The 144,179-nt window shown below is 37.9% G+C and overlaps 1 long non-coding RNA gene across 1 annotated transcript; it reads left to right on the plus strand.

Annotated features, from left to right (window-relative positions):
• The first annotated feature begins 970 nt into the window (after nt 1–970).
• LOC306668627 lies at nt 971–62,960 on the plus strand. The gene is made up of 3 exons (XR_013765918.1): nt 971–1,297; nt 17,603–17,739; nt 62,576–62,960. It is a non-coding gene; the product is annotated as an uncharacterized lncRNA (long non-coding RNA).
• The last annotated feature ends 81,219 nt before the right edge of the window (nt 62,961–144,179 follow it).

Below are 144,179 nucleotides of genomic sequence, written 5' to 3' on the forward strand. Positions count from 1 at the left end.
CCACCCCCCCACCCCCATTATATATCGTTCTCCACTTATCAGGGAAAACATTTGGCCTTTGGTTTTTTGGGTTTGGCTTATTTCACTTAGCATGATATTTTCCAATTCCATCCATTTATTTGCAAATGCCATAATATTATTCTTCTTTATGGTTGAATAGTATCCCATTGTGTATATATACAAGAGTTTCTTTATCCATTCATCTGTTGAAGGGCATCTAGGTTGGTTCCACAATGTAGCTCAGTTCACAATAGCTAGATTGTAGTGTTGGTTTTTTATTAGTTCTTTTTAGTTATATATAACATTAGGATTCATTTTGACATAATTATAAAAGCATGGAATATAACTTGCTCTAATTCATTTCCCAGTATTTTTTTCCTCCTCCCCCTTCCCCTAATCCCTTTCTTCTACTCTACTGGTATTCCTTCTATTTACATATAATTTTTTAAATTAGTGCTTTATAGATATACATACAGGTAAAGTTCACTGTGATATATTCATAAATGTATATAGGATACTTTGGTCAATTTCCTTTCACAATTCCTCCATTTTACCATCCCTCCTCCCTTCCTCTGAGGCCCCTTCCTCCCTCTTTTATTCTCATGGGATTCCACACCCTTTTTCCTTTATTGATCCAATGGTGAGAGAAGTGTGTTAAAGTCACCTAGTATTATTGTGTTTTGGTCTGTTTGGTTCCTGGAATTCAGAAGGATTTGTTTAATGTACATGGATGTGCTATTGTTTGGTGCATAAATATTTATGGTTATGTTGTCTTGCTGATTCATGCTTCCCTTAAGCAGTATGAAATGTCCTTCTTTATCCCTTTTAACTTTGGCTTGAAGTCTGCTTTATCTGATATGAGGATGAAAATCCACACTTTTTTGCTGAGTCTGTGTGCATAGTATGTTTTTTTTCCCATTTTTTTACCTTTAGTCTGTAGTGTCTTTTCTATGAATCTCTTGAAGGCAGCATATTGTTGGGTCTTTCTTTTTAATCCAATCTGCCAGTCTATGTCTTTTGATAAGTTTAGGCCATTAACTTTCAGGGTTATTATTGAGATATGGCTTGTATTTCCAGTCACTTTGGCTTATTTTTTGTTTTCACCTTGAGTTGGTTTCTCCTTTAATTGACTATTCCTTTAGGATAGTTCCTCCCTTTGCTGACTTACATTGTTGTTTTTCATTTCTTCCTCATGGAATATTTTGCTGAGAACGTTCTGTAGTGCAGATCTCTATTTGTAAATTCTTTTAGCTTTTGTTTATCATGGAAGGATTTTATTTCATCATCAAATCTGAAGGTAAGTTTTGCTGGGTATAAGATTCTTGGTTGGCATCCATTTTCTTTCAGAGTTTGAAAAATGTTGTTCTAGGCACTTCTTGCTTTTAGGGTCTGGGCTGAGAAATCTGCTGAGAACATATTGTTTTCCCCCTATATGTAATCTAAGGCTTTTCTCTCACAGGCTTTAAAATCCTATCTTTATTTTGTATGTGAGATTTTCATTATAATGTGCCTTGGTGTGGGTCTGTTGTAATTTTGTACATCTGGTGTCCTGTAAGCCCCTTATATTTTGATTTTCCATTTCATTCTTCAGATTTGGGAAATATTCTGATATTATTTCATTGAATAGATTGTTCATTCCTTTGGTTTGTTTCTCTGTGCCTTCCTCGATCCCAATAATTCTTAAATTTGTTCTTTTCATATTATCCCATAATTATTGGAGGTTCCATTCATGATTTCTTACCATCTTCTCTGTTTGGTCAACTTTATTTTCAGGATTAATTATTTTGTCTTCATTTTCTGAGGTTCTGCCTTCCAAGTGATCTAGCCTATTGGTTATGCTTTCTATTGAGTTTTTCATTTGTTTTATTATTTCCTTAATTTCAAGGATTTTGGTTTGTTTTTTTTTCAGAATCTCTATCTCTTTTTTGAAATGATCTTTTACCTCCTGCATTTGCTCTTTTAACCATTTATTGGTGCAATCATTCATTGCCTGCATTTGCTCTCTCATCATTTGCTTCTCTGATCATTTTAATTATGTACATTCTGAACTCCCTTTCTGATATTTCTTCTGCTGTCCTATCATTGAATTTTATTGATGTAGCATCTAGGTTTGTTTGGGACACTTTCTTCCCTTGTTTCCTCATGTTGTTCGTGTATCTTCTCCTCGAGCAGTGTGAATCTGAGGTATTGAATTCCAGGGGGAATTCCCCCTTTAGATTTATAATGTCCCTGCAGATTTCCAATACCTCACCTTGAAGCGAGAGATCAATATTAGCAGCACACCATACAAAAAATATGCATCCTTAACCCAAATAGTCCCAATTAAGATATTAACCATATTGACTTTATAAACAGAGATGATGAGTTCAATTATTATCTACAGCATAACCAATAGGTTTGCAATAAGGACCACAATTTCTAATGGTAGACAAAGAGGATGAGGAGGGGTGTAGGATATAACATTAATGAGATAAGAAGTGAGTCTACAGAGGTAGTATGCCATAGGAATAGTGAAAGTGAAATTAAAAGAAATAGGTTGTTAGCATGAGAAAAGGGAGAAAGTGTCTCCAAGGAAACAGATAAGAGAAAAATAGAGTGAGAAAAATGTTAATAAAAGAAAAAGTAGGAATAATAATAGGTATAATAGGAATTATCATAATAATACTACTAACAAAATATTCTACAATAAAACTACACTGTAGTGTTCAAACTTTCAGTAGTCTGATGCCTAAGAGGAACTTGATAATGCAGTGTCCCAAGAAGGGTGCTGTCCCATTATGAATGGTGGCCTCCAGGTTGAGAATAATCAATGCTGGTCAGAGGCGACCCATGTGCTGATAGATGGTCAGCCATAGTGCAGGTACTAGACCGTATAGGTTGTGGATGCTAGACTGCAGACAGGTACTGGAGATGGTGGGCACAGGCTGGAGCATGGGCCTCAGCACTGGAGACCTTAGGTGTATATTTCTGAGGCTTCTTCTATCTCTATACATTTTTAATTTGTTTTTTCATCTTATCCCATATTTCTTGGAAGTTATATTCATGGTCTCCTAACATCTTTTCCTCCATCTCAACTTTACTTTCAAGATTATATATTTTGTCTTCATTGCCAGAAAATCTGTCTCCCAAATGATCTAGTCTATTAAGAATGCTTTCCATTGAATTTTTAATTTGGTTTATTGATTCTTTAATTTTGAGTATTTCCTTTTGATTTTTTTCAGAATCTCTATTGAAGTTATCTTTCCACTTCCTGTATTTCCTCTGTGATTTCATTCCTTACATTATCTTTTCCCTCACAGATCAGTTTATGAATTTTCTAATTTCTTTCTCTGACATTTCTTCCACTGTGGTGTGAGTGGATCCTGTTATTGAGGTATTTTTGTTTGGGTTGGTTTGTTCCTTTGTTTTTTCATGTTTGTGTGTCTACCCATCTACCAGTATGAATCTGAGGCACTAGAATTATTACTCTGAACTTCTAGCATCCCTGAAGGTTTCCAGTACCTCATAATTTAGGGGGAGACAAATTATAACAGCAACCAAGGCAAACACTAACCCAAATAGTTCCTATTATGACAGTTACAATGTTAATTGTCACAATAAATATAAATGATGTGATCAGCTATTGTCCATAGCCAAAACAGTAAGTCTGCAAAGAGGTTTGAAAAGTCTAAAGGTGAACAGGGAGAGCACAGAAGTGAGATAGGAACTTCTCCAGAAGTGAGAAGTGATGATTATGAGGGAGGAGGAGAGAAAAAAGAAGTAAAAAAAAAAAATTAAAGGAACAGTGAAAAGAGAATAGAGTGCTGTTAGCAAAAGAAAAGGAAGAAAGAGAATTAAGGGAAAATGGCAAAGTGGGAGAAAAGAACAAAACAAAACTGAAGTGCACTAATCAAACATCCTATCCCTCAGAAGACTGAGCCATGAAAATAACTGCCTTCAAAATGCTGGAAATGAGAAAAAAGTGATAAATACATATGTGTCTATGATCCATTCAGCTCAGATCCAAAAGAAAAAGTTCTCAATGAAAAGTTAAGAATTTTTTCCACTGTAGTAGTGAGAATTTGTCAGAATATATGTTCATTTTCTATTCCCAATTACCTTTCTTCTCATTTCTACTTGAAGTATGTAGGGCATATAAGAATATTGACGTGTCAAATTCTTTCTCTTTTTGAATTGCTCATCAAGTTTCTCGTTGGAGTTCAGTAATTCTCAGCTTCTTGTCTGTGCTAGGGAGGGTGGGCTGGAGTGTGATGTCTGTTCCATCCTAATGGCTGGGTTGCTGTGGTGTTCCATAAGAAGAATTCATAAAAGGAGCTCCTGAAGGTGGGGTTTAGTTCTTGGCAGGCTCCAGGTTATTCTCTGAAGGGTTATTGGTCTGTAATTTTAAATTGGTGTGCTTCCAAGGTCCCAGCAACTACTGGTCCACACTTGGAGTGGCGTCCACTCATGTGATAGAGGAGCCAATCTTTTGCCCCCTGTCACCTGCAGATCATCCTTTTCTGAACTCATGTTCAGTTATTTCTGCCCCTTACCTTTCAAATTTCTGGCCATGTGTGGCCCTCAGAACTGGTCCTGTGAGTTGCCAGACTCAAGGGAATTGGGGGAGATGGGCGTGTTTCCACCACCCATATTCCTCTGGGTAAAACCCTCTGTCTTATTTTCTCCTGGCCTTATAGGCATACTTTATGATATGCAGTGTGAGTGTGTCAGTCTTATTTATCAGTTCCAGATTAGGTCTTCCAGGATTTGGCACCCATGGCTGCTGGCTGCTACCATATGGTACCTGTAGAATGACTCCTTTATCTCTTCTCCAAAGCCAACTGGGAGAGAGGCAGCTTCTTTCGGCACAAGGGTATTTGTGCAGCACACTTTCTAGGTCAGTCCAGCAGTGTCTTTGTTTGTTCTCTGATCTTTCCATACCAAGACATTCCACAGGCCTCCTAAAAATATGGGTTCCCTTTATTCTGTTATCCCTCCACTTTGCCAGAGAAGGGACAGCAGCTCTGACAGGCAGCAGAGTTGCTGAGGAATTTCTTCTTTATTCTGTTATATCTAACCTCCTGAGTCCCTGATTTGCTTTGAATGTACAGTATTAATTTCCAGTAGCATCCCTTTTTTCCACCCACATTACTGAGAAGCTGTCCACTTTCTTGGTTCCTGAGTGGCCTGGAAAGCAAACCCCCAATTTCCTACATCTTGCTCCTCCCTTCATTTCTTCTTCATGAAATATTTTATTGAATATATTTTGTAGTGCAGGCTTTCTAGTTGTCAATTCTTTTAACTTTTGTTTATTGTGGAAGGTTTTTATTTCATCATCAAATCTGAAACTTAATTTTGCTTCAGATTTGTTCTTGGCATCCATTTTCTTTCAGAGCTTGGTATATATTATTTCAAGACACCCTAGATTTGAGGGTCTAGGTTGAGAAATAAGCTGAAATCTGGATTGGTTTCCCTCTAAACATGACCTTTTATTTTCCTAGTGGGCTTTAAAATTCTTTCCATATTTTGTATGTTGGACATTTTCATAATAATATGCCTTGGTGTGTGTCTGTTGTAGTTTTATATATTTAGATTCCTGTAAGTTTCCTGTATTTTTCATTTCATTCTTAAGGTTTGGAAAATTTTCCAACATTATATTTGTTGAAAAGATTGTGCATTTCTTTAGCTTGTATTTCCAAGTCTTCATTTATCCCTATGAATCTTAAATTTGTTTAATGTTACTTCAGATTTCATGAAAATTCTGTTCATAGTCTCTTAAAATACTTTCTCCATGACCAACTTTATTGTCAAGATTGTATACTTTGTGTTTGTTGCTTGAGAATTTATCTTCCAAGTGGTCTAGACTATTGGGTATGCTTTCCATTGAATTTTTAATTTGGCTTATTGATTCCTTTATTTGGAGGATTTCCAACTGGTTCTTTTTCAGAATCTCTATCTTCCTGTTGAAGTTGTTGAAGTAATCTTCCACTTCTTATATTTTCTGTCTGCTTTCACTCCTTACATCATCTTTTACCTCATATATACGTTTAACTATGAATTTTCTAAATTCCTTCTCTGACATTTCCTCCACTGTGGTGCCAACACTGTCTGCTGTTGAGGCATTCTGGGTTGTTTGGGATGGTTTGTTCCCTTGCTTTTTCACATTGTGCATCTACCCAGCTATCCGGATGAATCTGAAGCTGCAGATTCTCCCCTATGAACTTAATAGTGTCCCTGTAGGTTTCCAATACCTCACAGATTAGGGGGAGATGAATAATAGCAACAACCTATGCAAATAATATGTAATATTAAACTAAGGAACTGGTTCTATTATGACATCTACAATGTTAATTGGCACAATAAACAGAAATGGTAGGATCTGCAATTTCCCTCAGTAAAAATAGTAAATAATCATGTGTTATATATGGCATAAAAATCACACATTAGGTATCATCTATGACTTCCACAGAATAATTGCAACATGATTAGTGGTGGGGGCAGTCATCACATAAACCAATTAGTGCTAAAAGATATCAATAACAGTTAATTAAAAGGAATGAAGTAGAGATAGGTGGGTAGAAAATAGTTTGCAATTTCAAAAGGTGAACAGGAGAATGCAGAAGTGATGTAGGATGTGATGGTTATGAGGAAGGAGGAGAAACAGTATTTTAAAAAATTAAAAGAATAGAGAAAGAACATTCAAATTTCTTTTTGAATGAAAAGAAAAAAGAGAAAGAGAAACAAGGAAATAGATGTCAAAAACAAGCAAAAATAATATGCAAATCAAAACCCTACCCCTCAAAATACAGAGCAAGTAAAATAATCACCTTCAAAAATACTAGAAATGAGAAAAAGGAAACCAATATGTATATGTATAAATTTCCATGAATCATTCAGAACACACACAAAAGAGAAGAAGAAAAAAAAAGACTCTTGGTTAAAAATCAAGGAATCATTTTCACTGTAGTGGCTAAAAAGTCATTGAGAATATGTTCACTCTCTGTGTCCAACAGTTTTGTTTCTTCTTGAGATATGTACTGAGCACAGGAGTCATGGCTATGGGACCTTCTTTTTGTGTTGCTTACCAAGTTGCCAGTTGGAGTTCAAAAATTCTCAGCTTGCCTTCTTGACACTATGAGGTAGGGTGAGATGGGAAGTGCTGTCAGCTGGGGTTTGTTTGCATAGACCAGATGAATGCACTCCCAGGGTGGTGTCACTGCAGAGTGGTGAGGGGAGTGGTATAGGTGGAGTTCCTGAAGGCAGGGCTTAGATCTAGTCAGTCCCCAGGTGCTTTGTTTAGAGGCAACTCAATTGGAGACATTAAATCAACACACTTCTAGGACTCAACAGTTGCCAATCCACACAGGGAGACTTACCCCAAGAATTTACCCTGGGTTCCACTTGTGAGATCAGGGAGCCAATCCTTTGCCCATTCTGCTGCCCCCACCTTTCCTGGGTTTAGTCCCTGAGTGTAATCACACTCACCCATTCAAATTCCCAACCCACTTCAGCTGGTCCTGTGAGCCTCCAGACACAAAGTGGGGGAGGAAGCCAGACTCTTCTTGGCTTCTCTGACTTGTATTATCTTTGGTAAAATACTCTCCCTGCCTGTTTAGCTCTTGGTTTGTTTGGCACAGTCTAGGTCATGCAGCAGGTGTCTTCCAGGACTTTGTATCAGACCCAGCTCAGGTCTCCTGGATTCCAGATCCCATAACTGCCAGGCAACACAATGCAGTTGCCTCAAGTTATCTCCTGCCTTATCAGGACATTTGGAAAACATGACACATCTTTCATGCACCGGTATATTGTGCAGGCTGCCCCTCTGATCTCAAGATTTTCCACTCTGAGACTGTACATAATATTTCTCAGTAGGTTCCCTCCTGTGCTGGTTCCCACTGGCAGCCTACCTATGATGTTGTCCCTTTTCTTTGTTTAATGCACCCTGACTTTCTAAGTCTCTAAGGCACTCTGACTACCCAATAGTGAATTTTAGTGAAATCCCTCTTTCACCCACCTTGCAGAGTTGTTTTCCTGCTGCTTAAATCCCAGGTCACCAAGCAACAAAAAATAAAGTTTTCTTCTAGTCTGTCATCTTGTGGTCTCCCTGGTTCTGCTCTTTTTACTAGAATTGCTTTGACTATTTTGGTTCTCTTATTCTTCCAAATGAATTTTAGTGTTTACAATTTTCCCTATAGAGGTCTTTCATCTCCTTCATTACATTAATCCGCAAATATTTTCTTTCTTTGTGATTATTGCAAATGGAATAGTTTTCCTAAATTGTTTTTCAGCAGATTCATTATTGGAGTACAGGAAAGCAATTGATTTGTGTACATTTATCTGTATCCTGCTACTTCAATACATTTTTTTGTTAGCTCTATAAGTCTTCTAGTGGAGATTTTTGTGTCTTATAAATATAAGATCATGTCATTAGCAAACAGATAATTTCACTTTTTCCCTGTTTGTATCCTTTTAATTTTCTTCTCTTGCCTGATTGCTTTGAATAGAGTTTCAACAACTTTGTTGAACAGGAGTGCTGAAAGTGGACATCCTTGTCTTGTTCCTGTTTTTAGAAGAAATGCTTTCAGTTTTTCTTAATTTAGTATGATGTTGGCATTGGTTTTGCCATATATGACCATTACAGTGTTGAGGTAGGTTCATTCTCTGCCTAGTTTCTCTCAGCTTTAAACGTGAATGGGCATCAGGTTTGTCAAAATATTTTTCTGCATCTATTGAGATTATCATGTGATTCTTGTTCTTAATTCTATGTTGTGAAATACACTCACTTGTTTGCATATTTTGAACCAATATGCAAACATGCAACTCTAGAATAAAATACAAATGATCATGGGGCATTATCTCTTAATACGTTTTTGAATGGGATTTGCTAATATTTTATTAAGAATTTTTTCATCTATGTTCTTCAGAGACATTAGTCTGATACTTTCTTTTCTGCATGTGCCTTTGTCTTATTTTGATATCAGGGTGAGTTTTGCAGTATTTCTTTTTTTCTCTCTCATGGAATAATTTAAGAATTGGTATTAGTTCTTCTTTAAAGGTCTGGTAGAATTTAACTGAGAATTTGTCAAGTCCTGAGCTTTTCTTTGTTGGAAAACTTTTGATAGCTACTTCCATTTTATTGCTTGATATTGGTGTGTTTAAGCTTTCCGTATCCTCAGGGTTTGATTTAGGTAGGTCATATGTCTCCAGGAATTTGTCAATATCTTCAAGATTTTCTAACTTAAGTATAATTTTCAAAATAGTTTTTAATCTTTCAGTAGTGTCTGAGAAGTCATTAATTTTATTAATTTGGGCCTTCTTTCTTTTGGGTAGTTTGGCTAAAGGTTTATCAATCTTGTTTATCCTTTAAAAAATCAATTTTTTTTCACTGATCTTTTGTACTGTTTTTATTCTCAATTTATTGATTTGACACTGATTTTATAAATGTTTTGTCTTTTACTGATTTTGGCATTAGTTTGTTCTTCTTTGTCTAGGACTCTTAGATGTAACATTAGGTTGTTTATTTGGTATCTTTCTATTTATTTTCCAAGATAATACAGAATTTTACTATATGTAGCTATATTTTTAATAGCTTGAATACTTGTGTTTCAATGTGTGGTAACATTATGGTGCTAACCCCACTGATCATTGGTTATAGACACGATAAAAATTATGATGGTTTGTCTGAAATAAACTTGTTTTTTGCCTTTTATCTTGGTGTAATTATTAATAATGCCTCCTATCACTTTCAAAAATCCCTTTGGGTGATATATTACAAGGTGATTCAAGTTTCGTATATCATTTCTAATTTTTCTCTATTATGAGCACCACTTAATATATTTATATTATTGTGGCTAAGTCTTTACATGAAATTTTTATAAGACATGATCAAAGTATGTTTTACATTTCAAGTTTTTGGTATATGATGCTTTTCCTTTTAGAAAGACAATATAAATTTACCCTCCCATCAGCAATAATCAGAAGTCATTTTCCAAAATCTTAACAAACATGGTAGTGCCATTAACTTTTTAAAAATTTGTTTTCAGTTTTACATGACAGTAGAATATATTTTGACATATTATACATGCATGGAGTATAAATTCCTATTCTTGTGGTTGTACATGATGCATAATTATACTGGTCATGTATTAATATATGAACATAGGATATTTATGTCTGATTCAGTCTACTTTCTTTCACACTCTATCCCCCACCCTTCCCTCCACTTTCCCTTGTGCAATAGGGTGAACCTCAACTTCTCCCTCTATCCCACCTATTGTGAGTCAGCATTCACGTAACAGTCAGCCTTTGGTTTTTTGGGATTGGTTTATTTCACTTAGCATGATAGCCTCCAGATCTGTCCATTTAGCAACAAATGCCATAATTTCATTCTTCTTTATGACTGAGTAATATTCTATTGTATATATATGTACCACATTTTCTTTATCCATTCATCTTTTGAAGGGCACCTAGATTGGTTCCATAGCTTGGCTATTGTTAATTAAGTGACTATAAACATTGATGTGGCCATGTCACTGTAGTTTGCTGATTTTCAGTGCCAAGGAGTGGGATAACTGGGTCAAATGGTGGTTCCATTCCAAGTTTTCTGAGCAATCTCCATACTGCTTTTCAATTTGTAGTCCCATCAGCAATGTATGAGTGTATATTTTCCCCCACATCCTCACCAACACTTATTGTTACTTGTATTCTTGATAGTTACCATTCTGACTGGAGTGAGATGTAATCTCAGTGTAGTTTTAATATTCTAATTAAAGAAATTAATTAGAGAAATTCTATTCTCTAATTGCTAGTGTTGTTGAACATTTTTTCATATATTTGTTGACCATATTTCTTCTGTAAAGTGTTCAGTTCCTTTGCCCATTTATTGATTTGGCTATTTGTTTTTGTTTTTGTTTTGTTTGTTTGTCTTTGGTGTTAAGGTTTTTGAGTTCTTTATATATCCTGGAGATTAATGCTCTATTTGAGGTGCAGGTAGAAAAGATTTTCTCCCACTCTGTAGGCTCTCTGTTCACATCCTTGATTATTTCCTTTGGGGTAAGAATCTTGTTAGTTTGATACAATCACAATTATTGTTTCCTGATTTTACTTCTCATGCTTTAGGCATCTCGTTGAAGAATTTGGTTTCTAGGCTGCCATGATGGAGTGGTGGTCCTACTTTTTCTTCTAGTAGGCACAGGATCTCAGGTTTAATGCCTAGGTCCTTGATGCACATAGAGTTGAGTTGTGTGCAGGGAAAAGATAGGTGGTCTAATTTCATTTTAGTACATATGGATTTCCAGTTTCCCCAGCACCATTTGCTGAAGAGGCTATCTTTTCTCCAGTGTATTTTTATGGTGCCTTTGTTCAGTATGAAATAAATGTATTTATGTGGGTTTGTCTCTGTTTTCTATTCTGCACCATTGGTCTTCATGTCTGTTTTGGTGCCAATACCAAGCTGCTTTTATTACAATAGTTCTGTAGTACAATTTAAGGTCTGATTTTGTGATGTCTCCTGCTTCACTTTTCTTGCTAAGGATTGCTTTGGCTCTTCTGGGTATCTTATTTTCCTGAATGAATTTCATGACTGCTTTTTCTCTTTCTATGAAGAGTACCATTGGAAACTTAATAGGAATTGCATTAAGTCTGTGTAGTGCTTTTGGTACTATGGCCATTTTGACAATATTAATTCTGCCTGTCCAAGAACATGGGAGATCTTTCCATCTTCTAACGTATTTTTCAATTTCTTTAGTGTTCTATAGTTTTCATTGTAGAGTTCTTTTGCCTCTTTTGTTAGATTGATTCCCAAGTATTTTATTTTCTTTGAAACAGACCCAGATTTCCATTCTGACTACAGTTTTGCATGAGACTGGTGATGCTACCTTTACCAAAACATTAATATAAATCTATTGAGTTACATCTTCCCCTTAATATTCTTTACACATTTAAATTTGACATGATCTTCATGACTTTAAACATTTAAATATGAAGTAATTATATTCAAAAATATGTCAATTTTTATCTTGTTTCAAAAATGTTTCACTATTATGATATGATTATACTTATTTATATGTATAGATTATCATTGATATTTTGGTATAGTATCAATCACAGTTTTAGAATAAACAAATTACTTCATTGAAAAAAAAGGTTGATTTTGGTAGCTCATGTCTCTCATTGGATGACTCCCTTAACCAGTATGAAGTGGCCTTCTCTGTCTCTTCTGATTAATTTTGTCTTGAAGTCCACTTGTCTGACATGAGAGCAGCTACTTCTGCTGGTTTATGACTGCCATGTGCATGGTATATCTGTTTCTATCCTTTCCCCTTTGGTCTATGAGTATCTTTGAGCTGTAAGGTGAATTTCTTACAAACAGCATATGGTTGCATCTTTTTTTAAATCCAATTTCCCTATCTGTCTTTTGATTACAACATGTAGACTGCATTCTTGGTTATTATTGAGAGATTATTTTTATATTCTGCCATTTTAATTCTAATTCTTAATTCAAACTTCATTCTCCTTTAATTGACTATTGTTCTAGGACTATTCATCCCTTTGTTGGTTTTCAGTTTTACTTTTCATTTCTTTTGCATGAAATATTTCATTCTGTTTTATAGTGCAGACTTTGTGGTTATGAATTCTTTTAGTTATTTCTTATTATAAAAGGTTTTTATTTCAAAACATATTTTTGCTGAATATAATAATCTTGGTTGGCATCCATTTTCCTAAGAACTTGGTATATATTTTTGCAAGTCCTCCTGGCTTTTAGGGTCTGGACTGAGAAATCGGTTTAAATCCAAATTAGTTTACCTCTAAATATGACCTGCCTTTTTTATCTTGTAGCTTTTAAAATTCCATGCTCATTCTGTATATTAGGTATTTCATTATAACATGTCTTGGAGATCTTTTTTTTTTTTAATCTGCCTATCTGGTTTCTAATATTTCTTCACTGAAAAGATTTTGCATTCCTTTAGTTTGTATTATGGAGCCTTCATCTACCTTAATGATTGTTAAATTTGTCTCTTGATGTTATCGCAGATTTCTTGAATATCCGGATCATGTTCTCTTACAATCTTTTCTCTATTGTCACCTTGGTTTTCAAGATTATGCACTTTGTCTTCAAGGCCTGAAAATCTATCTTTAAAGTTATCTACCTATTGGTGATGCTTTCCATTGAATTTTTAATTAGGCTTATTGAGTCTTTCATTTCCAGAATATCTCTTTGGATCTTTTTCAGAATCTCTATCTCTTCATTGAAATGATCTTTCACTGCCTGTATTTTCTCTAATTTTATTCCTTACTTCTTTTTTTAGCTTATTGAACATTTTAACTATGAACTTTGATGGAGGAGCCAGCACCCCAGCAGAGCATGTTCCTGCTAGGATGTGTGAACTGCCTGAGAAAGTAAAAAGTCTGAAATAATCAGTAAGAAATAAAGACAAAGCCAGAGTAGATTTAAGAAGTGGGGCACCTGATGGGTCTTCCAGACCTGATAAGAACTGGAACTGAACGAGTGAAAAAGGCTCCAATTCTTTATTTAAGGAGAAGCACATCAAAGGCAGAAATAAGGTTTCAGTGTGGGAGGGGTCTTGTTTCAGTGTTTGGCAAGTTATGCCCATCTCTGGGTGGCTATATTTGATCCTAGGATTGTGAGCTAAAACAGAGTGCCAGCATGATCTGGGTTTTTTCAAATCAGGGGATTTCACCCAGGAGTTCCCAGAAAAGCAGCTTTCCTGCCTTATATGGCTCAAACAAACCCATAATTTATACATGGCTTCTGAAAGAATTTCCTTAATTCTTCATCTGCCATTTTCATTACTGTGGTGTTCATGGGTTCAGTTGCTAAATTATTATGGTGTTTGGAGTATTTTTTCCCCTTGGTTTTTGATATTGCTTGCAGGTATTCCCATTTATTAGGATGGTTATCACTTGTTGTTTTATGCTAGGAATTATGTGAGCTTCTTTATCTTAAGTGCCCTGGGTTGGGTGAACACCCGATATCGATACTTTAATTCAACGTGTGGCCTCTGTTGTTCACGTATAAGTATTACTTTTAGATAAGCACTAAATCTCTTTTACTACAATCACTGAATGTCTTAAAAAATACTCGTTGGTACTGTTGTCCCCAGGTCCTTTAATCCATGTATAAACTTGTAGTGAGGTTCATTTCCTGTCTTTCAGTGTGTCCAGTGTTCTCCCTATGGCTTTTTCAGCATCTGTGTAGCATAGAAACTGGGGTCTCCTGAGTGTAGAATAAGTAGAAAATGAAATGTCAAACCTTTTTCAAAACCTTGAAGAACTTACTGATGTTTGCCCCTGCTTTGCAATTGCCCAACTTAGAAAAGTCATTTAAACTATATGTATGCACAAATGACAAAGAATTTGGCTGGGCATTCTTATTCAGTTATTAGTTAAAATTCTCCATCCTGTAGCTTATTTTTCAAAACAATTAGACCAAATGGCCAAAGAATGGTCCCCTTTGTCTCCAAGCAGTACCAGCCACTTGCAATTTCCTAAAAGATGCTCAAAATTTTACACTTGAGCAGCCAATTACCACATAAGTGTCATATGAGACTTAACCTTGGTAGAGCAAAAGGGCAGATATTGGCCAAACACTGGGGGCCTGCCCATCACCTGCCTTTCACCTACCCATCACCCACCACCTGAGGTCCACCTGCTGATCATCCACCGGTAGCCAACAGATTGACCGCAGACTGCCAGTGGATTGTCAGCTGCCTGCTGTTGCCTGGATGTCCACTGTCACAGGACCTGCAGGTTTGGTTACACGTGGTTGCCGCCATTTTGAGACAACAGCCAGGACCTGTGGGACCCCCAACCAGACTAACTGTGCCTCACCTCCAGGACTCCTGGCCAACCACGCCCACACCCCTAGATACAGATCCCCATTTGCCAACACATTTGGAAAACAGACCAGCCATCTTCGATTATCCTGGAAGCGGTAGCTCCCATCTTTAGGTGGGGCAAATCCCATCCTGAGACGCCTGCTGGAGATTGGAAGCACATTGTCAGGTACCTCTCATGCATCAGGCTACTGACTGGGAGGTGTGAATACTATATGACTGTTATAGTGTAGTTTTTTTTCTTTTTTCCCTCCTTTTTGAAAAATTTTAAGCTTTTATTTCTTTACTTTTCTTGCTCTATTTTCCTTTTGTTTACCTGTTGCCTCAGAGTCTCTTTCTCCCTTTTCTCATGCTAATAATCAACTTCTTTTGATTACACTTTCACTCTTTCTAAGATCTAGAACTTCTTTATACTCTTTTCTTATCCCATTAACAGTTACATCCTACACCCCTCCGCATCTTCTTTGTCCTCCATTAGAAACTGCAGGCCTTATTGCAAATCTATTTGTAAACTGTAGATAAAAATTGAACTCATTCTGTTTATTAAGACAACATTGTTAATGTCTTCATACGGGCTATTTGGTTTAGGACGGCATATTGTCTGTACTGGGCACTGCTAATATTGCTCTCCCCCTTAAAGAAGAGGTTTTGGAAACCTATAGAGTCACTATAAGGCTCTAGGGGAAAACTGCAATTCCCCAGATCTGCACTGCTAGAGGGGAAGATACATGAACAACATGAAAAAAACAAGGAAAGAAAATGATCCAAACAAACCTAGATTCTATATTAATAGGATACAGTGACAGCATGGAAGAAGAGATGTCAGAAAAGGAGTTCAGAATATACATAATTAAAATGATTCACGAAGCAAAGAAGGAGATAAGAGCAAATGTAGGCAATGAATGATAAACACTGGGAAGTTAGGTAATTATCAGGCTATTAGATATTAATTCTACTATTAGTTATTAGATAACTCCAATGTGACTCTCCAAACATCAACTTTAAACCCCATTGCCCTGCTGCCTATAGGTCCTTTTCTCTATCTCTTCACCATAATGTGTAGAAGTTCTTGATGCTTTTTTCCAGCTGACCAGATCTTGTGGACTAATAACTCAGACATGCAAACTAAGGATTGTTTATGTATGAAATCAGCTTCATGGATCATGGAAGGTGTAATGTTGGCTATGTAGTAGTGACTCTATAGGAGGTCATTGAATCTAACCCCCTCCTTGCAGGCACATCTACTCAAAAGGCTGAATTGATAGCTCTAACTTGATGCTTGAGTTTCAAGAAGGAAAAATGTTAAATATTTTCACTGACTTAACATATGCCTTTTTGATTTTTTCAAAATGAGCTCCTATGAAAGGAGAGGGGACTCCTGAACTTCAATAATAAGGACATAAAACATTCCCAAGAGACAATCAAACTCTTGGAGGCTGTCCTTATACCAAAGAAGGTGACTATCACATACTATTTTGGGCACCAAAAGAACACTATAATAGCTCAAGGTAACCACCTGGATGATTAAGTGATTAAACTGGTCACACAGTCATGCTTTGGCTCTCCTTATAACTGAAATTAACTTAACCACTTTTACCCATAAATATGGGAAGTAGACAAAAAGAGAGCTCAATAATAGGAATTGGATACTTCCTCTCACAAGAAGGTAAATCCTAAAAGTCATTTTATTATCAGAGAAGCTAGTGCTTGTCATAATTGATTATATTCATCAAAAACACTCATTATGGGCAAGATATGTCAACTAAATTTGTAAGACCATGCCTCAGAGGACCATGATTATGCCAGGCAATAGAAGAGGTGATGAATATCCCACAAGAACACAATGGGTGGGCCACAGAAGAGGCTCAAATGTTACTAAAAGATATTATTCCCAGGGATAGTATTCATGACTCCAAGTAGAGTGATAATTGACCCGATTTTGTCTTAAAAGTAATGAAAAAGGTAAGTAAAACTTTAGGAATTCAATGGAAACTGCATAGTGCATGAAGATCTCAATTGACAAGAAAGGAAGAAAAGATTAACCATACTTTAAAAATGACTTCAGCCAAAATGCACGAGGTAACTAGTTTAACAAGGAAAAAGGTATCACCTTTTGCCCTTTTTATTTTTAATCTTTAATTTTATTTGTTCTAATTAGTTGTACATGACAATAGTACACATTTAAACATTTTGATAGATCATAAATGGAGTGTAATCTCTCATTTTTCTGATTATACAAATTGCAGGATCACATCAGTTATGCAGTCATACATGTACATAATGTCTGTTTCACTCTATGATCACTCCTTTCCCCATACCCATTCCCCTCTCTTCACTCCCCTCTACCTAATATAAAGTAACTCTATTCTTCCCTATGCCCCCTCTTATTGAGCATTAGCATCAGAATATCCGAGAAAACATTTGACCTTTGGTTTCTGTGTTTGTATTTTGCCCTTCTTAAGAGTGGCCCCAGAAGTGGGCTACAATTGAAACTTTATGAAATTATATATGTGAGGTTTCTTCAGGCCTCTGTGAGGAGGATATTTCTCTACATTTCAAATACAAACATGAAATTAAACACTTTGTAACAATTGCTTGACCAAATTTTAGACCTTATGCATGAGTTTGCCTTCTCTAGGACAAGCCCTCCTCTGAGGATGCTCTACAATATTTCCAACCAAGATGGAAAAACCAGAGACTGGAGGATCAACTAATAGAAAAATGGACAGGCCTTTACTCTCAATCACTCATTTTTCCAAAACTTGCAGGTGTTGAACCATGTTACCATGCCTGAGTGAAAAGGGCACCACCATAAGATGATTCATCTGATCCTCAGGGAACCCAAACAGATGAGTGACAAATCTTCCAAAGAACCCCAAATATCTCTTCAAGAGACAAGACCCAGGTAAGACCCTTGAATAATCATGCATTATACTGTTACTCATTACCTTCTGTATCTCTTCCTAAGTCCATGCCAAATACACCCCAACCTGTTTACAGACTGGGCTCTCAGTTTTTGAGGTTCATCTTCAGGCTGATTTTTCAGTATGTGGAGAGTTCCCTCTTTTATCCACTAGTGGACTGCCTTGGAAAATTCAGAAAGTCAATTAAACTGTATGGCAATGGTTTTCTAATTGCCCCAAGAATCAAAGAGAATATATTTGTCCATTCCTGTGCTTTGGTTTTTTTTTTTGTTTGTTTGTTTGTTTGTTTGTTTTTTGTGGTGTTGGGGATTTGAACCCAGGGCCTTGTGCTTGTGAGGCAAGCACTCTACCAACTGAGCTATCTCCCCAGCCCTATTTGTCCATTCCTAACAGGAAATTTCTCTTCCCCTCTTTTAAACAGGAGACTCTTACATGTTCACAACCAAGCCTGAAAAAAAGACAATGTGTTCGATCTAGTACACTCTGGGGATACAGGAGTGTACATGATACAGTCAGATGGATAACTGAAAAACAAGTTCAACTGAATGAGATAACTGCCTTATGTATTAAAAACCTAAATGATTCTTGTGTGGCTCCCCAGATAATTGGTTGGACCATGACAGATTTATAATACAATTGTCATTGTAGCTGAGTCTGTATGACCTGGCCTAAGAAAAACATTCTTTGAGAACAGGAACATGTCATATGCATGGAAATGGCTATGGACTCTGAAAGTTACAAGTGACCTTACCTTCTCATAACTTGGTTGGACAATGAACCCAGATATGCCCATACCTCCAAGGATAAATTATCTCCCAGTTATCAGCAACCCAGCCAACTGGGTTAAGGCCAGACACCAAACAAAAAGTGTTTTCTAGTGGATTTGCCCCTTACTCATGTTGTTCCAGGGGCCACCTCTATCAATTTAGGATCACAAGTGGAAAATTAGCTGAGCATATGGCAACTAATGTGCCATATAGATAATGAGATAATGAGATCACACAAATTCTGAAGGTGATCATCCAAAACTGGGTGACCTCAAGTGGGTTGACCATAGCCATGTGCTCTCATCAAAACAGAATGTCAACGTGGGAATCAATATCACAAAAGAGGTGAAAGACCTCTACAAAGAGAACTACAGAACACTAAAGAAAGAAATTAAAGAAAACCTTAGAAGATGGAAAGATCTCCCATGTTCTTGGATAGGCAGAATTAATATTGCCAAAATGACCATACTATCAAAAGTGCTATACAGATTCAATGCAATTCCAACTAAAATCCCAATGATGGACCTTACAGAAATAGAACAAGCAATTATGAAATTCATCTGGAAGAATAAGAAACCCAGAATAGCTAAAGCAATCCTCAGTAGAAAGAGCGAAGCAGGGGGTATTGCAATACCAGATCTTCAACTCTACTACAAAGCAATAGTAACAAAAACGGCATGTTATTGGTACCAAAATAGACAGGTAGATCAATGGTACAGAATAGAGGACATGGACACAAACCCAAATAAATACAATTTTCTCATACTAGACAAAGGTGCCAAAAATATGCAATGGAGAAAAGATAGCCTCTTCAACAAATGGTGCTGGGAAAACTGGAAAACCATATGCAACAGAATGAAATTAAACCCCTATCTCTCACTCTGCACAAAACTCAACTCAAAATGGATCAAGGACCTCAGAATCAGACCAGAGACCCCTCATTTTATAGAAGAAAAAGTAGGTCCAAACCTTCAACTTGTTGGCTTAGGATCAGACTTCCTTAACAGGACTCCCATAGCCCAAGAAATAAGAGCAAGAATCAACAACTGAGATGGATTCAAACTAAAAAGCTTTCTCTTCAGTAATGTGAAGAGAGAGCCTACAGAGTTGGAGAATATCTTTGCCACTCATACTTCAGATAGAGCACTAATCTCCAGAATCTATAAAGAACTCAAAAAGCTCTACACCAAGAATACAAATAATCCAATCAACAAATGGGCTAAGGAAATGAACAGACCCTTCACAGAAGAAGATGTACAAGCAATCAACAGATATATGAAAAAATGTTCCACATCTCTAGTAATAAAAGAAATGCAAATCAAAACTTCCCTAAGATTCCATCTCACCCCAATTAGAATGGTGATTATCAAGAATACAAGCAACAATAGGTGTTGGAGAGGATGTGGGGAAAAAGGTACACTCATACATTGCTGGTGGGTTTGCAAATTAGTGCAGCCACTCTGGAAAGCAGTATGGAGAGTCCTCAGAAAGCTTGGAATGGAACCACCATTTGACCCAGCTATCCCACTCCTTGGCCTCTATCCAAAGGACTTAAAATCAGCATACTACAGAGATACAGCCACATCAATGTTCATTGCTGCTCAATTCACCATAGCCAGATTGTGGAACCAACCTAGATTCCCTTCAGTTGATGAATGGATAAAGAAACCGTGGCATATATATAGACAATGGAATATTACTCACCATGAAGAATGATAAAATTATGGCATTTGCAGGCAAATGGATGAAATTGGAGGATATCATGCTAAGTGAGATAAGCCAATCTCAAAAAACTAAAGGACGAATGATCTAGCTGATAAGCGGATGAGGGGGGCGGTAAGAGGGGTTAGTGTTAGGGTTAGAGTTAGGTTTAGGGTTAGGGATAAGGAGGGTGGTAAGAATGGACGAAGGAAGGACTGTATAGAGGGAAAAGAGGGGTGGGAGGGTGGAGGGGAAGGGAAAAAATAACAGAATGAATCACACAACATTCCCCTATGTAAATTTATGATTTTTAATAAAAAAATGCCACAAACAAACCAAGATGCTCCAATAAGAGAAGCCACTGACAACACAATAGAAGAAATGTCCAAGATAGAGTTTAGAATGTACATAGTTAATCTCATCTGTAAAGTAAAGAATGGTATCAACAGTGAAATCAAACAGAAAATGCAGGAAGTGAAAGATCACTTCAGTAAAGAGTTAGAGATTGTGGAAAAAATAAGCAGGAATCCTTGAAATGAGGGAATCAATAAATCAAATTATAAACCGAATGGAAAGCATCACCAACAGACTAGACCATTTGGAAGATAGAACCTCAGACAATGAAGATAAAATATTTAATATTGAAAATAAATTGGACTGTGCAGAAAAGATTGGAAAAAATCCATGAACAGAACTTCCAAGAACCATGTGATAACATGAAAAGACCAAACTTAAGAGTTATCAGGATAGAATAAGGAGCAGAGACACAAACCAAAGGTATGCACAATATTTTCAATGACATAATATCAGAAAATTTCCCAAACCTAAAGAATGAAATGGAAAATCGAATACAGGAGACTTATAGGACCCTAATGTACAAAACTACAGCAGACCCACACCAAGACACATTACTTTACATATAGAAGAAAGCCAATTTGGACCTCAGCTGATTTCTCAACCCAGTCCATCAAAGCTAGGAGGATATGGAACAACATATTTCAAGCTCTAAAAGAAAATCAATGCCAAACAAGAAATTTATATCCAGCAAAAGTAAGTTTCAGATTTAAAGATGAAATAAAAACCTTCCATGATAAACAAAAGTTAAAAGAATTCACAATTAGAAAACCTGCACTACTGAATATTCTCAACACAATATTCTACAAGAATGAAGTGAAAAAAATTGAAAACTAGCAAAGGGAGGAACTACACTAAAGGAATAGTCAAAAGAGAGACTAAATCAAATTAAAAGTCAGAAATAAACCAAAATGACCAGAAATACAAATCATAGATCAGTAAAAACCTTGAATATTAATGGCCTAAACTCATAAATCAAAAGAGACTTGCAGATTTGATTAAAAACAAGACCCAACAATATGCTGTCTCCAAGAGACTAACCTCATAGGAAGACATCCACAGACTGAAGGTGAAAGGATGGGGAAAAAATCACTCATATGGATTGCATAAACAAGCAGGGGTTTCAATCTTCATATCAGATAAAGTGGACTTCAGGCCAAAGTTAATCAGAAGGGATAAAGACAGGCATTTCATTCTACTGAAGGGAATTATACAGCAGCAATACATAACAATTATAAATATATATGTTCCAAACAATGGAGCACCTATGTATGTGAAACAAACACTTCTCAATTTCAAGAGTAAAATAGACCACAATACAATAATACTGGGTGAATTTAATACCCCTCTCTCACTACTGGACAGATCGTCTAAATAAAAACTAAAGAAACTATAGAACTAAATGATACAATCAATAATTTAGATTTAACAGACATAAATAGAATATTTCATCCATGAATGAGTGAATACACTTTTTTCTTGGGCAGCACATGGTTCCTTCTTTAAAATAGACCATACGATATGCCACAAAGCAACTTTTAGTAAATAAAAAAAAAATGGAGATAATGCCTTGTAGTCTGTCAGATCATAATGGACTACAATTAGAAATCAATAATAAAATAAACAATAGAAGTTTTTCTAACACATGGGGACTAAATAATATACTACTGAATGATAAGTGGATAGTAGAAGAAATCAAGGATGAAATGAGAATACCAATACAACATACCAAAATCTCTGGGACACTATAAAGGCTGTACTAAGAGGAAAGTTCATTGCATTGAGCTCATTTATTAAAAGAATAAAAAAGTCAACAAATAAATGACTTAACATTACATATCAAAGCCCTCAAAAAAGAACAAATCAACACCAAAAGAAATAGAAAACAGAAAATAGTTAAAATCAGAGCTGAAATCAATGAAATTTAAAAAAAGAAACAATTCAAAAAATTGACAAAACAAAAAGTTCTTTGAGAAAAAACAATAAAATTGATAAAACCCCTAGACACACTAGCAAAGAGATAACCCAAATTACTAAAATATGTGATGAAAAGGGAAATATCTTCTGTATTTCAATTGTGTCATTGTGATAATTAGAAACTTTTATGAAAATTTATACTCCAATGAAATAGAAAATACTGAAGCCATTGACAAATTTGTAGAGACATAAGACCTACCTAAACTGAATCAGGAGGTCATACATGATTTAAACAGAACAATTTCAAGTAATGAAATAGAAAATGCCACTAAAAGTCTACCAATTAAGAAAAGTCCAGGACCAGACAGATTCTAATCCAAGTTCTATAAGACCTTCAAAGAAGAATTAATACCAATAGTTCTCAAATTATTCCATGAAATAACAGAATGAGACAAAAATCATTATCCTATGTACATGTATGATTACACAAGTGGTATGACTCTACTTCATGTACAACCAGAGAAACAACAGTTGTACTCCATTTGTGTACAATGAATCAAAATAAATAATTTTTTTAAAAAATCAAAATATTTACAGAGAAAAGGATAAAAGACTATCAAAGGAAATATTTTTACAAAACCAAAATAAAGGATGTAGTTTTTTCATGGAATGAGAGGTACATCATTATGAAGTCAATCCCTTAACATTATCATAGATTCAATGCAATATCAATAAACATCTAGACCTGTTTTTTGCTGTGTATGTATGTGTGAAAATTGGCACAGTACTTCTAACATTAAATGAAAATACAAAAGAACAATTCTCACTACCAATTTATAACAGGCACTATTTTTACTAAATCTTTCATGGCTAGACAACACTATTTTTCCAACTTCAATAATTTCCTCATGTCCTATTTTCTGGTTCTTAAATTACACTCACATATTTAAGGTTTTATCATGGCACCCCACTTCCTCTTGTTCTTTTTTATTAACTATTGTTGGATAACAAACCATCAGAAAATCACAGTGGCAAGCACTATTATGATATTACTTAGCTGGCATGTCTATTGGTCAGCTTTATGCTGGGTGATCTAGACTGGGTACACCTGGGTAGTGTTGCTGATGTTGGGTTCATTCACCAAGAGGTCAGATGTGTGTGGAGATGCTCAGCTGGGTAGACAAACCCAGGGAAGCTTTGTTTCATGTTTTGCTCATTCTTTCCTGGAATCCACCAGGGCATGTTTTTCTCAGGATAATGGCTGAAGTGGAAGAGCAAAAGACACATCAGCACTTATAAACCTTTAGTCCAGGATACCTGATAACATTCCATTGCCAAAGCAAGTCATTAGGCCAAGGTAGGAAAGGGAAAATCACTCTCTGCCTGTGCAGAAAGAATTCATATTTCTGGGGGAAAAAGTCAAATCAATCACAGTTTGTATTAACTTTTTAAAAAATGCTTTAAATTTTTTTTTTCAGTGCAGTTTTAGCTTCACGACTTCTCGTGTACCTCCTCTCCCCATCTCACAGACTTTCCCTCAGGTTCTAGTAGAATTTGTTAAACATGATGAATCAATACTAATATTTTAGTATTAACTAAAATACATACTTTACATTAGGATTCACTTTTTTTTGTCATACAGACAGTCCTATGGGTTTTAACAAATGCATAAAGTCAAGTTTCCACCATAACAGTATCTCTTTGAGGGTAGTCTCCCTGCCCTAAAATCCATGCCACTCTACTGGTTCTTCTCCCAGACTCAAGTCCTAACAAACAGTGATCTTTTTACTGTTCTCCATAGTTTTGCCTTTTCTAAAATGGCATATAGTTGAGTCATACTGTATAGGCCTCTCAGACTGGCTTATCTCACTCAGCAAAATGCATTTAAGGTAACTATCTAGCATTAATAGTTCATTTCTTCTTAGCATTAAATAATATCCCATTGTATGGATATACCATAGTTTGTCTATTCATTCTCCTATTAAGAGATATGTAAGTTGCTTCTAAATTTGAACAACTGTGAATAAAATTGTAATAAATAAAAAAATATTCCATGAAATAGAAAAGAAGGGAACCCTTCCAAACTCACTCTATGAGGCTAATATCACTCTGATACCAAAACCAAGACACACCAAGGAAAGAAAACTTCAGACCAACATTCCTGATGAACAAGATGCAAAAATTCTCAATAAAATTCTGGCAATTCACATACAAAAACATATTAAAAAGATAGTGCATCATGGTCAAGTGGGATTCATCCCAGGGATGCAGGGTTAGTTCTAAGTATGGAAATCAATAAATGTAATTCATCATATCAATAGACTAGGGACACAAGTCATATCTCTGTAATAACCTTGAGTATTAATGACTTAAATTAATCCATCAAAAGATAGAGACTTGCAGATTGGATTAAAAAACAAGACCCGGCTGGTTTCAAGATATTGGACTAGAGGATGACTGCATTCCATGTAGTTCCAGAACTCAGGATTCAAGAAGAGGAGGTATTGAAAGACTTGGAACCAGCTCAGAGATGCCAGGTGAGTCTTCCCCACTGGGCAAGGCTCCCTGGCTGGGGTGGTAGTCCCAGACAGCAAGGAACTTTGCAGAGGAGAGCAGCCCAGCGAGACTTCTCTACCAGGTGAGTCTTCCACACTGGGTGAGGCTTCTCCCACCCTGGGGCGGTAAACTCAGAGACCCAGGCCCAGACCGGCCATGCCCCAGCCTGCAGTCTAGTGCCCCTTCGGTTGACCATCGGTCAACACATGGAGGCACCTCTGCCCACTAGCAGGGAATATACCCCACCTGGAGGCCACCACCCCTAGAGGGGCAGCTCCTTTTTGGATCACAGCATTATCAAGTTCCTCCAAGACTTCAGGCTACTGAAGGCTAGGAGGTGAGTTATTGGAAACCTACAGGGACACTATAAGTCAATAGGGGGAAAACTACAATATCTCAGAGTTTCACTACTAGAGAGGAAGACACTTGAGCAATATGAGAAAACAAGGGAAGAAAATGTCCCAAACAAACCTAGATGCTACATCAATAAAATCCAATGACAACATAGCAGAAGAGATGTCTGAAAGGGAGTTCAGAATGTACATAATTTAAATGATCAGAGAAGCAAACAATGAGAGAGAAAATGCAGGCATTGAATGATCACACCAATCAAGAGTTAAAAGAACAAAAGCAGGAAGCAAAATATCATTTCAATAAAGAGATAGAGATTCTGAAAAAAAAAAAAAACCCACAATCCTTGAAATGAAGGAAACAATAAAACAAATGAAAAACTCAATAGAAAGCATAACCAACAGGCTAGATCACTTGGAAGACAGAACCTTAGAAAATGAAGACAAAGAGATGCAGGCGTGGTTCTTCTTGAATGGGTTCTTGATTGCTGCTGGGATCACCTGCGGATATCAGACCCTCGCTCCTTCACTTTTCCAAAGCAACTCTGCCAGTGATTCTCCAAGTGCAGTAAAGCCTCTGTGTTGTGAGGATATTGTGATTCGTCATAGAGATATTCCATCCTGTCACTATGGTGTAATAGATAAATTCCATCTCCAAGTTTCCGAGCAAAGCCAGAGGAAGGCTTTAGGAAGGAAAGAGGTCGTCGCTACTCTTCTCCCATCTGCAAAATAACAAAAGGAAGAGGAGGAAAAATGAATAAAGGAACATTTTACGGAAAGTTTATTTTTTGAACAGTCGTTTCAACCAGAAAACAGAACTGTCTCCTCAGGACCTAGTTTACTAACTGTCTTCCTGGTAGTGGTGTGCATTGCAGCCCTGATGCTGCCCACGCTGGGGGATGTGGAATCACTGGTGCCTCTCTACCTCCACTTAAGTGTGAATCAAAAATTAGTGGCTGCTTATATCTTAGGTCTTATCACAATGGCTATACTTAGAACATGAGCAAGGATTTCAACTGACTTCTAAAGTAAATTTATCTTGAAAATATGAATGTGGACTGCCTTTTATCTCTATTCACTCCATTAACATGCCACAAACTATTGAATGATTTCAAATAACTGCAAATGTATAATATATATTTTAAATTTCTCTATAATTTTATTTGAAGGATGCCAGCACATTAAGTTACAGACAGCAAGGATGCTTCTGAGTGACACCTAGGAAACTATTTGAAGAAATTCTTTTTATATCTATGCCTGTTGTGCAAAAGACTGTTGGGGGCTGTGCCATGTTGGCGGTGCCGGGATGGTGCCTGATCACATCGGCAGCGAGGAGGTTAATTGACATAAGCACACTCAGGTGATTTTTCTCGTCCACGCACACAATGTATGTGCATGTGTTCTCGAGCACTAATTGCCTGCTCGGAGTGTCTCGCCTAATCTTTGTGTAAGAGGCATGGCCCTGCTCTCCGCCTCCTGGAGGTGATATAAGCGTAGGCAGAGCCAGACGGAGACACAGCAGCCATTAGAAGTAGCCAGAGAAGAAGACACACCACAGCAGCCATTAGAAGCAGCCAGAGGGAAAAACACAGACAGCAGCCATAGCAGACACGCGGTGCAGCAGTAGCCAGAGAAGACATGCCACAGCAGCCATTAGTAAAAAAGCCAGAAGAAAGAACACAGCAGCGAGTAGGGGCAGCGGCGGAAGGCAGATCTCGGAACGGAAAACTGAGACACATCTCACAGGATGCAGGACTTTAAGGCATAGCAAGTTTCTCTCTTAAGCAAAGTTTCTTTCTCTCTGATAAGCGGGGTCTCTCTCTCTCCTCTCAAAGCAAGTAAACCTCATTTCCTCTATCCTCTATAAACAAGCAAGAAAGCAGTGCACCAAAGAGAAAGATAGAAATGCCTCAGTTTCCACTCCACCACCCATAAGACCCGTGCAAGTTGTTGCTGCAGGCGGTGACAAATATCCACAGATTTTGGAACCGCAAAGAGCCAGTGACAAAAGACTTTAAAACATTTGTTATTTTCTCATCATTTTTCTAATTCACTTTGATAAGAGTCATGTGTCCATCAAGCTAAAGGCTGAAAAGAACAAAATGACCAGCATAAAAATAAAATTACATTGACTTCCTAGCTACACACATCAATGTTACTATGTAAAGTATACCTTTCCCTCTATTATTGTAAACAGTTGCTATGGTGTTTCTGAGAGTTTTACAGTTAATGTGTGGAGGGTTAAAAAAGTATAAGGTACTAAGGAATCATGCTTATCCTAGGATCTCACAGAAGACAGGACATATTTAATTCATCTTGTGAACTACAGATGGGTTGTGGTCCATACACAAAGCATATGGGTTTTTTAAAAAACCTCATTGAAGTAGGTTGACCTATTTGGTCCAGAGTTCTAAGGGAAGGTAGGCATTTTTTTAGTTAGTTGATTTGCCCTGGCTTTACCTCGGGTTAATGCTTTATGTTAATGGGGAGGGGAATCCCTTTATCTTTTCTCCCAAGACCCTTGCCTGCCTGACTGTAAGTGACTTGCCCAGATTGGGATTATCAGGTATCAGATGGTTTCTGTAGAGATGACTTTTTCACCTTTAAATTCTTAAGCTGAGAATGGAAAACCCTTGATACCTGTGTCTATTTTATATCAGTCACTGAGATATTTTTTAAGTTTTTATTTATTAAAACAACTTTACCAAAAAGTCCCCTAAGCACAACTATTTACATTTCTTTGTAGCCTCTTCTGATCTCTAATATATATATGTGTATATATATATATATGTGTGTGTATACAATATGCAGTTTTAACTGTTACTGTCATAGCAACTGATCTTTTTGTCTTAGGATTTTTATCTGAAAGCACAATGCATTGAGAGTCTCTTGAAAATCATCTTTCAGATCTTTTTACAGAATAAATTTATGCACTGCTACTGTAGCATTCTCAAGGAATATACATAACACAAATGTACAACTGAAGTTGGTTTTTGGAGGAAACAGTTCTGCTTCTAAAAGCTTTTATGTCTAGTCTTTCATGGAAAATCATGTTTAACCATTTGGGGAGCATAAATCATTCAGTGGCTCATGTCTGTACATTGTTTAATGACCAAGAAGCACATAAATATAATCTACTTTGAACTTTGTTTAAAAAAAGAAAGAAAATGAAGACAAAATAATAAATCTTGAAAATAAAGTTGACCAAACAGAGAAGATGGTAAGAAATCATGAATGGAACCTCCAATAATTATGGGATAATATGAAAAGAACAAATTTAAGAATTATTGGGATCGAGGAAGGCACAGAGAAACAAACCAAAGGAATGAACAATCTATTCAATGAAATAAATTAGAAAATTTCCCAAATCTGAAGAATGAAATGGAAAATCAAATACAAGAGGCTTACAGGACACCAAATATACAAAATTACAACAGACTCACACCAAAGCACATTATAATGAAAATATCTCACATACAAAATAAAGATAGGATTTTAAAGGCTGTGAGAGAAAAACCTTTGATTACATATAGGGGGAAAACAATATGGATATCAGATTTCTCAGCCCAGACCCTAAAAGCAAGAAGTGCCTGGAACAACATATTTCAAACTCTGAAAGAAAATGGATGCTAAACAAGAATCTTATACCCAGAAAAACTTACCTTCAAATTTGGTAACAAAATAAAGTCCTTCCATGATAAACAAAAGCTAAAAGAAGTTACAAAAAGAAAGCCAGCACTACACAACATTCTCAGCAAAATATTCCATGAGGAAGAGATGAAAAACAATGATGTAAATCAGCAAAGGGAGGAACTACCCTAAAGGAATAGCCAAATAAAGGAGAAACCAAGCCATGTTAAAAAAATAAGCCAAAATGACTGGGAATATAAATCATATCTCAATAATAACCCTGAATGTTAATGGCCTGAACTCATCAATCAAAAGTCATAGACTGGCAGATTGGATTAAAAAGAAAGACCTAACAATATGCTGCCTGCAAGAGACTCATCTCATAGTGATACCCACAGACTAAAGGTTAAAGGATGAGAAAAAACATAGCATGCACATGGACTCAGCAAAAATCTGCAGTATCCATCCTTATATCAGATACTGTGGACTTCAAAGTTAGAAGGGATAAAGAAGGACATTTCATACTGCTTATGGGAAGCATAAATCAGCAAGACATAACAATCATAAATATCTATGCCCCAGTGTCCTCATCTATGTATATCAAGTAAATCCTTCTCAATTCCAGGAACAAAATAGACCACAACATAATAATAGTAGGTGACTTTAACACACCTCTCTCACCACTGGACAGATCTTCCAAACAATAATTGAACAAAGAAACCATAGATCTCAATAACACAATTGATAATTTAGACTTAACTAATATAGAATCTTTCATCCAACAAACAGCAAATGTACTTTCATCTCAGCAGCACATAGATCTTTCTCTAAAGTAGACCATATGTTATGCCACAAAGCTACTCTTACTAAATACAAAAAGAGGTACTACCTTGTATTCTATCAGATCGCAATGGAATGAAATTAGAAATCAATGACACAATAAAAAACAGAAACTACTCCAAGACCTGAAGATTACATAGTATGCTATTGTATGATGAATTGATAACAGAAGACATAAGGGAGGAAATTAAAAAAATTCTTAGAGGTAAATGAGAACAAAGATACAACACATCAAAATCTCTGGGACAATATGAAAGCAGTACTCAGAGGAAAATTCATTGCTTGCAGTGTATTCAAAAAGAAGAAAAAGTCAACAAATAAACAACCTAACATTACAGCTTAAAGCCCTAGAAAAAGAAGAGCAGATCAACATCAAAAGTAGTAGAAGACAGGAAATAGTTAAAATCAGAGCTGAAATCAATGAAATTGAAATGAGAGGAACAAAAGAATTGACAAAATAAAAAGTTGGTTCTTTTAAAAAAATAAAATTGAAAAACCCTTAGCCACACAAACAAAGAGAAGGAGAGAGAAAACTCAAATTACTAAAATTTGGAATGAAAAAGGAAATATTGCAACAGACACTATTGAAATACAAAACATAATCAGAAGCTATTTTGAAAATCTATACTCCAACAAAATAGAAAATCTCAAAGACATCAACAGGTTTCTAGAGACATATAATTCACCCGAACTGAATTAGGAGGACATACACAATTTAAATAGATTAATTTCAGGTAATGAAATACAAGAAGTCATCAAAAGTCTACCAATAAAGAAAAGCCCATGATCAGATGGATTCTCAGCTGAGTTCTACAAAACCTTTAAAGAAGAGCTCATTTCAACACTCCTCAAAGTATTCCATGAAAGAGAAGAGGAGGGAACCCTTCCAAACTCATTCTATGAAGCCAATATCAGCCTGACACCTAAACCAGACAGAGACACATCGAGGAAAGAAAATTTCAGACCAGTATCCCTAATAAACACTGATGCAAAAATTCTCAACAAAATGTTAGCAAATTGCCTACAAAAACATATTAAAAAGTGCACCATACCAAGTGGGTTTTATCCCAGGGATGTAAGATTGGTTCAACATCTGGAAATTAATAAATGTAATCCATCATATCAATAGACAAAGTCAAGATCACATGGCTATTTTGATAGATACAGAAAAAGCATTTGATAAAATACAGCATCCCTGCATGCTCAAAACACTGGAAAAAATAGGGATACTGGAAACATTCCTTAACATTGAAAAGGCTCTCTATCTATGCTAAGCCCATGGCCAATATCATTCTAAATGGAGAAAAACTGAAAGCATTCCCCCTAAAACCTGGAACAAAGAAGAGATGCCCTCTTTGCCCACTTCATTTCAATATTGTCCTTGAAACTCTATCCAGAGCAATTAAACAGACCAAACAAATTAAAGGTATATGAATAGGAAAAGAAGAACTCAAACTATCCCCATTGCTGATGACATGATTATATATTTAGAGGAGCCGGGAAATTCCACCAGAAAACTTTTAGAACTCATAAATGAATTCAGTAAAATAGCAGGATATAATATCAATGCTCATAAATCTAATGCATTTTTATTCATAAGTGATGAATACTCTGAAAGAGAATTTACTACCCCATTCACAATAGTCTCAAAAAAATAAGATACTTGGGAATCAATCCAACAAAAGAGGTGAAAGACCTCTTCAATGAGAACTACAGAACACTAAAGAAAGAAATTAAAGAAAACCTTAGAAGATGGAAAGATCTCCCATGTTCTTGGATAGGCAGAATTAATATTTTCAAAATGGCCATACTACCAAAAGTGCTATACAGATTCAATGCAATTCCAATTAAAATCCCAATGACGTACCTCACAGAAATAGAGCAAGCAATCATGAAATTCATCTGGAATAATAAGAGACTCCGAATAGCTAAAGCAATCCCTAGAAGGATGAGTGAAGCAGGGGTTATCACAATATCAGAACTTCAACTATACTACAAAGCAATAGTAACAAAAACAGCATGGTCGATCAATGGTACAGAATAGAGGACACAGACACAAACCCAAATAGTACAGTTTTCTCATACTAGACAAAGGTGCCAAAAACATGCAATGGAGAAAAGATAGCCTCTTCAACAAATGGTGCTGGGAAAACTGGAAATCCATATGCAGCAGAATGAAACTAAACCCCTATCTCTCACCCTGCACAAAACTCAACTCATAATGGATCAAGGACCTCAGAATCAGACCAGAGACCCTTCATCTTACAGAAGAAAAAGTAGGTCCAAATCTTCACCTTGTTGGCTTAGGATCAGACTTCCTTAACAGGACTCCCATTGCACAAGAAATAAAAGCAAGAATCAATAACTGGAATAGATTCAAACTAAAAAGCATTCTCTCAGTGAAGGAAACTATCAGTAATGTGAAGAGAGAGCCTACAGAGTGAGAGAAAATCTTTGCCACACATACTTCAGATAGAGCACCAATTTCCAGAATTTATAAAGAATTCAAAAAACTCTACACCAAGAATAAAAATAACCCAATCAATAAATGGGCTAAGGAAATGAATGGACACTTCACAGAAGATCATCTACAAGCAATCAACAGACATATGAAAAAATGTTCAACATCTCCAGTAATAAGAGAAATGCAAATCAAAACTACCCTAAGATTCCATCTCACCCCAATTAGAATGGTGATTATCAAGAATACAAGCAACAATAGGTGTTGGAGAGGATGTGGGAAAAAGGTACACTCATACATTGCTGGTGGGTTTGCAAATTAGTGCGGCCACTCTGGAAAGCAGTATGGAGATTCCTCAGAAAGCTTGGAATGGAACCACCATTTGACCCAGCTATCCCACTCCTTGGCCTCTACCCAAAGGACTTAAAATCAGCATTCTACAGAGATACAGCCACATCAATGTTCATAGCTGCTCAATTCACCATAGCCAGATTGTGGAACCAACCTAGATGCCCTTCAGTTGATGAATGGATAAAGAAACTGTGGCATATATATACAATGGAATATTACTCTGCCATTAAGAATGATAAAATTATGGCATTTTCAGGCAAATGGATGAAATTGGAGAATATCATGCTAAGAGAGATAAGCCAATCCCAGAAAACCAAAGTGTGAATGATCTCGCTGATAAGCGGATGATGATACATAAAGGGTGGTGGGAGGGAGGCAAGAATGGAGGGAGGATGGAAGGAAAAACGAAAGAGGAACAAGAGGAATGGGAGGGATGGGGGAAAGGAAAAATAACAGAATGAATCAATCATCATTACCCTATGTAAATGTATGATTACATAAACGGTATGCCTCTACTTCATGTGCAACCAGAGAAACAAGTTTTACCTCATTTGTTTATAATAATAAATAAATAAATAAATAAATAACACACTGCTTAAGATCACATTAAAAAGAAAAATAAGACCCAATGTTGTCTCCACGAGACTCACCTCATAGGCAAAGTCATCCACAGGCTGAAGGTGAAAGGATGGGAAAAAATATCACTCATATGGCTTGCCTAAACAAGTAGAGGTTTCTATCCTCATAGCGGATAAAGTGGACTTTGAGGCGAAGTTAGTCAGAAGGGATAAAGAAGGACATGGAACAAGAATCATATGATCATCTCCATTGATTCAGAAAATGCATTTGACAAAACTAGGGATAGTAGGAACATACTTCAACATCATAAAAGCCATATATGCTAAACCCAAGGCCAACATAATTCTAGATGGAGAAAAATTGAAAGTGTTTCCTCTAAAACCTGAAACAAGACAAGGTTGCCCTCTTTCACTACTTTTATTCAACATTGTCCTTGAAACTCCAGTCAGAGCAATTAGATAGAAGAAATAAATTAAAGATATACAAATAGGTAAAGAACTCAAACTATCACTATTTGCCGATGACATGATTCTATACTTAGAAGATCCAAAAAATTCCACCAGAAAACTTCTAGAACTCATAAGTGAATTCACCAAAATAGCAGGATATAAAATCAATACCCATAAATCTAATTCAGTGATGAATCCTCTGAAAGAGAAATAAATCCCCTGATAGGGATTAGCTGAGTGATAATTGAAGAGGTAGGGTGTCACTGAAGGAGGGGGAATTGGGGTGTGACTTGGGGCATGTATTTGTAACTGGCAAGTAGAGACTTCTCTCTCTGCTTCCTGATCACCATGTGAACTGCTTCCCTTTGCCAGATGCTCCTACCATGATATTCTGCCTCACCTTGAACCAAGCCCCAAGGAATAGAGCCAGCCTTCTATGGACTAAGACCTCTGAAACTGTGAGCCCTCAAATAAACTTTTCCTCCTCTATGGTTGTTCTGGTCAGGTCTTTTAGTCACAGGAGTGATAAAACTGATAAAAATACACCTTTTGTGGAGGATTTGGCTGCTCTTTCTCTTCTGTCTCACCACTACAAACATGAGTGAGCAACCCCAAATTTCATTTGAATCTTTCTTGAAAGGAAACTCACTCATCTTTGTAAAGTTAGCAATTACTTTGTTTTTCATTACAGCAAAAATCCTTAGGTAACACCATCAACAAATTATGGTTCCATGAATTAAAGTCAGCATAGTAGAGAGACACCTGCATACCCATGTTCATTACAGTACAGTTTAGAATATCCAGGTTATGGAATCAACTTAGGTTTCCATCAGTGAATAAATGGATAAACAAAATGTGGTGTATATTTACACAATTGAGTATTATTCATCAACAAAATCATACCATTTACAGGAAAATTGATTAAATTTCAGATCATTATATTACATGAAATCAAACCAGACTCAGAAAGATAAGCATCTCAGTTTTTCTCTCATGTGTTATCTATGGGAAAATATGACATAAAAGTAGCACAGAGAAAAGAGGAAGGAGATCACATGAAAGGGTGAGGAGAGGGGAAGAGGAAGCATGGGGGCTTTATGATCAATGTATGTTATTTGTATGTAAGAATATGCCACAATGAAGCCCATTCTTCTGTATAATTAAAAGGTACTAATAAAGCAGAACCAATTCAAATATTTACTAGTATTTATTAAATGCCAAAGGGGTCCCAATTCCCATGAAATATTTTAAACTTCTGAAAATTTTTATGTTTCCATGGATTTCCTATTAAGGAAAATATTAAGACACAAGGAAATGAGAAAAATGAAAATGATAAGGCATCCATAATAGCTATGACATCTTTATTCATGATTTTGGGAAAGCTGTGCTTGTTTAGAATGGCATCTTTTTGGGGGGTCAAACTTACTGGCTCAGTTTTACCTTAATGTCTCCAATGGGCATATTGTGCCAAGAGTCTGGAAAGGCCCTTTGGAGTTTTGAGATTATGGACCCAAAGTTAGAGTTCCCAAAGTTTTGCTACAAGGTGGGTGGAGAAAACTTGATATGGTCTCTTCAAATGGGATACAAGGGAAATCTGGCTTTCTCTGATTTTTTTTTCTAGAAGTCTAAGTCTCTGGATTCTTGATTATGGAGAATTTGCTTATTCACAGTCAGTATATCATGAAATGCTTCCTTTACTTGATAAAATGCAATTTAGCACAGTGTATTAAAGCCTTGCAACATTCAGTCATATCAGAATTTGGAAGAGTGAAAGGTATGTGAGTTTCTATCATAAGAGGGTATAGGCCTTCCATTATTTTATAAGGGTCAACTTGGATTTTCCACTTGAATGGATCCAATTGCCGTCAACCAGAAAAACTTTGACCAGAGCAATCCAGTCCATTCACTTAGCTTTGCCCAAAGCTATTATATTTGTAATACCTCATTTTAGCTGTCTTAACAAGCATATTTTTGAAACAAGTCTATCACTAAAGATTTCTCCAGTAATACTCCAGGGAATCACATTTTCTCATAGCCTTTTAGCTTACTCACAGCATTAGCCTTACTACATATAGAAGTTATCCAGTCAGAGAATGCATTGGAAGTGGCAGTTGAAGTAAATCCCTCTGTAAATGTTAAAATGGCCCAACAAGTGGCAGAAATGTACAGGATGTTTTGATGACCTTTCCAGAATTATGTGTTTGACAGAACAAATGCTGGTCAGGAATCATTGTGAAATTTTAGAACAGTCACCACTCCAATATTTTTCTTCATTAATATCATTTTTTCTACTTCATGATGAGTTACAAAGAGCAGAATTTTAATAAAAGAAGCTTCAAGGACTAAGGAAGGACCAGATGGCTGTTCAGGACCTCCACTGAGTCCATGCTTAACACTGAAAACACCAACTTTAAAAATGAATGCTGGTACACACCTGAAATCCCAGTTACTCAGGAAGTTGAGCAAGTAGGATTGTGAGTTCAAGGCCAACCTTAGCAAAATAGCAAGACCCTGTATTAAAAAATAAAAGAATGTAGATTTAAATACCAATTTTATTTCCCTAATTCAAGGATAGAGCATTGCTTATTAAATAGGTTATCATCTATTAGATTAATTTTATGAACTTCATTCAAATTGTGAATCTTAATTTCCATATTGGTTGACTTAACATGAAAATCTGCCAAAGTATTTCCTTGACATTTAATTCTTGTTTTGCTTGATGTTGACTTAGCAGTTTTAAAGAAGTTTCTTCACTAGAGTTTTGAGAATTCTTATTCTAGATGTATGATCTTGCACTTATCTGAAACCTATTCTTGTCAAAGTCCTTTCCACAAATCTCCTTAAAGGCACAAACTTAGGGATTGTATTTGCAAACAGCTTTCAGAAAAGCGTCAGAAGAAGCAGTTAACGGTGGACCTGAAATGATACTGGTTTAAGATCCAATGAAATTTCATCACAATTCATGAAATTCAGTTATTTCTGTAGCATACAACGTTTTAAGATACTAAAATTATGACTGACAATGTTATGGTTTGGACATGAGATGTCTCCCAAAAGCTCCTGTTAATGCAGAAATTTTCAGAGATGAAATAGATAATGATAACTGTAATCTAATCAATCCATCCTAGTTTGGATGGGTTAACTGGGTGGTAACTGTAGTCTGGTTGGGCATGGCTGGAGGAAGTGGTTCACTGAGGGCATACCCTGGAAGGGTGCCCGTTTCCTGTTTCCCTTTCCCTCTCTTCCCCACTTCCTGACTCCACCATGAGCTAAGCTGAGCATTTTTCCTTCTCTGGGTCCTTCACCAGTGATGTGTTGCCCACAGCAATGGAGTCAGCCGTCTATGGACTGAGACCTCTGCAACTGTGAGCCCAAATTAACTTTTCTGTCCCTAAGCTGTTCTTGTTAGATACATTGTTCTCAGTGATATAGAGCTTATTAAAGCAATGTTATAAATGGGGATATAGCTCACAGTTTTGAGTTTTTGCCTAACATATACAAGGCCCTAGGTTCAATCCTCAATTCTGGGAGAAACAAAAAAAAAAAATTTTTATACCAAGAATATTAGATTTGAGGGTTTGGGATATAGCTTAGTGGCAGAGTGCTTGCCTAGCATGAAGGCCTTGCATTTGATCCTCAGAACTGGAATAATAAAATATAAAAAGCATAAGATATACTCCATGCTTGTATAAATATGACAAAATATACTGTCATGTATATCTAAAAAGAACAAATGTTTAAAAATCATTAAATTTCTTTGAATTTCATAACATTTTTGAAATGTATTAATAATATTGAGGTAAATATAACTCAAAGAATGTTTAGCATCACTTTTTTTTACTCTTAACATACAATGATAGAATTTTAAAAGCTGCTAGAGAAACACAGGTCACATTTAGAGGGAAACCAATCTGGATCTCAGATCTTCTCAACACAGGACCTAAAAACTAGGAGGTCTTGAAAGAAAATGGATGCTCGCATCACTTATATGACACTGTTTCCCATATAATTTATCATATCAAATAAGCTTAATTAGTTTAATATCTCTCTTTTACAAAGTGAGAAGAATAGCCTTTGTGGCTTTCTAGGGGTCCAACTGGAAAATCCCAATATTAAGTTTAAATAAAAATGACAAATTAGAATTTTATTTTGGGAGTTTTTTAAAATATATCAATGGTTTAAAATACTTGGTCAAAATAGGGTCACAAGCCTCTTTGAAATAATATGTATTCATTTAACCATCAAGGTAAGTCAGACACAGTAGCATAGGTCTATAATCCCAACAGCTCAGGAGGTGAAGGTAGGAGGATCATCAAACCAGCCTCAACTTACCAAGGCTCTAAGTGTGGAGAGCAGTGACAGAGGCACATAGCTCCTGGGAATAGAGGAATTTTTATGCTAGACAACCACAATGTTTCACCAGCTCTGCTACTCCTGAGCTTGCCTGCTTAACAGTAACTTTTAAAAATGGACTTTCTTGAGAGCTACACAAAACTCCTAACATCGCACTGTGCAACTGTGGATTGCAGCTGCAGAAAAGCTACATAGATTTTCTAGTTTCTGTAACTTTCCTGAATACAAAGAATAATGCTTGCATAGTCTTTAACCTGATAATGAGACATATAAAGATTGCTGGCATAACTTTTTAAATCTGCATCTCCATCAGAGAGCAGCACTCCACCCGATCCCAGCTGTTTATCCTCAAAATCTGCCTTTTATTTTCTAGTCCCCCAAATTTTATTTTCTAGCCCCCCAAATTTTATTTTCTAGCAACCCCCAAATTTGGTTGTGCTCACACAGCATTTAAGCAGTTCAGCAAGACCCTGTCTCTTAATAAAATATTAAAAATGGCTTGGGATGTGGCTTAATTGTTAAGTGTCCCTGGATTTGATCCCTAAAACAAAAAACAAAAAAGAAAAGAAAAATCAGGTTATTAAAATACTCTAAAAGACAAAAATAGAAAGTAACATAGTTTTAGTTGGGACCTTAGCTCTTTAGAGAGGACTCAGTTTTCTTAAGTAATCAAAGCCCTAATAAATACAGCTTTTAGCACAGGAAATCATCCTGATATGCTTCCTAGGTCAGCTACCTAAAAAGTAAAGACAAAAATCTCTATTTCCTGTTAAGAGCAGATCAATAGCTTGTTTTTTTTTAACAGAGGACAAAATTCTAGTTTGGTATCTGTGATTTTTATATTAATTCTCAATGTTTAGAAAAACTCGTAATACTAATTTTAGTCAACTTGGTCACACAATAATTTCTTTTATAAATGGACATAAAATGAAAATGAAATATAGAAAAATAAACCACAGAGACAATTCAAGAGTTACAACTTAATATCTGCCTTATTTGAATAGTTTAAACATGTGACTACCTGTAATTGAAACTCTGCTACTATGACTGGTTGAGATTTAGGTGTACATTATAACAGTATAGATGTCCCCTATTTATCATAGTTCAACTTAGAATTCCAAAATGGTACAAAAGTGTAATCCATACAATGGTTTTTACACTTTCAGTATAGCATTCAATAAATTACATGAAATTTAAGGTTTTATCAATCTTGTTTATATTCTTAAAGAAACCAACTCTAATTTTCCATTGATTGTTATATTGTTATTTTTCTCTATCTCATTAACTTCAGGTCTTGTCTTTTTTCTTTCTTTTCTTTCTTTTCTACTGGCTTTGGGAATGGTTTATTCTTTGTTTTCTTAAACTTCAAGATTCATCATTATTTAGGATCTTTTTTGTGTTTATATGTGGGAATTTATAGCTATAAACTTCTTACAACTGCCTTCTCTGCATCAGAGATTTTGGTGTGTTGTAATTCCCCAAAATTGAACCAATAAGATAAAAAAAAAACTTAAACACACCAATAACAAGCAATGAGATTGAAACAATGATATAAAGCCTTAAACCAAAGAGCCCAGCATCATGGATCACAGCTAAATTCTACCACAACTTTAAAGAACTAATGCTAATATTCCTCAAATTAGTCCATGAAATAGAAATAGGGATAATAGTTCCAAACTCATTCTGTGAATTATCAGCCTGGTACCAAAACCAAATAAGGATATTCTAGCAAAGAAAAATACAAATGACCTTGATAAACTTAGGCAAAGATCCTTTAAAATACTATTAGAAGGTGGGTGAGGTGGTATATGCCTGTAATCCCAGTGGGTTGGGAAGCTAAAGCAGGAGGATCACAAGTTCAAAGTCAGTCTCAGCAAAAGTGAGGTATTAATCAACTCAGTGAGACCTTGTCTCTAAATAAAATACAAGATAGGGTTGGGGATGTGGCTCAGTAATTGAGTGCCCCTGAGTTCAATCCCCAGTATCCCCCACAAAGAAAAAACTATTAGAAAATTGAATTCCACAACACATTAAGAAGATAGTACATTATGATCAAATTGGTTCCATTTCAGGAATACAAGGATAGATGCAAACCAATAGACACAATGCAACATATAAATGCAAGTAAGACCAAATTCACATGATCATCTCAATAGATGCCTTCAACAAAATTCAACACCCATTCATAATGGATGGAATTGGAGAATATCATGCTAAGTCGAATGTTTTCCCTGATAAGTGGATGATATATAATGGGGGTGGGGGGCCGGGGAGTGAGAGTAGAATGGAGGAACTTTAGATTACATAGAGGGAAATGAGAGGGAGGGGTATGAAAAATGGTGGAATGAGACATCATTACCCTACATACATGTATTATTACATGAATGGTGTGAATCTACATCATGTACAACCATAAAAATGATAAGTTGTATCCCATTTGTGTACAATGAATCAAAATGCAGTCTGTAAAAATAAAAACATAATTTAAAAAACTCTGAAGAAACCAGGAATAAAATGAACTTACCTTAACATCATAAAGGCTATTTTTGAAAAGCCAAAACCCAATGTCATAGTGAATGGGAAAAACTAAAAGCATTTCCTCTAAATTTAGGAACAAGGCAAGGATGTCCACTTTCACTCCTCCTGTTCATAGTTTTTTTGTTTAAATATTGGAGATTGAACCCAAGCCTTGAACATGCTAGGCAAGTGTTCAACCACAGACCTACATCTCCAACCTTTCAACATAGTTCTCAAAACTTTAGCCAGAGCAATCAGGCAAAAAAATATAAAAATAAACATATAAATAAATAAATAGATAGATATAAGTAGTAAAGAAATCAAATTGTCCCTGCTTGCAGATGAGATCGTCCTATACTTAGATTAAAGCCAGTAGACAGCAGTAGACTTCAAGAGATGATAAAAATTCAGCAAAGAAGCAGGATAAAAAATAGAAAAATTAATAGCTTTTGTACACACTAATAATGAATCTTCCTAGAAAGAATAAGGAAAGCAATTCCACTAACAATAACTTTAAAAAAGACTTCTACAATAAAAATTACAGAATGCTGAAAAAGGAAATTGAATACACAAGAAGAGGAAAAGACTTCCCATGTTCATGAAGAGGAGAAATTAATATAGCTAAAATGGCCATACCATCAAAAGCAATCAGTAGAATGAATGAAACCCCCATCAAAAGACCAATGACATTCTTCTCAGAGCAAGAAAAAAAAATCCTAAAATTTATACAGAAAAACTAAAGACCCAAAACAGCCAAAGTATTCTGAGCAAAATTTGTAAAGCGAGAGGAGGCATCACAAGCCCTGACCTCACAATTTGATATTGGCCTATAAATGAATCAGATAACTGATCCATTCAAAACCATGGAATAGAAGACAGAGACAAACTCACAGTTATTGATATTAATCCTAGGTCTTTGATACACTGTCTTGATGGAAAAGATATAGGGATCTAATTTTCATCTTTATATATGGATATCCAGTTTTCCCAACATCATTTATTTAAAAGGCTGTCTTTTTAATGGAATGGAATAGAAGGCACAGAGACAAACTCACACAATAACAGTTATCTGATTCTTGACAAAGGTGCCAAAAATTTATGTTGGAGAAAAGACAGCTTTTTATATAAATGGTGTTGGGAAAACTGGATATCCATATATAAAGATTGAAACTAGACACCTACCCTTGTACAACAATCAACTCAAAATGTATCAAAGACCTAAGATCAAAAACTTTGCAATTGCTTGAACATACAAACTTAGGCAGCAACTTCAATAGGATTCTTATGGCTCAGGAGATAATACCAAGAATCAATAAATGGGATAGCATCAAATTCCAAAGCTTCTGCACAGCAAAGAAACAACAGAGCAAAGAGAGAATCCAAAGAATGGGAGGGAATCTGCCAGCAACTCTTCTAACAGAGAATTAATGTCTAGAATATAGAACTAAGAATAAGAAATTCAACACCAAACAGCAACCCAGTCAGTAAATGAGCAAATTAAACAGAATCATCTCAAAAGTAGTAGTATAAATGGCCAAAAATTACATGAAAAATGTTCAAAATCTCTAGCCATTAGGGTAAAGCAAATCAGAACTACACTAAAATTTTATCTGAATTCAATAATAAAATGGGACCACCACATGAACCAGCTACATCCACTCTTTGATATTTACCCAAAAGAACTGTGGTCAGCATACCTTAGAGATACATGTATACCTGTGTTTATAGTAGTACAATTCCCAATAGCCAAGTCATGTAACCAGCCTACGAATCCATCAACAAATAAGAAAACTGTGTTACATATACACAATGAAACAAAACAAACTATACATAATGGAGTATTTTTATTGATTTTTTAAAGTTACACATAACAGTAGAATCCATTTTGATATAATATACAAGTGTGAAATATATCTTATTCTAATTAGGACCCCAGTCTTGTGGATGTACATGATAGTAAGATTCACTGTGGTATATTCATATATATACATATTCAGCCACTAACAACAACAAAATAATGTCATTTGCAGGAAAATTAGAAGTGGAGAGCATTGAGTTAAGAAAACAAGCCAGACTCAAAGTCAAGGGTCATGTGTTTTCCCTCATATGTGGAAGCTAGGGGAAAAAAAGGGGTAAGTGGATCTTATTAAAATATAAGGAAGAATAGTAACATGGAGGAAGGGGGCTAAGAGGAGGGAGTGGTTGAAGGTAAGTACTGGGGTCAAATTAATCAAATTGTTTTGTGCATGTACATAGAGGCCACAATGAAACCCAACATTCTGTATAATTATTACGCTCCGAATTTTTAAAAACTTCTGAAGAAAACAGTTTGGAGCCAATACCTGGGATTGAAGACCCTCTACTATGCAGGAATCTCTGCTCTGAGTCACACCCTGGAAGAGCTATCGTAAAGAGAGGAGGGGGAAAGGCTGTGGGAAAACCAATGACCTCTGTTCCCTGAATTCCCCTAGTGGAGTCCCAAAGACCACACCTCTCCTTACCACCCTCCACACCCTGTGCAAAGACAGTACTTCTTTCGAATCTCTTCTCCACTGGGCTTTGCATGACCTATCTGAACACAGAGTATGAACCTGTCTCTCTCTGCCGTTGTTGGGAAAGAGACCATGGAGAGAGGGTGTGACCGAGACACTCCCAGAAACTCAGAGGGCAGTGGCTGGAACAGAGAGTACTAGAGGGAGGACTGACATGACTGCAGTGCAATTTTTCCCAGGACTCTTAGACACAACCCCAGGCCCCCGCTACTCCAGGGCCCAGCTTCTGCCATATCATCTCTAACCTCAGCCCTATAATCCTCCCCCAGTGTGAAGTCTCTGTTATATTGCACTCTATTTACCCCCATCTAACTCCACACCTGTCCTCTGATTTCCTTGAAAAGATCACTGCTTACCAACATCAATTTCCTTTTTTTATATAGTCCTTGGTACTCAGTTTCCCTAAAGATGTCTCTAAAAGAAGCCCACATGGCAGGGAGTTGAGGCTGTTGACATAACTTCTCTGCCTGTACTTCCCAAGGCTGTTTCTCTCTTGCTTCCGGTTCTACACCAGCTATGGACTAAGTCAGAGACATACCATCCAGAATACTGAGCCTAAATGTCTTTATCAGAATTTCCTCGTCACAGTCAGTTCCTGAGGAGCCCACATTGAAATGGAGACTTGTCCAGAAAGATAATGCTGGATTTTTTTATAATCCACCCCCCACAAAAAAACACCTCTTACATATCAAATAATTACACCTCATCCCCCTCCCCCAGTTCTTGATAGCCAGTGGAGACTGAAGCCATTAGTACACTGAATATGGCAGAAAAACCCAGAGCTCCAGGAAGTAGCAGAGTGAGATCGAGGGTCCATGACCCTGCTTTTCAGGGTCAGATTGTAAAACCAGCTCACTGTATGGATCCCCAGGGACTTTCTTTTGCATCATGAGTTTTATTTGCTTTTGGTGCATGTGTGATTTCAGAAAACAAAATTGGAAATAGTTGGAAAATTGGGAGGACAAACCTGTGACCCAGAAGCTGCTTCCATGAATAGTATATATGCAAGATAAATTAGAGTAATATTTCAGTAACCTGAACAGAGTAAGGATTTTGTATCATTTCCCCATCTGCCTGTGTCCCTATGAGGGATGCTGTTGTGTTAGTAATAACAGGCCTCCACCTTAGGTTGGAGCCCAGAGATGAGCAAAACCTGCACAGTTCAAGGCATCTTTTGATTTAGAAAAGTGTCTGGGGACTATGGAGCTCTGATACTTATCAGAGTATGTGTGGCGTTCAGGAGATATTGGGGAAGACTCCACTGGAACCAGAGTATCCTGTATCCATCACTGATGGACATGCTTAAGTGCATATTTAATACTAATGCCACTGCTCAAGGTACAGGTGAATATCACAGATACTCTGGAAGATATAGAGGGAGGCAGCTGAGTCATCAGAGACTGGGAGAGAGAACTACAGGCACAGACATGCAGGGAAAAAGGTAAAATTTTCTCAGCATATGAAAGATACATATGGCTGATACAAGCTGGTTGACTTCCTAGCATCCTAGAAGCCTGTGCCTCCCAGCACAGAAAAAGAGAAGCAGTAGGAGGAGGGGAGTCTGGACCATGGTGAAGAGACCCTCCTGATACCCACAGGCCCAGGTCCTACACTTTTCTTTCCCACTCTCTGCTGGAGGAAGAGCTGCTGTTTATGCAAATATGTTTACATCATGACTGCCCCAGCTACACCCTGAGTTCTGGTGTTGGAGCTCAGTTTATACTGCAGACTGAGCAGGAAAAAGGCTTACTTTCCCTCTTGGGAGAGTCCCAGAAGGAAACACCTGCTGAGATAAGAGAAAAATTCTTAGGCAATGAACTCTGCCAGATCAGAAGGGACACACCTGGGTTCCAAATAGTGAGCAGAGGGCCCACCTGAGGCCAGGGCTCCTTTGACTGAATGTTCTTTACAGCTATGTAGGGACCACAAGGCACTCTCAAGGTGCCCCCTGCTGGTCAAAGGACCCAGGTTTCCCCAAGGCACAGAGACTTGAGAGCCTCACTGATTTCTGCAGTTCACCAGGTCACTGTCTATTCACACATGGATGGTCTGATTCCCAAATACTGAGATTGCATCATGCTGTGTATACTTATTATGCAATTTCTCTCTACCATAAAGAATCCTGATCTATGAGAGGTGCATCTATATCTACCTAAGGTGTTTTCACCTTCAGAGTACATTCCAGGGTTGTCCTGAAGCCATTCAGGGTTCGCTGAGAATAAACCCCACACACCCCCCTCCATGGAGCAATGAGAGGTGACACAATCATGTAGTGCATTGCATATGACTGGGACCTATTTCAAACATTCCAATTCAGCACCTCTCAATAAGGCTACAGTGTCTGAGGCTTTGAGGCTAATCCCAACATCTCTGCTGCAAAGTCCTATGTCATCCTCAACTCTCACCTTCTCCTGCATTATTCTAAGGAACATGGAGGAGAAATACAAGCACATGCTGGTCCAGTCCTCCTACAGGCTACATGTCCACTAAAGCCCAAATAAGGCCTCCAGGAAAGGGATGATGTTGATACCACCGTTTACCAGTGACGAATTCTGCTCCCTCTAATGTTGAAGTTTGAACACTAGAGAAGCACGCCAAGGCAAGCATATTAAGCAGGTTTTATTTAAAAGTAATAATACAGACTTCTCCCTGGAGGGAGAAGGGGACCATGGCTGATGTTCTGAAATCTCAAGAAGTGAGTGCACCCTACATCTTTTACAGGTTAAGGTCTCATTTGTTCTCCAGTTCTCTCCCACCTTATCTCTTCTTCCTGCCTATGTGACTAGATCAGGTTTTCCATAAAGTGAGGAGGATGGGCAGGGGGAGGGCCAAGGTGATTCAGGCAGGTAAGGGCCCAGGGGGCATTAATTAGCAGCTCCATGCTTGCAGTCTTTGATAAAGGCAGGTAAATTTGGTAATCAACGAGCTCCCGAGAACCTTGACATTCCATTCTTCCAGGGGCAGTCTTCAACTTCCAGAAGCAGATGGCTTTCATGGCTTCATTTCCTCAGTTTGACCCGATCCCCTATTTCTATACTAACTGCCTGTCCTTAATTCTGGCTTCAATGTTTCCCACTTCCAGGACATGAAGTCCTCGTCCTATCATCTGAGCAGCTCCCCTGTGCTCTGTCTGGTTCTTCTGAGTAATTCAGGAGGGCTGTGGAGTTGGGTTGGTGTCTGCAACTTTCCAAATGTTATAAAAAATCTTGCTGTAATGTTTTTGTTTTATTGTGTTTTTAGATTTACACCTACATTTAAATTTTGTGAGATTGTAACTGGCATTGTAATTGGTATGCTTTTATTTCAGTGTCCATATTTTTATAGCTAGTATTCTGAAAAGCAAATTATTGTTTATATTTATCTTATATCCTAGAAATTCTTAACTTACTTATTGCTTATATGAATATTACTGCTGCTGCTGCTGCTGCTGCTTTAGAATGCCAAGGGATTTTCTATGGAGAGACTTATGTCCTCTGCAAAAAGGCACAAGTGTATTCATTGTCCTAGGAGCAACACATTAAGTTTAATGGTAGCTGTAGGTTTGTACAGTTGAATTTTTATCCAGTTGAGGAAATTCTCTCTATTCCTAACTTGCTCAGAGGCTTGTTTGTTTTCTGGTTGCTTGGTTGGTTGAATGATTGCTGAATTCTGTCAAACATTTTAAGCATGGCCACATATGATCATGAGATTTTTAAAACCTGTTAATAGATAACATTGTTTAATTTTCAAATATTGAACCAGGCTTGCTTTCATCCAATTAACCACAACTGGCTATACTGTAAAAATTTCCTTTAGATATTTTAATACAATTTGATAAAAATTTAATGAATTTTATGTCTCAAACCCTAAAAGATATTGGTCTGTTTTTTTTTTTTTCTTTTTATGAACTGATTTTGTCTGCTTTGAGTATAATGTTAATAATAACCTTATAAAATAAACTTGGAAGTGTTCCTTCCTCTTTGCTGATCTGCAAGTGATTTTCTAGAATTATTCTTTAAACCATGATAGGGACTCCAGGAAAAGCAACCTCTACACCTAGAAATTTCCTTTACGTGAAGTGGTAAATTACAAATTCTATAGTGTTAATACTTAAGTTATTCAAATTCAATCTATAATATTTCAAATAGAGTAAGTTGTGGTCATTTCTGTTCTTTAATGTTTGTTCTAATTCCCATACCTTTCATTCTGGGTTTGTTCTGGTATGAAAAATAGCAGCATAATTTCAATAACATACAAAATAATGCTCCTATACAGTTCCAGCCCCATTCCCTGTCAGTTACCATTGTCACAATATTACATGCGTATACATGGTGTGTTCAACAACACACTTAATAATTGGGGGTTTTGTTACATCCCTCTCCTAAATTACATAGAAAACAAATGTAGCACCAATTTTTTACAATTGTGGTAAACTTGCCTTTACCAGAGATCTTTCTGTCTTTACCTAGCTTTGAATTCCTTCAGTTCAACCTAAAGGACTCCCCTCATGCAGAGACCATCTAGTGGTGACCTTCCCTCAACTCTTGTTTGGTCTATGGTTTGAATGTGTGTGTCCTTCCAAAATTTCTGTTGAAACTTCAATCCCATTGCAATAGTATTGAGAAGTGAGGTCTTCAGGAAGTCATTAGGTTTCAAATTCATGGATGGGATATATGCCCTTAGAAAAGAGCACTTGTCTAGTATGCACAAGGCCTGGGTCCAGTTCGCAGCACCATGCGCACATGTGCATACACACACACACACAAACACACACACACACACACACACACACACACACATACACACACTCAGTACACATTTACTAACCTGGGCGTGGTGGTGCACATCTATAATCCCTACTATTCACATGAGGCAGGAGGATCACAAGTATGAGGCCAGTGTGGGCAATTTAGTGAGAACTTGCCTCAAAATAAAATTAAAAAGCTGGGGATGTAGCTCACTGGTAGAGCACTTACCTAGCACCTGTGAGACCCTGGGTTCAATTGCCAGTATTACACACAAAATAACAAAGCAAGATGAAAGGAAGAAAGGAAGGAAGGAAGGAAAGAAAAAAGGGGATTGAGGAAGTGAGTTCAATTCTTCTGTCCCTTCTACCATGTGAGGGCAGAAAAAGAAGTTATCCTAATCTCCTAGCACCTTGATCTTGGACTTGCGAGGCTCCAGAACAGAAAGAAATCAATTTCTGTTGGTAGTAAATTACCCAGTCTAAGATATTTTGTTACAAAAGCACAAAGAGACTGAGGCTTTTTGGAATGCGTTCATATCTCCTTCCTATGGGAAGGACACTTTTGCTGGCCAGAGGATTCTGGGCCTGACAGGTTTTGTCCATCACTTTGAATATATGAACCTACTGCCTTTCAAGTTCTAGTTATTTTTGTTTGAGTGGTTCTGGTTTTGGTACTGAGGACTGAACCCAGAGATGCTCTACCACAAATATATTCCAGTCCTTTTATTTTTTATAAATATAAGTTGCTGAGGCTGGCCTTGAACTTGTGATATTCCTGACTCAGCCACTGGTGTTGCTGGGATTACAGGAATAGGCTGCCATGCCAGGCTTGGGTTACAGGGTCTCTGATAAAAAAATTCTGATGGGATCTTATGGGAAAATAATGATGAATTCTTCACTCCTCTAAGCCCCATAAATATGTCCTACAGTGTCCTAAGCACATTGTCACAGTATCACAATGTGAATGAAGTGCCATCATCCTTTTGACATCAATCATTCTGAGAGTAAAATGAAATGAATATCATGAGATCTTTAAAAGCTCAAAGTTTACAGATTTTTAGACTTGAAATGAAAAGGCCATTGATGCACATGTGTATGTGTGTGCGCACACACACACACACACAGATTCTGGAGTTCCTTCTTATTTTCATTATTAAAGTGGAAAAGGTCCTGGAGGCCAAAAAAAAAAAAAAGACCACCACCATGGATTAGGCCAAGCTGTGACTGGGCCATTTCTTGCTCTGACCTCACCAAGGAGCCAGTGTGAGGGAATTTCAAACACCACCTATATAAGGCCCTGGTACTTAAGCACAGAGAGCTCTTGGTTGGTTGTTACCTATAGGACTCACAGATAGTTAGCTCATTTGGCAGTTTGGTTATTATGACTTGTTTTAAGTTTGATTTTGGTTTTTTGGTTTGGGGTTTTTATGGGGGGAGCTTGGTTTTTTAATTTTGGTTTTATGTTTTGGCATTTTAGGATATATTTTTCTTTTTCCTTCCTTTTTTCTTTTTAGCTAGCATCCATAGTTGGTGTTGCTTTTTACAATGTGTAGTAAGGGTAGTGAGTGTAGTGAGGGGATGACTGTGTGGCAAGGCCTCTCAGTCAGCTCCTCCTTTGAGGATAACTTCATGTGATATTATAGGGTCCTGAAGGACATTGGGCAGGGATGCTTTGCCCAGGTGAAACTGGATCACCATATCCTCACTGAGACAGAGGCGGACGCAAAAATCTTGCCAAAGGTAGAGCAGAATTTCCCCTTCACTATATCCCAACTTTATATAATGAAGGATGTGGGACACCCAAATGTGATCAAACTATTTCATGTTATTGAAACCATTGAAAATATCTACCTTGTGATGGAGCATGCAAGTAGGGGACAGCTACTGCCCCACATCCCAGAGGTCATTGGCATACAGGAGAAGGAGTGTTCATGCAGAGTGCATTGCCATTTGCTACTGCCATAAGAAGGGCATCGCTCACAGAGATCTGAAGCTGGAGAACATCCTAGTGGATGTTGGAGGAAACATCAAAATCGTTGACTTCAGACTGGGCAACAGGTTCATGGCTGAGCAGAAGCTGATGCAATCTGCGGCACTCTCCCATACTGTGCCCTTAGAACTCTACCAGTGGGAAGAATATGACAGCCCCACAGTGGACATCTGGAGCCTGGGTGTTGTTCTGTTCTTCATGGTCATAGGGTGACTCCCTTTTAATGGGACCACCTTTTTGCAGCTGAAGGAGCAGATCCTGCATGCAACGTACAGCATTCCCTCTCATGCTTCCACTGAAGTGCAAAGCGTCATCAGTCAATTACTAACCATTGACCCCAGAAAGGGCCCTCTGTAGACCAAATCATGGGGCACCTGTGGCAGAGCCAGGGTGAGAAATATTCATAGATTCTTTCTAAGGAGTCATTCCCCAACCACCAGAACCCCATAATAAGGAAGGTCATGCTTGTCATGAGTTACGACCCACATGATGCCTAGGTATCTTTGGTAAACAGAAAATTTGATGAGGCGATGGCTACATATCTGATGCAGCACCAGATAACACTGGGGGCAAGCTGCACATTCCAAGTTAAGCCTGCACATCTGATGGTGGGGTCTTACCCAGCCCCCACAGATCCTTCCACCTTCACTCCCCACTCAAAGAGGAATGCCAGTGAACCTTCCCTTCACATCTTCCCCTACTTGCCCTCTGAGCCTCTCAACTGGCTGAAGAGGACAAGCAATCAGGGCAGAAGGATGGCCTAAGGGCCAGCCTGCCTGCCATTCTTCTCTGCAGCCTGCAGGTAAGAACCCCCACTCCCAGAATAGCCCCCAGCATGTCCCTGTACTCCCCGCAACCAGCTTCTGGATGAGTAGTAGTGGGTGGGAGGCAGAGAGTAGCAAGTCCTCCCAGGGTACATCGTCAGAAGAAACTTCTGTCTCCACCTGGCCACGCCATGGTGGGCCTACAGACTGTAACCCTGACTGCAGCCAGGGCTGGAAGGAGGTGACTAGGTGCCACTTGTATTCTACTAACATGTTGTTGCGTACCATGTTGCTGCATGATGGCCCAAAAGACATGCCAGATTCAGAAACAAAGTGACTTCAATGAAAGTGAATAGCTGAGATGCAGACAAAACCAAGTAGATGGGGCAGGACAGCATCTTATTGAATATATATATATATAGTTTTTAAATTTTTGTATGTGATTTTATTAATGTAATTTTCAATTTTCAGTTGACAAATCACCACTGTATATGCTTATGGGGTATAATGTCATGTCTAGCTAAATCTACACAGCATGGTATGATTAACTCATGCTAATTAACATATCGATCATCCCCGAAAGACAGATCACCTCAGAAAGACAGGAGGGAGGTGTCCAAACTTCTGAGGACTTATCTGCATAGATTCCAGTCATAAGGGCATCTGGAACACCTGGAGATAGATGGGGGACCCCCTCTACCGTGACCTGTGAGAAACGCTAGGAACTGTTTTTTCCCAGGTCACACTCCCCCTTCCCTTCTCTTTGTCCTTTCTCCCATATTTCTGGGATAACAGAGATGATTCTTAATGAATTTCTCCTTCTCACAAATCTTAAAATAAAACTGAAGCTCATGGAAGGAAAATGATCTGTTTGTCAAAGTCGTTAAATTGAAGTTACTCACATGTTTCCTTTATCATTTTTTAAAGGTTTGCAATGTCTGTAGTAGTTATCACCTATTTTATTCTTGATATGGGTGATCCATTTTGCTTTTCATTGTCAGGGGTCTTTTTAGAGATCCAAGAATTTTACTGATTTTTCAAAGAATAAATTTTTCTTTTTTATATTTTCAATCTCACTGATTTCTGCTCTTACATACTGCATATCCAGTCTTACATTAGCTTTTTGTTTATTTTGCTTCTCACTTGCAAGGTTTATTGTTTGTTTTGTGGTTCTAGGGATCAAACCAGGGGTGCCTCTGTATACTAGGCAAGTGCTCTACCACTGAGCTGTCTCCCAAACCCTCCTTTCTAGGTTCTTGGAAAAAGATATTAGAATATTTATTTGAAATATTTTTTCATAGTCACTTAATGCATTCATGGCAATAAAGTTCATTCTCAGTGCTGCTTTATCCATGTTCCACAAAATTTTAATTGAACAATTATATGGCACAGGAAGTGGGACAGTCATTTTTCTAAGAGCTGTACCTGTATTTTTTCATTTAGTCTTCACTTACTGTGATGAGCCAGGTAACAGGAAGGAACATTCTCTGCTCACTCCACTGTTCTCAAAATGGGAATTCTGAACTGCTTCTTCATCATTGTTTTTAGTGCCTTCTAATCAGAAGGATACCTTTTCTAAACATTTTATTTTCTCCTTTAATTTGACATCTAGACATGTGAATCTGTTTTTGAATTTTGTTGTATTCTGAACTTACACATTTAGAAATAAATATATGTGTGTATATATATATAATGCAATGGAACAAAAATATGTGTATATATTCATGGAAATACATACATTTGCTCAGGCTGGAGACCATTAATGCTCTCTTTGAGAAGAACTATGTGTCATTTCTGCACTTACCCAGTTATTGCCTCAGTTGACTAATCACTAAAGAAAATATGGCACCATCTATGTAATGCAGTATAAATGGGTCATGAACTTTTTATAATGCAGTTTTATAGACTATGAATGAGCTATTTTATTTATTTTTTTCTAGACATTAGGAAGGAATTAGCAATTATGGTGTTATGGTTTGAATCTAGGAATATCCACCCAAAAGCTCATGTGTTAAGCAATGGGTGAAAAGACTGGATTATGAGAGTTATAATCTCATCAGTGGATTTACCCATTTGATGTATTAATAATTTGAATGGACAACTGGGTGGTAACCATAGGAATATCCACCCAAAAGCTCATGTGTTAAGCAATGGGTGAAAAGACTGGATTATGAGAGTTATAATCTCATCAGTGGATTTACCCATTTGATGTATTAATAATTTGAATGGACAACTGGGTGGTAACCATAGGCAAGTGGGCATGAGTAGAGGAGCTATATCACTGGTGACATGCCCTTAGGGGTCCTTTCTCTCTCTCTCTCTCTCTCTCTCTCTCTCTGTCTCCCACCTTCATGGTTGGCATGAGCTGATCAGCTCTCTTCTGCCATGCCCTTCCTACCATGATATTCTGCCTCACCTCAGGCCCAGAGCAATGGGAGTCAACTAATCATAAACTGAGACCTCTGAAACCCTGAGCCAAAAATAAACTTTTCTTCATTAAGATGGTCTTGTCAGGCATTTTTGACATGAAAAACTGACTAACACAGATGGATATTTGTATCTACTATTTCATACCATGAAGGGTGCTTATTATAGAACATGTTCAAATTCTTTACATTACATAGTGCAATATGTAACCTAACCCCATCCTCCTGTGTATGTTAAATCATCCCCAGAATACTTAAAATACCTCATAAAGTGTAAGGGCTCTTTAAATACTCTATATCTTGTGTTTTTCATGGAATAGTGATGGGGAAGAGGTCTATACACATTTGGTACACATATTTTTTTCCCAGAGAAAACTTAATTGAGTACTCTTTTGCCTAGTGTGGGACTGTGCTGAGTATTCTCAAGATGAGTTCTAGGTTTGGAGATCTCTAGGGGAACTCAAAGGTTACAGCTTACAGTCATTATCTGTGACTTATTATAGTAAAATCGTGCAAATGAAAATCAGGAAATAGAAACTGCACATGGGGTTACTTGAAGAAGCTTTGAAGGGTCCTCACCCAAGTGATTCACATTAGACCACTTAACTTCTCTAGCAGTGAGTATGACAGCATGTGAGATGTTGTCTACCACAGGAGCTCAGTAGAGACTCAGGATCCAGGGTTTTTGCTGGACACTTGTTTTGGTTTGCACCATGAATGTGGTTGTAACTTTTCGAGCCAATCTTAGAACTTGGGGGTAGAAGATGGGGCTAGGATACGTTAAAATGCCACAAAGTTTATTGTTCTGAGATTCATTTTTCTTGAATAAGTGCTCCCTATATTAGGGAAGCTTTGGTTAAATTTCCAGAATTCTGAAATACCTAAGAAAGATTGTGGAGGATTGAATTTGGGGCAGTCTTTATTCCTTCATGGTCTCCAATGTCACTCCCTAAACCATATTCTTTTGAATACTCTTGGATGGTAATCTGTAACAGCTTGTCCTTGAGAGTTTTATTACATGTCATTCAATATAAATTATAGTGCAGATTATTTCATGGACTTTAGAACATCATTTGTCTGAGCTTCAAAGTGATGTGACACAAGTACCTTTTGAAAATTGAGCATCTCTTGTTGCCTTTCATTGCTATCAGCACAATGCCAGGGACTCAATTTCTCACATCTTTCCTTCTCTTTATGCTGTCTCTATTTCCACTCAACATATGCTTTCTAGAGCACAACCATACACACCATTCTGTTGTCCAAACTAAGTAGAGATCTCTGAGTAAATCATGAGCAACACCACCAATGATTGACAGTGGCTTTGTGTCCTCCTAGGCACTCAAAAAATACCAAGAAAAGGAACCATCTTGAAGAGTTGCCATTAAGGCTAGGGTAATGAACATTTTGATGCCTGAAATAGAAATGTTGCTTTCCTGAATTACATTTTCTGAGTTCAGCTATTAAGATACCACAATGTACATTATAGCTATTAGATTCCATTTTCTGTTGTGTTGTAGGAATAGATCCTAATTGATACCTGATGCAAAAGGGCATTTGCAAATGATAGCATCAAGTTTTAAACTGTGTGCAACAGATCTGCTATCTCCTCCTTGGATCTCATGCATGTTGTAATGTATGACCTATAAAGTTGAGGTACATTCCACAGGAAAAGCTCATGTGTTTTCCAAAGGTGTGCCATATCCTTGTTTTGAGAGCCTTTGACTTTGGCAGCTTCTCATTTCCTTTCAGCACTCACGAAGAGAACCAAAAACATGTGCAGACAAATCATAACATGACATAGTCCTAGTATTTTCATTTTTGTAATTTCAGGTATCCTCAAAACAATGTGATGATAGTATGTATCCTAGAAGTACTTGGCAAGGAAAAAATTTAGATGCTAAAACAAGTGTGGCATCCTTACTGACTTCTCTATGAAACCCCCCCTGATTCTTGGGTTTCTGAAGGGAACAAAGATAGGGGAAATATTGACTTGATTGTATGGAAGTTCTGGAAGTAGTTGTGCTCACCTTAGGTTTACTTAGGGTTGTGTATTTGAGGATTTGTGGCATCTTTGTGATTGTACAATGTACAGTGTTATGTGATTGTAAACATATATGCAACTTTATGTGAGAGAAAGATTATTTTCTCAGGAGACATTTCCCACCTATGTGAAAAATTGGCTCCTGCCAACTTCCTAAAAATTAAAACTCTTCATAAAAACACACTTTATAAACATTAATTCATCAAGTCTTCAATGTAGTTGTACCTGAAGTTTTGGTTTGTTATCCCCAATGCTTAGCTGGAGAAACCAAATTATCAAAATGAATGATCCAATTCTTCTAATTTGTTTGTGGAAACATCTATGCAAGGACTCTATCGTGGGCAGGTCCAGTTGCTCTCAACTGCCAGAAAATGAATTTCTTACTCAGTTGTGAAGTCATTCATCACTCTGCTGGGATTTTATTGTTCCTTTTGGTGCCTGGAAGTTCTCCACCCCACACAGTTCACAGATGCTGTCCTTTAATATAATGTTTCCTTAGTTCTCTCATAAGTCAGGGTGGTAATAGGAAGATTTTTCCCACAGACTTTGACATAGTCATTCATGTAAAAAGCACAATTATATCCTGATGTTTCTCATCAGTTCACAGATCCTCAGAAGTACAAGGAACTATGTAAGACAATATGGCCCAAGTTTGGAAGTTCTGAAGTCCTAGAAGCTAGCCTATAACATACAAAAATTGGTTAAATATTTTGAACACTTGATAATGTAATAACCATAAGCAATAAATGCTCAAATTCTTCCAGTTAAATACCCTAAGGGAGTGACAAAGACTTAAAGTACATGTTTGTTATGACCCTGATGGTCATCATCTTGTTGCAACTCTCTTGTACACCTGGATAAGGAGCATCAGCTCCTAACCCATGCCACCCATCCTTGATGAACTATGTCACTGTTGACTGACTAAGGTTATCTGTATAGCCCTTAACCAATGAAAAACAAATACATGAAATATAAAGTGAAGAGTGAAGGGAAATATCCTATGATTAATCATTATTTTAATTGGCGTGATATCAATATTTTTTAATCTTCTATAAGTCAGCACATTTTGACCTAGAATAGTGAATGAACACTATATTTTTCCTCACACTGATTCCTAGATCCCACTAAAAGTTTGTTTAATTGTAATGTGAGTTCTATACAACAGATAAATTCAGTAGCAACATATGAAAAGCCAAAGTCTTCATGTGTGTGAAGAAGATGGTGGCAATTAACAGGCTCCAAAATGGGCAGAAGCAATGATGGTCTCTGTCACTGAATCATAGCATGGTTTTCATTTATTTCCTGCTCCTCCTATCATCCTTCCACAAAGGAGAACAATACGTTCCAAGAAGAAATGTCCATGTTAATCTGACCAAATTTTTAATGTAGTCTGTTATCATCTAGGTGGATCAAACTCAAGTCTATCTGCTCCCCGGTCCCTTCTTCCTATGTTTTCATTAATAGATATTTTGGGTATTTACTCTATGCTACCTTTTTGTGGGGACAACAAAAGAATTGTAATCTCTATTTTGATAGCTAAGTCAGACAGAATATATAAGATATAAAAAATCTGAGAAAACAAAAACTATGTTCATGACTAACTACATAGAAACCAAATAGGAAAACTTCACTAAGTACATTTTTAAAAATCTGAACTTAGCCCACAAAATAATGTTCATATGTCTCTTAATATTCTTTTATATATTTCCTTCTTCCTGAAGATAATGTGAATTTAACCAGTAAACTTATTCTCACTGCAGACAGTGTGCTGGACCAGGTCTCTTAGCTTCACTAGTGTAGGTACAGAATGCTCTGCGAGTTTCAGCTCTGTGAATGAAGCCAGGTCTCCAGAGATAATGACACAAATAATCCTTGTTCTCCTGACCATAGGGAGGAAAAAAGATATGCGCACACACAATGGTGTAAGGACAATCTCAAGGTAGAAATAGTCAACCATTATTTGTAATATTTTCATATTTTCAAGTTTTCTATAATATATCAAGTTTCTATAATATATCAAGTTTTCCATAATATTATCTTCCTGACAAAAAATTAGTAATGCAATAGAATGTAGTTACCATAATGAAACAGACTCCATTAATTGACTTAAAGGGCCATTAGTCAATTAGTAAAGCCTATAAACACAGATGAGACAATGTTCTAGAAGCATGATTTAGCCTTAGTAAACTGAAATGACCTTGAAAACATTAAGATATTAGCAATTTGGATGAATAAAACATTTGGGAGGGATGATGGACTCTTCCATTGACTCAATGTGCATTTTAGTACAATTTTAGATTGACTGTTTTGTGCTGTTTAGAATGCCTTTGCTTAAGACCAAGACTTCTGTGTCTCATTTCTTTCCTGTTCCTCTTTGTTCCCATCCTTCTTCCACCCAGGATGGTGGCCTAGCAGCCATTCAGTCCACACTGGTTAACCATGACTCTCCATACACTCCAGCCTTGTGTCCACACCATGAAATCTCCCTTAGCAACTCCTGTTTGCCAATCACCAAACATATTGAGTTATTTTGTTTACTCCTAGATCCCCCTGAGGATCTGATGGAGATCCCAGCATTGGACAAAGTAAGGTCACTTTTCTGTGTACTATATAGAAATATAGCTCTATTTCTGATCAAATTCAGATATCAAAATCTGACCACACATGTTACTTGAAATATATAATTTGCTTGGTTAGGTGGAGTTGAATGAGAATCTCCTACCAACTGATAATCTGACTCTGTAGGACAAAGTCACCTCATCCATTATAAACCCTCAGCACTCATTTTCCTCCCTGGATTGAGAATTGTGAAACAGATAATCTAACTGGACTTGAGAGGTATGCTCTGCAGGAAAAACTCTTTTCCATGGTGTCCTCTGCCATAGTTTACAGGGTATGTGATCTTTGACTCAACCATTGTTCCTTGTCTTGTTTCCTAAGTCATCAAGAGTAAACAGACCTATGTAAAGTGTACAGCATGATCCTAACAGCATTTTCTTTTCTGTAATTGTAGATGTCATCTATTAAGCCTGGTGGTAGGTATTCTGAAATCACGTGTTGAGAAAATACCTAACTAGCTTTTGTCTAGAGAAGGCTAAATCTGTTTTCCTGCTGGGAAGGAAGATTTGGGATTAAGTGAGACAAAATGATTTTTTTGAGAACTATGGCCACGGAGGCTCTTGGGAAAGCCTGTGAATCAAAGGGAAGACTAAGATGATCTTGTGTAAGCCAGCATGACTTTACTCAGTACAGAGAGGAAAGGGGAGGCCACTCTTTCTGTTGACTTTCCTCCAGATGCATGTGCTAAGGAGGAGTGGGTTCTAGAGAGTATCAGTAGTGACTATGAAGAATTTGGTACAGGACAGTAACAGCATTTCAGGTAGAATGCAATGGGAGAGAGTCCCAAGAAGACTCAGGTTACATGTTCTTGGAAGGCTGAGGGGAGGGGAAAGAAATCAGAAAGAAAAAGGAAATATGCACAGAAGTTTGTGTTGTTCTTTTCATAGTTTAATGCCATTGTGATAGCAAGTGATGTGTGTTTTGAGTGTGCTGTTTCTTGCTCTCTAATATAAAAATGATCTTTCCAGAACATGTTCTTTCCAGTTCTTTTCTAACTCTGACACTGTCAAACATCAAAGCCTTTGATCATGATTATTTGCACTCCTTGGGAACTGTGTAGATGTTCAGAGTTAAGTTTTGGGAATTGACTGTGAGGGAGAGAATCTGGAGGCACCCAACTCCTTCACAGACACTTATTTGAACCTAGAGACAGAGTTCTTCTAGCATGGGCCATAGATGTAGGAGAAATAGATCTTCCCCTGAACTTCCAGGACTCAGAGGCACCTTGGTGTTTCTCTTCTCACTGCTAATTCCTGATTTAAAGGGAACTCCCAAGGATGAATATTTGCTCTGAGCTAACTTTTAAAGGCTCCATTTTCCTGGGAAAAAGGAGGAGAAGCATGATTTCAAGTAAATTTCTAGCCTCCCTTCTTCACTCTAATTCCAAACACTGGGATGAGACTTCTTCCTCCCCAGGTCATCAATTTTTCACAAAGTCAAGAATTCTTCCTTAAAGAAAGATGTTCTTTCCTCTCTTTCAAAAATGGACTTTTGTAGATGATTTCTGTCTGTATATTGAGGACTTCAGTTCTAGACTGGATTTTTCTCATCACCACTGAACTTCAGGAAACTGCACATGATAAAGTGGCAAAGAAGTTGACCAGTGTCACAGAGGGCACTTTTACCTTTTGGGACCCTCATCACTGTTCCATTGACCAGCATCACCTGCCTCCCAATCTTCTGGCTCCATAACCATCTATACTCCATCAACCTGAGCACCCTCTTCACCTGAAACCTGTACGGACCAGGAGCAGGTGTTTGAGAAATCTCAGTACGGATGGAGGGAAAGTGAACCTTATCTTCCTGAAATGAACTTGCCAAGGTACAGGCATAGAAATAAACCAAAGCCTCCTCTGCATGGTTCCAGTGAAATAAATCACAGTACTCTAAAGTTGAGGGAAGAACAGCAGAGGATGTTACTTGACCTTATATACTATCAGATATAAAATCTGGGGTCACGCCTGTATAGAAAATGATTGCTTATTCATAATTATAAATGCTCTGTTTCTTCTTTCTTGCTGTCTTCACACACCCCATCCAGAATGACATATTCATAACACTCTTAACCAGAGTTTTCTTAGAATAGAAAATTTCCATCCTACTCTGATACTATAATGCATTGTCTCTAGTTCTCCACATGTATCATATGAAACAGGTATCAGATTAAGCCGTTCACTCATTACTAGAATAGTTTTGCCTTCTGCATTGAAAAATTTGGACAACATAAGAAAGTACAGGCTCAGGGGAGATTTAGGCCAAGAGTCTGCTTCCAGAGTTACATCAGACCAGTGAACTGGGAAGGGAGTGAAATGGAAGTGAACAAATAGAAATTTTCTCATTTTCCACTTCATAATTTTCAAATAGCCATTCTGCTAGCATTGTGTTAAGACTTTACATGGTTTGACACATTAAAGGTATAATCATGTCACAGTCTACTGCCCAAATGCTTGTCTCCCCACTTTACTGAATGATCATATCTCTGATCCAGGTGAACACAGGATTGATGGCTTTTTACAGACATCCTAGTAAATTGTTATTATTCACAAAATACACTGGATACTATGCAGTTGAAAAGGTAGAAAAATTATTCTCCTTGGTTTTCATGAGTTTATTTTAAAAATTTACCACTTACCAGAATTTTATTATTTCATTATCATCATATATAATTGGATTAATTTTGACATTTTCATAGATGTATATTTAACAGTTTGCTCTATTTCAATTCTCAGTACTTTCCTTTTCCATCTATTCCCTGCTCCACCTGATTTCCTTCCTATACTCTACTGGTCTTCCCTCCTTTTTTTGTGTTTCTTTAATTGGTGCACTATAGTTATACAAAAAAGTGGAATTCATTGTGGGGCTGGGAATATAGCTCAGTTGGTAGAGTGCTTGCCTAGCATGCACAAGGCCCTGGGTTCAATCCCCAGCAGCAAAAAAAAAAAAAAAATGGAATTCATTGTGATGTATTCATACATGCACATAGCAACATTTTGTCAATTTCATTCCATAGTTCCTCCCTTTTTCCATCCCTCCCTCCCTTTCCCTCAATTCCCTTCCTCTACTCCTCTATTTTCTCTTCTATTTTCCACACTTTTCCTATTCTTTATTTCTCATTTTAACAAATTCTTTCAACCTGCAAGAATTTTATAGTAGGAAAGTACATAGATCATTTTCCCATTTGTTGAGCATGTACATTGTTTTAATTCCAACCTAGATAGCCCAACTTAATTTTCTTTGAACTGGGGGAAGAAAAGGAAGTCTGCTTTATTAAATAATTGCTTATAGACACAAGTGTTTACTTCTTGCTAACAAATTCATCACATACATTCCATTTTAGAATGATTAAGAATAGACATTTGAATAAATTTTGTGATGATCACTTAATCAGGTATTATTTATTATAGACATTTACTAACTGATAATCATTAACCTGTTTATGTGAGGTCTAGAACCTAGACTTTTGAGGATAAGCAATAATGACAACAAGAATGAATGGAAAATTAAAACAAAATAGAGGTAATTATAATTCTTTTGTTTCTTTCCAAGTTATTTAACATCTTATTAATTGTCAACAGCACTGTGTGGGTCCTTTATGACAATATCTCTAAATAAATTACATACAATTATTTGCAACTGGGTATCCAATTGCAAACCGTCTCCCTGTTTGCCATATTTGTAAGAGTCTCAACAGGTAGGTAAATTAAGAATTTATTTCAAGATGTAATTTTCCCGTGTACATATATGAAAACAACACAGTGAATCCCACCATCATGTGCATCCATAAGAATGGGGTCCTAATTAGAATAAGATATATTCCATGCTTGTACAATTATATCAAAATGCTGTCATGTATAACTAAAAATAACCAATAGATAAAACATTTCAACTTTAAAAAAATAAAGTCTTTCTGAAGACTGAAAAAAATTATTTCAAATAAAAGAAAATATTTATTTCATCTTGTAATGCTCACTCAAACATGTACATACATTATAGTCTGTCATTATAGTGCATATATTTCTTAGAAATACAACATATCTGCATATCATACTGCTAAGGAGCACAGATTTTGAAATCAGACTGTTTTGATCCATTCTGTACTATGATACTGAATAGAATTGTGATCTTAAGGAAACCACTGGACTCTTTATACCATGAAATTGAAGGTGGTCTCCCCATCCCCAACTTTTGAGGTTGCTGAGGAGATTTAAAGTGCCTTGAAGAAGCCCTAAAACAGTTAGAATTCTAAAAGTCAGTTGAAATTTCCACATATAACAAAGAAGTTATACTTTGCAGAACAGGTACAGAGATGTTAATATTTCCATGTCTTGCCACATGCTACCTAATTCTATTATGTGGGATCACTGACATTCTAACTCAGGTCTTTTTCCACACAAGTTCATGCTCCTTCCAGATTTCTATGCAATACCATTTTCTTAAACATCATGTCTTGAAAGAAGGAACATGGGACACATATCCCCACCCCGATAAACTTCCAAGAGAAAATAAATGCTTCCAACTGACAAAAACTTAATGGAACTTTCATAACTATTATCACTTATGTAAATTACACAATTCATCAATTGTTTGTACTAAAGCGAGTAACATTTAAAGATTATACAATTAAAATATATGGAAACCCATACACTCCGATCAGGGTAGACAGGATTTATTAATCTCCTTTAACTAGTGCAATGCCATTTGAGGGCCATGGAGAGCAACAGCTAACTACCAAATACACATGTGTTAGAGGCCTTCCTGGCTTCATTAATTTTGTGCTCAACTTAAATCTCTTGGTACTCCCTATATTGAGAAAACAGGGAAAATGGTAATTATGCTTATTTTTTCTAAAATTTCTCATTTTACTTCCTTTGTAGGGGCCTGTTGGAGACCAACCACATGATCACAGAGTTTGTGTGTGGAGCAGGGATGATTTGGCCGTCGGTGACAACAAATCATCTGTGGAGTACATTGTGTGTACTTTGCCAGGAATATATTCTCCCTGCCCTCCTCTCTCTTCCTTGATCCACACTGGCCATCCTTTGGAATTCCTCTGGTAACCAAACATGTTCTGAATGAACACGTTATGAATGCTCAGCTCTGAAGCTGCAACTGGAGAACAAGTCTGAGGCTAAAAGAATCATAGCAGCACAGATCTATAGAACCAGAAGAGCACTTAGAAAATGTATAAAGAATTTTAAAAGTAACTACTCAATGAACTGAATATAATAATGGAGACTAAGAATACTTAGTGCAGCCAGATCATACTGTAAATGAACAAATTCCTTAACATTTATGAAATTATAAATTCAGAAATAGATGGTTTGCTCATATTTTAGAGGTTTGTATAATGGTGAGAACATTTAAAACAGAAAATGTAAAAAAATATTTACTGTGTTTCATAGAGTGGGTCTAATAGATTTTTGTGATCTATAATCTCCTAGGCTGTTTTATTTTTTAAGCAACATAGATCATATACCATACAACCCTGTTTATACAAAATAGTTATTGTACACCATGCAAGGAAAATGCATATTTATTCTAAATATTTGCCCATCACTATTGTATTTGTGTTTGGTTTCTGCCCAACAGTAGTGCCTGTGTTAAACTCTTCCAAACAGTACAGAGGAAATGATCAATTTATATGCAGAAGATGGAAAGAAGCTGACTTTGGTGTTGAACAAAGAAATGTGTGATTTACATTTGCTTTTCCTTTTAGAAATTCTGTGTACCTGGCTTGGTTTATTGATTTTAAGTGCCACTAAATTCAGTTTTAAAGAAGGTTGTTAGAGTCAAGGCAACCTGAAGCTTTATAATCTTTCTTATCCAACAACCAAGTCAACTGGTTTCATATCAGATCCATCTCAGCCTGTTTCTCCATCCACAGATGATACATTCTTTTAACTGACTGCCCAATACTGAGTTGTCAATATTTTATTGCTTTGTTCCTGTTTCCCACTGCCCTGTCCTCTGACTTTTTGCCCAACCTAATTTCTTGGTATTCTGCACAATATATATTCCATTCTGTCAATGCACTTCTCTTTATTTTTCCATACATATATCTAACTCTTTATACTGTGTTTATTTCCACTCCAAGAAAAAAAAAAAAAACTAGTATTTTTAAATTTGTACTAGCCTCTGCTCCTCCATAAAGATTTCTCCAAAAACCACTTTCATGACTCTGTTTAAGAAGTTTAATACTTCAGGACATGTTATGAACTGGACAGTTTTGAGTCTTCAAATTGGAGGATGGGTCAACACCTACTCCTTCAGGTTGTTAATATCAGTGCTCCCACGTAAAAATGAAATATAATTCTCCTTTCTTAGGCTTAACCTTTGCCTGATGTTGACATTAAACTTAAAATTTTTAAAGAATTGGGTTATAGCCATCTTTAGTTATGGAAATTTTCAGTAAGACTGGAATGATTACTCACCGAAACTTGGTGTTTAGAGAAAATGTCATTCCTCCGTGTGTGTGTACACACTTACACATGCACACTTGTGTGAAAGCAGAGACAGGGACAGAAAGGAGTTTCTGGGCTAATGATTAAATGTAGATACTAGTTATTGAAATTAAAGGTCATTATTTTCCTCATGAATTGCTTTTGGAAAGTTATGTTTTTCTAGAATTTTTGTTCATTTTGTACACATTTTCAAATATATTAGCATAAGTTTATTCATAATATGTTTTCTGTCTTTATCTCTGCATCTTTGGAGATAAGTCTTCCTACTAATTTCTAATAGGTTTAAGATTTTACTTTTCCCCTTGATAAATCTCATTAGGGCCTTGCTCTACTGCTCCCAAAGAATGTACTTTTGACTTGGTGATTTTCCCTTTTAATATTTTCTTTTTCACAAATTTCTCATTCAGATACTCTCCCATTCACATTATTTTATTATTTCTAAGAATTTTTGTGTTTGCTTCATTATCAGTCTTTCTGCTTTTCTTTTTTACAATTTTTAATTGGAAATGTCATAAACTTCAGGGGTGCACTGTAATGCTTGGATACAATGTGGATATGCATTTTTCTCAGTGTAATGAATCTTATGTCTCATAATTTTTACTTTCACCAATTCTTTTTATTTATTGCTGGTTTTGTCCAATTTTTATACGATTTTGCACACATTTGACTTTAAGAAGTCTGCTCTACATTTGCTAGTGCTGATAATTGATGTTGTGTATGAATCTTTCCACATTCTTCAAGAATAAGTTCAGTTCAAAGGGAAACGGAGGGAATGGATGATAGGAAAAGGAAAGACAATGGAATGAATCTGACATAACTTTCCTGTGTACATATTCTTTTTTATGTACATTTTTCAGATAGATTTTGTGATGCTTTACTAGATATTGTCAAATTCCTCTCCATGACTGTGGAAATCATACATAGTCACAGGAATTTTACCAGTGATAGATGAGAATTTGATTATCATCATAGTTTTAATTTGAACTTTTCTTTTTCGTGTGAGGTTAAGATTCATTAGTCTTTTGTTCTCTGAACTGTAACTTCATATTTCTAGCAAGTGTAATTGGGATTGCTGATAGTTATAATTGCCTGTTTTCAGAGACTTAGACTCATTGAATATTATTTTTAAAGCTTTGATGTAATATAGAAAATGTCTTCTAATTGTCATTTAATGTCCTTCTTTGTTTATTGAATTTCATGTCAGATAGATACTTTCTTTTTTAGTATGACAACAGTCATCTCTAAATTCTCAGAGATTCTTCTCTTATAAATGACTAAAATCACTCTCTACAGCAATCTGTGCTACTGCCCACATGGTTGACAAGAAACCACCATCATCACTTAAGAGTTCTACTGCCCCTGCTATCTTATATTTGATATTCCTTTCCTTCAGATAATCCTGAGGAATCCCACAGATGTCTCAAGAATGTTATGATTTACTCTGAGCATTGCAAAATCAACTGAGTTGACCAGAGAAGATGATGCAGCCCTGAGCAATAAGTTAAGGGAAGCATCCGAGAAGCCCTAGAAGGCAACAGGGATCTCCAGCACCAACATCCCTCTCACTGGGTTAAATCATCCTCCATGGGTATTTTGCCAGAACTCTTACCTGAGCACTGATAGTGTGTACTAAGCAAATAATAATTGTGTTGACTTTTTATATGTTTTGATTAGAAAGTTGTTTACTGATCATTTTAGTTACTATAGATCAGACTTTTTTACTTTATAATTACTTTAATTATAAGAAAATGAGAGTTGATAATGTTCCTGCATGTGCATGTAAACTAGAAACATAGGATACACAGTGTTTTTCTGACAAAGATGTGACTGTGTGTCTATGACGTCCCAGTGAGCACAGGGATATCAGGCTCCAGTGTCAGGCTCCCTCCCCTCATTAGAAGCACCCATTCTTTCCTCATAGTTCCAAAGAGCTTCTCACCAACAAACCAAACAGTGCATACTTTCCAAAGGCCCAGTTGGCAGCGAAATGAAAACACTCAGAGTTCAGTTCTCAAGTATCTGAGCTCTCCTAACTGCTCCCATGGGGCATTTCCCTGGGTAAGATTTGCCCCTCACCCTTGCCTCTGGCCCTAGGGCACAAGGACCTGCCAGAAGGGCTCAGCTGCCTAGAGCCCATTCAACATATACACAAGAGTTCCCTTGACTCAGTGGGGGCACATGGGGAGCTCCCCATGCCTCCAGATCAACTTGAAGGCCATATTATAAAGTACCCAGTGACTGCCTCAGGGGTTGGGGGGTTGTCAGAGCATTCATTCCAGGATCATGCATACCCTGTATTTCTTCCTGGTGGTCCCCCCCCACTGCCATATGAAGCCCTTTTCATCAGAGGAAGCTGATGCTGTCTGCCTGTAATTTCAAGATGTCTGTTAGCTCAACCAGTGTATTAAGCAAATTGACTTAATCTTTGATACAGAAGCAGTCAGTCACCTCTTTGCAGGCTTATAACACTTCAGTGTGCCTAAGATCCCTGCACAGGGAATTTTGTGTTTAGAGACCTGGGAGAGAGTAGGAAAGGATGGCCGTGCACAGGGAAGTCCCCACAGTCATGGAGAAGCAGGACCATCAGAACAGGGTCTCCCAGTGGTTCTGGGAGTCTTAGTTGATATTTAGGGCTCTGGTGGTCTTTTAGTTTCCCCCTCCTTTGCACCCAGGCCTGGAGCTCTACAAACATCTGTGTCAGGGCTCTGAAGGCAGATCCAATACGAAATCCAAACCTAATGCAAGAGCTCCAGACCCCAGCAATCTACCATCATGAATTCACACAGCTCCAATCAAGATTTCCCACCACTGCGAAAGAGAGGTCCAGCCTCATGCCATTCTAAGATGCCCTTAGATCCTCCAAGAATGTGAGCAAGGAGGGTCCCAGGACTCTCTCTTAGCTTCAGAAGTTTCCCACAGGAAGACCCAGTGTGAGAAGGTGGCAGACCCAACAAGAAGGCAAATGATAAGCTCAAAAAATTTCACACCCAAGACTGACAGTTCTAGGTTCTGAGAAAACAACATCTCTCTACTGTCACATAAGTAAAGGGACCCTCTGATGTTGCCACCAAGCCCCAGAGCTTGGTTTACCTGCCACTGCACAAGACCTAGATCAGAATAAGAAGACCATGTTCTATCACATCAACAATACATTGAGAGTTGAATCCTATGCCATTTAGGACTGTAGCACCATGCAAACTTCCTGCTGTTTCCCACTGCCAACTGCAGGGACTTCTCTGCCTGCTGTTCCTCCAGTGCCCAGCAGAGGAGATGCAGAAGGAAGTAGGATTCCCCAGGCCCTTTGAATTCCAGGGCCAAAACTGTAGTACAGAATGCAGTTCTTCAACCCATTGTGTGTAGACTCTTCTGTCTTCTCCTAGAAGTCTCCTCCCACGTCGGATCTTTTCTCCCCCAGCCTACTAATTTCTGTATCTGTCATTAGTTCCAGCCTCTTGCACAGCCTGTCTTCTGGACTGGATCCCCAACCAGTACCTGACTTTTAAGTCAGTTCCATGGATACCATTCTCCCTGCCCAGCCTCTCATCCTAAGGCCACCAAATAGCTCCAATGGGAGCCTCCTGCCCTCTGCTCAGGCATTTCTGATGCCCCCAATTTGCAGCTATGGACACCTCCAATCTGCCTGCCCTGAGATTCTGCTGCCCACTCCAAGTTGGAGACTTTCCTTTAGCCCTGAAAACACTACCCAGACCATATTTGGGGCCTCTAATGAGCAGCAGCACTGAGCAGTCACATTTGTTCAAGAGCCTGGCAGCACCAGATCCAGCCCTGGCCCTAATATCTATCCCCAGGCTTTCTAGCCTTGGCAACACAACACATTCAGTGCTTCAGAATTTGTTACCCACATATAACACCTCAGGCGCCAATAGCAGCACCCAGTCCACCTTTACTGTCACCTGGGCTGTATTCCCTCATAATACATCTGTATTTTGTTCTGTACCTTCTACACAAATGCCCTGTACTTTGACCTGGATATAGCCAACAGTTGGCAGCTCTGCTCAAAATTTCCCAACACAAGCCTTCCCTTACAAAGTTTGCAGTTTCAGCACACCAATGAGCTTTGGGAGAAGAGTCATCCCCAGATATGATCATGATCAACTTTGCATCATTGCACAACTACTCAGAAAGCAGAGGGACTCCAAACACCAAACACTGTTATGGGGAAAACCTGGACCTAAACATCAGTGGCCATCCTAGCTAAAGCATCTCCATGGTGACCATGGGACCTAACACGAAGAGTAACTCTGTGCGTTAAGCCACTGGGGGCCCTACATTTGTCCTCTCCCGGGAAGCCTGCCTAAGAAAAAAAATCCTAATTTTCAATCGGGGACAAGTGCCACTGCAAATAAGTCTACCTCTAGTTGCAAGTCCTTGCAGGCCTTGAACCCTGACAATCCTACTTCTTGGGTAGACATAGGAGTGTCCCAGAATTTAGGGTGGGCCACTTTGCCATCTTTACAAGGCTTTGTTGGGAGATAAAACTTCTGTGTCATTCACCAGATGACCTTCTCTGAGCCACGACCCTCTACCTCAGGGTCTAAGAAGTAGGTGCTGATCTAAGAGAAGAGCATGCAGGGAAGTAGCCAGTGTTCACTTCCTCCCAAGCTGGACTCATGTGAGTCCTAACTTTTGTGATCCTGGGGTATACTGGAGGCTTAGATCCAGAATCCCATTCCCATCCACTTCTCTGCAGGTTTTCCCTCAAAGACGGGTGGTTTGGGGCTGCCATTTTGTCGAACCCAGGGGTTGAGTTCTCATGAATTTAGACAGAGGCCTTTGACCCACTTTCCTACCATCCTAGAGCAGACAAGGCATTCCTGGCCCCTATATTTGACTCCTCTCCCCATTTCCCTCCCAGAACTCTTGTGTGCCTTTATGAAACTTGTAATAAAACTTTGTTTGGGTCCTTTATATTATTTCTTTATATTATTCTCAAGTATGTGTGCGAAAACATTGGTTTGTTTGAGTGGTGACCTAGGAGGCCAGAACTATCTGCTTAGAGTTTCCATGACTCCATTGATGGGGAGCTGTTAGTAGTCTACTCAGTGACTACAAGGATTGACACTTGCATATTAAAATGTATTTTGAGTTTAAGAGATGATGATCCAGGATCAAGTGCCCCTAGGGGAAGGGTGAGAGGGAAGATTCATCCTCACTGTTCAGTAGCCACCCACATGCCTGATCTAGAATGCATTGCATCATCCCTCATGTCCATCAGGTGTCCATGCTCTCCCATATTCACTCTTAATGTAGTGATTTCTGTTTTGACTTTTTTGCTTTTAATGAGTGTTAAACCAGTAGTCAGCATGAACATCTCACCCAAAGAGCATGGGCCTGGCCTCAAAGCCTCTGGGCCAGGAAGAACAAGGATTCTGCTCTGTAACCAAAGAAAATGGTCACTCCAGGATGTAACATTCTTGAGAGATTTCTGTCACTTTGCTTATAAAGAACACAAGCATACCCTGAGTATACACCCTCCCTTTTCTAAAATTAGGGTTAGATAGAAGGGGATAAAAAGCTAAATGACTTCCAGTTTTATAGTTCAGTACAATCTGCAGCTTGGAGGACATCACTCATCACAAGAAGAAAGCTTAAAAAAATTAAACTACTCTCCTTGAATGTATCAGAGAATTTGAGATCATAGTTTAAAAGGTGCTCCAAAAGTTGAAGAGAGACTGATACAAAGACGTACATCTTAACAGAAGCCTCTGGTGGAGACAGTTAAAACTCAAACAAGCTTAAGAGTTAAAACTTCAGGAGGGTGGTGAGTGTCAATCATTTTACCTCTAGCAGCCCTACCACATTTTCAAGTTGAGGATCAAAGAAGAATTCCCTCATTCTTACCTCGAGGGAAAAAGTAACCACTTTAAAATACACCCAGAACATCCTGTTCTTATGTGCATAAGTCTACCCTCAAAGGAAACTATTTCACCAGAGTCAATCCATCTTAGGTTCTACTGGAGCTCCACCTATCTAGAGGAAAGAAAAATATTCAGATCTGGTTGCCTCTAGTTTTAATGTGGAGGAAAGGAAATAGTCAACTCCAGCCCCCTCGTGCTTTCATCTAAGGCCGGGGGGGGGGGGGGGGGGGGGGGGGGGGCGGAAATAGCTGAAAAGTGCTTAAGAAGGTCACAACACAGTAATATCAGATCTTCAGTGATTCTACACTGTCAGAGTTCTTAGCCTGATACCTACTGTAAGCAGCAAACAGAAAATATGGACTCTCAACCAGGATCTCACACTATTTACCTCAATGGTTTTTACCCACCACTTCATGGCAGGATTTCAACAAGAAAATTTACCAGGAATACCAAAAGGCAAAAACAAGCTTTGAAGAGACAGAGCAAGCATCAGAACCAGACTTAGATATGAGAGATTTTGAATGATCATATCAGTAATATCAAACACCTGTGACCCATATGCTAAAGGCTCTCATGGAAAAAGTAGTAAACAAGCATATTAACAGAGAGAAAATACTTTGAAGCACAAGCCTAAGAGCCAGACTCAGATATGGGAAAGATTTGAATTTGTAAGAGCAGTAATTTAAAACTACTATAATTTTTTAAAAACTAGGATGATAAGTATTTTGATAGATTTAATGGAGAGGTAGCATGCAAGAACTAATGAATAATGTAACCAAGGAGAAAGAAACTTGAAGAAATAATCAAGAAGAAAACCTAGAAATAAAAATCACTGTCACAAATAGAAAATGCCTTGTCTGGGCTCCTCAGTATAGTCTGGACAGTGTAGAGAAAAGAATCTGTAAGCCTTAAGATATGTCCATGGAAACTTCTCAAGCTTAACATCAAGAGGGAAAAGAAGACCGGAGGGAATAAACAAAATCTTTTTTTAAAATAGATATAACATCTTTGTAAACTTTGTAAATGCCGTACCAGGAGAAAAGGAGAAGTATGTGAAGTGATAATAGTTGATAACTTTTCTTTGAGATACACCAAACCAGAGATCCAGGAATCTCAGGGAATACCAGAAGGATAATACCAAGACACTGACAGTTCAGTATGTCATATTCAAACTTAAAAAAAAAAAAATCAGAGACAAAATAAAAACCTTGAAAGAAGCCAGACAGGGAGAAATCATCTTACATGTGAAGAACTAGAATGAAAATTGTATTAGACTTTTCTGCAGAAACCATTCAAACAAGAAGAGAATGGAGGGAAATATTTAAGTGTTGAAAGAAAAAAGAATAGTAATGCCCTAATTTTGTATTCAATGGAATTAGTCTTCAAAGACAAAGAAGAAATAAAGTCCATCTAAGATAAGCAAAAATGGGAATTGTTACCAATAAAACTACCTTGCAAAAAATGTTAAAAGTTCTTCATAAGGAAGAAAAATGATATAGGCCAGAAACTTGGGTCTATATGAAAAAAGAACTAGAAAATACATGGATAAATGAAATAAAATGTTTATTTTTTTTCTAATTCTTAACTGATCTAGGAGACATTATTTTATTCAAAGGAATATCAAAAATTCATTTTATGATGATATTTAAGGATAAGTGAAATGTATGACATCAGTTTTATAAGGGACCATAGGGAGGCATTTACCATACTTTCTCATAGGCAACTGCGCTGTGGATCAATATAGTGTTATTTAACTGTGAACTTAGTTTACTTGCAAATTTATATTGTGAACTCTAGAGTAAGCCTTGGAAAATTAAAAATAAGTATAATTTATATACTAAAAGAAGAGAGAACATGGAATCACAAAATGCTCAATTAAATCAGAGAAGGCAAAAAGTTAAGGGGGAAGGATGAGAAAATAAACAAAAGGGCAAGGGCAAATTAATCCAACTATATCAATAATCATTTCATTTTAAATAATTGGTTCATATAAAACTGTCACAAAATATGATTTATAATTTCTAAGTTTATATTGTTACACTAACATATTATAAGTGATAAAGGTCACCTTCTTCTTGATGTAAAGTGGGGGTTTAGAAAGTGTCTAAGATCATCTCTGGTTCTTAGATTCTGTGGTTCCCCCATCAATAAATGTTCACGATACCCTTCAAACCTCAGATTGTAAAACCAGCTTCCCCATGGCTTTTTTGTCCTAAGCCTATAATCAACATTTGTCAATACTATGTACACAAATTGTAGCGAATGATTTAGCTATTAATTCTGATAAATGGAACATAAAGGACAAAGCTGATTTTTTAAATAGTCTCTTTAAATATAAATGGGTTATATATACCAATTAAAAGACAGTCTGTCAGAATGGATTCAACAGCAACAAGTAGGCTCAATTATATGTTACACAAAAAAAATCCATCTTAAAAATAAAAACATAGGTTAAAGGTAAAAGAATAAAAAAGACATGCCTTCTATGCTAAACAAAATCAAAAGAAACCTGGAGTCACTGTGATAATTTCAGAGATAGCAGATTTATGTATAAGGAAAGTTATCAGGGATAAAGGGACCATTACATAATGAAGGGTTAATTCCCTAGGTATTAGTAACAATCTTTAATATACATACACCCAACATTTGAGCATCAAAATAGGTGAATCAAAAACTGATAGAATTGCAGAGAGGTAGACAAATTTACTATTAGAATTGGAGACTTAAGCACCACCCTCTTAGTAATTGATAGCTGCTGCATGCAAAAAAGAATATAGTTTCACTTAACAGCATCACAATCACTTGGATCTAATCAACACATATATAGTACTACATTTATCAAAAGCAGAATACTCATTCTTCTCAAGCCCATGTGGAACATTAAGCAAAACAGCAATATACAAAAACATTCTTAGATCAAAATGGATTTTTTTTAAACTGGGGATTAAACTCAGGGGTGCTTTCCCAGAGCCACATCCACAGTCCTTTATTTAAAAATATTTTATCTAGAGACAGGGTCTCACTAAGTTGCTCAGGGCCTTGCTAAGTTGCTGAGTCTGGTGAACTCATGATCCTCTTGCCTCAGATTCCTAAGCCATTGGGATTACAGGCATTCATCACCACACCCAGTTTGATTCATTTTTTTAATGCAGTGCTGGGGAACAAATCCTGGGCTTGCACATATGAGGTAAGCACTCTACCATTAAGCCACATCCCCAGGCCCAAAATGCACTTTAAGCAACAAAAAGAGATAAGTGGAAAATATCAAAATATTTTTTAGATTAAACAATACATTTAAAAATGTATAAAAAAGAAACCTTAAGAGAAATTTAAAATATTTTTCACTAAGTGAAAATGAGTATACAACATGTGTGAAATGTGATCTAAGTAGTGCTTAGAAGGAAAATTTATAGCATTGAATACATATATTAGAAAAGAGGAAGACCTGAAATCTTTAATCAAAGCTTCCACCTTAGGAAACTAAGACCAAGAGGGAAACTAGAATCCTTTCATAACCTAGATTTGAAAATCACAATGACCCCAACCATATTCTATTCACCATGCAGGCCAGACATGTGGCCACTGACATCTCTCACTGGATACTTGGGATCCACCCTCACCAGTTTACCTGCAAAACACTTTCCACCCCAAACCCGCTTCTCTAACTTAGCACTGTCCATAGAACTTTCTATGTCCTATGTTTCTGCTCTCCAGTAGGGTAGACATGGAAATAATGAGACCTTGAAATGAGGCACATGTGGCTGAGGAACTGAATTTCAATTTAACTTCGATCAATCTTTCATAGCAGCACTCTAGTGGGAGATGCTGACTACTCCCCATGGAGTTGAAACCCCCTTCATGGCTCCCCAGCATCCTCAGGATCAAGTTCAACCTCCTGACAATGACCTACAAAGGCTCTGTATGGTCGGTATCATTTCCACCCTGTTGCACTGCCTGCTAGGAATTTGCAGAAACCAGAGAGCTCTGCCTCACCTACAGGCCTTTACAGCAGCTTTTCCCACTACCCAAAATATTCTTTCTCCAACTCTTCACACCAAACCCACCCATTTCTTCACCTCATTCTTGAATTCCTAAATCAGGTGTCCCTGTTGGACTTCTATGAATGGGACTTCTATGAATGGGTCTCTCCTCCCTGTGGTTTGGAAACTTTGGATCATGATGTTAAATTGCCCACCAGGAATGATCCCTAAGGACTCCCAAGGGTAATACAGGAAGGAGACCCCAGAGAGCGGAGGGGTGGTGACCAAAAAGGAGGACCCACCAAGGGTCTGGGGAGGGGCAAGCCCCATGTCTACCATTCACATTCACTTATTATCTCAGTTTTCATATTAATAAAATGGGAATAGCAAACATTAGCATTGCCAGGAAAGTTACTAAGTCAAACTAGATGTTGCAAAACCACAAGGAACTCTCTAATTGAAGTTTGAGAGGAAGAAGGGGAAAGGGTTGTACAGACCTAATACTTCCATTATAATCCCATAGGTGAAGCTCTCCTCTCATGTTTTAGGGAGGGAAGATCAATGCCTACTCAGAGCAGAGTTGAGGGAGGATCAGAGAGGGCCAGGAATTCACAACAAGGCACAGGGCAACTGGGTACTGAAAATGCAACTCTGCAGATGTTCCACAATTAATTGCCTGGAATCTGTGTTGCATTAGAGAGGAGTGAGGCCCCCAAAGGTGTTCACATCTTTTCCAGTGGGAGATTCTGCCTTCTTCCTGTCAGACCTTGGAAATAGCCAAGTCTCCCTGGAGCAATGTGAGACTGAGACACCTCTCTGTGTCCCCTGAGGGGTGTGCAGGAAGATCTTACTCCTCTTGCAGGCAATTAAGGTCTGTAGCCAAGACTCTCCTCCTAGAGACAGGAAGGTGCCAGGGGCTGCAGTCAGAGAGATTTTTTCTATGCAAGGAGGAGCCAGTGTGCAGGGTACACAAGAGGGGACTGTATACCCTAGGGACTGTATACCCAATGCCTGGGATTGATGTGGTCCCAGGGAGTCCCCAGAGAGAATACTGGTGGTTTCTATAGGGGTCTGGCTGCCCAGAGAGGACCACAGTTCAGCAGGGTGTGCTGTTGGTGGGGCTGTGGGAAGGGAGGACTGTCCTACACCCTGGGGATCTAGATGCCTCCCTGATACCCATCTTCATGCATAGGAAAGATTCCTGCCAACAGTAGGCCTGGTGGGGGAAGAGTGGTACCTTGACACTGCCCCTTTGTTCTGTCCAGGGGAGGCAGAATGAACACCCCAAACCAAAGAAAGACACTGTCCTTCCTTGGACTGGACACTATCTGCTCATTCCTTTGATAAACAGATCTGGGAATGGGAAGAAGACCCTTTCTCCCACAATTGTGGGATTTGAAGAGCAAGTGGCTTCACCTTCCTGGGCCTCAGTTTCCTGATGTGTAAAATGGAAATGATAATGATGCTACTGCTTTTGATTTAATGAGAAAACCAGTAAACCACTTCACATCCAGTAGGCCCTTAGCAAGTAATGCTTAGTACCAACTAGACCCTCAGCAAAGGGGATTGTCACTGCGTGAAGCCTCCTATCCATCCCACCCCTCAGACCACAGAAGACTCCTGCTAGGTCTTTCCTGAAACCCCACCCTGCTGGTTGTTTTGGTGTTGGGCAGGGAGAGTGGCTAAGGCCACAGCTGGAACCAGCAAGATATAGGCTGTGACCTTAGACAAGTCACTCCCTCTCTCTAGGCCTCAATAATCCCATCTGTGGAAGACATTTTAGTATTATTGGATTGCTTTGAAGTGGCCAAAGCAGTGTTTTCCCCGCAAAAGATTTTAACACTACTTGATTTTTTTTTTCTCCCAGACAAGTTTCACATTACAAGATTACCCTAGAAATCCGTAATCTCTAGAACAGAATTTCCCAGTGGTGCTTAATGGGGAATCTACCATGAGTGATTAACAATGTTAAAATGGGAGATACCAAGACCTAGGGCTTTATAAATCCAGAGAAAACTGCCCAGTGAATTCCATGGAATAAGGCAGGACTGGGGACCATGGGCTGGAGTTTACAAGGCAAAAGATATAAAGGGGCAGAAGGAAGTTACAAGAGTACTGAGGCCACATGAGGATCATCACCAGAGTCCAGATATGGCCATCTGCACAATGACAATGATTTTTACTCTCCTTCCAAGTAGAAATGAGCAGGATGCTGGGGTCATGGCTGGAGTGAGCACTGCTCTGTATGGACACATTTTGAGATATCCAAAGAGATGGGATTACTTCCCACTCTGTTGCTTCTCCAACTACTCTGACATGTCAGGCACTTTCCTTTGTGGAAGTTGGTGAGAGGCAGAGACCTAAACTTAGACCAGCTAAGGGTCTGGCCAGATATAGAGAGGCCCTAAGACTTTTTCCTCCTGGGACCAGGGCAGGAACCATTTTTAATTTTCACCTGCTCTGGAAGTCACCTGTTATGATTTGGACATGTGGTGTTCCCCAAAATCTCATATGTGAGACAATGCAGGAATACTCATGGGCCAAACTATTAGATTATGAAAGCTATAACCTAATCAGTGGATTAATCCAATTGATGGGTTAATAATTTGAAAGGACTACTGTTCTGAGTGGTAACTATAGGCAGAAAGGTTATGGCTGGAGGAAGTCAGTCACTGGGAGCATGGTTTTGTGCATTATATTTTGTCTCTGGCTCCCCATTCTCTCTCTGTTTCCTGGCTGACTTGAACTGAGAAGCTTTCTTCCATCATGCCCTTCCATCATGATGTTCTGCCTCACCTCAGACCCAGACCAATGGGGTTGACTGACCATGAACTGAAATCATGAGCCCAAAATTAATTTTTCCTTTTTGTCAGGTATTCTGGTGATAGCAAAAAAAAAAAAAAAAAAAAAAGGCTAAAAACACCTGTCAACCAGCCCTTAAGTAGACACCATTAATTAAAGGTTGTTTGATTGATAAACACATTTAAAGTGAAGACAGTGTAGTACCACTCAACCAGGGCAGATGCAGCACACTCTAGTTGCAGTGAAGTAAAGGGATATAAACCCCAGTGCAGGGTGAGCTCAGCACAGTAAAGGGGGCTAGTCCCACAGTCCAGTTGGTCCTTGCTCCTTCTTCATGTGGCCTGGAGAACATTACTTGACAGTGTGTCTCTGACATGTTTTAGAATCATCATCCCCAAGCTCTGTGTTCTCTTAACTCTTAGGTAGAGGGAGCTTGACCTTGGTTGGTCACTGCCAGGCCAGGAGCTTTGTCCTCCTTATCTCTGATCTGAGACCTGGGCAGCCTGAACATCTGATGAATACCTTCCTGTGATTGGATCTCAGGTGTGGAAAGACTTCATCCTCACCTCAGCCAGGAACCTGTCCAGGCTCTGATTCAGAGTCAAGAGCAGGAGGGAGGGCTCCCGAAGACAGCACTGTGTCCCCACCTCTCACTCCTCTGATGGTGCCTACACAGAGTTTTTCAGACCCTGCACATTGCCTCTGTTTACATTTGGCCCTGTTGGGAATCTTTCTGGGCCTGGATATTTATCTCATTGCTTTAGTGTCTTCAGGGATCACAGGGTGTCTGGCCCTTGTGCATGATCCCAGGGGCCACCTATAAATGAGTGATTAGATCAGGACAGCAAACTTCTCTACAAGGGAACATCAGGGGACAGAGGTCAAGTTTTTTCTTATTTTTGGACTTAAGGTCTGAACTATATAGTTTGGTAGCCACTTCCATGGCTACTTTTATTAACCAATTGATTAATTCTATCTAGACATCCAATCCTTTGGTCACACTAGCCACATTTCAAGTGACCCATGGAGTTATGAATGCCAATAGCCACTGTATTTGTAAATGCAGAGAGCATTCCCATCCTCAGAGAACACTCTCTTGGACTTCTGACCTGACCTGGGGTCTGTCCGTTGAATTTATCTAACACAAAGTGAGCCCACCATAGTTGGAATATCAGGTGGATAAGACTGAAGTTCAAAGCTGTAATAATAATCCAATGAATATGGGGAAGTAATAAGTTCAAAGGTGATTCCTATGGCTGCTCTTCCTCATATAAAGGTTTGCAGTATGTTGTTGAAGGCCTTCTGACTCCACAGACCCAGGGAGGGTGTGAGAACCCAGGGGAACAAGCAGGGTGATGTGTGAGCCACCATGACCCCAACTGCTATAGGAAAGAGTGGAGTGCCACTCTCCCATAACTTATATTTTTGTATTTGTTGTTTGACAGCTGGGTTCCTGCAGTGCATCTTTGACTCCAACAGGGAGGAAGAAGACTCCCCAGGCAGGTTAACAACACTCCAAGTAGGGTTGGAGCAGTCAGGTTGCACCTGCTGCTTTGGAGACTGAGGAAACAGGGTATGAAACCAGAAAGAAAAAGGAAATGTGTTTTTTTCTTTTCATAATTCAATTGCTGATAGTAAGAGGCATTGTGCCTTTGAACTCTGATTATGCTGGGCTTGTCATCTTCTTGTTTTGGTATTTAAAGATGATATTTTCAGGAGGTTTGATCTTTCCCAATTTTGTCACAACATCAAACACCAAACCCTTAGGTTAATGTTTTGGTAGCACCTTTTGGGAATTGGGCACAAGAGATTTAGGGGGTGGGTTTTGGGTGTTGACTCAAAGTAAGGAATCTGGTGGGGCAGGACTCTCTCACCTCTAACACAAGCAAGGTGGTGGTGAAAAGTCAACTCTCTCTCTTTTACATTCAAGACTTGCACCAGCACCTTCTGTTCCATCTACACTGTCTGCTCCTGGACTATAGGGAAGTGTCAGAGCTGGGTGTATTAAGGAATAAATCCTCTGGGATTTACTGTGTGTGCCCCAGCAGCAGATAGAAATGAAGGAAAAACATACCTTTGGCTATGTCACCCTCCATACTTGACCAATGCTAATGCTTAGACTTGCTTTATGAGGCCTGCATTTCAGTTGCCCCTCAAGTCCCTCCAAGGCCAGGCAGGAATGCTAGAGAATATGAAAAGGGGCTACTAGGCTTGCTGTGCACTAGCCTTCACAGTCCTCTGGCTTCATCTCCTGGAATTGAGTAGGCCCAGGTTGGATCCTTTGGACAACAGGGCCAGGGGGTCACTGCTTCTTTCAGACACACTGCTGCTGTGTCCCTGCACTACAGCAAGACTCCTGACTGTTCCCTGTCCTCAGGCCTATCAGGTGCCCTTTTTTCTCAATCTATTCATTGCTCAGTGCAAACTCTAGCAGGCTCCATTTTTTTATATAGCTCTAACTCCAACTCCTTGCCTCACTCACATATTAAAGGACTTCAGACAACTTGTGTTCACAATCTCTAATAAAAATGGATGGAGTTGGTGTGAAGATTCAGTTTTTCCCAAGTACCTAAAGTCATCTCAGGCATGCAACAGTAAATCAAAATATTCAGTTGGTTGTCATTAATTCCACAAGACCCAACACAGTCCCAGGCCCATGGCAAATGTTCCTGAAGAAAGAAAGGATTTATTTCTTGGAGTAAAGGGAGTCTCTCATTAATATTTCCTCCCAGGTTCTTACATTGGAGAGTAGTTATGACTGGTGGAGATTAACAAGGAGAAAGGAAATGGGCCTGACTCAGGAGAAGGAAAACAGGCAGTGAAGGAAGCAGAGAGGGAGAGAAGTCAGTGTCTTGCACAGAACATCATGGAGATAGTGACTGCCTTTTGGATGATCAGGATGAAAAAGGTATCCCTTTGCTGCTCACAGTTATGGAACTGAAAGTCTGGGAAGTGTATGCATCAGAGACCCACTCTCTCATTACAGAGGTAAAGTGATTCCAGCCAGGGAGAGGACTGTAGAGTTGAAGAAACAGTCCTGAGGTCAGCTGACATAGGAGCTACTGGCAGGGGCCCAAGTTTTCCCCTCAACTCTTTCTTCACTTCCTTTTCCATGGCTACCTCCTCACTGCTACTGCTCCTGGGTATTCACATTACTTTGTGCACAGTGAAGACTCCAAAAAAGAGAACAACCTGCACACAATTCATATACTCTTTCATCTCTTTTTTACCCTGATTTATGAGCTCTTGTTTTGAGTTCTTCCTCATTTCCTCTTTTCATCTTTTATGATTCTCATCCTGAAGGACCTGGTCAGTCTCATCAAGGCAGTTGAGATCCTTGGTTCTTCACTGGCTATAAATCTCCCTCCAACTCTCCTATTTCTTAGCATTACCCAAACTGCACCATTGAACTGTGCTAAGCAGTGCTGTATAGACAAGTAGGGAGCTGAGCTGGGTGTCAGAGCTGGACTCCATCCTCCTGGATGAGAGCCCAGAAAACTCTGGTTCTGCTCTGGGCACCCCACATTCAGGGTTCTGCACTTAGTTAACTCTGGACATGCACAATTATTTTCTTCCTTCCATATGTCAAGAAATTTCCTTTATCTGGAGTCCATAGAGAGCAGCAAGGATTTCAGTGGATACCAAGAAAAGGAAGAATAATGTGAGTGTGAAGAAGATAGATGCAGGGTACTACACAAGGTCTCCAGTGATGGCCAAACCTTGTTTTTGGTATATCACAAAACCCAGCAAAACTGGAGAGAGTACTAGGTGGCTGCTGGTATGTGTAAGCACACAAATATAAATGAGGATAATAAAAATCCACGCAGGAAAATAATGCCCTGAGAACATATCCGAAGGATTGGATACCTATCCTAGAAGCTTCTAAGGATGCCACCCCCACCCCAGTGGCTCATAATTTGGAGGACAGGTATGTAGGTGCCCATAGGGACATGCATATGCAGTGCAACTGACACTGCATATCTTTTAACGAGTGCTTCCAGATTTCAGTGTCATGCTCTGTAGGACTCAACCCTAAACTACTAGCCTTCTTAAATTCAACAGGAAGTTTAATGTCCTTTGCCATTGGGTGTGGTGAACAATGTGGGGTGGCCTTGACCACCTTCTCTTCAAGACTATTGGAAAAAATCACAAGATAGAGACAGTCACAATTCACGCAGGGATTTTTGCAGCACTGGCTGGCTCTGGACATGCAATTATTCTCTTCTTCCAGGTGTCAAGAAATTCTCTTCTTTTGGAGTCCATAGACAGCAGTGAGAATTTCAATGGATATGAAGAGGAAGAACATTGAGTGTGAAGTAGGCAGATGGAGGGTAAGGCCAATAAATATATCCTTTACCACTAGTTGTCATGAGACAAATTGTGGGGTAACTTTGACCACCTTTTCCTCTGGACTCCTGGGAAGAGCGTGAGGAGGAGAAAGGCAATGCAGACTCCTCCATACAGGCAGGACAGCCCACCTGGCTCAGCACGGCAGTCCTGCAGATACTTACTGGCATTCAGTAGGGCACACTACAGGATCAACTTTGATTTGCCTGAGCCTGGGGGGCTCTCAGCACCTGTGGAGACCTGGCATGATCTCATGGCAATGCTTCTCAAGTTGAGGTTCTAGGGACTTTTTGTATATGCGTAAAAATCACACAAAGCACATATTTATGCAAAGAAAATTCAATGCAAGGCTAATATGGGATAAATTAGGGACTGGAATTACAAGTTTCTTGTGTTCCTTTTATTTTCCATATTTATAGCTACAATTTTGGATTTGATACATTTTAAATGACAATGTTTTCTGTAATCTTTATATAATGAAATACATTAAGCCATAAATTTTTTATCAGCACAACTTAATGGTTTTCTTTGAATTGAAAGGCATAGACAAGGTTTGGTGGTGGTAGAAAGAATGGTTACTGTCTAGAAAAAGAAAAAACTCCAGGAAGCTGTCCATATTTAACATGTAGGTCTCATAATGAATCCTACAGAGACTGAGATGAAAGGGCAGGGTCATGGCCCCCCACCCTGTTATCAAACCTCATATCTTCAGGGCGCGCAGGTATGTGGGTCTGGGCTTTACCATTCCAGAACCCAAGAAATACACTTTTCCTCTGCCTCAGTGTTGCTGTCCAGAGGAGAAGCCCCTGAAGACTACTCAGGTGAATTTTCACTGGAGGACATTTATAGACACTCTCTGCCCAGTACAACACCCTAAGCAGAAGGCATCAGGCAGTCCTCACTACCCACTGACCTGAGACCCAGGGATGTCAGGGTCCAAGGTCAACCTCCAAGGAGCCTTCTCATTCTACACACCTACCTCCCCAGTGAGCTTCTCCAACCTTGTATCTCCCCAATAACCCCGTACCTAGGTTCATATTGTAGATTCCTCTACTGACACCTGGGAAGACATGGATCTACAGTCCTGGGGCTCAGAGGATCTGGAGCTTCCTGAGTAATAGGAAGCTCAAATCAGACAGGAGGTCAAAGGACAGGAGCTGCCTTGGTGCTTGTTCTCTCCATAGTGTAAAAGTACTGACAGTTTATTTTTTAAATTCTATAGATTCAGGACTAGTTTCAGAAATATGTTCTGTAATGTTGGAGGTATCTACCTTAAACCAAATTTTGGCTGCTAGTTTTATTTTTAAAAACATTTATATATAATAAGACACATATAGGGAAAAGCAGCCTAAACAAAGGGAAAACTTAGTGAACATTTTGTGTGGTCACATCCTATGCACTCCAAGAAGTTTTTCCTGGCGTCTTTCCCTGTCCCAAACTTCGGTAGCAGAAAGCCTCCTGAGCCTTTGCTGGAGTCCTCTGCTGTGCTCCTCCTACCTGGGAGGGTGCTGCCCTGCTCATCCTGCTGCCTTTTTTCAGCTCAGAATACATACAAGGTCACTGAATTCATTCTCTAACCTAATAAGGTAGGGGTCGTTATCTCCTTTCATAGGAGACTTACCAGGGTGCTAGAGCCAGCTTTGTGTGTTTGGGGGTTGGCAACAAACATGTTTATAAGCAGACATTTAATTTGGCTTCATATTCATGAACTGTGCAATATTTAAACACAGCACCAATTGAAAAACCAGATATGAATTTTTTTGTGCAAAGCAAGCCCAGGTAGCTTCCTCTAAATTCTACCATATATTTCAGGTATAAATAACTGCCAATGCCCTGCACACTCTTCCTGAGTATAAATGTGGAGAAACACTGTCATAACGTTTTCCTCAGATCAGGAGAACCTTGGTGCAACCCCAGCCACAGACACTACAGGAAAGAAGAATTATAGACCACATGCTCCTGAAGTCATGTGTCAAAGTCTGACACCAGCCATTAGTAATGTAGATTCAGAAAATTTTAGAAAGCAACTGGGATTTCAGGGTGGGGTGTCCATGAGGTTGATGAGGACAGCCTCCTTTTCTGTTTGAGCATTGCTGGGAAAGCAGTGCGGAGGGACAATGCCTTTGGGTCAGTGGAGCAGACATTTGGTGACAGAGGAAAGGAGAAGCATGAAGTATGGGCTACAGGGAGTGGCCACCCCCTGAGGGGTCTAGACAGGATAAGAGTTTGTGAGACTGAGTTTCGGTGAGAAAGGACAAGAGCAGAAAAATGCATACTCAGTAGGTACAGCCCCTCCCTGTTCTCAGCCAATCCTTTGTCTCCTGCTCAAATTACTAAGATAGGTAATCAGCAAACTTGGATACTTGCCAGTTTCCTCCACTAAGCACAAACCCAGCAGGCCACTTTACCCCCATTAATCAGCATTAACTGTCCATCTAGGGTTGATCAGTTTTATCCAAAACTAATTGTTACATTAGTGCCATGTGAATGATTGGTTTGGAAATTTCTGGGTTTAAACCATGCGAGAGCCAAGCAGATCACTGGTCACTCAGGTGGTCTACCTAAACTTCAGGATGATTACCTGAGGCAGCTGATATGTAAAGATGTTACAGTAGGACTAGCAGAATGGACTATTGATCCTTCAAGGAGTTTCCTTTTAGGAAAACAGCATAACTTTTGGTTATATTTTGAAACATGAGGCTGGTCAGCCACATGCCCTTCTCTCAGCTAGGTACCTCCTAAAGGGCATCCACTCTCTCCACACAGGATTCTAGGGGTAAGAAAATCTGGGAAATAAGAATGAAGAAAGCCATTGTTTCTGGGGTCTAGAGTATGATCTAGAGGACTCAGGTTCAGGGACCTCTGTCCCCAGGGAACCAACTACATTTCCTGTCTCAGGTCCAGCACCCCTTAGTGAGTCTCTGGAGCAACTCTCTTCAACTAAAAAGTATAGGACGAGGGGATGAGCCCCTGCTCTACCCCCAACACACAGGGCTAATGTGGGGATCACAGAAAATGAGATCAGACAGTTCATGAGCAAGAAAGCAGCATACCCATGTGGAGGCTGGAAAGCAATCTTCTTTGTCTTCCATGACTTGTAACCACCCAAGTTTCCCAGCTAGAGGCAACCACCACCACAGGACTGGCTGATTCCTCCAGACATTTAATATTTGAACACTATGTACATTTATGAAGCACCAGTCATTTTTCTTCAGGGTTTATCTGTATTTACTTATGTTAAACTTTAAAACCAATAAGTAGGCCCTATGAATATTTCCTTAACTCAAAGTAGGAAAATAAGGACAGAAGGCTGAACTACTTTTCTCAGGTTCACAAAACTTCTAAATGGCTCTCACACTAGGCCACCAGGCACAGTCCCAGGCTCTTGGTCCCCTGTACTGCCTCCATTCAATAGAGTTTTACCCCTCACAGTTGGCCCTTGGGTACTCTTGCTTCCCACCACACTGCAAGATCCCCTCTTCCTAACTCCAACTTTGATTTGACTGATTTGACTGGCCCCTCAAGGGCAGCTGGGGAACAAGAGAACAAAAGTGGAACCTGGAAAAAGATTGTTGATATTGTCCCATGTTAATACTTTGTTGATATTTCCCATTCAAATACAAAATACACCAGAAAAGTCATCTGCTGTCAAGGAAACCTACTGCCTGTAGGACCAGCAGAGTTTCTGCAGCATCGAATTGGGCATCTGGCCAAACACCAGGGAAGAGACAGGAACACCATCCCTCTAACTTCTCCATTGAGGATCTACAAAGGAAGTCATTTAGTAGATGCTCCAGCAATGGCAGCAGTTTGCACAGCTGGGATTGAGATTTTATGAGGGGGCAAAAAGCAGGAATGTATATCCTGAGAGCAGTTGTTACCACTGCTCATTCCCATCCAGGCCTCCATTTAGGCGGCTCAGTTGGTTGCAGATCTTTAGTTAATAAGACACTGGGAGCCTGTAGACTTTTACTGAACAATGAAAGTACCAGTCCAGCAGGTTCATCAGTCTGAATTCCTCATCTCCCAGGTTTGAGCGGTTAAGGCAGAGCTAATTATTTATGCAACTGTCATGTGGGCAGTTTGTTTGAAATGTTCTGAGTTCTGAGACAGTTGGGAGTTAAACAGACCACTGGTCCTTCTGAGTAGTCAACTGACTTTTCCTTCTGGCATACTGGAATTTAGATATGTGCTACCAAAATGACATCAAATAACCAGCCCCTCTTAAAAAGTATGGTCACACCTCACTGCTGGAGGAATTTAGTGTGCCTATGTGACTCGTTTGGGAAGAATTCTTTGGAAACCTGTGCCTGTTTCCTCTGGACTTTGCCACATGCATGTTTTTCCTTTGTTTATATTTCTTAGTGTGCTTAATCACTGTAAGAGATTATAGCTGTGTCTATGACTGTAAGGCTGGGTCCAGTGGGTTCCTCTAGAGAGTCACTGAACTCCCAAGAAATGTTGATATATAAAGAAAAGAGCAAACAATAGATACTGTCCCTGAGGAAGTATAGATATCTGACTTTCTACACGAAGACTATATCTGCTATTGTAAATGAATTCAAAAAATCAAAGGTAACAATATCTAAAGATTTCAATGGTGGATGAGATATTTTGTCTCAACCTGTTGTTTGGCCAAAATTCATTTTGATGCTGCTGAATGACTGGAGGGTTAGAAGGTACATTTTCTGAATTAATTACAGTCACCACTCCATATCTGAAAGTTCAACATCTGAGAGGTGGTGAAGGGGGTGGACTGATGGAACTGGAATGACAGGAAAGGGACTGGCCACACTTAGCTAAGTTTGTGACTTCTCCCCTTATCTTTTCTCTTTCTCCATTTATTTCCTCCCTCCAGTACAGGCTTATTTGATACCGGTCTTTACAGGTATCTTATGATAAAATCAGCCTTGGGCAAGTCTAGAGAGGTAAAATATCTCTCTTACAATGGTGGTTTGATTTTTTTTCAAAACCGTGTTTTGAGATCATTTGTAGATTTACATGCCATTGTAAGAAATAATGCAAAGTGATTCTGTGTATACTTGTTTCTCTCTCTGGTGGTGGTTAACATACTTAGGTAAAATATCACAGCCAGGAATTTGACCACATTACAATCCTTCAGCCTTTTCCTGATTTTGTCAGATCTGCACACACCATTGTGCAAATGTATGTGTTTCTTTTTTTATTTATTCATTTTTAATTTGTTCTTTTCAGATATACGTGATAGTGGAGTGTATTTTGACACATTATAAGAATAGGATTAGAATCCTATTCTTGTGTTTTTACATGATGTGGAAGTACACTGATCATGTATTCATATGTGAACATAGGAAAGTTATTTCTGATTCATTCTACTATCTTTCCTATTCCCATTGCCCTCCCTTCCCTTCACTCCTTTTGTCTAATCCATTTTGTTTCTATAAAAAATACATTCATCTGTCCAATAATACAATGTTGGTGAAACAATTATGATGCTTATAGAAAATTATATACTAAGCAGATAAAGAATGAGATCGGCTTATTTGTATTGAAAATGGACCATGCACCAGGATATTTTGCTAAATCGAACAAAGATTCTTAACACAGTGCAAGTATGTACCATCTAAATTAAAAAGTAGCAATGCCACTCCTAGTTACAGACTGAAAATCCAAAGCATACATTTACAAAAATCTTGTCCATGAATGTTTGCAGCAATCTATTCATAATAGCTAAAATACAGAACTAATACAGATATCCATGAGGGCAAACATACATAAACAAAATTGGCATATCCATAGAGCCATCAATGAAGAATTTAATTTTGCAATAAAAATGGAGTACTGACACATGCTGCAATATGAATGAACATTTAACACACCATATCAAAGTCATAAAGGTCATTCACCATATGATTCCATTTATATGAAATTGCAGAATGAGTAAATTCCTAGAGAAAGTGGGTGGTTTCACCTGGGGCTAAAGAAGTTGGAAGAAATGTGGAATAAGAGGTGGTATCAAGTTTAGGTCTCATAGAAAAAGGAAGTGTTCCTTCCTATTAAAAATGTTTGGGAGAGTTGGAGAAGTATCAGTGTATTATATTCTTTAAATGTATTACCAATTCAAATTCAGAAAGCCAGACTCAGACTCAGGAAGTCAGGGTAAAATATTTTCTCTCATACACAGAAACTAGAATATAAATATATAAAATTAGGGGGGAAAGGGAAGGGATGAATCCCATAAAATAGAAGGGATACCACTTTGGATTTTACAAATTTAAGTCTTCACTCTGTTTTTTTTTTCCCTTAAGCTGCCTGAAGTTTTATCAATTGTGTTGATCTTTCTGAAGAACCAATTTATGTTAATTCCCTGTATTATTTCTCTATTTTCTGTATCTCCATTACATTTTCCTGATGGTCTTCTAGGCCTGTGCTTTTTTAAATTTATTTATTTATTTATTTATTTATTTATTTATTTATTTTATTGTAAACAAATGGGGTACATCTTATTTCTCTGTACATGAAGTAGCAGCATACCATTTGTGCTTTTCTTTATTGAAAGGTTTTGTGTTACTGACTTATTTTTATAAGTCTATTCTGATTTTGTTTCTTCTTGAATCATTTTCTTTAGCTTGTATATTTCCAGAAAATTTTTCCAGTTATTATTTAATTTCTGGGCATACAATTGTTCACACTATCCTTTTATAATCCTTTATGTTTCTGTAAGTACAGTAGTGTATAGTAGTAATATACACACTTTCACTCTGGATTTTTCATTTTTACTAGTGCATTATAGTTATACATAATATTGGAGTTCATTTTGGCATAATCATACCTACTTGGAGTATAATTTGCTTCTTGTCAGTCCCCCATACTTCTTTCTCTCCCTGCCTTCCTCTCCTCCTGTTTCCCTTACTCTACTGGTCTTCCTTTTCACAGTTTTTGTTTTATTAGTGTTTTATAGATACACATGAAGGTGAAATTCACTGTCTTATATTTATATATGTACACAGCATAATTTGGTCAATTTCATTACACCTTACTTCCCCTTTCCTGTTCCCTCTTCCTACACACTTCAATTCTGCCAGGATTAGCTTCATTTATTTGCCTTTCTCTTGTAGTTTGTGTATGTTTATCATTACATTTTCTTGATTAATTGAAAATTTTGTCACTATATCCTATTCTTCCTGGTCTTTTATGGTTTTGGATTTAAAGTCTGTTTTTTATACTAATATAGCCATCCCACATTCTTTTGATGATTATTTTCATTGGATGCAGGTTTTCCTTTTGTTTTCAACGACTTGTCTCTTTGAATTTAAAGTTAGTTTTCTATAAATGATACATAGCTGCATCATGGTGGGGTGGTTATCAATCCTTTTGATTGAAAAGTTAACATTGATATTTAAAGTAATAACTGACAAGAAAGGATTTAGTTCTGCCACTTTGCTAATTCTGCCTGTATTATAACTTTTCATCCCTCAATTGCCCCATTGTGTTCTTCTGTGTTTAGTTCCTGTTGTTGTTGTTGTTAAACATTTCAAAACCCTCCCCACTTCCTTCTGTGTATATATGAGGATTATATATAACATTCTAAATCTGGAACAGTATTTTGAATTAATACTAATTTAATTTCAAAAGTAAAATATTCTGCTCCCGTACATCAATGTTCATCCCCTTTGATGTTGGTCTTTTCACAAATTATATCTTTATGCAATGCATGTCCAATAACATTGATGCAGAATTATTTTTATGAATTTCTTTTAAATCATATAAAAAATTAAATTTGTGCTCCTCAGCTTTTTATTTCTGTGACAAATAACTGAGAAAAACAACTTAGAGAAAGGAAGTTTTATTTTGGTCATTGTTTCAGGGGTTTCAGTCTATGGTGAGGCATAACATCATGATGGAAAACTGTTCTGCTTTTGGCAATCAGAAAGTAGAGAGGTGGGGAAGGGGAGAGGAGAGGGAGAGAGAGTGAATACAAGGCAGGTACCAGGGACAAGATATAGTTCCCAAGGGCACATCCTCAGTGACATACTTCTCCAGCCATGCCTCACCTTCCTACAGTTTCTACTATCTCCCTGTAGTCCACTCAGTTATTAGTGGGTTGATTAATTCACTGATGACGTCAGAGCATGCATGATCCATGCACTTCCAAGAAACCCCACCCTTAAACATTGCTGCATTTGGGGCCAAGTCTTCAACACTTGAGCCTTTGGAAAGCATTCCCAATCTAAACTGTGATATTCTGACCCTGATCCATAAAGAGTCATGCCCATCTCACAATGCAAAATGCATTCAGTCCATCTTCAAATGTACCCCCAGTCTTAAAAAGTTCCAGTATTGCTCAATCTCCAAGTCCAAAGTCTCCTCCAAGACTCATGGCAAACTCTCAACTATGAATTCCTATAAAAATAAAAAAACAAGTTACATTCTTACAACATACAATGGCACAGAGTCAACATTCCCATCCCAAAAGGGAGGAATAGGGACAGAGAAGGGATGGCAACAAAGCAATATGGAGCTACAATTTTGTAGCTTCATGCTTAGGATGTGTGAGAGTGAGATGTGCACACTAAAGGGCTAGGGAAGCACCCCCATGACCTTGCTGGTTGCAGCCCACAAGGCCTCCCTCTTGTGCTGGTTCTGCCTGTTGCCTGCAGCTTTCCTTGGGAGATGTTCCATATTCCTGTTGTTATGGTTTAGATACAGTGCCCCCTAAAAGCTCATGTGTAAGACAATGCAAGAAGGTTCAGAGGAGAAATGATTGGGGTGTAAGAGTCTTAACCCAATCAGTGAATTAATCCCCTGATAAGGATTAACTGAGTGGTAACTGAAGAGGTAGGGTGTGACTGGAGGGATTGGGAATTGGGCATGGCTCGTGGCATATATTTTGGATCTGAAGAGTGGAGACTCTCTCTCTCTCTGCTTCCTGAGCACCATGTGAACTGCTTCTCTCTGTCACATTCTTCTACCATGTTGTTCTGCCTCACCTTGAGCCCCGAGGAATAGAGCTGGCCTTCTATGGATTGAGACCTCTGAAACTGTGAGCCCTCAAATAGACTTTCCTCCTCTACAGTTGTTCTGGTCTGGTCTTTCAGTCACACCAATGAAAAAGCTGACTAAAACACCTGGTACTTCTAACTTCTTAGGGTCTCCACTGCAGCTTTGTCTTCAAACTCACAGCTTCATGCACTGACTGCCCTTTCATGGGCTACTTCAGGGATTCTGACCCTGACACACATTGTGTGACCTCCAAGACCATATTTGATATCTCAGAAGAAGCCTCCATGACCCTGTAACTCTTGAATTATTCATGCCTGCAAAACCAGCATCTTGTTGATAAAACCAAGTTGTGCTGCCAGAAGGAGCAATAACTTGTCCACTTCGGCCAGGGGATCAGTAGACTATGAGTGCCAAGATGGCCAGGCATAGTGAAAGGAATCCTGGGGAATCTAGGGAGCCCTATGGGATCAGGACACCACTCTTAAATCAATGTATTTCAAAGGATTTTTTCACTTTTACACTATTGGGCCTAGAAGGAATAGGGTCTGGCCAATTCCTGAGATGCCCTCAAGGCATATTCTATGGCCCCAGTGCAAAGCACTTGGCTATTCTTTAGTGGCTTAATATCTTCAGCAACCATATCTTCCTTGGTCACAATTTTACATGTGCTTTTCTGGCCAAACTGAATTTTTAAACATTTCTGCTCATCATGCTTCCAATTTTTCATTGCAAACCTGGATAGAGCTACTTGGAACACCTATGCCATTGCCTGAAGGCTTTGCTGCCTTGAAAATTCTTGTACCAGATTAATTAAGTCCATCACCTTCAAATTCAACCTCACAAAAAGTCTCAGGACATATAAAATGTAGCTAAGTTCTTTCCTGTAATGTAACACATGTGACATCTTAGTCCAGTTCCTAATAGAGTCCTAATTTCCATATGAAACCTCATGAGCACCATCTTTACTCTCCACATTCCTATCATTGTTTTGCTACTGAGATCACACCACAGATTCATCTCTTACCCTCTGCTTACAACATTCTAGGGCATCTCCAACCTGTATCTCCAAAGTTTTTAAATTGCTTCCTGGATACCAGTTCCAAATGCTTCTGAACCACATGGTCACAGAAATAGCACCACATTCGGTACCAAGTTTCTGTTAATCAGTTTTCTATAACTATGACAAAACCTGAGAAAAACAACTTAGAAGAAGAAATATCCATTTTGGCTCACAATTTCAGAGGTTTTCAGTCCATGATTGTCCAGCTCTACTCCTCAGAGCCTAAGGTGAAGCAGAACATCATGACAGACAGGCATGGTGTAGGAAAACTGACTTTTCCCTATTCCTTTTCCCTACGAGGAAAGACAATATGAGGGAAACACAGGAGGGCAGGGAAAACAGCAATGCCAAACTATTGGTAGCAACATATGATACATCAGAAAACCAGCTCAGAAGAAACAGTAAGCAGACATCAAAATTATACTACCTTCTGTACCATTATAAGTGCCTTTGACTTCAAGTAAAAAAAAAAAAAAAAACCATAAAGCGGGCATTTCTCAGATGATCTCTTTCTGATAACAAGAAGTTTGGAGCTAGGTCTTGCTAGTTTGGGTTCAGCAGATTAGTGATGTCAGGGTTGGAACTTCAATAATTCAAAGCCTCTTCCCCAAGGGCGCAAGATAACAGCAGCATGGCCACAACTAACTGGAACGTGCAGGGAGAAAGGAGTTGGAAATAGATATGGAGCCAGGCAAGCAAACCCTTTGCCACATCAAGAAAACAGGGCAGCCTGGACTTTTTCAAAAGTGGAGAACCTGGCAAAATGGGTCGGTGCTATGTCCATTTAAATGGTTTCTAACTCCCTGGCTATTGCACAGCCTATAGAGTCTAGGGAAACATAAATTTCCATATCACATTAGCACATAAGTGAAGAGGAACAAAAACATACATAACAAATATATGTGTTTCATTTCTATTTCCCAAGAAACTCTACCTACGGAACTCCTTCTCACTGAGATTTGATGAAATAATGAGAGAATATGCATTTGAACTTCTACAAAATACAATCAAACTCAAAAGACATTTAATGTACAATCTATTCCTAAAAGCTCAAAGCATAAAAGTAATAAGTAACAAACGGAACAAATGTCAGGTACACATAATTATATAGCAACTGCAGGCAAAACCTTTCAAGGAGATTATTTAAATACTTGCAGCATTTAAACAGTCAAAATCTGTGTCCAAAATTAATTTATTATCTCAGGAGGAAGTTTTATGATTAAAACTATGAGTTTATCAATTAAAAAAAATTAATTTTATCCTCTTTGAAACAATCTCCAAGTTCCAGAGGCCCCATAAACCAGATCACTACCAATTATTAAAAGATTCAAAGACTCTTAAATTAGGAAGCCTTAATTGTTAGGACAATTGTTAAAGTACATATTCAGCTTTCAATAATGATAATATACATAAGGAAAAAAAATTCATACCCCTAACTCTCTTCAGAATCTTCCAAACCCAGAGACAAGTATTCTTTCTCAGACCTTGGCATTAACATACCTCAGTTGGCAGAAGATATGATCTTTTGAAAGGCAGTGGAAGATCTGCTTTGTGGTTGTGAAGGAGAGGAAGGAGAGAGCAACAGAAGGAGCTCAGTGATGGAACACTTGCCTAGCATGTGCAAGGCCCCAGGATCAACCCCCACCCCAACTACAAAAAAGAAACAGAGGTAGGGATGTAGTAGCCTCAGGACTCCAGTTAGTTCTCAGGGTAGCAAAATTTGCTTGTAGCAAACCTGTCCAGCTTCCTGTCTCTCTCCCTTTTGCATGTGCAAGAGACTCCCATCAGGAGCCATCCCCCACACTGTGATATAGACAGACTGCCCTCATCAGACTCAAGGGATGCTGGCAGCACAGTCTTGGACTTTCAAAAATGTGAGATAAATTGATGATTTTTTTCTTAACAAAGTATCTGAAAACAGGTTCATTTTTCTTTGTTGTTTTTTGTTTTTTAATAACAACAGAAAGACCAAATGGGGTTCGGATACCCTGAACTTCAGGAAAAGAAAGAGCTTGTTTTCTCAGCAGAGAGCAATTCCTCCCAGCAAGGATCTATACTTGGAATTTAGTTTGAGTGTGTCTCCCAAGCATTCATGTATTGATATCATGATTCTCTGTTTGGCAATACTGGGAGGCAGTGGAAACTAAGAGGTACAGAGCCTACCAGGAGCTGATTAGGTCATTGGAGATATCACTCTCAGAAGTGATCAAGGTAGTTCTCATGGAAACCTGAAGAGTTCTTACAAAGAGTTATTACAGAAGACCAACAATGACCTCTGCCCACTCTGTTTTCCTGTCTCTCCATGTGATCTCTCCCTCTCATACATGCTCCTACCATTTCAATCGCCATAAAATTCTTACCATAAATGAGTTCATGCATCACCATGCCACTGAGCCCACAAAATTGTAAGCTAAATGACCCTCTCTTCTTTAAACATTTCCTGGCAATTTTTATAGCAATAGAAAACAAAATGACACATGACCGTGGAATGTTTTGCATGACCCAGAGGACTTCAAAACTTGCCTCTGCAAGTGTAACTTAGTGTCCTCACCTTTACAATGGGCATAATAGTACCAACCTCAAAGTGTTGCTGTGATGCTTAAATGCATTCATTTTTGATATTTATAAACATTTATTAATGAAAGCATTTGATAATAAATGAAATATATAAAAATCTGCATGAGTTCATATAAATGAATGAATAAAGAAATAAGTGGAAGCCCTAAGTAACAGAAGTATAGAGCTCTCTACTAAGGGATATTTTACAAAAATCAGATGACATTAAGTAGCTTAATTATATTTTCTGGGGACATCAACGACATTAAGATTCAAATGTTGTGTTTACATTCCTGATAACCCAGACAATGTTAAAGTTCCCAAATAAAGGTCTTGTCCTTTCTAGCCTTTGCTAGACCTTGTTATGGGAACAACTTGTCAGTTCTTCCACCCCCTGGTGAGGAATTATTGACTTCTGTCATCTTTATGATATTCAATGGCATGTTCCAGATTCTGCAATTGTATTAATCTCATTTCAGTACTCATGTCTTTTTGTTCTTCTCTCATAGAAACACCCATCCCCAGATGCCTTTACAACCTACTCTTCCCCAACCAGACTTCCACCATGGACCCCTCAATTAACCCGATTTCTAAAAAGGAACCTCCAAACTGCTTGCCCCATGCTGCCCCCTTCTGGCTCAAAGAAGCCAGCGCAGTCATCGACCCCCTTTCCCTACAGCAGTGAAGGAGTTCCTAAAATTAGAAGGGTGAATGAAGCCAGAACTGGGGACAGGCAGTTAGTGTAGAAATAGGGGATCAGTCAAATCGAGGAAATGAAGTCCATGAAAACCATCTGCCTCTGGAAGACTGGAAGTTGAAGACTGCCCCTGGGAGAATGGACTTTTTACATCTCACCTGCAAAACCAGCCCCAGTCACTTGGGCAGGAAGGAGAGATAAGGCAGAAAAGAACTGGAGAACAAAAGATTTTCTTATAAAAACAGAAAGGGGGAATGTAATGTACAAAGCTGCTCTCCCCACCCTTTCCATTGCAGCCATTTCCCTGCCTCCCAACTACTGTCAGTCTGTGAACATCCTAGCTAGCTATTGGTTCATCAGTCAGCTTGCAAGTATCCTTCTCCATTATTGGTCCCCTGTTAGCCTGGCGGAATTCAACTGCTTAAGGGTAGCTACCCCCCCATCTTTTCTCTCTTGCTTTTCTCTCCCCCTGACTCGCTTTCTCCTCCTTGCTTTTCCACTCTTTCTAGCACGTGCCCTTTCTCTTTCCTTTCTTTTTCCTCTCATTTTCTCTCTTACCCTGCAGGGAGATACTCTGTTTGCTTAGTAAACTCCCTTATGTGAAAAAAAAAAAAAAAGAAGTGGAGATAAAGAAAATTTTTTCTTAAACAATACCCAATTGCAGGCCATATAGCCCAACTTGTAAGGTGCCTGCCTCGCATCCTCGAGGCCCAGGTTCGAGACCCCAGCACTGTGGGATTGCAGAAATAACAAACAATACCCAATAATAGATTCCTCTCCTCAGAAGATGGAACTTAATCCTCCCTGTCCTCTTGAGGGTGGACTACACTTAGTACATGGTTCCAAAGAACAGAATATGGTGAAGCATGAAGAGTTAGCTTTACAATGCAGCAGCCTGACACACAAGACCTGAACCAGGTGATGAAGGCTAACATCACCTGCAATGTCATGTGGCTCTCACGTACCCTCTGATATGGCGTGATGAGAAGACACAGGGGAAATTCACCTTGGTGTTATTCTTTTCTTCTAAAAAGAAGTTCATAACTTCAGTCTGCTCATAAGAAAAATACCAGACAACCCCAAATTGAGGCACATTATACAAATTACCTGATCAGTTCCCTTTAGAAGTGTCAAGGTCATGAAAAGCATGGACAGCATGAAAACTGTACCGTATAGAAGAAATTGGGCAAACCTGACACCAAAATGATTAATGACAAATTTAAGGAAGCATTTGACTCTTGTTCACACAATCAGGACAACCTCAACAGTTTTTGATCTCATGGGAAATACTTATTAATAATGAGGAAAATTTGACAAATTTAGGAGCAACATATGTTTATATATTATGTGAAACAATAGTTAAGTATTAGTTTCACTTTTAGGTTTCAAAAATATTTTTGTGTAAACCCTTCACAAGCATGCCCAATTATGTTTTGAGTCCTCTAAACCAATTTTTCAGGGCCCAGTGTCTTCTTTTCATTAAATGGAAGGAAAGCAGGCCTTTATGAATCTGAACCTTCATGACAAACCTCAGAAACACATTTCATGCGGCATTAGGACACTTTTTATTCATTGTGTAGAAATACATTTGTTAATTACAAGATATCAATGTGAAATTTCCCTTTTAAAATGATCATGAAACCCTTGAGTACAGCCTCATCCATGCATGCAAGTTTAAGATCATATTCCTATTTAATTTACCATCAAATCTGTGCACCAGTTCTTTTATAGGACCACCTCTTCAGGCCTCTAACATGCCCACTGAGTTCTTATAAGGTCAATGTCTCGTCTCAAAACTGCACTTTGTTCTTCAAAATGAAGTCCTTGAGAGAACTGCCAACCATAAAAGACTTCTTAAAATACTAAACGAGAAAGAAGAGATCAGGAGCAGATCCGCAACGCTCAAGTCTCGCAGGTCACCTTTCCACTCTCCTGCCCCATCCCCACAACTCAGATGATGACCGAGAGAACAAAATCAGAAGGTAACCTCCGCAGGTTCCCACACCAACTGTTTCTAGGGATGAACTGTCCTCACTTCTGGCTCAGGTCAGTCCCTCCGCTGCCTTCCCAGCGATTCTCCCCTTTTCCCACATCACCTTGTGCCCCTTTTTTTTTTCTACATTATCCTATCAACATACCAACATGCTGCTTTTCCCATAAGAAAGGATGTCTTGGGGTTGGGGTTGTGGTTTAGTGGTAGAGTGCCCGTCTAGCATGTGTGAGGCACTGGGTTCACTTCTCAGCACCACACATAAATAAATGAATAAAATAAAGGTCTATATCTGAAAAAAACTATTTAAAAAAAAAAAGCATAGAAAAGATGTCTTGACCTCACAGCCTGGAGCTCCTTCCCCATACAGCTGTTTACCTCGAGGGCAAAAATACAGTGGCATTATTACAATTCTGCAATCATAGTTTCCACCCTCCTCCTAGTGACCCGCCTGACCTCACATACCTGAACTGCCCCTCTCAAGGCACCAGGCAGCGACCCCCATGCAGTTTAGTAGTTCAACACCAGACTTCAATGCTTGGACCATTCTGCATTGGACCCAACTTTACTTTTTCCTCACCTACTTGCTTCAGTTGGTTTTGGGGGTGTCACACCCTTGACCTCTCTGGAGGTTCCTTCTCAGCCTCTGTGGATGGTTCCTTCCCATTCTTCCTGAAGTTTTTTTCTTTCATACTTGGAATTGAACCCACGGGGCACTCTACCAGTGAGTGACACCCCCCCCCCCTTTTCTTTTTATTTTGAGACCATCTCAAGAAGTTCCTGAGGCTAGCCTTGACCTTGTTATTCTCCTACTTCAGCTTTCCAAGTAACTGGGATTACAGCGTGCGACACCACACCCAGTTCATCTTCCTGAGCTCTTTTTTTCTTTCTTTCTTTTTTTTTTTTTTTTTTTTTGGTAGTGGGGATATTGATTATTGAACTCAGGGGCACTTTACCATTGAGTCCTTTTTAAAAATATTTTTTAAGTTGTCAATGGACCTGTATTTTATTTATTTATATGTGGTGCTAAGAATGGAATCCAGTGCCTCACACGTGCTAGGCAAGCACTCTACCAGTGAGCCACAACCCCAGCCCCTCCTTTTTCTTTTTTTCTTTTTAATATTTTTTAGTTGTAGAGAGACACAATACCTTTATTTATTTTTATGTGCTGCTGAGGATTGAACCCAGCGCCTCACATGTGCTAGGTAAGCACTCTACCACTGAGTGACAATGCTAGCCCCCATCCTTTTTCTTTTTTGAGACATGATCACATTAAGTTGCTGAGGCTAGCCTCAAACTTGGGATCCTCCTATTTCAGCCTCCCAGGTTGTTGGGATTACAGGCATGTGCCACCACGCCCAGCCATCTTCCTGAACTCTTAAAGACACACTGTCTCAGGGAAAAAGAAGAAGAAAGAAGAAGAAGAAGAAGAAGAAGAAGAAGAAGAAGAAGAAGAAGTCGTCACCCAGAAACAAAACTGGGAAGAGGCACACCTGAATGTCAACAGTGAGAGTCTCTTAGTGATGGGATTATGAGTGGTTTTAGTTTTCTCCATTTTGTACATCAGTACTTTCTAACATCTACAGTGAACACTGGTTGTTCATGTAATATGGAAAAATAAGCAATAAAGGCTGTATGTGTCTTCACTCTTAGAAATAAAGAGTTCAGTTAATCTCAGGCCCCAGGGTCCCTCAGACTCAGCCCCAAATGGTCACCCCAGTCAGTCAGTTCCTTAGGGACAGACATGATTCAGTTCCCATATGGAATCCGGGTCATCTTTCCATGCAGCAGGAAATGGGGAAAGAAGGGAGGCCACCTCCAGGACACCCGAGACTTCCAAGACTGAGAGCCTAGGAGGCTCCAGAGGCACCTGGCCTCATCTCCATAAAGCAGGAAATAGGAATAGGGGAGTTAAATCTGTAAATGTAGTTTCCATTTCCAAAAATGAAGCAAGCAGTAAGGATTCCAGGGAGGGTCAGCTAGTGAGCTAGAGGGAGCCAGGAAGGGGAAATCAATGTGCTGCTGGTAGATGCCCCTTACTCCGTGCTCTCCCCTTCCACCAGTGAAGGGTATCCTTTACAAAGCTGGGCAGAAACTGAGGATTTATTCAAAAGGTAAACCTGGTCCTATAACACAGAGCTTGCCAAGGACTGGGTGAGAGCCCTGGGGACAGCCTGAACACCTTCTGAAGCACAGCCCTTAGCCCCTCAGGTGGGGGCTAGAAAGAGTAGGGGAAGGATGCTGGCAGAATTATGTGGTAATATGGGGATCAGCGCATCCATGAGTCATTTTATTACTGGAGAAGCTTGTTTTTGTCATAATTATATTCATCAAAGATCTTATTATTGTCAAGATATGTTACTGAACTTCTTAGACCTTACCTCAGAGGACCAGGATTATGCCCTGCAATAAAAGAAGTGAACCCAAAATGCCAGTTATGTGCCAAAACAACCACAAACGAAAACACTGTCAAAAAACTTATGGGCCCCAATATTATGGGCCATATCCTTTTTTTTTTTTAATTTATTTTAATTGTAAACAAATGGGATACATGTTGTTTCAGTTTGTACATGGAGTAACAGCATACCATTTGCATATTCATATATTTACATAGAGTAATGATATTTGATTCATTCCATTATTTTTTCCTTACCCCCCAGCCCTCCCACCTCTCTTTTCCCTCTATACAGTCCCTTCTTACTCCATTCTTGTCCCCCTCCCACCCCCCATTAAGTGTCATCATCTACTTATCAGTGAGATCATTCCTCTTTTGGATTTTTGAGATTGGCTTATCTCACTTAACATGATATTCTCCAATTTCATCCATTTGCCTGCAAATGCCATAATTTTATTATTCTTTATAGCTGAGTAATATTCCATTGTATATATATACCATAGTTTCTTTATCCATTCATCAATTGAAGGGCATCTAGGTTGGTTCCATAGTCTGGCTATTGTGAATTGAGCTGCTATGAACATTGATGTGGCTGTATCTCTGTAGTGTGCTGATTTTAAGTCCTTTGGGTATAGGCCGAGGAGTGGGATAGCTGGGTCAAATGGTGGGTCCATTCCAAGGTTTCTAAGGACTCTCCACACTGCTTTCCAGTGTGGCTGCACTAATTTGCAACCCCACCAGCAATGTATGAGTGTACCTTTTTCCCCACATCCTCTCCAACACCTGTTGTTCCTTGTGTTCTTGATAATCGCCATTCTAATTGGGGTGAGATGGAATCTTAGTGTAGTTTTGATTTGCATTTCTCTTATTACTAGAGATGTTGAGCATTTTATCATAAATCTGTTGATTGCTTGAACATCATCTTCTGTGAAGTGTCTGTTCATTTCCTTAGCCCATTTGTTGATTGGATTATTTGTATTCTTAGTGCAGAGTTTTTTGAGTTCTTTATATATTCTGGAAATTAGTGCTCTATCTGAAGTATGAGAGGCAAAGATATTCTCCCACTCTGTAGGCTCTCTCTTTGCATTGCTGATAGTTTCCTTTGCTGAGAGAAAGCTCTTTAGTTTGAATCTATCCCAGTTATTGATTCTTGCTTTTATTTCTTGTGCTATGGGAGTCCTGTTAAGGAAATCTGATCCTAAGCCAACAAGATGAAGATCTGGACCTACTTTTTCTTCTATAAGATACAGGGTCTCTGGTCTGATTCCAAGGTCCTTGATCCATTATGAGTTGAGTTTTGTGCAGGGTGAGAGATAGGGGTTTAGTTTCATTCTGTTGCATATGGATTTCCCGTTTTCCCAGCACCATTTGTTGAAGAGGCTATCTTTTCTCCATTGCATATTTTTGGCACCTTTGTCTACTATGAGAAAATTGTATTTATTTGGGTTTGTGTCCGTGTCCTCTATTCTGTACCATTGATGTACCTGTCTATTTTGGTGCCAATACCATGCTGTTTTTGTTACTATTGCTTTGTAATATAGTTGAAGTTCTGGTATTGCAATACCCCCTGTTTCATTCTTCCTGCTAAGGATTGCTTTAGCTATTCTGGGTTTCTTATTCTTCCAGATGAATTTCATGATTGCTTGCTCTATTTCTGTGAGGTACGTCATTGGGATTTTAATTGGAATTGCATTGAATCTGTATAGCACTTTTGGCAGTATGGCCATTTTGACAATATTAATTCTGCCTATCCAAGAACATGGGAGAACTTTCCATCTCATAATGTCTTCCTTAATTTCTTTCTTCAGTGTTTTGTAGTTTTCATTGTAGAGATACTTTACCTCTTTGGTTAGATTGATGCCCAAGTATTTTTTTTTTTTTTTTGAGGCTATTGCAAATGGAGTTGTTTTCCTCATTTCCCCTTCAGCTGTTTTGTTGCTTGCGTATAAAAATGCTGTAGATTTATGTGTGTTGATTTTATAGACTGCTATTTTGCTGAATTCATTGATGAGGTCTAGAAGTTTTCTGGAGGAGGTTTTTGGATCCTCTAAATATAGAATCATGTCATCAGCAAATAGTGACAGCTTAAGTTCCTCTTTTCCTATTCATATCCCTTTAATTTCTTTAGTCTGCCTAATTGCTCTGGCTAGAGTTTCGAGGACAATGTTGAATAGAAGTGGTGAAAGAGGACATCCCTGTCTTGTCCCATTTTTAAAGGGAATGGTTTCAGTTTTTCTCCATTAAGAATGATGTTGGCCATGGGCTTAGCATAAATAGCCTTTACAATGTTCAGGTATATTCCTACTATCCCTATTTTTTCTAGTGTTTTCAGCATGAAGGTGTGTTGTATTTTGTCAAATGCTTTTTCTGCATCAATTGAAATAACCATATGATTCTTATCCTTAAGTCTATTGACATGATGGATTACGTTTATTGATACAAATGTTGAACCATCCTTGCATTCCAGGAATGAACCCCACTTGATCGTGGTGCACAATTTTCTTAATATGTTATTGGATTTGGTTTGCCAATATTTTGTTAAGGATCTTTGCATCTATATTCATCAAGGATATTTGTCTAAAATTTTCTTTCCTTGATGTGTCTTTTCCTGGTTTGGGTATGAGGGTGATATTAGCTTCATAGAATGAGTTTGGTAGGGTACCCTCCTTTTCTATTTCCTGGAATACTTTGAGAAGTATTGGAATGAGTTCTTCTTTGAAGGTCTTGTAGAACTTGGCTGAGAATCCGTCGGTCCTGGGATTTTCTTGGATGGTAGATTTTTAATTACTTCTTCTATTTCATTGCTTGATATTGATCTGTTTAAATCGTGTATGTCCTCCTGGTTCAGTTTGGGAGGAGCATATGTCTCTAGAAATTTGTCAATGTCTTCGGTACTTTCTATTTTGTTGGAATACAGATTTTCAAAGTAGCTTCTCATTATGTTCTGTATCTCAGTGGTGTCTGTCGTGATATTTCCTTTTGCATCATGTATTTCAGTAATTTGAGTCTTCTCTCTCCTTCTCTTTGTTAGCGTGGCTAAGGGTTTATCTATTTTGTTTACTTTCTCAAAGAACCAACTTTTTGTTATGTCAATTTTTTGAATAGCTTCTTTTGTTTCAATTTCATTGATTTCAGCTCTGATTTTAATTATTTCCTGTGTTCTACTACTTTTGCTGTTATTCTGTTCTTTTTCTAGGGCTTTGAGCTGTAATGTTAGGTCATTTTATTGTTGACTCTTCATTTTTTTCTGGAATGCGCTCCATGCAATTAATTTTCCTCTTAATACCGCTTTCATAGTGTCCCAGAGATTTTGATATGTTGTATCATCATTCTCATTGACCGCTAAGAATTTTTTAATCTCCTCCCTGATGTTTTTTGTTATCCATGTTTCATTCAATAGCACATTATTTAGTCTCCAAGGCTTGGAGTAATTTTTTTTTTATTTTGTCATTAATTTCTACTCTCAGTCCATTATGATCTGATAGAACACTAGGCAGTATCTCTATTTTTTTGCATTTCCTAAGGGCTGCTTTGTGGCATAATACATGGTCTATTTTCGAGAAGGTTCCATGTGCTGCTGAGAAGAAAGTGTATCCACTCATTGATGGATGGAATTTTCTATATATGTCTATTAAGTCTAGGTTATTGATTGTGTTATTGAGTTCTATGGTTTCTTTGGTTGGATTTTGTTTGGAAGATCTATCAAGTGGTGACAGTGGTGCATTAAAGTCGCCCAGAATTATTGTGTTGTGGTCTATGTGATTCTTGAAATTGAGAGGATTTGTTCGATGTACAGGGATGCACCATTGTTTGGGGCATAAATATTTACTATTGTTATGTCTTCCTGATTTATGGTTCCCTTAAGCAGTATGAAATGTCCTTCTTTATCCCTTCTGACTAACTTTGACCTGAAGTCCACTTTATCTGATATAAGGATGGAAACCCCCGCTTTTTTACTGGGTTTATGTGTGTGGTAGGTTTTTTCCCACCCTTTCACCTTTAGTCTGTGGATGTCTTTTTCTATGAGATGAGTCTCTCGCAGGCAGCATATTGTTGGGTCTTTCTTTTTAATCCATTCTGCCAGTCTATGTCTTTTGATTGATGAGTTTAGGTCATTAACGTTCAGGGTTATTATTGAGAAATGATTTGTATTCCCAGTCATTTGGCTTCTTTTTGGTTTTTAAGTTGGCTTGGTTTCTCCTTTGAGTGGTTTTTCTCTAAGGTAGTTCCTCCCTTTGCTGACCTCCATTGTTGTTTTTCATTTCCTCCTCATGGAATATTTTGTTGAGAACATATTTTGTTTGTCTGTAGTGCAGGCTTTCTATTTGTAAATTCTTTTAACTTTTGTTTATCATGGAAGGATTTTATTTCATCTTCAAATCTGAAGGTTAGTTTTGCTGGGTATAGGATTCTTGGTTGGTAACCATGTTCTTTCAGAGCTTGAAATACGTTGTTCCAGGCCCTTCTAGCTTTTAGAGTCTGGGTTGAGAAGTCTGCTGCTATCCGTATTGGTCTCCCCCTATATGTAATCTGATGCTTTTCTCTCATGGCCTTCAAAATCCTATCTTTATTTTGAATGTTAGGCATTTTCATTATAATGTGCCTTGGTGTGGATCTGTTGTGATTCTGTGCATTTGGTGTTCTGTAAGCCTCTTGTATTTGATTTTCCATTTCATTCTTCAAGTTTGGGAAATTTTCTGATATTATCTCATTGAATAGGTTGTTCATTCCTTTGGTTTATATCTCTGTGCCTTCCTCAATCCCAATAATTCTTAAATTTAGTCTTTTCATGATGTCCCATAGATCTTGCAGATTCTGTTCATGATTTCTTACCATCTTCTCTGTTTCGGTGACTTTATATTCAAGATTAAATATTTTGTCTTCATTGTCTGAGGTTCTGTCTTCCAAGTGATCTAGTCTGTTGGTGATGCTTTCCGTTGAGTTTTTTATTTGGTTTATTGTTTCCTTCATTTCAAGGATTTTCATTTGTTTTGTTGTTGTTGTTGTTGTTGTTGTTGTTGTTTGTTTTTTGTTTTTTTTTTTTTGGGGGGGGGAATCTCTATCTCTTTGTTGAAATGATCTTTTGCTTCCTGCAGGTGCTCTTTCAGCTTATTGGTATTATCATTCGTTGCCTGCATTTGCTCTCTTATCTCATCCTTTGCTTCATGAATCATCTTAATCATGTATAATCTGAAGTCCTTTTCTGACATTTCTTCTAACATACTGTCATTGGATTCTATTACTATAGAATCTAGATTTGTTTGGATCATTTTCTTCCCTTGTTTCTTCACATTGTTTATGTATCTTCCCCTCTAGCAGTGCAGATCTGGGGTATTGCAAATTTCCCCCTATAGGCTTATAGTGGCCTTTCTTTAAGGGGAGATCAATGTTAGCAGTGCCCAAATCAGACACTATGCAATCTTAGACCAAGTAGCCCCTATGGGGACAATAACAAAATTGTCATAATAAACAAAACGAGTTCAAATGTTATCTTCAGTAAAACAAACAGGTTTGCAATAAGTTCTGCAGTTTCTAATGGAGGACAAAGAGGATATGCAGAGGGATGTAGAATATGGCTGTTAATGGGATGAGAAAAGAATCTACAGAAGTTCTAGAAAATAGAAAGGGTGAGAGTGTAATCAAAAGAAATTGGATGTTAGCATGCAAAAAAAGGGAGAAAGAGACTCAGAACAGGTAAACAAAAGGAAAAGAAAGCAAGAAAGTAAAGAAAAACAAATTTTTTTGAAAAGGAGAAAAAAGAAAATCTACTGTATAATAGTCATATACTAATGAAACCTCCTAGTGTTCAGTAGCCTGATGCATGAGAGGTACCTGACAATGAGCTTCAAGGCTCCAGCAGGTGTCTCAGGATGGGATTTGCCCCACCAGAAAATCGGAGCTACGGCTTCCAGGATTATCCAAGATGGCCGATCTGGCTTCAAAATGTGTTGGCAAATGGGGAGTTGCAGCTCAGGGGTGGACGTGGTCAGCTGGAGGTCCTGGAGACGGGATGCAGTTGGTCCAGCAGGGATCCTGGGTTCCAGTGTGTTTGGTGTAGTTGTGGGATCCTGGAGGCCGGGTGCAATCAGTTGGTCTGGGTTCCCGGTGATAGGGCACAGTCAGTTGGTCTGGGGGTCCTGGCAGCAGGGAGCAGTCAGTTGATGTGAGGGCCCCAGAGGCAGGGAGTGGCCGGTCGGGCTGAAGGATCTTGGAGATGGTGCTCAGTCAGTCCGGCCAGGGGTCCTATGGGGCCTGGCTGTTGTCTCAAAATGGCGGCAGCCACGTGTAATCAAACCTGCAGGTACTGTGACAGTGAACTTCCAGGCGACAGCAGGCAGCTGGTGCTCCACTGGCGGTCTGCGGTCAGTCTGCTGGCAGCTGTCGGAGGATCAGGAGTATTCATTACCCTCTCCATCTCTAACAACCTGCTTGCAGATTGGGTTCTCAGTTTCTGAGATTCATTATCAGGCTGGGTATTTTCAGAGAGTATTCTCTCTTGGCCAGTAGCAGACTACCTTGAAAATTTCAGGCAGTTAATATAACTATATGGTGGTGGTTTTCTAATTGTCTCAAGAATCTAGAGAATGCATTTTTCCCTTCCTAATGGGATATGGGTCCTCCCCTCCTCTAAGCAGAACACTGATTTCTCAGATGTTCACAACCAAGCCTGAGAGGGAAAACATTGTTTGATTTAGTACAATAATTGGTTAATTCCTCTCTGTATATATACCATGGAGTACATGATGAAGTCAAACGAATAACTGCAAAATAAGTTCAATTGAATGTGATAGCTGCCTTATGTACTGAAAACTAATATGATTCTTGTGGAGCTCCCAAGATAATTGGCAGGACTCCCTGGCAGATGTGTAATACAACTTTCATTGCAAAAGAGTCTCTATGGTTTGTCTTATTATTTGAGAACAGGAGCATACCATGTGCCATATGGTTGTGGACTTGAAGTCACAAGTGGCTTTCCTTTCCTTATAACTTGGTTAGATGATGCCCCTGATTATGCCTAAACCTCATGGAATGGTCTGTTTCCAATTTGCCAGCAGCTTCCATAACTGAGATGATGTTAAAGCCAGATACTATATAAAAACAGCCTCTTGGTAGTTCTATCTCTCAGTCATACTGTTTCAGGAACCAGACTCTATCGATGTAAAATTATGTGTGGAAGCTCTAGCTAAGCATACAGCAACTGCTTTTATTCAGATCCCATATGTTGTCACACTAATAAACATTGAGACCACACAAATTCTGAAGATGGTCTTCCAAAACCAGGTGGTCTTAGATATCTTGACTGCAGCCAAGGAATGATGTGCTTTTATCAAAATATCTATGATGCACCAATTAAAAAATAAAAATAAATACAAAGAAGACCAGTAGAGGAAAAGGAGCAGTGAGGGAGGAGAGTGAAGGTGGAAGCACTGGGGATTAAAAGGGAGCAAATTATGTTCCATACATGTATGAATATTTTAAAATGAACTCCAATACTATGTATAACTATAATGCAATAATAAAAAATGTTTAAATGTAATAATGCATAATTCCCAGACTATCATTCTAGTTACTATTAACCATAAAGAATTTTCATGTACCTCACAATCAACAGAAACAAGTCAGTGTGTCAAAAATTTTGTAGCTGAGAACATCTGGTATACAATATAATAAAATATCAGCAGGATATTAAAAAACAATGTTGTGTTTACATTCCCCTTTATTCAAAAGAAAATATAACCAAAACTATGAAAGATCTAGACAAACACGTCATTACTATTGATACCTTGGCAATACACCCTTTTAGTAGTTGGCTAAAGTCATTTGATCCAAAGGGAAATACCTGATTCTCAGTATTGTTTTTCCTTTCTCTCCTTCTCTTTGGGCACTGTTTAACTTAGTGCTTTTGTAAGACTGGCACTTGAACTGTTCATAGCAACTTGAAAATACCTCTGCTGATACATAAAGAACTCAAAAAACACCAAAAAATGCAAATAGCCCAATCAATAAATGGGTAAAAGAACTTAAGTCACTTCTCAAAAAAAGAAATACAAATGGTCAACAAATATATGAAAAAATATTCAACATCTCTAGCAATTAGAGAAATGCAAATTAAAACTGCACTGAGACTTTGTATCACTCCAGTCAGAATGGCAATTATCAAGAATACAAGTAACAATTGTTGATGAGGATGCAGGGGGAAGGGGACACTCATATATTGCAAATTGGTGCAACCACTCTGGAAATCAGTATGGAGATTCCTAAAGAAGAAACTAGGAATGGAACCACCATTTGTCCCAGTTATCCCACTCCTTGGTATATACCCAAAGAACTTAAAATTAGCATACCACAGTGACGCAGTCACATCAGTGTTTACAGAAGTTCAATTCACAATAGCTAAGCTATAGAGTCAACCAAGGCACCCTTCAACAGATAAATGGATAAAGAAAATGTGGTATATATACACATTTGAGTATTTATTACTCTGCCATAAAGAAGAATGACTTTATAACGTTTGCTGGTAAATGGATGAATCTAGAGACTACCATGCTAAGTGAAATAAGCCAGTCCCAAAAAACCAAAGGTCAAATATTCTCTTTGGTATGTGGAAGTTAACTTCACACTAATGGGGGAAGGGGAGAATAGCAATTCAGTAGATTAGACAAAGGCAAACGAAGTAAAGGGAGGCGAAATAGGAAAAGGAAAGACAGTGGAATGAATCTGACATAACTTTCCTATGTACATATATATGAATGCACCACAGTGAATCCCACCATCATATACATCCACAAGAATGGGGTCCTAATTAGGATAAGATATATTTCATGCTTCTATAATTGTATCAAAATGGATTCTACTATCATATATAACTAAAAAGAACCCAGAAAAAGAAAAAAATGATTGTTATACTCCTAAAAGATGTGAGAAACAAAATGTTCTCACCCTGTCAAATTGTTCCAAAATTTTCACGTTGTTCCTTGTCAGTGGGAAATAGCTACAGAAGAAATGATCATTGGTCCTTATCCCACAGAATGCAATGATTATTTGATGATGGGGATTTGAAGAAGGCCCCAATCCTCAATCTAACTCCATTTTCTCTCTGACCTATTCTTTTCTGAGTTATTCTTTCCCTCAGTTTATCTTAAATTACAAGATCACAAAGTTGATAGGCAAACACAACACCCTAATTTAAGAAATTTAAGCTGCCTCCCAAGCAGTGGAATTTTCATTTCTGTAAACAGCCTTTGCATGACAAGTCCCAGGATAATAATGATATTACAAGCTGACCAAGATCACTAGCGATACTAACCCTCTTGACTCTCATTTTTTTTATTTACTATATAATCCCAAAGGCATTGTTTACACCCTGAATATAGACATAGATCTCTCTCTTCCCAGTGTAGCCACATTGAGAATAAACCCTTTTCCTGCTTCACCATCATTTTTGACATTTTATATTGGAGAAAGTGGTCAGGCAGGTTCTGTTGAAATTTCCCTAGAGCCTGGCCTTTGGCCAGGACTTACCAATCTCCAGTCCTGGTAGGTAGGATGCCCACTGCCACCTACAATTGGTGCCCCTTTCCCCATTTCCCTCCCAGAATCCTGCGTCTTCTATGTATCTTTTAATGAGGTCATGTTCTGGTATATTGTCCTCATTTATCTGTGCTTTCTATATCCAGAGTGAGAAAGCACTGGTTTGGATGAGTGGTGATATTGGAGGACACAATTATCTGGCCTGCAGTTTCTGTAGCTCAGCTGATGGGGTGACCAGTAGCTCAATTTGATAACCAAAGAGACAGAAATGCACATATTAAGAATCTGTTTTGAGCTTAAGGGACAACACTCCAGAATCAAGTGCACCCAATGGAGGGTTACCAGAGTCTGCTCCTTAGTGTTAGAGTTACCACTTGTTACCCACTTACCCACCTCCCTAACCTGGGCTGGACTGTATCATCCCTCATATTTACCAGGTGTCCCCACTCTGTATTTTATATTTTAATCTTTTAAATTTCATCCATTTCTGTCTTTTTTTTTTTTTTTCTTGCTTTTTGCTTTTAACGGGTATTGAGCCAATCACCCACATCAACATCTCACCCAGAGAGTATTGGTCTGGCATCACAGTGACTGGACCAGGAAGAAAAAAGATAGAAAACTCACATTTGTTCTGTATCCTAGAAAAACATTAATTCTGGGTGGAACAAATTCTTGAATGATTTATGACACCCTGGTTTTAAAAATGTGGGGCACTTCCTGAGTACATCTCATCCCCTTTGCAAGAATAGAGATGGTAGGAGACTATTTCCTGGATAAACAAGCAAAGTTAGTCACTTCTAGACTAAAAAATGACTCTCAATATATGAATCAGTATATACTGATCAAAAATATGAACAAATTGGCTGGCACAGTGGTGCACACCTGTAATCCCAGGGACTCAGAAAGCTGGGGCAGGAGGATCACAAGTTCAAGGTCAACCTCAGCAACTAAATAAAACTCTGTCTCAAAATAAAAAGGCCTGGGGATGTGGTTCAGTGGCTAAGCACTCCTGGGTTCAATCTCTGGTACAAAAAAAAAAAAAAAAGATGAACAAACTGAAAATAACTTCTCTTTTCTGATCCATCAAAGAGTTGAGGTCACAGGGTCAGCCATTTCTACAAAAATCAGAATGGCCAGAAGATAATCACAGCTTAACTAAGCACAGGCCTCCACTGGAGCAAGTAGTTGGGTAACAAAACCTAAATAACTACTACCCTTCCTATCTCACCTAAAGAGAAGGACTGGGAGTCACAGCCCATTGTTCCAGACTCAGCGACAGATTAATCACAGCATTAAAGAAGGCTTCCTCTTTCTCCACACCTCACTACTGCATCACTATGACTTCCATATAATAACAAAGGATTACAATAGAAGGAACTGCAGATCACAAACTTTATGAAGAAAAAAATTCCTATGGAAACCCAAAAGATCACAACTCAAAAACAAATACACCAACAGTTACAACAAATAGTAAACTCAGCCTACTACTTGCTGGATAAATGCAAAACCTCACTCTAAAGCTCTATTTACCTCAGTTCTTGACCAGTTGATCATGTTCAGGTTTATGATAAAAAAAAATTGCATGCAGACCACAAGCAAAAAAGCCCAGTTTGAAGAGACAGAGCAAGCATCCAAAATGATACTGAGATATGCAGAGATTTGGGGACTGTTAGACTGAAATTTTTAAATAATTTGATTGATATGCTCAGTGCTATAATGGAAGAAGTTAGGAAACAGTTATATTAACAGAAAACAGATTAAAGTGGAAGGGCAAGCCTAAACTGTGGGTCATATACGATATGGATATTGGAATTATAAGGCTGGTAATTTAAAACTACTATTATCAATATTAACAAAGTTAATACAACATGAAAGAGCTTATGGGTAATGTAAGCACAGAGATAGAAACTCTTAAGAAAGGGTAAAGATAAAGGTTAGACATAAGAAACACATGAGTTGAGAATACTTTATAAGGGCTCCCCAACAGGCTGGGCAGGATCAAAGAAAGAATCTGGGAGAGTAAGAATTCAAAAATACCTCTTTAAAAGAAACTCACCAAATTGAGGGAACACACAGGTACAATTCAGAAATTAGAGAATTTGAATAAAGATTAAAATCAATTTTAAATTCAAAAAAGGAATTCTGGAGACAAAAAATGAACAAACTGAAAAAAAAATAGAGAAGTTTAACAGCAGAATTGAACCAGTAGAAGAAACAGTGAACTCAGACATAGTCCATATGAAAAAAAATCACAGAGGAGAAAAAACAATGAAAAGGAACAAAGGAATTATGATGCTTGATACTATGGAAGAGTATTAATACCTGATGCAGTAGTATCAACATGGCATTGAGGAGTGGGAAAAGAATGGCAAAAAGGTAGAAAACTTATTCAGACAAATAACAGACAACTATCATTTGAAAATGATACAAATATCCAGGCATAAAGTGGTCAAAGTCACCAACCAGATTCAATATAAATCAAACAATACCAAGGCATATTTATAAACCTTCAAAGATCAAAGATACAGTGAGAACCCTGAAAGTAGCATGAGAAAGAGACAATTTACATGGGGGCTCCAATATGCGTGGAAACAGGTTCCTCAGCAGAAATCTTACAAGTCAGAATGATACCAAGACCTGAGGGAGAAAAACCACCAATATAGAATAATGCAGACATCAAAGCCCTTCAGACCTAAAGACTAGTCAAAGACTTTTTCAGACAAAAATCAACTGAATTCATTACCACCAAACCTGTATCTTAAAAAATGCTAAAGAGGATACCTCATCCTTTGATGAGGAATATGTGTCAACCATATGGCCTTGAGTTTCCTATTTTGTATGGTTCCTGTACATATGTGTGAATTAATAAATTTGTACTTTTCTCCTCTTCAAAAAATGGGGATACCTGAAACTTCAAAGAATGCTTACATGTAACACAAAAACAGCTAAGGATATTAAACCACTGGTGCTGGGGTCCAGCCCTAGCAAAGGTCGGAGGTCCTAGGTGGATGGGAGGCATTTGTGTAGTGGAGAAACAGCACACAGAGACACCAAGTGTTCTGAGGCTGAATCTGTCTTTATTTTTTCTGCCAGTCTTTTTAGAGATATTTTTCTTTAGTAATGATTATATCATTTTTGGTTAGTTTAAAACAAGAAAAACCTTCAAAAGTACAATCTATGCTTCTTTTCAAAGTACACATTCTCTCTGTATGACATCCCAGACCAAAAAAAAAACAACAACAACCTTATTTCCCAGCTAGATTAAAACAACCTTGTCTCCCAGCTAAAATGAATCAAATTTGTCTCCTAGTTAAACTGAGGGCACCATGATCTGGCAGCCTTCAACCTTCAGAACACATCACTAGATTTTCTGAGAAACCATCCCCACCATGAGCTCCAGTGTTTAACAGTGAAATGTTTTTACTATATTTAAGGGCAAAGAAATCAACTTATAATTAATATTTAGTCTATTTTAATTCATATAATGGTGGACTACAATCTTATTCTGATTCTCAAAGAATTAGAGTAAACATAGGAAAAACACAAATTATATTTATGACTAACCTAAATGTTTTTATTATATAAAGTATCTATAGAATCAACTATTAAAACTAGGAAAGCAACAAAGGCTAAACACCGCATTCAAGCTCAGAGGAATGCCTCTTTATCCATCTATTATTATACTAAAGTAATCACAGTCTCCTTTAAACTCAAGCACAGCCACAATTGTTTAGTCTCATATATTTTATCTATGTATTACTACTAAATTTTTATTGTGCACTATTTTGTGTCCCAATACAGTAAAACCTTCACAATGTTTTTCCAATAAGTTTCTAATGATATATTAATTACTAATATTAAAAAGCAACTACAGATTCCAAGATGGTGGACTAGAGGGAGGCTGCGTTCCTTCTCACTCCGCAACTCCGGTTTCAAGCAGAGGATATCTGTTTCTTCGTAAGGCAGTTTTTGCTGCTTATCGATCCCCTGCTGTTTACCCCATTTGTCTGCTGTGATCACCCGCAGTCTGCCAGCATAACGACGCCTTTTTTGGGTGCAGATTGCTCACTGTCAGGCACCTATCATCTGCCATTTGCCTGCCTCTCGCCTGTCCATCGCCTGCCTTACACCTATCCATCACCCAACACACAAGGTTCACCTCCCGATCATCTGACAACAGTCAGCAAACTGATCGCCGACCACCAGTGGAACGCAAGCTGCCTGCTGTTGCCGGGAGTTCACTGTTACAGTGCCTGCAGGTTTCATTACACCTGGCTGCTGCCATTTTGAGACAACAGCCAGGCCCCATAGGACCCCTGGCCGGACTGACTGAGCCCCATCTCCAAGATCCCTCAGCCTGACCGATCACTCCCTGCCTCTGGGGCCATCTCATCAACTGACCCCTCCCTGCTGCCAGGACCTCCAGATCCTGTGCCCTATCACTGGGACCCCAGACTGACTGATTGCACCTGGCCTCCAGGATCCCACAACCACACCAAACACACCCGACCTCCAGAACCCCTGCCTGACCAACCACATCCTGTCTCCAGGACCTCCTGCTGACCACAGCCACACCCTGAGCTGCAGCTCCCCATTTGCCAAAACATTTCGAAGCCAGAGCAGCCATCTTGGATAATCCTTGAAGCCATAGCTCCGATCTTTAGGTGGAGCAAAACCCATCTTGAGACGCCTGCTGGAGGCTTGAAGCTCATTGTCAGGGGCTATTTAGGATTGCATAGTGTCACAATTGGGCACTGCTAATATTTATCTCCCCTTAAAGAAAGGGTTTTGGAAACCTATAGGGCCACTATAAGCCTATAGGGGGGAAACTGTTATACCCCAGATCTGCACTGCTAGAGGGGAAGACACATGAACAACATGAAAAAACAAAGGAAGAAAATGATCCAAATGAATCTAGATTCTATATTAATAGAATCCAATGACAGTATATTAGAAGAAATGTCAGAAAAGGACTTCAGATTATACATGAGTAAGATGATTCACGAAGCAAAGGATGAGATAAGAAAACAAATGCAGGCAATGAATGATAATACCAATAAGCTGAAAGAGCACCTGCAGGAACCAAAAGATCATTTCAACAAAGACATAGAGATTCTCAAAAACAAACAAACAAACAAACAAACAGAAATCCTTGAAATGAAGGAAACAATAAACCAAATAAAAAACTCAATGGAAAGTGTCACCAAAAGACTAGACCACTTTGAAGACAGAACCTCAGACAATGAAGACAAAATATTTAATCTTGAATATAAAGTTGCCCAAACAGAGAAGATGTTAAGAAATCATGAACAGAATCTGCAAGATCTATGGAACATCATGAAAAGATCAAATTTAAGAATTATTGGGATTGAGGAAGGCACAGAGATATAAACCAAAGGAATGAACAACCTATTCAATGAGATAATATCAGAAAATTTCCCAAACCTGAAGAATGAATTGGAAAATCAAATACAAGAGGCTTACAGAAAACCAAATGCACAAAATCACAACAGATCCACACCAAGGCACATTATAATGAAAATGCCTAACATTCAAAATAAAGATAGGATTTTGAAGGCCATGAGAGAAAAGCATCAGATTACATATAGGGGGAGACCAATACGGATACCAGCAGACTTCTCAACCCAGACTCTAAAAGCTAGAAGGGCCTGGAACAACGTATTTCAAACTCTGAAAGAATATGGTTGCCAACCAAGAATCCTATACCCAGCAAAACTAACCTTCAGATTTGAAGATGAAATAAAATCCTTCCATGATAAACGAAAGTTAAAAGAATTTACAAATAGAAAGCCTGCACTACAGAATGTTTGCAACAAAATATTCCATGAGGAGGAAATGAAAAACAACAATGGAGGTCAGCAAAGGGAGGAACTACCTTAGAGAAAAACCACTCAAAGGAGAAACCAAGCCAACTTAAAAACCAAAAAGAAGCCAAATGACTGGGAATACAAATCACTGATCAATAATAACCCTGAACGTTAATGACCTAAACTCATCAATCAAAAGACATAGACTGGCAGAATGGATTAAAAAGAAAGACCCAACAATATGAGGCCTGCAAGAGACTCATCTCATAGAAAAAGACATCCACAGACTAAAGGTGAAAGAATGGGAAAAAACCTACCATGCACATGGACTCAGTAAAAAAGCGGGGATTTCCATCCTTATATCAGATAAAGTGGACTTCAAGCCAAAGTTAGTCAGAAGGGATAAAGAAGGATATTTCATACTGCTTAAGGGAACCATAAATCAGGAAGACATAACGATAGTAAATATTTATGCCCCAAACAATGGTGCATCCCTGTACATCAAACAAATCCTTCTCAATTTCAAGAATCACATAGACCACAACACAATAATTCTCGGTGACTTTAACGCACCACTGTCACCACTAGATAGATCTTCCAAACAAAAACCAACCAAGAAACCATAGAACTCAATAACACAATCAATAACCTAGACTTAATAGACATATATAGAATATTCCATCCATCAATGAGTGGATTCACTTTCTTCTCAGCAGCACATGAACCTTCTTGAAAATAGACCATATGTTATGCCACAAAGCAGCCCTTAGGAAATGCAAAATAATAGAGATACTGCCTTGTGTTCTATCAGATCATAATGGACTGAGAGTAGAAATCAATGACAAAATAAATTACTCCAACACCTCGAGACTAAATAATATGCTATTGAATGAAACATGGATAACAGAAAACATCAGGGAGGAGAAATTCTTAGAGGTCAATGAGAACAATGATGCAATATATCAAAATCTCTGGAACACTATGAAAGTGGTGCTAAGAGGAAAATTCATTATATGGAGCACATTCCAGAAAAGAATGAAAAGTCAACAACTAAATGACCTAACATTACAGCTCAAAGCCCTAGGAAAAGAAGAACAGAATAACAGCAAAAGTAGTAGAAGACAGGAAATAATTAAAATCAGAGCTGAAATCAATGAAATTGAAACAAAAGAAACAATTCAAAAAATTGACAAAACAAAAAGTTGGTTCTTTCAGAAAGTCAACAAAATAGACAAACCCTTAACTACACTAACAAATAATAGGAGAGAGAAGACTCAAATTAATAAAATTCATGATGAAAGACAGACACCACTGAGATACAGAACATAATGAGAAGCTACTTTGAAAATCTGTATTCCAACAAAATAGAATATACTGAAGACATTGACAAATTTCTAGAGACATACGCTCCTCCCAAAGTGAACCAGGAGGACATACACGATTTAAACAGATCAATATCAAGCAATGAAATAGAAGAAGCCATTAAAAATCTACCATCCAAGAAAATCCCAGGACCAAACGGATTCTCAGCCGAGTTCTACAAGACCTTCAAAGAAGAACTCATTCCAATACTTCTCAAAGTATTCCAGGAAATAGAAAAGGAGGGTACCCTACCAAACTCATTCTATGAAGCTAATATCACCCTCATACCCAAACCAGGAAAAGATACATCAAGGAAAGAAAATTTTAGACAAATATCCTTGATGAATATAGATGCAAAGATCCTTAACAAAATATTGGCAAACCAAATCCAATAACATATTAAGAAACTTGTGCACCACGATCAAGTGGAGTTCATTCCTGGAATGCAAGGATGGTTTAACATCCATAAATCAATAAATGTAATCCATCATGTCAAAGGGCTTCAGGATAAGAATCATATGGTTATTTCAATTGACGCAGAAAAAGCATTTGACAAAATACAACACACCTTCATGCTGAAAACACTAGAAAAAATAGGGATAGTAGGAACATACCTGAACATTGTAAAGGCTACTTATGCTAAGCCCATGGCCAACATCATTCTTAATGGAGAAAAACTGAAACCATTCCCTTTAAAAATGGGAACAAGACAGGGATGTCCTCTTTCACCACTTCTATTCAACATTGTCCTTGAAACTCTAGCCAGAGCAATTAGGCAGACCAAAGAAATTAAAGGGATATGAATAGGAAAAGAGGAACTTAAGCTGTCACTATTTGCTGATGACATGATTCTATATTTAGAGGATCCAAAAATCTCCTCCAGAAAACTTCTAGACCTCATCAATGAATTCAGCAAAATAGCAGGCTATAAAATCAACATGCATAAATCTAAAGCATTTTTATACACAAGCAATGAAACAGCTGAAAGGGAAATGAGGAAAACAACTCCATTTGCAATAGCATCAAAAAAAATAAAATACTTGGGCATCAATCTAACCAAAGAGGTAAAAGATCTCTACAATGAAAACTACAAAACACTGAAGAAAGAAATTAAGGAAGACATTATAAGATGGAAAGATCTCCCATGTTCTTGGATAGGCAGAATTAATATTGTCAAAATGGCCATACTACCAAAAGTGCTATACAGATTCAATGCAATTCCAATTAAAATCCCAATGATGTACCTTACATAAATAGAGCAAGCAACCATGAAATTCATCTGGAAGAATAAGAAACCCACAATAGCTACAGCAATCCTTAGCAGGAAGAATGAAACAGGGGGTATTGCAATACCAGAACTTCAACTATACTACAAAGCAATAGTAACAAAAACAGCACGGTATTGGCACCAAAACAGACAGGTAGATCAGTGGTACAGATTAGAGGACATGGACACAAACCCAAATAAATATAATTTTCTCATACTAGACAAAGGTGCCAAAATATGCAATGGAAAAAAGACAGCCTCTTCAACAAATGGTGCTGGGAAAACTGGAAATCCATATGCAACAGAATGAAACTAAACCCCTGTCTCTCACCCTGCACAAAAATCAACTCACAATGGATCAAGGACCTTGAAATCAGACCAGAGACCCTTCATCTTATCCAAGAAAAAGTAGGTCCAAATCTTCAACTTGTTGGCTTAGGATCAGACTTCCTTAACAGGACTCCCATAGCACAAGAAATAAAAGAAATAACTGGGATAGATTCAAACTAAATAGCTTTCTCTCAGCAAAGGAAACTATCAGCAATGCAAAGAGAGCCTACAGAAGAGTGAGAGAAATTTTTTGCCACTCATACTTCAGATAGAGCACTAATTTCCAGAATATATAAAGAACTCAAAAAGCTCTACACCAAGTATACAAATAATCCAATCAACAAATGGGCTAAGGAAATGAACAGACATTTCACAGAAGAAGATGTACAAGCAATCAACAGATATATGAAAAAATGTTCACCATCTTTAGTAGTAAGAGAAATGCAAATCAAAACTACACTAAGATTCCATCTCACCCCAATTAGAATGGCAATTATCAAGAATACAAGCAACAATAGGTGTTGGAGAGGATGTGGGGAAAAAGGTACACTCATACATTGCTGGTGGGGTTGCAAATTAGTGCAGCCACTCTGGAAAGCAGTATGGAGAGTCCTTAGAAACCTTGGAATGGACCCACCATTTGACCCAGCTATCCCACTCCTTGGCCTCTATCCAAAGGACTTAAAATCAGCATGCTACAGAGATACAGCCACATCAATGTTCATAGCAGCTCAATTCACAATAGCCAGACTGTGGACCAACCTAGATGTCCTTCAATTGATGAATGGATAAAGAAATTGTTGTATATATATATATACAATGGGATATTACTCAGCTATAAAGAATAATAAAATTATGGCATTTGCAGGCAAATGGATGAAATTGGAGAATATCATGCTAAGTGAGATAAGCCAATCTCAAAAATCCAAAAGACAAATGATCTCACTGATAAGCGGATGATGACACATAATGAGGGGTGGGAGTGGGGCAAGAATGGAGTAAGAAGGGACTGTATAGAGGGAAAAGAGGCGTGGGAGGGGTGCGGGGAAGGGAAAAAATAATAGAATGAGTCAAACATCATTACCCTATGTAAATGTATGATTATGCAAATGGTATGCTGTTACTCCATGTACAAACAGAAACAACATGTTTCCCATTTGTTTATGATAAAAATAAATTTAAAAAAAAAGAAACTGCACATGGAGACATGCCACACCTATGGCCCCCAAGAGGGAGGACAATCAACAGAACCATGTCAAGTGTTGAGTCCTCTATTCCAACAGACCGTGTCAAGTGTCGGAGTGGCAGGAAATAGACATGGCAACTGGTAATAGTAAGAATACACTGGCAAATTTAGGATATTCACACTGTTACCATGACATATAACCCATTTATATATGTGGCATCAAGGTTAAAAGGCAAAGCTGTTAAAATAATGACAGTTATAACAACTGGTTAAAGGTTCAGCAATATAAAAATATGTAGGTTGTGCCATAAAAAATTAAAAACCTAGGCAGAATGGAGTCAAAGTGTGGAGTGTATTTTTCTTTTGTTTTGTAATCAAAGGTAGATGTTACCTGTTTAAAATAATCTATTATAAGATGTTTGGGTAAACCTTATCATAACCACAAAGCTAAACGTTTAATACATATACTAAAAATGAAAATCAAGGAATCAAAACATACTGCTGGAGAAAATTACTTAAAGACAAAGAAAACCATTAGAGAGGAAGGAAAGGTCTGCAAAACAATGAGAAAACAATTACCAAAATGGCAGTACTGTCATAACCTATCAATAACTACCTTGAATTAAATGGATTAAATTCTTCAACTAAAAAACACAGAATGGTAGAACAAATTTTAAAAAATAATTTCCAACTATGCGTGTTTTCTCAGTAAAAGAATTTTATTTTCTCATTAATTTCTCTATACAAAACACCATCATTCCTTAACACTTACAATGTAACTTTAAAGTCAGTATTCACTTATTTGCAAAGAAGATCCTGCATCACTCCCATAATCTCCTAGAAGGAATGAGCAATAAAAAGAAAATGTGGTGTGTGATATGTCCTTATAGGATTCATGTGCTTGCATTGATCTTCTGCAATAAAACTATATATCTGTATCTGTATTTATATCCGTATCTATACCTATATATGTATCCAACTATGTGTTCTCTATAGAGACTCACCTCCTCTGCAAGGATATTCATAGACTAAAATTGAAGGGATGGAAAAAGATATTCCAGGCAAATGGAAGCAAAAGACTTCAAGGGTAGCTATACTTATACAAGATAAGATCAACTTTAAGTCTCAAACAATAAAAAGGGACAAAGGCCATAATATAATCAGTCACAAATGGGTCAATACTGCAAGGGGATATAACAAGTATAAATACATATGCAAACAACACTCTATCACATAAATATATAAAACAATATTAAAGGGTTTAAGGGAAGAAAGAGTAGAAGATAGCAAAATCCCCACTTTCTTCAATGGACAGATCATCCAGACAGAAAATCAGTATAAAAGCATTGGGTTTAAACTGCATGCTAGAACAAACAGACCTAAAAGATATTTATAGTACATAGTAAACAGCTCTGCACTGTGCTTTTTTCCCCCATTTAACAATAACTAGAGACTACCTTGCTAAGCGAAATAAGCCAGTCACCAAAAATTAAGGATCAATTGTTTTCTCTGATACACAGAAGCTAATCCAAAATAAGGAGGGGATAAAAAATAGAAGAAAAATCAGTGAAGTGGATCAAGAGGAATTAAGGGAAGTGAGAAGGGTAGGCTAGGGAAAGACAGTTAAATGAATCTGACCTAACTCTCCTATGTACATATATGAACATTGTTTCATATATTTGTTAGCCATTGGCATTTCTTTGTTGAGAAATGTCTGTTTATATTGATGAATTACTTGGTTTCTTTTTTTTTCAAGTTAAGTTTTTGTTGTTGTTGTTGTTGTTTTTTAGTTCTTCATGTATTCTGGATATTAATCCCCTGTTGAAGAAATAACTGGCAAAGATTTTCTCCCATCCTGTAGGCTCTCTCTTCATGTTTATTTTCTTTGCTGTGCAGAAACTTTTTAATTGGATTTCCTTGCACTTAATGATTTTTGGTTTTTTTTATTTTCAGCTTTAGGAGACCCTATGTTTTTGTCTAGCAGTAGTACTGTTTTTTGACTAATCGCTAGGGTCCATTTTGAGTTTATTTTTTGTATCCAATGAGAGATAAGGACCTACCTTCATTCTTTTACATATAGATAGTCAGATTCCTCCAGTACCATTTGTTATGTTTGCTCCAACATGTGTTTGTGGCAACTTTTATCATGGATTAGACGACTATTTATATAGACTTGTCTTTGTTTCCTGCTCTATTCCATTGGTCCTCACGTGTGTTTTAATCCTAATGACATGCTGTTTTTATTACTACGTCGAACAATTTGAGATCAGGCACTGTGATTCCTCCAGGTTCATTCTTCTTGCTGTTATGGGTCATTTATTTTTTCCATGTGAATGTTAGTACTGTTTTTCCTAGTTCAATGAAAAATGTTATTGGTGTTTTGATAGGGATTACAATAAATCTTTAGGTCACTTTTGGTAATACGATCATTTTTACAGTATTAATTCTGCCAATCCAAGAAGATGGGAGGCCTTTCCATTTTTTAAAGTCTTCAAGGTCTTCAATTTTTTTCTTCAATGTTCTGTAGTTTTCATTATAGAGGTCTTTCACCTCCTTTGTTAGATTTATTTACAAGTAGGTTTTTTTTTTTTAGGATACTGTGAGTGGAATAGTTTTCTTTCTTTCTCAGTGGTTTTAATTAGTAGGAAACTAATGATCTTGTATTAATATTGTATGCTGCTACTTTGTTGAATTTGTTTATCAGCTCTAGAAGTCTTTTGGTGGAGTGTTTTGAATCTTCTACATACATAGAATCAATATCATCAGCAAAGAGTTAGACTTCTTTTCCTATTTGTATTCCTTTAATTGCCTTCCCTTGCCCGATTGCTCTGATTAGAGTTTCAAAAACTGTTGAATAGGAGTAGTGAGAGTGGACATTTTAGATGAAATATTTTCAGTATTTCTCTATTTAGTATGATGTTGGCTTTGGGTTTATCATATGTATCCTTTATAAGATAAGTTCCTTCTATCCCTAGTTTCTTCAGTGTTTTTAACATAAATGCTTGCTGAATTTTGTCAAGGGCTTTTTCTGCATCTATTGAGATGATCATGTGATTTTTGTGCTTAATTCTATTTATGTGGTGAATTCTATTTGTTGATTTGCATATGTTGAACTAATCTTGCATTCATGAGACAAAATCCACATGATTATGGTGTACCATCTTCTTAATGTGTTTTTGAATGCACCTTGCTGATATTTTTAAGTATTTTTGCATCTGTGTTCATCAGGAATATGTGTCTGTGATTTTCTTTCCTTGGTGTGTCTTTTTCTGGTTTTGGTATTGGGGACCAGTATCAACTGGTCTTGTGGAATGAGTTTGGAAGTGTTTTCTCCCTTTCCATTTCATGGAATAATTTGAGGAAAGTTGGCATTAGATCTTCTTTAAAGGCCTGGTAAAACTTAGCTGAGAATTCATTCAGTCTTGGGCTTTTCTTAGTTGCAAAATCTCACTGCTTGATATTGATCTATTTAGACTTTCTGTATCCTCTTGGTTCAATTTGGGTAGGTCATGTCTCTAAAAAGTTGTCAATATCTTCTAGATATTTCAGTTTTTTTGGAGTATAAATTTTCAAAATAGCTCCTAATGATCATTTCAATTTCAGAAATGTCATTGGTGGATATCTCCTTTTTCATCTCTAAATTTGCTGATTTCAGTTTTCTCTCTCTTTCTTCTGGTAACTGGCTAAGGTTTATCAATCCTGTGTACCTTTTCAGAGAACTAACTCTTTGTTGCAGTGATCCTTTTTATTGCTTTTCATTCTCAAATTCTTTAATTTTGGCTCTGATCCTAATTATTTTCAGTCTTCTATTGATTTTGAGATTAGATTGTTTTTGCTTTTCTATGGCCTTTAGATTCAGCATTAGATTATTTATTGGGGATTTTTCTGGTTTGTATGTTTTCATATAGCACTCAATGCTATAAACTTGCCCCTTAGCACTGCCTTCATACTGTCCTAGAAATTTGATATGCTGTATCTCTGGTCTTATTTGTTTCTAAGAATGATGTTTTTATTTACCTATAATTTCTTCTATGGCCTATTAATTCAAAAGTGTATTATTCAATATCCATGTGTTAATATTTTTTGTTTTTTATCTTGTATTTAATTTTTTTATTTTATTTTATTAGGATCTGATAGGACACAAGTAATTATTTCTATTTTGTCAGATTTCCTTAGACTTGCTGTGTGTCCTAAAATATTGTCTATTTTAGGAACAGTTCTGCATGCAGCTGAGAAGGAAGTGAATTTGGTTGTTGATGGATGAAATATTCTATAGATGTCTATTAGGGCTATTTGATTAATAGTATTTTTTTATTTCTGAAGAACATTTACTTAGTTTTTCTATTTGTTACTTAGTTTTTGTCTGAATGACCTATTAGTAAGAGAAGTATGTTAAAATCACCCAGTATTATTGTGCTATGTTTTATTTTATTCTTTATATTGAAAAGGTTTGTTTTATGAATATAGATGCACCATTGTTTGGGGCATAAATATTTCCAATCATTATATAATATTGTTGAATGATTCTCTTAACCAATATGAAGTGATGTTCTTTGTCCCTTTTAATTAAATTTGGCTTAAAATCTACTTCATCAGATATGAGAATAGTTACTCCTGCTTGCCTTTGGTCTCCATTTGCATGGTATATTATTTTTCCCTCCTTTCACCCTCAATCTTAGTATTTCTTTGCCTGTGAGGTGAGCTTTCTATAAATAACATATGACTGGTTCTTGTTTTTTTCATCCATTCTGCCAATCTGTCTTTTGAATGAAGAGTTTAGATCATTTACATTTGGTGTTCTTATAGAGATTATTTTTATTTCCTGCCATTTTTATTTATTTCTAATGTGTAATTGAGCCTTGATTTTCCTTTAGTAGACTATTATTCTAGGGCAATTCATCCCTATGCTTTTTATCATTTTTATGTTTTTATTTCTTCTGCATGTACTATTTCATTGAGTATGTTTTATAGTGCTGGTTTAGTGGTTATGAATTCTTTTTGTTTCTGTTTATCATGGAAGGTTTTATTTTATCTCCAATTCTAAAGGATAGTTTTCCTGGGTATGGCAGTTTTGGTTGCACCCATTCTATTTCAGAGCTTGATATGTATTATTCCAAGTCTTCCTGGCTTTTAAAGTCTGAGCTGAGAGATCAGGGACAACTTGTATCAGTTTACCTCTAAATGTGACCTTCCACTTTTCTCTTCTGGCTTTTAATATTCTATCCTCATTCTGTATATTAGACATTTTAATTATAATATGTTTTGGAGAGGATCATTTTGATCCTATTTGGGGTTCTAAATGTATTCTGTATTTGGATTTCCATCTCATTCCTAAGTTTTCTAATATTATTTTATTGAAAAGGTTTTGTAGTCCATTTGTTAGTATTCTTGTATATCTGTGATTCTCAAATTTGGACTGTTAATGTTGTCCCAGGTTTCTTGAATATTCTGTTCATGGTCTCTTAGCATATTTTCTTTATCATTGGCTTTATTTTTAACATGATTTACCTTTTATCTTCAAGCCTGAAAAATCTGTCTTCTATGTAGCCTAATCTATTGGTGGTGATTTCAACTGAAATTTTTATTTGATTTATTGAGTCTTTCATTTCCAGAATTTGTTTGGTTCTTTTTTAGAATTTCTATCTATTAAAATGTTCTTTTACTTCCTGTATTTTCTTTCCTAGTTCATTTCTTGCACTATATTTTGGTTCATTCAACATTTTAACTATGAAGTTTCTGAATTCTTTATCTGACATTTACTCTACTAGGATATCAATGGGATTAGTTGTTGTGGCCTGTTTGTTATGGCTTGTTCTCCTGTGTTTTCATATTGCTTATATGTGTCTACCCATCTGCTGGAATGACAATCTCTTGCACTTTTATGCAGGGTCTATTTAGTGAGTTTCTTCTGCTTAAGTGCCTCAGGCTGGGCAAATATCTAAGTATTGATACTCCCACTCATTGGATAGCTTCTGCTTAGCCCAGTATTCAGCACACTTTGTGAAAAGATACTAAATTCTATTAACTGCATTAACTTCAGAGCAAAACCAAATACTAACAAACCTTAGGGGAAAAAATTATTGAAAATATTCTCCACAATTCCTCTAATCCAAATATGGAATTGGAATAGTGTTCTTGAAAGGGTTAAAAAATAGTTATTTTTTCTATTTTTTTTTTATTTTATTTGTTCTGATTAGTTGTACATGACAGTAGAATGCATTTATACAGTTTGAAAGATCATATGTAAATAAAGCATAATCTCTCATTTCTCTGATTATACATATTACAGGATCACAGTCATGCAGTCATACATGTACATGAGGTAATAATGTCTGTTTCCCTCTACTATCATTCCTTCCCCCATACCCCTTCCCCTCCCTTCACTCTCCTCTACCCAATGTAAAGTAACTCTATTCTTCCCTATCCCTCTCCCCCTTATTGTGAATTAGCTTCCACATATCAGAGAAAACATTCATCCTTTGGCTTTTTTGAGTTTGACTTATTTCACTTAGCATGATATTCTCTAGTTCCATTCATTTACTAGCAAATGCCAGAATTTCATTCTTCTTTAAGGCTGAGTAATATTCCATCACATATATCTAAATATATATACTTATATATCACATTTTCTTTATCCATTCATCCGTGAAGGGCATCTAGGTTGGTTCCATAGTTTAGCTATTGTGAATTGAACTGCTATAAACATTGATGTGGCTGTGTCACTGTAGTATGTTGATTTTAAGTCCCTTGGATATAAACTGAGGAGTGAGATAACTGGGTCAAATAGTGGTTCAATTCCAGGTTTTCTGAGGAATCTCCACACTGCTTTCCATAATGGTTGCACCAATTTGCAGTCCCACCAGCAGTGTATGAGTGTCCCTTTCTCCCCACATTCTCACCAACAAAAAATCAGTTATTAAAGATAGTAAAATCACAGGAGCCTGAAGCAGGAGGATCGCAAGTTCAAAGCCAGCCTCAGCAAAAGTGAGGCACTAAGTAATTTAGTGAGACCCCGTCTCTAAATAAAATACAAGATAGAGCTGGGGATGTGGCTCAGTGGTTGAGTGCCCCTGAGTTTAATCCCTGGTACCCCCGCAAACAAAAGGTAGTAAAGTCACTATTAAACCGTGTAGGGTTAAAAAGGAGAAAAGAAAGAAATGATCAAAGACAAAAGAGAGAAAACATAATACAGAATGAAATAAATGGAAGGAAACGGGGGGATTTGAGACAGAAGCAGGTAATGCAAAAGGGGAAATAGAGACTGAGAAGAGGAGATGTAAAGCTGAAGTAAGAAAGCAAAGAGAATGGTCTCAGTTAGCGTCCTAAAAACACCAGAGTAAATACCATCAATGGGGTCAGTACTACAATATCAGTAAGGAGACATATTCAACATGTAAAATCTACCACGATTTACACGCAGAGGTGGGTAGCATACCTGTTGCCTCACCTTTGAGAGAGATGTGAACATCCATGATGCTGCAGTATTAAGTCTGACTACATAGAATCACCTGTGGTAGCACACACTCCACCTGTGGTCGCTCTCAGTGAAGCCAACTATTGCCAGCTGTTGGTCTATAGCATCCCTGTGACTGCTGACCACTTCCTGGCGAGCAGTTCGAATCCCCAGAAAATCACATATTGCTGTAGGAACTTGATCTCTGGTGGTTATACCATGTTTTTCACCACATGTGAGACCTATAACGTGCCGAAGGTGTTTTATTCAACTCTTCTTGTTACTGGCAAGGCTTCCAGTCAACTCAAGGCAATTACAAGTTAGGTTTTGGGACAGTATATGTTATATGGGGGATTTGGGGGCAATTTGGGGGCAGTTTCTTATTTCCTACCTTTTAACATTGTTATTAGTGGATTATATTTATACATAACTTTGGGGTTCATTTTGACCTGATCATACACTTATGGAATATAATTTGCTCCACCTAAGTCCCCAGTATTTCCTCTGTCCCTACCTTCCTCCCTCCCCCTGTTCCCTGAGTGGGGAGTAGGGGGACAGGAAAAAAGAGGAAGAGTGGAATAAAAGTGACCAAGTTATGCTTGGTCACATATACCACAGTGAGTTTCACCTTTACATTTGTACATGAAGCACTAATTTAAGTAAAGTATAAATAAAACTAGTTTGCTTTTTTTTTTTTTTTTTTACTGTGTGGTAACTAGTTGCCTCTAGCATAATATATTCTTTTACAATTTGATGAAGTGTATTTATGGCTCAGATTATAGTCTGTCAATATTCCATAGGACTTTTGAGTTTTTTTCTCTTTCTCTTCATTAGCTTGGTTAAGGGTTTATCAATTTTATTTATTTTTTTCAACCAACTTTTTGTTTTCTTGATTTTTTGAATTGTTTTCTTTGGTGTCGTTTTCATTGATTTCAGCTCTGATTTTAATTATTTTCTCTCTTCTATTGTTTCTGGTGTTGATTTGTTCTTCTTTTTCTTGGGCTTTTAAAGGTACTATTAGGTTATTTATTTGGTGACTTTCTATTCTTTTTTTTTATTTATTTTTCTTGTTAACAAATGGGATACATATTGTTTCAGTTTGTACATGGCGTAACAGCATACCATTTGCATATTCATATATTTACATAGAGTAATGATGTTCGATTCATTCCATTATTTTTTTCCTTTCCCTCCACCCCTCCCACCTCTCTTTTCCCTCTATACAGTCCCTCCTTCCTCCATTCTTGTCCCCCTCCCACCCCCCAGTAAGTGTCATCATCCACTTATCAGTGAGATCATTCCTCTTTTGGATTTTTGAGATTGGCTTATCTCACTTAACATGATATTCTCCAATTTCATCCATTTGCCTGCAAATGCCATAATTTTATTATTCTTTATAGCTGAGTAATATTCCATTGTATATATATACCACAGTTTCTTTATCCATTCATCAATTGAAGGACATCTAGGTTGGTTCCATAGTCTGGCTATTGTGAATTGAGCCGCTATGAACATTGATGTGGCTGTGTCTCTGTAGTGTGCTGATTTTAAGTCCTTTGGGTATAGGTCGAGGAGTGGGATAGCTGGGTCAAATGGTAGGTCCATTCCAAGTTTTCTAAGGAATCTCCACACTGCTTTCCAGAGTGGCTGCACTAATTTGCAGTCCCATCAACAATGTATGAGTGTACTTTTTTCCCCACATCCTCGCCAACACCTATTGTTGCTTGTGTTCTTGATAATCGCCATTCTAATTGGGGTGAGATGGAATCTTAGGGTAGTTTTGATTTGCATTTCTCTTATTACTAGAGATGTTGAACATTTTTTCATATATCTGTTGATTGCTTGTACATCTTCTTCTGTGAAATGTCTGTTCATTTCCTTAGCCCATTTGTTGATTGGATTATTTGTATTCTTAGTGCAGAGTTTTTTGAGTTCTTTATATATTCTGGAAATTAGTGCTCTATCTGAAGTATGAGAGGCAAAGATATTCTCCCACTCTGTAGGCTCTCTCTTTGCATTGCTGATAGTTTCCTTTGCTGAGAGAAAGCTATTTAGTTTGAATCTATCCCAGTTATTGATTCTTGCTTTTATTTCTTGTGCTATGGGAGTCCTGTTAAGGAAGTCTGATCCTAAGCCAAGAAGGTGAAGATTTGGACCTACTTTTTCTTCTATAAGACGCAGGGTCTCTGGTCTGATTTCAAGGTCCTAGGTCCATTGTAAGTTGAGTTTTGAGCAGGGTGAGAGATAGGGGTTTAGTTTCATTCTGTTGCATATGGATTTCCAGTTTTCCCAGCACCATTTGTTGAAGAGGCTATCTTTTCTCCATTGCATATTTTTGGCACCTTTGTCTAGTATGAGAAAATTATATTTATTTGGGTTTGTGTCCGTGTCCTCTATTCTGTACCATTGATCTACCTGTCTATTTTGATGCCAATACCATGCTGTTTTTGTTACTATTGCTTTGTAGTATAGTTGAAGTTCTGGTATTGTGATACCCCCTGTTTCATTCTTCCTGCTAAGGATTGCTTTAGCTATTCTGGGTTTCTTATTCTTCCAGATGAATTTCATGATTGCTTGCTCTATTTATGTAAGGTACGTCAATGGGATTTTAATTGGAATTGCATTGAATCTGTATAGCACTTTTGGTAGTATGGCCATTTTGACAATATTAATTCTGCCTATCCAAGAACATGGGAGATCTTTCCATCTTATAACGTCTTCCTTAATTTCTTTCTTCAGTGTTTTGTAGTTTTCATTGTAGAGATCTTTTACCTCTTTGGTTAGATTGATACCTAAGTATTTTATTTTTTTGAGGCTATTGCATATGGAGTTGTTTTCCTCATTTCCTTTTCAGCTGTTTCATCGCTTGGGTATAAAAATGCTGTAGATTTATGCGTGTTGATTTTATAGCCTGCTATTTTGCTGAATTCATTGATGAAGTCTAGAAGTTTTCTGGAGGAGATTTTTGGATCCTCTAAATATAGAATCATGTCATCAGCAAATAGTGACAGCTTAAGTTCCTCTTTTCCTATTCGTATTCCTTTAATTTCTTTAGTCTGCCTAATTGCTCTGGCTAGAGTTTTAAGGACAATGTTGAATAGAAGTGGTGAAAGAGGACATCCCTGTCTTGTTCCTGTTTTTAAAGGGAATGATTTCAGTTTTTCTCCATTAAGAATGATGTTGGCCATGGGCTTAGCATGAATAACCTTTACAATGTTCAGGTATGTTCTTACTATCCCTATTTTTTCTAGTGTTTTCAGCGTGAAGGGGTGTTGTATATTGTCAAATGCTTTTTCTGCATCAATTGAAATAACCATATGATTCTTATCCTTAAGCCTATTGATATGATGGATTACTTTTATTGATTTATGAATGTTGAACCATCCTTGCATTCCAGGAATGAACTCCACTTGATCGTGGTGCACAAGTTTCTTAATATGTTATTGGATTTGGTTTGCCAATATTTTGTTAAGGATCTTTGCATCTATATTCATCAAGGATATTTGTCTAAAATTTTCTTTCCTTGATGTATCTTTTCCTGGTTTGGGTATGAGGGTGATATTAGCTTCATAGAATGAGTTTGGTAGGGTACCCTCCTTTTCTATTTCCTGGAATACTTTGAGAAGTATTGGAATGAGTTCTTCTTTGAAGGTCTTGTAGAACTCAGCTGAGAATCCGTCTGGTCCTGGGCTTTTCTTGGATGGTAGATTTTTAATGGCTTCTTCTATTTCATTGCTTGATATTGATCTGCTTAAACTGTGTATGTCCTCCTGGTTCAGTTTGGGAGGGCATATGTCTCTAGAAATTTGTCAATGTCTTCAGTACTTTCTATTTTGTTGGAATACAGATTTTCAAAGTAGCTTCTCATTATGTTCTGTATCTCAGTGGTGTCTGTTGTGATATTTCCTTTTGCATCATGTATTTTAGTAATTTGAGTCTTCTCTCTCCTATTATTTGTTAGTGTGGCTAAGGGTTTATCTATTTTGTTTACTTTCTCAAAGAACCAACTTTTTGTTATGTCAATTTTTTGAATAGTTTCTTTCATTTCAATTTCATTGATTTCAGCTCTGATTTTAATTATTTCCTGTCTTCTACTACTTTTACTGTTATTCTGTTCTTCTTCTTCTTCTAGGGCTTTGAGCTGTAATGTTAGGTCATTTAATTATTGACTTTTCATTCTTTTCTGGAATGCGCTCCATGCAATGAATTTTCCTCTTAGTACCGCTTTCATAGTGTCCCAGAGATTTTGATATATTGTATCATCATTCTCATTGACCTCTAAGAATTTTTTAATCTCCTCCCTGATGTTTTTTGTTATCCATGTTTCATTCAATAGCATATTATTTAGTCTCCAAGTCTTGAAGTAATTTCCTTTTTTTATTTTGTCATTAATTTCTCCTCCCAGTCCATTATGATCTTATAGAACACAAGGCAGTATCTCCATTTTTTTGCATTTCCTAAGGGCTGCTTTGTGGCATAATACATGGTCTATTTTCGAGAAGGTTCCATGTGCTGTTGAGAAGAAAGTGTATCCACTCGTTGATGGATGGAATTTTCTATATATGTGTATTAAGTCTAGGTTATTGATTGAGTTATTGAGTTCTATGGTTTCTTTGGTTGGATTTTGTTTGGAAGATCTATCTAGTGGTGACAGTGGTGCGTTAAAGTCACCCAGAATTATTGTGTTGTGGTCTATGTGATTCTTGAAATTGAGAAGGATTTGTTTGATGTACAGGGATGCACCATTGTTTGGGGCATAAATATTTACTATCGTTATGTCTTCCTGATTTATGGTTCCCTTAAGCAGTATGAAATATCCTTCTTTAACCCTTCTGACTAACTTTAGCTTGATGTCCACTTTATCTGATATAAGGATGGAAACCCCCGCTTTTTTTACGGAATCCATGTGTGTGGTAGTTTTTTTCCCATCCTTTCATCTTTAGTCTGTGGATGTCTTTTTCTATGAGATGAGTCTCTTGCAGGCCTCATATTGTTGGGTCTTTCTTTTTAATCCATTCTGCCAGTCTATGTCTTTTGATTGATGAGTTTAGGCCATTAACATTCAGGGTTATTATTGAGAAATGATTTGTATTCCCAGTCATTTGGCTTCTTTTTGGTTTTTAAGTTGGCTTGGTTTCTCCTTTGAGTGGTTTTTCTCTAAGGTAGTTCCTCCCTTTGCTGACCTCCATTGTTGTTTTTCATTTCCTCCTCATGGAATATTTTGTTGCAAACATTCTGTAGTGCAGGCTTTCTATTTGTAAATTCTTATAACTTTTGTTTATCATGGAAGGATTTTATTTCTTGGTTGGCAACCATGTTCTTTCAGAGCTTGAAATATGTTGTTCCAGGCCCTTCTAGCTTTTAGAGTCTGGGTTGAGAAGTCTGCTGCTATCCGTATTGGTCTCCCCCTATATGTAATCTGATGCTTTTCTCTCGCGGCCTTCAAAATCCTATCTTTATTTTGAATGTTAGGCATTTTCATTATAATGTGCCTTGGTATGGATCTGTTGTGATTCTGTGCATTTGGTGTTCTGTAAGCCTCTTGTATTTGATTTTCCATTTCATTCTTTAGGTTTGGGAAATTTTCTGATATTATTTCATTGAATAGGTTGTTCATTCCTTTGGTTTGTATCTCTGTGCCTTCCTCAATCCCAATAATTCTTAAATTTAGTCTTTTCATGATGTCCCATAGTTCTTGGAGATTCTGTTCATGATTTCTTACCATCTTCTCTGTTTGGGCAACTTTATTTTCCAGATTAAATATTTTTTCTTCATTGTCTGAGGTTCTGTCTTCCAAGTGGTCTAGTCTGTTGGTGATGCTTTCCATTGAGTTTTTTATTTGGTTTATTGTCTCCTTCATTTCAAGGATTGTCTTTTTTTTTTTTTTTTCCTTGGGGGGGGGGGGGAATCTCTATGTCTTTGTTGAAATGATCTTTTGCTTCCTGCAGGTGCTCTTTCAGCTTCTTGGTATTATCATTCGTTGCCTGCATTTGCTCTCTTATCTCATCCTTTGCTTCATGAATCATCTTAATCATGTATAATCTGAAGTGCTTTTCTGACATTTCTTCTAACATACTGTCATTGGATTCTATTAATATAGAATCCAGATTTGTTTGGATCATTTTCTTCCCTTGTTTTTTAATGTTGTTCATGTATCTTCCCCTCTAGCGCTGCAGATCTGGGGTATTGCAGATTTCCCCCTATAGGTTTATAATGGCCCTATCCGTTTCCAAAACTCTTTCTTTAAGGGGAGATCAATATTAGCAGTACCCAAATCAGACACTATGCAATTCTAGACCAAATAGCCCCTACTGGTCAATAACAAAATTGTCATAATAAACAAAATGAGTTCAAATGTTATCTTCTGTAAAACAAACAGGTTTACAATAATGTCTGCAGTTTCTAATGGAGGACAAAGAGGATGCAGAGGAATGAAGAATATGGCTGTTAATGGGATAATAAAAGAATATACAGAAGTTCTGGTTACTTTCTATTCTTTTAATGAATGAGCTTAATGCAATGAGCTTTCCTCTTAGTACTGCCTTCCTAGTGTCCCAGAGTTTTGATATGTTGTGTCCTTATTCTCATTTACCTCTAAATATTTTTTATTTCTCCCCTCATTTCTTCTAATATTCATTTGTCATTCAAAAGTTTATTACTTAATCTCCAGGTATTAGAGTAGCTTCTCTTTTTTATTTTATTGTTGATTTCTTTTTTTTTATTTTTTCTTTTAGTTGTAGATGAACACATCTTTATTATTTTTTTATTTATTTATATGGTGCTGAGGATCAAAAACAGTGCCCCATGCATGGGAGGCAAGCACTCTACCACTGAGCCACAACCCCAACCCTTTTATCATGATTTCTAATTTAATTCCATTATGATCTGATAGAATGCAAGATATTATCTCTATTGTTTTGTAGTTTCTACGATTTGCTTTGTGGCCTAAGGTATGGTCTTTTTTAGAGAAGGATCCATGTGGTTCTGAGAAGAAATTGAATTCAGTCATTGATGGATGAAGTATTCTTATATGTTTAGTCTAAATTATTATTTGTATTTTTTAGTTCTGTAGTTTCTTTATTTGGTTTTTGTTTGGAAGAGCTATCCAGTGATGAGAGAGGCATGTTAAAGTCCATTCCAGTCCTGCTCTTACTCACATTCCAGTGACTTTAAGATTTTTTTTGTTTTCACCACAAATCTGACTGCCACTTTTCAAGCCACACCACAGAACTGGGGGGTGGAAGAATGAAGCTATGACATATTAAAATGTCACAAATTTATTGGTCTTATTCACATTTGTCCATTTTTCTTGAATTAATTCTCCTTGTATTAAGGAAAGCTTTGCCTAATTTCCAGAATTCTGAAATACCTAAGAGATATTGTGGTGAATGGAATTTAAGGCAGAATTTATTCCTTCCAGGTTTCTAATGTCACTCACTATTCCATATTCTTTTGAATACCCTTGGGACTTAATTCATAACAGGTTATTCTTGAGATATTTATTACATGCCACTTGGCACAAATTATAGCTGCAATTTCATGGGTTTTAGAACAGCATTTATGTGAGATTCCAAGCTCTATGAATGATGGGGCTCCAGTATCATTGAAGATTAAATATTTTGTTGCCTTCCATTGCCATGAACGGAAATCCAAGGACTTGGTTTCTCATGTCCTTTTTCCTCCTCATATCTCTGCTTCCTCTAAACAGAATGCTCCAGCAATACTTCAGTCTGTGCATTTTACAGTACAACCTTGCACACACTATCCTATTTGCTGAGCTTAGCAGAGCTCTCTGAGTAAACAATCAGCAACACTACCAATGATGAACTTTGTCCTCCCAGATGCTCAGGAAGAGCACGAGTAAGAGTTGCCTTTAAAGGAGGATGAGATGTCATCCAAAGCTGGGGTTTGGTGACTTTCTGATTTCCTGTTTTTAGTTGAATTCAACTGTTAAAGTATGAAAGTGTACATTATAGCAATGAGATTCTGTTTCTGGAGTTGTGGGAGAATAGGATCTTCCCAACAGATGCTGGATACAAAAAGACGATTGCCAATGGCATCATCAAGTTATATATTTTATGCTAGAGGTCATCCTGCTTGCAAGAAATTTCTCTTCCCATGGATTATGTATTTCATAATTGATGACCTAAACAGATTTGGGATACATTCCCCAGGAAAGGATCATGTGCTTTCCAAAGGTGTACCCTATTGTTCTTTTGGGGAAACTGGCTTTTTCCAGTGTTTCTCATGTGCTTTCAATACTAAGAGAACCAAAACCACATGCAAACAAGTCATAACATGACATAGTCTTGACAATGTTTTCTCTTCTGTAACTTCAGAAGACAACTTGATAAGAATAAGTATTCTGGGACTTTTTTGGTGAGAAAAACAATCTCAATACTAAGACACCTGTATATCCTTACCAGCTTCTCTTTGAAGAGTAACCCTGATTCTGAGTTTCTGAAGGAAATAAGGATAGTGAAAGTGTTAGAAAAAACTGATTAGGTAAAAACCTAAAGCCAAGTTCCCCCACTTCTTGGAAGCAATGGTGCTCTCCTTAGGTTTATCCGAGGTTGTATTTTGGGGGGAAAAATAGTGAAAAAGAAAAGATGTGTGTAAGTTTGTCTTGTCCTTTCGATGGATTAATTGGATAATGGTAACAATTTCTGTGTGCATGGGTTTTTAATTTACTGTGTCTCTTTCTGTTATTTAAAGATCTTTTGAAACACCTGCTTTTTTCTGCCAAACACCAAAGTTTTTGGTTTTGATGAGTAGTCCTCCTTTGAAATTGTGCAGAGATTTTAGGTTGAGTTTGGGGTATTGATGAAGAGAATCTGGTAGGACCCCTCTCTTTGACAGGTGCATCCTTAAACCTAGAGACATATTTCTTCCTAGTGTCAGAAATAGATATAGGAGAAATAAATATTTTCCTTCTGAACTTTTAGGACTCATAGCAGCATCTTTGTGTTTCTCTCTTCACTGTTTATTCTTGGTACAAAGGGCATTCCCAGGGGTGAGTAACAGAATATTTGGTCTGGGTTCCCTGCAGAAGCTCCCTTGTCCTGGGAAGAGAGAATTTGACCTTGAGCACATTTCCATCCTCAACTCCTCACCCTAGTCACAAACAGGATGATGGCTTCTTCTTCCCCGGTTTTCTAATTTTCCAGAAAGTCAAGGGTTCTCCCTTAAAAAAAAAGATGATCCAAAACTCTCCCCTCTTCCAAAATTGGTCTTTAATAAATGATTTCTATATTTGTATTGAGAACTTCAGTTCTAGACTGGATTATTCTCAGACCATCACTAAAGTTTCAGGAAACTCCTTGTGATAACGTGTACAGCACAGAAGTCCATCAGTGTTACAGAGGACACTTGTATCTTTGGAGGACCATCATCGGCAGTCAGTTCACCCAGTCTCCCAATCTTCTGGCTCCAGAACTCCACTTCACCAGCATAAGCACCATCTTCACCTGTACACTAAGGTCCAGTCACAGACATTAGCTAGAAAGAACTCTGTACAGCTGGAGGGTAAGTGAACCCTGGTTTCTTCCTGAAATAAACCTACAAAGGTGCAGACACAGACGTGAACTAGAGTCTCCACAGCATCATTCCAGTGAAATGAATCATAGAGCCAGGTACACTGATGCACACCATAATCCCAGTGACATAGGAGGCTGAAGCAACAGGATCACAAGTTCAATGCCACCCTCAGCAACTTAGAGAGACCCTGTCTTAAAATGATAATAAAACAGGGTAGGAATATAGCTCAATAGTAGAGCAACTCTGGGTTCAATCCCCAGTTTCAAAAAAAAAAAAAAAAAAAAAAAAAAAAGAAAGAAATCCTAGAGTTCTAGATTGGGAGGACAGCAGAGGATATTTGATAAAAATTTATGGGCACACATATAAAGAAAATGTTTTTTCTTTATAATCACAAATGCTACCAAATGTTCCTTATTTCTAGCTCTCTTCCCACACCCCACCCAGACTGACATCTCCATAACAGTTTTTTTTCAGCTTTTCCTTTTTTATTTGTTGTTTACAGATAAACTTGACAGTAGAGTATATTTTGACATACTCATACAAACATGGAGTATAATTTATTCTAATTAGGATCCCAGTCTTGAGATTGTACATGATGTGGAGATTCATTGAGGCATATGCTTAAATGTACATTGGTATGTTGTGTCAAATTCCCCCCTCCCTTCCTTCATTCCCCTTTGTCTAGTCCACTGAACTTAAAATCTATATCAGTGATTTTGTAGAGTGTAAAATTTCTTCCCTACTCTTCTATTAGAGTGCATTGTCTCTAGAGGTCTCCATGTTCGCGTTAAAGAGATATCAGATTAAGTCATCCACTCACTGACATTAATTTTGCCACCTACATTTGTTAGCAACGTGGACAACATAGGAAAGTAGAGACTCAAGGGAATTTCAGGCCAAGAGTCTGCTTCCAAAGTTATGTCAGACCAGGGAACCCTGAAGGCAGTGGGATGAAAGGGAATGAGTAGAAAGAGTGCTTGGTATTTTTCTTTTTTTACTTTCTACTTCATATTTTTTAAATAGACACTATTAGCCTGTGCTAAGATTTTCCATGATTCGATGCACTGTTGTCAATGTTTTTAAAGATTGTAAATGTTTTTAAAGATTAAACTATGTAATCATGTCACAGTCTACAGCCCAAATGCTTGTTCTCCCCTTTACAGAACTATTGTTTCCGGTAAACAGAGGATTGATGACTTTTTATGGACATTGTAGTAAATTGTTTTTACTATTCACATAAGACCTAGGTGCCCTTCAACAGATGAATGGATAAAGAAATATGATGCATACGTACACACACACACGCACACACACACACACACACACAGGAATATTACTCAGTCATAAAAAAGAGTGACTTCATGACATTTGCCAGAAAACAGATGGATCTGGAGACTATTATGCTAAGTAAAATAAGCCAGTCCCCAAAAATCAAAGGTCAAATGTTCTCTCTGATATGTGGATGCCAACACATAATAAGGGGGAGGGGAAGAATAGAAGTTCAGTAGATTAGACAAAGGGAAAAGAAGGGAATGGAGGAAGACAGGAATAAGAAAGACAGTGGAATGATTCCAATATAACTTTCCTACATGTGTATGTGTCTTTCCTATATGTATGTGTGCTGTCATGTATAACCAAAAAGAACAAATAAAAATAATAAAAATATTTTTTAAAAACAGGGGGAAAGATAATGTGCAGCCAACCGTAAAAAAGTCATTCTCCTTGGACTTCATTAATCTTTACAAGTTTTGACCACTTGTATGTTAAGAATTCTTTCACACTGTAAGACTATTGTAGTGGAAAAGCACACAGATTGGAATTTTTCCCCCATTTATGGAGCATGGATGCTATTTTAACTCCAACCTAGGTAACCTGAATTAGTTTTCTTCAAGTTAGGGTGAGAAAAGGACAATCTGTTTTATCACACAAATAATTGATTATAAACACAATCAGCAATTTGCTATTGCTAAGGTATACATTACACATATTTCATTTGAGAATGATTATCCAAGTGTAGACACATGTCAGTGAATTTCAGGATGATTGCTTAATCTGGCATATGATTACCATTTATAGACATTTATTAACTGGTAATCATTAATGTGGTCATGTGAGATCTCAAAGCTAAATTTATGAGGGTAGGAGAACAAATAAATGGCTACAAGAATGAATGGAAAACTCCAGACAAATTAAAAAATTAAAAATTTTTAGAAGAATAAATGGAAGAACTAAAGCCCAACAGAGATACATATAATTCTTTTATTTATCTCCAGGTTATTTAACAACCTATCAGCATATTGTGGGTCCTGCTAGCACAGCATCTCTAAATGAATTATACTCAATAATTTGCAGTGGGTGTCCAGTTGCAGATGTCTCCCTGTTTGCCATCTTATACAATAAGAGGTAGGTAAACTTAAGAACTCATTTTAATATCAAAGTGAGAAAAAAAGTTTATTTCCCTGGGGTAACAGAATGTCCCTCTTTTTACCTTGTCACCTCATCTCAATTTCAGTTTCAGCTGACCACAATTCCTAATGTTCACTCAAGTATATACATATACATTATATTCTATAGTGCATGTAATTCTTAGGAAATGTGTGTCACAGTGCTAAAGAGCACAGATTTTGAAGTCAGACTGTCTGTATCCAGTCTGTACTCTGGAACTTAGTAGAATTGTGATCTTAAACAAGTCACTTGATTCTTTATAGCCTGAAGATAATGATGGTACCCTTCTTTTGAGAATTTGAGAGGTCCAAAACCCTAGTCTGGGTTTAAAGTATTTCAGTTGCAATCTTCACATACAATAAGAGGAATTTTTACTAGAATAACTTATGGATGCTTAACAGGCATACAGATGTTAATAGTTTCACATCTTATACTTAGTATTACAATGTGCGGTCACTGACGTTCTGATTCAGGTCTCTCTCCACCCAAGCTCACACTCCTCACCTCTAATTAGTACTGTTTTCCTTAAACATCTTGACTTAGAAAGGAAAATATGGGACACATATCCCCACCCATACAAACTTCTAGGAGAAAATAAATGCTTTCAACTGATAAAAACTTAGTAAAATTTACAGTACCAATATCACTTTTGTAAATTACCTAACATCAATTCTGTTTGTTCTAAAGTGAATACCATTTATAAACCTTTACATAATTAGAGTTCGTGTAAACCTGTAGAGCTATGATCAGGGTGGACAGGACATATTAGTCTCCTGTAAATAGAAGAGTTCAAAGTGCAATACCATTGTAGAACTATGGAGAGCAACAGCCCACCACTAAACACACATGTATCCACAGCTTTTCTGGCTTCATGAATTTTGTGCTCAAGTTGATGGTCCCTACACTGAGAATACTAGAATGGTTATTATTATGGCTTATCTATTCTAAAATTTATGATTTTGTTTATTTCCTTGGCAGGGGAAATAATCATATGGGAGATAACCATATGATCACAGAATCTGTAGATGAAACAGAGTTTGCTTGGCTGTCTGCATATCATCTGTGGAGTGCACTGTCTGTACTTTGCCAGGATTGTCATTTGGGGGTTCATACTGACAATGTTTGGAACTAATAACCAAACATGTTCCTAATGATTAATAGATCTATGCTCTTATTTGAAGATAGATTATTTTCTATGTAAGCTGCAACTTGAGGACAAGCCCAAGGTCACTAGAATTTAACTGCACAGATTGTAGAACTAGAAGGAAGAGCTTAGAAGATAAAGAGTTGCAAAAGCAACCACCCTGAACTGAATGTTATTATTCAGAGACTAAGAACAGTTACATTGAGTAAATTAAGGGGATAACATAAATGAACAAACTCCTTATTGCTTATGAAGTTATAAATCCAGAAATAGATGGTATGCTCATATTATTTTAGAGGTTTGTATAAGAATATTTAAAATAGAAAACTTTATAAATATTTAGTGTGTTTCACAAAGTAAGTGTAATAGGAGACCTTCCTTTGTGTTCTATAATTCTCATGTTGTTTTCTTTAAAAGCATACAAAAAAGAGTTGTTTTATTATTATTTATTACTATGAGCATTTCATTATTACCCATCACTAACATATTTGTGTTTGATTTCTTCACAGCTGTTATCACCTGCGCCAACCTCTTTGAAACAGTACAGAGGAACAAATCAATTTAGATGCAGAAGAAAATATGAGTATAAGCTGATTTTGGTGTTGAAGAAGGTAATATGTTTTTTACATTTGGTTTCCACTAAGAGCTCTGTGTGCCTGATTTGGTTTAGTGATTTTAAATGCCACTTAATTCAGTTTTTAAGGAGGTTGTTAGATTTATGGCAACCTGAAACTTTATCATCTTTCTAACACAAAAAACCAAGTCAACTGTTTCCATATCAGATTCACCCATTCATCTGCCCGTCCATCAGTCTGTCCATTCACCTTTATGCATTCAAGGAACCAAGGGCCCCCTACTGAGCTGTCAATCAATTCCACAGTGTTCTCTTCCCAGTCACATACTACCAGGTTCAACAAATCAATTTTGATTATTTGTGATTAAGCCTCTAACTTCAACTTCTTACCCAATGTAATCACTCAGTTTTCTGCATAATACACCCCTCCATTTAATTCATGCATGTCTCTTCATTTTCCCTGAATTTCTCTGCAATATCTTTACCTCCTCTCCAAGAAAAAGAAGAGTAATTTTTGAAAACTTAGTTCTAACCTCTGTTCCTGTATAAAATTTCCCCCAACAATCATTTTCATGGGTCTGTGTTTACCAAATATTTTAGACCACTGACAAAGTTTAGTTTTTCAGGACATGTCATGAGCTATACAGTGATCATTTTTAGTTTTGAGTCTTTGAATTGGAAGAAGGGTTAATACCTTCTAGTCCTTTGGGTTCTTTATGTCAGATCCCAAGTAAAACTAAATATAATTGTCTTTCCTTTGGCTTAATCTTTGTCTGGTTTTGATATTCACATTATAGTTCTTACAGAATTAGAGTATAAATCCTCATCAATTTATCAAAAATATTTAATAAGATTGGAATGATGACTTCTGAAATGTTGATCTTTAGTCTGCTTGTGTGTGTGTGTGCATCTGTGTGTGCGCATGTGCATGTGTGTGTGTGTGTGAGTGTGTTTGTGTAAGGGAAAGAGACAGAGAAATGCTTCTTGCCTTGTGATTAAATTTACATACTAGCTGTTGCAATATTTGTGGTTACTATTTCTTCATGAATCACTTTTAGAAAGTTTATCCATTTTGTACACATGTTCAAATATATTGGCATAGATGTGTTCATAATATCCATTTACTATCTTTATTTTACATCAGAAGATGTCTTCCTGTTAATTTGTGAAGTAAATATTTGAGATTTCTCCTTCTTTTCTTGAAACATCTCACTAAAGACTTGCTCTACTTTTCTCAAAGAATGAACTTTTAACTTTAATTTCACCTACTAATTTTATTTTCTATTTCATGAGTTTCTCATTTGGATACTCTCATATACATTAGTTTTGTTTTATTCTAATGTTATTTTCTAACCAAAATAATTTTGGTATTTGCTTCATTAATTATCAGTTTTTCTGCTCTTCTTTGTTTACACTTTTCCTTGACCTATAATAATGGTATACACTTATGGGGTATACTATGATGTTTTGATTCAACATAAATATGGGTATGCATTTCTCTAGGTTTAATGAGCTTTATTGTCTCATAATATATACTTTGATTATTATTTTCATTTATTGCTAGTAGTGCTCAATTTTCAATATGATTTCTGTGCACATTGGATTTAGAAATCTGCTATAAGATGATTAATACTGCCACAAATTGCATGAGACTTTTCATAATGTTTGTCATCTGTCTTTGGGACAGATTTTTTTTGTTTTGTTTTAGTAACAAATAGGATATATTCATCAGATGATTAAACATTCCGTTTTTAAGAACATAGCCCTACATAAAGCATTAAAAGTAATTCCAAATAATATTTAACTGTGGAATCATTTCATCAAGAGAAATGTATATGAAAGCCATGGTGGTTTGTTTTCCCCCCAATTTTTTAAATAATTTATTTATTTTGATTCATTGTAGACAAATGAGGTACAACTTATATCTCTGGTTATACATGAAGCAGAGTCATGCCATTTGTGTAATCAAATATGTACATAGGGTAATGATGTTTGTCTCATTCTGTTATTTTTCCTTCCCCTCATCCCTCCCACACCTCTTTTTCCTCTATACAATCCATCCTTCCTCTTTTCTTGCCTCCCTCCCATCCCCCATTATGTATCATCATCTGCTTATCAGAGAGATCATTCAGACTTTGGTTTTGTGGGATTGGCTTATCTCTCTTAGCATGATATTATCCAACTCCATCTATTTACCTGCAAATGCCATAATTTTTTTTATTCTTTATGGCTGAGTAATATTCCATTGTATATATATACTACAGTTTCTTTATCCATTCATCAACTGAAGGACATCTAGGTTGGTTCCACAATCTAGCTATTGTGAATTGGGCAGCTATGAACATTGATGTGGCTGCATCTCTGTAGTATGCTGATTTTAAGTCCTTTGGGTATAGGCCAAGGAGTGGGATAGCTGGGTCAAATGGTGGTTCCATTCCAAGTTTTCTAAGGAATCTCCAACTGCTTTCCAGAGTGGCTGCACTAATTTGCAACCCCACCAACAATGTATGAGTGTACCTTTTTCCCCACATCCTCGCCAACACCTATTGTTGCTTGTGTTCTTGATAATCGCCATTCTGATTTTTGCAATATAGGTCACATGGTCTATGTCTATGCCAATTTCCTCTCCATAGATGTGGAATCATGCTATCCTAGCAATAATGTGTACACAGCCACACCACACAGTTGGATGTGAGACCTTTGAAATTTTGTCACTGATAGATAAGAACTATGAGCTCAGGGGAAGTTTGTTCTCACTTTACCAAGAACTAGAACCATTGTTGTGTTATCTGCATATGACCAGCAATAATAATGAACCCCATCTCTAAACTGCAGTCTAAAGATGATCAGGAAGGTCATGTTGCCAGACTGGGAGACAGAGATGCAATCAGGGATCCCTGGGAGAAGTCTTTTGACTCAATAAATCAGGGGTTGGGGAATGTTCCCAGGAGATGTTGACACCAGGAGACATAGTTAGAAATCCCAGTGTAATTTCTGGTTCCAGCACAGGAAACAGCAACCCTCTTTCCAGGAGACCAAGAGGCTGAAGAAGGCTAAATCCGGGCAGACTAGGCCCCAGACCCTGGAAAGAGGACAAAAGACACTCCAATGAAGCAGTGTTAAGCCCAGGTGGACCTCAGCAGGAGGAAACAAAGCACCAACCTAGATGTCCGCATGATATTTTCCCTGGAGGTCTCACCTGTGCTCTGAGTAAGGAGGATGAGGAGGAGCACAGCCCAGGCCATATGGAGATGCCCCAAGAGCACTACCACCTGAGACCCCAGCACTGGGCCTAACTCCCCTAGACCTCTCATCCCCTCCCCTGCCTCAGAAGATGGAAGGGCCTTCAAGCAAATCTGTTTCCCAAACCTGCCTGCCCTTATCTCACTCTGATTTGCCCTTGAGTGTAGACGTATTGCTGGAGATTAGGGCTCAGCTGAGGAGAACAGTTAATTAAGTGAACTTTCTGAGTAGAGACACAATGAGCCCATGACAATGCCCAAGAAATAGAGCCATCCCAGAGGTGTCCCTATACTTCCTTTTTGGAAGTACTCATGAGAGTTCCAAAATTAGATAGCCCAGGATTTCTCCTTCCTTGATTGTGGAATGAGGGTGAAGAAATCACAGAATGCCAAGGGAGAGTTCCAATGACTCCTCTTTCCAGAAACCAGAGACTGAGCTGGGGACCTCTTCTCCTCCCAAACCTTTCTAAGTCCCTCAGTTAGGTTGGGTTTTCTTCTACTGCTCTATTAATAGGTCCCTATGGCACTGTCAGTCACAGGATTGGGACAAAGGTCTATGGCATGTATAGGTGTTCCCAAATATGAAATTAATGCCATAGATTTGGGGACACATGAGTCCACAGAAGGAATCAGAAGGAAGAAATTCTGAGACTGCATACAGAGCAGGGTAAACCACAGTAACTACCTTCCCCAAATCCACACCATCGCTGCCCCTTGGTGGCCTCACATGCAAGGTCAGCCCCAAGGGTGACAGCTGAGAGGAAGCTAGACCTCCCTCACCTGCTCCCTTCCTCTTCTCGCCTCCGATCTCTCAGCTCAAGACAGTCCCCTTGTCCCCTGAACCCCCCTTCAGGCCCATCTCCCTTGTTATCTGGCCTCCATCAGGATAGAATGCATCTCCTGCCATGCCGGGCACCCAGACCCCTCCCCTCAGGACTCTGATCCTCCCAGGCCTGCCTGTCACAGATAGATCAGTGCTCCTGAGATAACTGTGAACTCAGCACCGAGGGAATATTGAATGATAGACTAAAGCCTATTATAAAGGAAGGCTGTGTGAGAAAAATGGGAGGAGAAGAGGATGGATCGGCTTCATAAAATGTTGAAAAAGAAGTAGTCCATGACTTTATGACCTGCCCTTTCTCAGTCTTCAATTTTCAAATCAAAAAAATTAGAACTGTCAATGGAATTACCCACACAGAGGCTCCACGGAGAGATGAGTGAGAGAAGGAAAGGGAAAGCATGGAGAACAAGCATTTCTATTCGAACAAGAGCCACTTACTCACCTAACTTGCCTATGTACATATATGAATATACCACAGTGAATCTCGCCACCTATATATCCACAAGACACTAACACAAAAAGGCTAGAAGTAAGTAACAGAAAGATCAGTAGGAGTAGAGGGAAGGAAACGGGGAGGGAGAGGTGGAGG

The sequence above is a fragment of the Sciurus vulgaris genome, assembly GCF_902686455.1.
Source record: "Sciurus vulgaris genome assembly, chromosome: 8".
NCBI lineage: Eukaryota > Metazoa > Chordata > Mammalia > Rodentia > Sciuridae > Sciurus > Sciurus vulgaris.